The sequence below is a fragment of the Argiope bruennichi genome, chromosome X1 (assembly GCF_947563725.1).
Source record: "Argiope bruennichi chromosome X1, qqArgBrue1.1, whole genome shotgun sequence".
NCBI lineage: Eukaryota > Metazoa > Arthropoda > Arachnida > Araneae > Araneidae > Argiope > Argiope bruennichi.
The window spans coordinates 7447097-7591275 of record NC_079162.1 but is presented as its reverse complement, the minus strand read 5'-3'; the positions used below and the strand labels follow the sequence as shown (position 1 = coordinate 7591275).

At 32.1% G+C, this 144179-nt stretch overlaps 1 protein-coding gene across 1 annotated transcript; it reads left to right on the top strand.

Annotated features, from left to right (window-relative positions):
• Positions 1 to 62967: 62967 nt before the first annotated feature.
• On the top strand, positions 62968 to 138559 carry LOC129958605 (muscle-specific protein 20-like). Its single transcript, XM_056071203.1, has 4 exons — positions 62968 to 63128; positions 113810 to 113934; positions 123962 to 124166; positions 138276 to 138559. The coding sequence occupies exons 1-4, from the start codon at positions 63078 to 63080 to the stop codon at positions 138453 to 138455; spliced, it is 561 nt and encodes a 186-aa protein (XP_055927178.1). The 5' UTR covers positions 62968 to 63077; the 3' UTR covers positions 138456 to 138559.
• Positions 138560 to 144179: the final 5620 nt, after the last annotated feature.

Sequence of the window (144179 nt, the reverse complement as noted above, 5' to 3'; positions counted from 1 at the left end):
TAAGGGTTCCACGCGCATTTCGGCGTAACCCCTGGATGTATTCAAGATCGTTGTGCACTTATTTCGACATGTGGTCGGTAACAACCCAAGTTCGGTTTGCGCGGATATTTACGTAGGTGCTCGAAGAAGGCTCCGGATGTATTTCTACGTGTTTCTTTCCCTCTACACGTTGGACATTTTGGTCGATTGAAGGGTAGTCAATACAATGAACTTGAATTTGACTGGAATGAAATGGCATTTTGCTTCAAGTAATGTTTCTGTCAAATAGCTTGTTTAATCGAAATGTTGTTGTTAAATTCCACTGAGTTTTGACTCAAAATTTATTTATACATCCACTTGTGATTAAATCTCGCAACGAAGCACTAGAAACTCGACATGGTGATGAACTACTATTCATATTTAGTTAAACATGTTTCTTTAATCGACGCTTTTCTATTCTTAGTTAAACTATATTTATGAACTATTTTTATGATACTAAACCATACTTTTTATTTTAATCTCTGCCAATAGTTTTTTCTATGTACAAAATGAGCTGATGCAGTGTAAATTTGAATTAAAAAAATCAGTCTAAATTTCAAGAAATATATAAAAATATATAGTTATATTGCTTCTATCCGAAGATTTCGATTCATTCTTTCAGTTTATAGTAGTTATTTCGTTTAATATTGCATTGATAAAAAGAACAATTTTGAGCATAGGACAAATACATGGGTGTTTGTGTTCATTTTTTAAGTGTGATGATTTTTTAAACTTCCTTAATGAACTGTAGAAAAGAATTTCTTTTAAAATCATAAAAATACAAATTAGAAAATTTATTTTTAAAACTATTTGTATTTGGAAAGTTATCTACACTTATTACGCACATTAACGTACCTCAAGTATATGAAAGCAACGAGTAAAACAGACCAAATGAAATGTTGGTGTTACGAATAAGCTTAAGGTATTTCTTCAATAATTGAAATAAATAGCAATATACTTCTTGGATAAAAATATAGAGCTTAAGATAATAATATAAATAGGAACTTAAAAAATATAAATAGGAACTTAAAAAACTATCTATTTATTCCATATTTCTGTAGACCAATAGTACATTTTTATTGGCATGCTGTTGTACATTCTTCTATAAATGATAAAATTTGAATGAATAAATTAAATAGCTTTTTATGAATTTTATATGAAGTATAGAGCATATTCGAATTAAATGGGTTTTTTTTTGAATCTGGCGCAAAATAATCTAGATAATTACTTCCACGGTGTATGAGCAACAAATTACACTCATGTCCATAAATTAGGAACACTGCAAGTTTAGGAAAAGAAAGAGTCAGAAACAAAACAAATGTGACTTATTTGTAAAGACTATTTATTAAACAAAAGGTAAAGAGCAAAAAAGATGCTACATATTTGATATCGTCAATGAAAATTTGCTCCCTAGATCAAATTACAAAAAAAAAAAAAAACTATTTACAAAAACCAATATTACATGGTTGATAGAATGGTTAATACATTGTATGTTTCCCAGACGATGCAATACAATCCGTACAACGCCTAGACATGCTGAGTATCAAATTATCGATGTGATCTTGGGGAATATTACACCACTCATCAAGCAATGCTCTCCGAAGTTCCGGTAAACATGTAAGAGGTGGTTTACCAACTTGAACTCGTCGGCCAAACATGTCCCACACATGCTCTACAAGATTCAAGTCCGGTGAGAATGGTGGCCAGTCCATACGGATTATATCCTCCGATCGAAGGCATTCGTTTACAATGTTTGCACGGGGAGGACGGGCGTTGCCATCCATAAACACGAATTCTACTCCCATAGCGCCCCTAAACAAACGTACATGTTGTCCAAGAATGACGTCCCGATAGATTTGGCCGGTCATGGTTGCAATTTGAACATACAGGTCACTTCTGGAGCCTAGAATAATTCCTCCCAAACAAGCAATCCTGCACCACCGTAACTGTGTCGTTCAAGTGGTAACGGGTACCTGGCGCTCTCCATATGAAAGTCCGGTGAGAATCAGACTGCAAGATAAACCTGAACTCGACAAAAAACATCACACAAGCCCACTGTTGCGGTGCCCACAACTCATGCTCTCTACTCCAGGCTAACCGCAGGCGACAATGAGTTGCAGTAAGTGGAACACATCTCATCGGCCTACGAGTATATAGACAAATCTCCCTAAGCGTCTGTACATTTTCTGCCTTGAAACTGTCGTATCAGTGGCTGAAGACAGCTGACGAGATAGATCTGATGCTGTGATCCGTCTGTTTCTTTTGGCAGTAACTGCCAAATGCCGGTCCTCATTCGACGTTGTTACTCGGGGGCGACCTATTCTGTAACGTCTACTCACATTACCATCATCTTGGAATCGTTGTCAAAGCCTGGAGATGACACTCTGGGCGATTCCAAGTTCCTCGGATACTTCCGGCTGGGTACGCTCATATTCCAGACGGCCATAATTCTACAAAGTAAAAAATCATCCAAATGCGTCCTTTGTGTCATAACTATGCGGTTATTGCTATCGATATCCTCTGGTGGATTTTGCAATTTGCATATGATTTTTGAAGATGTGTGTTGTCATTTTACGGGTGATATATGCATTTTAGAGTTCGATTTCCGCGTGACTTTGAATTATCCTTAATTTATGGACATGAGTATATTTTTAAATATTGGGAAATGTTAGATTTATAGCTATTCCAGGAAATCGCAACATTTTATTATTTTCGTTGCTACTTCCATATTATGAGAAGATTTAAGAAGAAGCTTACATATATCTTACAACAAAACATCAATAATACTCGTTAATTAATATATATAAGAATGAGATACAGTCATGTTAGCATATTGTGTGTGGCATTAAAAATAAATGGATAAATATCACGACAGGTGCATTTAAAAAGCTGCAATTATTGTTTTATTTTGTATTAGGAATTTTTTGTGATAATTATTTAATGTGAATTGTGATTTTTACATACTGTAAATTTTTATATATTATTACGTATTGTGAATGTGAGCAGTTTTTTTTTCTTACGAATTTTTGAGATTGTTAAATATTGTGAATTATTGGGCTGCACCGGTTCATGATTAATACTTCAAATTGTGATATTTATAAATAATATGGGGAATGTTAGTGTTTATTTACTCGTTAAGCATAGAATAAATGTCAAATTCAATTCAGAATATAAGATTAAGTGCTTTTTGTTTACTACCTTATTTATGCACTGTTTTCCCTATATCATGCACATTAGGAGGACGTGAATTTATATGTATACAAAACATGTTTTATATATTTATTCCAAGAAATAGAATTCAATTCGTGTGAAAATTTGTTCCTATACAAATTTGTCATTTTGTAAATATAGAAATAAATTTTTTTTGTCAGAATCAAGAAAGAAAACAGAATATTAAATTTCTACTCTATATTTAACAAAATTCTGTATGTCTAAAAGAACAACAAATATCTAAAACATCAATAAAACGTGTACATTTAAAAATTAATAAAATACATTCAGTTTCAATTACTTTTTATGATGACATAAGTTCTAAGCAAGTTGAAATTTATGTCGAATGAAATATTCATTGATAAATGATCATTTGTAATTTCCTAAGAAAATCATTCATTTGTTTTAGCTGGCATTAGATATTCTTGAGGATAATAATTTCGCTGTATGTTTTAGTTCGACATTTTCAATGTGGTTTCGAAATTGTGAAAACAAATGATAGGTTAAAATCTAAAATAATAATAATAATAATATTAATAATTATAAAATAAAAATAAATAAAAGTTATATCTAAAGTAAAATCATCATAAATCAATGGGTCAGCTTATAATTTAACCTAATTGTAAAATATGTGCATTTTTATCAGTATTTAATTTGATAAAATGGTGAAATTAAGCCAGTAACTGTAATCGTTTAAACGTGATCATTACTTTTTGATAAAAAAAATATAGATAAAAACTAGACTGAATTTATATTAAAAATTCAATGGGAAGTTCTATGATCTGAACTATAGTATATAAGTATGAAATTTAATGAAAATGTGAATTATTGTTTCCTCTAACGGAACACTGAAAGAAATATTATTTATTTAATTATATTAGAAGATAACTTCGTTGTTGCTGAACCACGATGTTTGAATAAGCTTCGTTTTTTAATAATGAGTGCACCTGTTTGCAAATTTATGCTTTAGATTTATTTAAAAAAAGTATCGCATTATATAAATAAATTATGTATAATGTTTCAAGTATGTTAATTGAACTTTATTTTTAATACCGTTTATGTTAGCTCTATCAATAGAAAAAGTGCTTGTGTCCTGCATGAAGCATTAGCAAAATAGATTTTCATCAATTTCAACAAACGAAAAAACTCTTTATCTTTTATTATTTCAAAACTAATTCAAGGTGAATATCAGCAATTCTGGATATAGCAGAAGACTTATTTCTATCATAAGTAAAATTAATTGCCTACATCGATAAATACTTCTAAACATGGAACAATTCTTTACACCAAATTTCGAGAGTTTTCAAGTCGAGTGGCAAGCATTTGTAAAATTCGCGCACCCTAATTTCACTGAAATCTAAACAGTACTCTTTCCATTTGCTTATACAATTTGGTTCTCCTTCTATATCTAAGGAAATTATCTACGAAATTGAAGAAAACTACTCTTTTAAGATTTTCAAGCTTTTTTTTTATCAATTTCAGTTCTAAAATTTAAATTTTTTTTAAAATTCTACTTTTTATATTTTCTGCTCTCTAAAATATTTGTTTTCACTTAAAATGTAGCGTTATTTTATTGCCTTCTAAAACATTTATTTATGCTAAAATGATACGTAGACATAAAATGATTAATAAATGATCATTGGCAAATATTATGGTTCATTTTAAAGCAAAACAGCTTTCCTTCATTGAATCCATATTTGCAAATGATAATTAAAAAAAAAATATTTAAGTTCTTTGTTATTTCTATTCTAAGCAGTCACTAATAAGAGCAAGAAAGTGAAATGATGCGAAATTTTTTGATAGCATAAGTGTTTTACATATTTAATTCATCAAATGAAAGAAAGTAAACCTAATTGTAACTGAAACATTTTCAATTACTTTTTTGATAGTGCTAGCAAATGTAGCAATAAACAGTGTTGTTGTAGAAAGGAAGAAAACTAGAATTTACTTCATTATCTTCATTTGCATTGCATTTTTTATAAAAAGAGTGTATATGTTACTGTAAAAACCTGAAATCAGTCAAAACGCGAATTATCTAGAGAACTAACAGGGCTAGGGAGAACCCGAATAAACTAGAGAAAACGCGTTCTAATTGACAACGCTCGGAAGAACCCATTTTATTCGTGTTTTGACTGATTTTTTAGACAATATAATTGAAACCAAAATTATTGTATTCAAATATACTTACCATACAGTGTTTAAGAAAAGAACCTATTATTGAAGAAAAAATACTTTACTTGAATATTGTTTAATACAGTACCGTTATTACAAATGACTTATTTCGATACGGCAAACTCTGGTGACACTTCGAATTGCAAAGAGAACCATTTTTCATGCATAGTCATCTCTTTGAAAAACAATCTCTTTCACAAGAACAGCGGGCGTCCAATTCTTACAGTTCCTTTTCTTTCTGCTGTTCTCAGCAAAATGTCCTGATTCGGTACTCATTCTTGACTCAAGAAAATATGCTGCGATATGTCGAATAAGCTCTAAAAATCATTGAATATATTAAATTTTGGAATCAAACTTGTACCCTGATTAGCTGTAGTCTACTTTATAAATAAAGTTTATATAAGTATTAACCTAATATTTATTAAATAAATACTGAACTAATTAAGTTTAAATATCATTTCTTACTTCGAATATAGTTTCATCAGAACACTATTTTTGGTGCCAATTTTGTACAGGCCATCTTAATTTTTTTCAGGCACTACACCGATAAGTTTTCACAAATCGGCTTTTACTCTATCAACATTTGGAATGGGAACAACGACATTACTTCCAATATCAAACTCAGGATGTGTTGCATCGTAGATCTTTTTCATTCGTTTAGCTTGCTTTATTAAAGTTTCTTCTAGTTCCTCTCTAATTAGAAAAATGTTGTTCGGCTTACTAACAAATATATGCTCCCCTGATTGTACTTATTCAGTTTCTTGCTCTTCTGCATTCAAATCCTCGAAAAAGTACAGGGTAATTTTTGTAAAACTGACACTGTTCAGAGAGCTCTGTAGCTGAAACTATTGATTGGAAAGCCCCAAAATTTGGCTTATGGACTAATGACGACATGCAAAAAAGGAATCCGCAAAAAAATAGTTACAAAAAATAGTTCCAAAATTTAACGACAGGGGGATATTTGCCGCTTTTTACAAAAATTGGAGATTTAACTGCAAAATAAAATTTCTGACTATGTTTAAAACTGAGACGACTGAGGGGGCCCCACCGTGATTTAGAATTAAAATAGTGTTCTGAACAATAATAGCGTTTACTCGTACTGAAAGTATACAAGTTTGTTTCCACGTGGCTGGCTGATCTTCGACTGACGCCATTATTAGGCAATGATTTCAGTGATACCTATAAAAGGGAGGGGGAAGGAGTTGATTTATGAATAAAGAAATCCCCTTCAGACATGTTAAGACAGACAGGCGCGACTTCTGGGCGCTAGTGGCGGCCAGGTCGAGGCTGAGGCTGGGTTCAAATGGACTTGTAAATCATCAGCTATATACTTTTTTCTGCATCTAACGTAATATTTTTTATGCGTGCTATTATGTTTGTTTATATTAAGTTGCTCAAACAAAAAGTAAAACGAATATAAATTAAACGATCAATTCCTAGCAATGCACATTGCATTACTGCTTCACCGGCTTTGATCGGAATGAAAAGAATTAAGGAAGAAATTTAAATGGACCAGTTGGAGTATTTGGATATAAACGAAGTTCACAGTACATATTACAGTCTGGTGCAATTGTGAAAAATATTGTTAATATAAGATAAATAGATTTACAATTACTTACCTCACCTACTAGGTAATAGCTAATAGTACAGCATATAATAATTTGATAATTCATTCTATAGACTGCTTAATACTGTTACATATAACCATGTCCACGCCAAGGAAATATCCCTCTGGGCGTCAAAAAAGAAAATTTTCAGAAAAGAAAAAAGAAGAAAAGCTAAACTTCAAGAAGTCACAAGTAGATCTGTTTTCTTGGCTACGAAGTAATTCTGGCAAAAAATTGCTTCAACTTCAGAAATTGCAATTCAAATTTCAACTGGAGAAGAAAGTTCAGCGCAAGGTACACAGTCTAGCAATGAAAATGTTGAAACGGTGAAATTTTATGAACCATCATGTGTTTGTACAAATGTGACAGAATCAGAAAATAATGACGAAAATGACAGTAACAAATAGGATCAAGAGAGTATAAATGATCCTGGTTTAAGGAGGCCAAGTATTATAACTGATAAATTGAGAAAGTTTTGTGTTAAAATCGGACCTGTGCAACACAAAGGAGTTTTGGCTCAAGATGCTGAAGATAGATCATTTTCCACTTTCAAAAAATGCCAAATGGTGAAACTCAACTTCGCAGCTGGTTAATGAATTCAAAGATGCAAGACTCCGTATTTGGTTTCTCTTGTTTACTGTTTTCCAAAAGAAGAGGAAATGACCAAACTACACGATTTATACGTGGCTATAATAACTGGAGAAAGCTGTCAAATGTCATCCAAGATCATGAACGCTCTAGTTGTCATATTACTTCGTTTTTTGTTTGGAAAGAATTATTAAAACGACAAAATTTATGTTCTACTATTGATAAAACAAATCAAGTTGATATAAATAAGGAAACGGCACGACTCAAATGACTATTTTAAAGAATTGTAGATGTGATTCTATTTTTAGCGTGTCATAATCTTCCACTTCGAGGTACCCACGAAATAATAAGTACGCATAATAATGGAAATTTTTTAAGTTTAATAGAATTATTAAGTAAATGCGATCCTGTGCTAATGAATTATATAAAGAAAATAATAAATACTAAAAATAGAATTGTGCATCATTTAGAACATAGATCACAAGAAAAAATTATTTCTGAGTTAGGAAATGAAGTCCTTAACAAATTAAACAGGATATGAAAGCAGCCATTTACTATAGTACCCAAATGAATTGTTCTCCTGATATTTCCCATAAGGAGCAAATTTCAATCATTATTACATATGTAAATTTTGAAGAGAAAAGGTTAACTATAAATGAGTCATTCATAGGGTTAAATGAAGTAACTGATCTGACTAGTGAATGACTAGCAAAAACTCTATTGGAAAGATTAATCGAACTTGATTTAGATATTATGAATTGTAGAGGGCAAGCATACGAAAACAATAGCTACATGAAAGGGAAATATAAAGGTATACAGCTTAGAATACTTTCTCTAAACCCGTATGAAATTTATGTGCCTTGCCTATCACACTCCTTTAATTTATTAATTTTCGATGCCGCTTCCTGCAGTATATATTGTAAAATATTTTTTGGAATATTACAACGCTTATATTGCTTATTTTCTGCATCTACAAAAAGATGGGGAATTCTGAAAAAGCATTTAAACATTACTCTTAAACGTCATTATGTGATTGAACCTCATTACTCTTAAACTTCATTATGTGACACTCGTTGGGAAGCCAAAATAGATACACAGTTAGTATACACAAATTGAACAAACTTGTAATGCCCGAGAAGAATTGATTGATGTAAGTAATGATAATACAGCGGTATCCGAAGCTAAAAGTTTATTAGATGCAATACAAGAAATGGCATTTATTTTATGTTTAATAGTATGGTTTGCAATATTGTCCAGAATTAATACTATCAATAAACTATTCCAAACAAAAAAAAATTTCTTGACTCGGCTTTCAATGTAGTCATAAAATTAAAACTGAAATCCAAAATTTAAGAACAAAATTTAACACATTTCTAGACGAAGCAAAAGTGAATGTGAACATTTCAGAACATTTTTCTGCAAAACGGATTCGAAAAAGGAAAAGATTATATTCCGAATCAGCAGAAGACGAAGTTATAAAAAACCCGATAGAGGAATTTAGGTGTTATATTTTTGACACTGTAATTGATACTGTTATTGTACAAATAGAAAATAGATTTAAAAGTACACCAAATATTATTTTTTATTTTAAATTAGTCACTGATATAAAAATTTTAGAAAAACATAAATTAGAGAAAAATTTCAAAAACTTTGTAAAGTTTTATAACAAAGATGTAAATGAAAACCTAATTCAGGAAATTTGTTTGCTACAGGATTTGATTTTGAATGAAAGAGATGTAAATAATGCACAAGACATATTGCAATTCATACTAAATAATAATTATAATGAGTTATTTCTGTGTTGTTTCTTATGGCACTTAGTCAAGCTCGCTGTTTCGCAGACAGCGATTTAAGCCGATAGGAGGCGCGTCTCTTGTTTATTAGTTATTTCTAAATGTATTTTCAAACTTTTCTTTATGTTGCCAGTTACTATAGCAAGTGCTGAGCACTCTATCAGTAAATTAAAATTAATAAAGAATTATCTTTGGTCAAGCATGTGTTCAGAACGCTTAAATGCACTTGCTATATTAAGCATCGAAAAAGAAATTGCAAAAATTGTAATTTTTCTGAAGTAATTGATGTATTAGGAAAACAACATCACGCATTAAATTAACATGCATTAATAATATGTGTTCGTGTTCGTATTTTTTTTTTTTTTTACTTAAAAAAAAAATTAGGGCCCCAAATGGCTTCTTGCACCCGGGCCTCTTCATAGAGAAGGCCGGCTCTGAATACATTAAACAGACAAATGAATGAAATAGCAGTCATTTTACTAGAAACGTATTTTATTCAAGAAAATAATTCCTCCTAATAGTTGAAAATAACTTCTTAAAGATATGATAAAGAGCACCAACAAAAGAATATTAAGCAGCAGAGCAGGAATGCCGAAGAGGTCTCAGGTTACGGAAGGCATAGCATTGGATATATCAACGGAGTCGGAGAACTTCAGCGTCGTGGAACGGTGTGGCCGAAGGAGGAAGGTAGAGAAGGCCACGGGAAAAAGCGTGGCCAGCTGGCCGGAACGTAGCAAGTGACCGACCAAGCACAAAACCATTTTTGAAGCAACGGCGAGCTGCGGAGGCGAAATGCAATGCCGAAGCCTCTCCCGCCGATTTAATTTGAATTCATTTGACAGTTTTGGCACAGAAATTAATCCTGTTGGCTTTCAAGTGGAAACACAATTTTTGAAGCAGAATCGTTGCTAAAGTCAGAGAAGACACTTTTTGAATTTTTAACTTCATTTATTTCATATTGGGAGGCAAGATTTATGCAGAAGAGGCGCGGATAAGGCATGTTCGTTCACAGCGTGGCATAAAAGCAGAAGAGCGTAAAAGAGAGAGAAACTAATTTTCTGAATGCTTATGTATTATGAGATTTTGATAGGGATTTCTCTACACGCGCCGACCCAGGTAAGGGAATTATAGAGATCTTTTAAAAGAATATGCTAGGCTTGCAATTTTTTATCCCTTCACTCGGAGCGTGTGAAAGTGCAACTTTAAGCATTTTTCACAGCGCTTCTGTTAAACTAATTAAATAAAAGAAGTGGAATGGAATCAGGAAAGAATAGAATATTTTCGAATGAAGTTTATATGTGCTGAATTGAGCTAAAAATTAGAAAATTAATTTGGATTTACATTAGCCTTTAACATATATATATATATATATATATATATATGTATGTATGTATGTATGTATGTAATGATATTTTAAACTCTTAATTAAATCCAAATTAATTTCCAGAACTTTATCTTAATTTAGCCCATCGTAACTTCATTCTAAAATATTCTCTTATTTCTTGATCCAATTCCACTTTCGGTTTAATTAATCCCTTTGTAAAAATAATGCGCCATCAGTACTACGTATCAAATGAAAGTGATACTTTTGACCTTATCAGAGGTCAAAATATGTATTTTATCTGCACGTGGTCGGAAATCCTATGTTATATAAGTCTAGTGATCATTTGTTTCTCCCCTGCTTTCTTTGCTTCTGCTTTTGTGTCGCGTTGCGCCTTCTTGTAAAAAATCATGCCTGCCACTCCGAATAGAAATCGATTAAAACGAAATTAAAGATACAAAGTCTCTTCACTGCTTGTCCAACCTGCACTCTGCTTCAACCAAATAATGTTACATATTATTTAGCCGATCTTATATATATATACATACAACAACCATTTAATGGGAATTTTTGTGCATGCAGTTATTAGCAGAAATTTAGACAAAATCTTTCTATTTATATTTATGCTAGGCAACTACTTGTATATCTGATTTTTGTAACCCCGCACAATAAACGAAAGTAATAAAATCTGACTTGAATGAGCGGTAGTTTTAATCTAGCCCGAGGACTGATGATCGTCCAAGAAGTAGAGAGGGGTAGGAAAAATCCTGCCAGCACTTTTAGTGCATTTCTCTTGAAAAACCCATGCGCTTTTAAGCAGTTTTCTAGTCTCACTGCTGTCGATTTCCGAAAAGTTTTACATGCAGAATGAAACCACCCAGAGGGTTAATTTTTGAAATAAGAGCAGTTAATTATTCCACAACCATTAAATTCTGATCTTTGAATTCTATGTACATCCAGTCAACTGTCCCAAGAGAATTTGTTACTTATTCCCTCCATCCCCAACAGACCCACACTAGTCATTATATGAATAACTCACAGTCAACAATTTAGCCTATGCATTATTTTACAATGATGTAATTTTCAAGATTTCCAAATATATAAATATATTTTGTGATGGAATTATTATTGTGACAGGTTAAATACGAATCATAGAATTTGATTCAAATGAAACTAGTTATCTTAACATCTAACTCGTTTCTCATAAGTTGTCAAGCAGTTAGAAATCATTTTCTGCATCAAAAATATTGTTACGCCACAAATAATCGATATAGTCTAAGCCTCCTTTATCCTAGTTCTTTTAAACTTGTTTAATATATTAAAAATATTAACTGTAGCAGTAGCAGTAGTAATATTTCATTGTTCATTTTATGCTTGTTTATAAAATAAGTCACTCTTCAGTGAACAAAAAATACGCAGTCAAACCACGCAAGCAAACAAAAAGTAGATTACTTAACCAGTGATGCAATGAGATCAATTGAAGTGACATAAAAGTCACGTGTCATTGAATTGAGTTAAAAATCGGCCTGCCGGTCTGCATTCCTCAGGCGTTACGTTTACGGGTAGCGTTAACCGGAGGACACATTTTTATCCCCTTTAACCGATAGCGGAACTAGCCTGATTCCCTTTAGCGCCTGCAGACGGCGCCAACAGTCGGCAGCAATCTAACAAAAACTATCCCTATTCCGGTATGTATCTAAAATAGGGGTTATAAGATTTAGCATTTATGGTGATTTCTTATGATCTTTTCCATTTTCTATTAAGTGATTTTGTTCTTCATTTTATTCCACTCAAACTTTGAATGAAAGTGTTTTGTTTCCTTTACTCTTTGCTCGTTCCTTTTTTTATATGCTTCTTCTATACTCTTTCTGAAATTTATGAGATCAATTTTTTATTTGAAATTCAGTTCGATAAAAAATGATTTTTTATCAACATTTATTTATTTATTTAGTAAATTATTTATCATTAATTATGAATTATTTTTAAGTAATTAATTAAAATATAATTTATTGAAATTTATCTTTCAATAACTTTATTTCATTATTATATAATAATTTATTTTATTTGAAAAAAAGTCTTCAATCGTTGAAAGTAATAAAATTATTTTGATGTAAAATTTGAATTAATAAATATTTTTATGTTATTGGGGTTCGAATTAACAATTTGTTTCAATGACTCTATATTCTATAATATATGCATACATTTTTTACTATATACAATTTCTTTTCTAATAAAAGAGAAAGCGTATGTGTGTCTACAGAGAAGCATAAGTACGCTTTGGAGGGAGGGAATGTGTAAAATTTGGTATCGCAATTATTAAACTTTTATTACTTAAAAATCGTGAAAATGTTTGACGTTTTTCTGCAATAACTTCCGAAAATAGACCCACTAAAATAGAATTTACTTCATCTTGAAAATAAAAATATATTTACATATATCTTTTCACAGATAAATTCTTAGAAATATGAAATTCCTTTTTTATTTCAACAAATTTTTAAATATTGCTTTTCGACAATATCTCTATTGTAATGAAAGACAGACCATTTTCATGATTCAATCAAAGCCTATTTTCTTTTGTTAGAAAATGTGAAAAAAATTATTCGTAATTTTAATATAGTAATGTTTATTGGCTGGTATACTATTAGTATATAGATCTTGGCAGATTGGCATTGAGGCAGATTGTTCCAGAGCTGTTCAGAGGTGGATTTGTTAGAGCTTCCAAATTGGCTGGCATTTAATTACTTCTTGGATAGCAGGTATTAAGAAATGGTGCTTCAAAATTTAATTTACAGTTTTAATTTAAAAAAAAACGAAATTGTAACATTTTCTTCAATAACTTCTAATCATATCACTGCAAAAAGCATGTTTTGCATCATTTTAAAATTCAAAAATTATCTTTTCCGCGATATCGTTTTTAATTCCTTTTGATTTTTTTCCTTTTTAACCTTAATATTTTTATAAATATTTTTAAAAGTATTTCTAAAAAATATTTTTCACTGGTTTAGTAAAGTATACTTTTACACACGCGCGTTGCAGTGATATTAATTATATTTTTATGTGCATATTTTTGTTATTTTAATTTAATGTGTTTTTCTCAAGATAAAATGAAAGTAAACAATCGAATGTAAAACTTTGGCTTCCTGTGGATGGAGATTCGAATCTACTTAATTGTCTTCACTTCCATTATTTCTTTTTATTTATTTCATTTCATTTATCTTCATTATTTCATTTCATTTATCTTCATTACTTTTTTTCATTATCCATTTCTTTTATTTTTAAAGTTTTACATAGTAATTGGTATACATATTATTATCTTTTTAACTACACTAATTTTATTCCTAAGATATATTGCCTCCAATTTTCAAAATTTCCTAAAAAACAATTATTAAATATAACCGGAACGTCATCTTTTTTCTTCTTAACAAAATACAGTTAATTTTCATTATTTTATATGTTTCTTAGGGATTTTTTTTTCAGTAATGAATGAAAAGCATTTTAAAAATTTACTTTTCTATTAGTTTTAATATATTCACTTCTTAGTTCAATCTTTAAATCATCTTTTCATCAACTGCAAGATCATTCTTTTCGGAGATGATGTTAATTATTTGTACATTATAGTTTGCTTAAGTATACACTTTATAGAAAGCTAAAAATAATTCGTTCTCTTTTTAATTTACAATTATACAGGATGGAAATAAAAAAAGGCTTCCATTGAATCTTATGTATTTTAGAGAAACAAGTAATTGAACGGAAAGATTTGCCTTGTTCATTCCATTAGATGTAAAATATTCATATAAAAGAATAAAAATTTAGTATTGTATTTATGCATTTCTTGTGCAATATTTTCTTTTGTATTTCCTGGTTCACATCTTGTTCATTTGGTGCAGTTCATGAATTCATTTAATAAAAATTAAATTTATTACAAACACTTTATAATTAATTGATCCTCTGCGTGGTTTCATTCTGTGTGTAAAAAATCGAAACCAGAAAGCTGTTGCAAAAAAGCTCATGGGTTTTTCGATAGAATGCGAACGGTATTTTTTCCATCTACGGGTGCTCAACTGTCCCTAGGATAGATACAAATGACCGCTGATTCGAGACAGATTTGATTGCTTTCGTTTATTGTGAATGTTTACAAAAGTCAGATGTTTCTAGGAATACTGTTCCGCTGGATTTCAACTTCGATCGCCGAGTGATAATATCGTTATGTAAGTACAGAAATATAAACAGCGAGATTTTCTCTTCATTTCTGCTAAGAATTGTATGTACAAAAATTCTCCTTATATGGTTAGCTTAAAAATATATATAAATTTCAAAATACTTCATAAAGGATTAAAAGGGTTAATTTTTTTGGATTTATGAAGGATTAAAATTTACCTTATATAATTCACTTGTTATTCTTTTAAATATATCATTATTTGTAATATTTTTTGTACTGACTCATCGACATGCAATATATTAGTGTTTGCCCAGAGCAGGAATGAATCAAAACAAATATATAAATATCATGGGTACAAATAATTGCATGTATGAAATTTTAAATTCAGTAGAATCATCTTTTGCTATAATGAAACAGAATTTTTGAGTGCGATTAAGCAAAATGGTTGGAGAGCTGAAAAAGCAACTTTTCTAAAGCCATAGATAATTATTACTTAGGTACTATTGATCCATACCCAACGCATTTGTTTTTTCAAAAATTCGATATTACTTTTTGATTTTATTTGTTATTGAAAAGTGATGATGTCTTCACTCTTAAATGCGTCAATAGAAGTATAAATACCCGTTTAAAATTTTATGAACTATGTCATGTTAAGTGTCTATAACAGGTTTTTTTACTAAGAATTTATTTTTGAATTTTGAGACTGCTCTACTTATTTAATGCAATAATGAAATAAAAAACAAAACTATTGATTTTTTTTATTTGCGTCAATAATTTGTAATCGATTTTAATGCAGTCATTATCCTCAAAAACATTCAAAGGCAGGATGAACGATTCTTTTAAAATATTATATGTAAGAATATTTTTTCTTTCCAAACTCCGATCAGCTAAGTATTATCATTTAAATTTTAATTTAAATATGTTTCTAATGTATACACATTTAAAAAAAAGATGCAATGCAAATAAAGATAATGAAGTAAATTCTAATATTCTTTCTTTAAAAAAAAACGCTTTATTGCGACATTAGCTAGTTTAACAAAAAAGTCCTTAACAAAAGTTTCAGTTACAATGAGATCTACTTTTTTTCATTGGATGAATTAAAAATGTAAAACATGTGTGTTATAAAAAATTTCGCATCAATTCACTTTATTCCTTTTATGAATAACCGCTTGGAATAAAAACAATGAGCTAAAATCTTTTATTATTAATAATATTATTATGGTTTGTAATTATGGATTCAATGAAGGAAAACTGTTTTGCTTTAAAATGAACCATAATATTTGCCAATGATCATTTATTAATCATTTTATGTCTACGTATCATTTTAGCATAAATAAATGTTTTAGAAGGCAATAAAATAACGCTACATTTTAAGTGAAAACGAATGTTTTAGAGAGCAGAAAAAATATAAAAAGTAGAATTAAAAAAAATTTAAATTTTAGAACTGAATTTGAAAAAAAAAAAGCTTGAAAATCTTAAAAGAGTAGTTTTTTTCAATTTCGTAGATAATTTCCTTAGATATAGAAGGAGAACCAAATTGTATAAGCAAATGGAAAGAGTACTGTTTAGATTTCAGTGAAATTAGGGTGCGCGAATTTTACAAATGCTTGCCACTCGACTTGAAAACTCTCGAAATTTGGTGTAAAGAATTGTTCCATGTTTAGAAGTATTTATCGATGTAGGCAATTAATTTTACTTATGATAGAAATAAGTCTTCTGCTATATCCAGAATTGCTGATATTCACCTTGAATTAGTTTTGAAATAATAAAAGATAAAGAGTTTTTTCGTTTGTTGAAATTGATGAAAATCTATTTTGCTAATGCTTCATGCAGGACACAAGCACTTTTTCTATTGATAGAGCTAACATAAACGGTATTAAAAATAAAGTTCAATTAACATACTTGAAACATTATACATAATTTATTTATATAATGCGATACTTTTTTTAAATAAATCTAAAGCATAAATTTGCAAACAGGTGCACTCATTATTAAAAAACGAAGCTTATTCAAACATCGTGGTTCAGCAACAACGAAGTTATCTTCTAATATAATTAAATAAATAATATTTCTTTCAGTGTTCCGTTAGAGGAAACAATAATTCACATTTTCATTAAATTTCATACTTATATACTATAGTTCAGATCATAGAACTTCCCATTGAATTTTTAATATAAATTCAGTCTAGTTTTTATCTATATTTTTTTTATCAAAAAGTAATGATCACGTTTAAACGATTACAGTTACTGACTTAATTTCACCATTTTATCAAATTAAATACTGATAAAAATGCACATATTTTACAATTAGGCTAAATTATATGCTGACCCATTGATTTATGATGATTTTACTTTAGATATTACTTACTTATTTATTTATTTAGATTTTAACCTATCATTTGTTTTCACAATTTCGAAACCACATTGAAAATGTCTAACTAAAACATACAGCGAAATTATTATTCTCAAGAATATCTAATGCCAGCTAAAACAAATGAATGATTTTCTTAGGAAATTACAAATGATCATTTATCAATGAATATTTCATTCGACATAAATTTCAACTTGCTTAGAACTTATGTCATCATAAAAAATAATTGAAACTGAATATATTTTATTAATTTTGAAATGTACACATGTTTTATTGATGTTTTAGATATTTGTTGCTATTTTAGACATACAGAATTTTGTTAAATATAGTGTAGAGATTTAATATTCTTTTTTCTTCCTTAATTCTAACAAAAAAAAAATTATTTCTACATTTACAAAATTACAAATTTGTATACGACCGAAGTTTCACATGAATTGACTTCTTTTTCTTGAAATAAATATATAAAACATGTTTTGTATACATATAAATTCACGTCCTCCTAATGGGAATGATATAGGGAAAACAGTGCATAAATAAGGTAGTAAACAAAAAGCATTTTATCTTATATTCTGAATTGAATTTGAAATTTATTCTATGCTTAACGAGGACATAAATACTACCATTCCCCATATTATTTATAAATATCACAATTTGAAGTATTAATCATGATTCGGTGCAGCCCAATAATTCACGATATTTGAAAATCTCAAAAATTCGTAAGGAAAAAAAAAAAAAAATGGCTCACATTCACAATACGTAATAATACCGGTTGTCCCATAAATTTGTAAATACTTTAAAAATTCATAAAATTGAAGGAATGAGTATATTTAATGCGGTTTGCGAAACTGTTGTTCTCATGAAAAAGGATTTTTTTTCATACAAAAAAAAAAAAGTTCAAAAATTTGTTGATAGAGGGCGCAAAACACAAGCAAAACATACAATTCTACGGTAAAAATACTTTTATTTGCATGCAAGCAATTGTTTACATGTGTATCACACCAGTATTACAGTACTTGTTCTATGTGTCCGCCATCACCACAAATAATAGTTTGGAAGCGGGAGACCACACTGGTAACTGCATCATACAGCATATCCGGATGAATGCATGAGATTTCGGGGCGAATGGCTTTCTTTAGCTGCACTAACGAAGTTGGCGTATGGCGGTACACCCGAGACTTAAGGTAATGCCATAGCCAAAAATCAAGGGGTGTTAAATCTGGTGAGCGTGGGGGCCATTCATGTGTAAAGTGACAGCTGATGATCCGTTCTTCAGTAAAAGTTCTTCTCAAAAATGCATTCACTTCGGTGTCGATGTGAGGAGGTGCCCCTTCTTGCATGAATGTCACTGTGTCAAGGACATCGTGTTCCAATAAGGACGGTATCACTTCCTTCTGTAACATTTCCAAGTAACTTGTTCCATTAATTGAACATGTCTTCCATCCTGTTTTTTTACAGGGCTTTTCAAAGAAAAAAGGGCCTACAATAATGGATGCAGTGAAACCACACCGAACAGTAACCCGTGGTGAATGCAGGGGCTTTTCAATGTAAGCATGTGGATTCTCATGTGCCCATATTCTACAGTTATGGGTATTAACTGCTCCATGCAAAGCAAAATGAGCCTCATCTGTCCACAATATTTTCAGCAGCCATCGCGGATCATCTTCAATTTTCGCCAAAGCCCAATTTGAGAATTCCAATCTCTTAGCTGTATCATTTGGTAAGAGCTGATGTAGCGATTGCAATTTGTATGGGTACAATTGCAATACACCATGAAGGATACGGTACACCGAAGTCTTTGGTATACCAGTTATTCTTGCCACTTCTCGTGCGCTACTGACTGCACTTGTAGACTGTTCCCTTTGCGTGTCCATTTGCGAAGAGACATCGGGGGTACGGACTGTTATTAAATGAGGTGCACCACTGCGTGGCCGATGACACAAACTTCTAGTTTCTTCGAAACGGCGTACTAGGGAAACAAGTCCAGCAGGAGTGATCGGACCTGAACCTTTCTTCAATCTTTTCTGGGTTCTAAACTTTCGTAAGGCTTCAGCCGCCGATTCGTTGCTGACATAAAACAACTTTACCAATAGTTGCACCAGTGTCAACATCTTAATACAAACCTTATGCAAACCTTTAGAAATGGTGTGTCAATCGCTCACTTTGCCTTTCATAAGACTTTAATTTGCATATTTCCACTGATTTGCTTGTGTGCAGCGCCCTCTATTGACAAATTTTTGAATTACTTTTTTTTCTGTATCAACCCCCCCCCCCTTCATGAGAATAATAGTTTCGCAAACCGCATTCAAATACACCCAGTCCTTCAATTTTTATGAATTTTTAAAGTATTTACAAATTTATGGGACACCCGGTATATAAAAATTCACACTTTGTAAAAATCACTACAATTCACATTAAATAATTATCACAAAAAATTCATAATACAAAATAAAAGAATAATTGCACCTTTTTAATTGCACCTGTCGTGATACTTATCCATTTATTTTTAATGCCACACACAATATGCTAACATGACTGAATCTTATTCTTATATATATTAATTAACGAGTATTATTGATCTTTTGTTGTAAGATATATGTAAGCTTCTTCATAAATCTTCTCATAATATGGAAGTAGCAACGAAAATAATAAAATGTTGCGATTTCCTGGAATATCTATAGATCTAACATTTCCCAATATTTAAAAATATACTCATGTCCATATGTTAAGGATAATTCAAAGTCACGCGGAAATCGAACTCTAAAATGCATATATCACCCGTAAAATGACTACACACATCTTCAAAAATCATATGCAAATTGCAAAATCCACCAAATGATATCGATAGCAATAACCGCAATAGTTATGACACAAAGGAAGCATTCGGAGGATTTTTTACGTGGTAGCATTATGGCTCTGGAATGTGGGCGTACCCAGCTGGAAGTATTCGGGGAACTTGGAATCGCCCAGAGTGTCATCTCCAGGCTTTGGCAACGATTCCAAGATGATAGTATTGTGAGTAGACGTTACAGCCCACGTCACCCCCGAGTTATAACGTCGAATGAGGACCAGTATTTTACAGTTACTGCCAAAAGAAACAGACGGAGCACAGCATCAGATCTGTCTTGTCAGCTCTTTTCAGCCACAGGTACGACAGTTTCAAGGCAGACCGTGTACAGACGCTTAGGGCAGATTGGTCTATATGCTCGTAGGTCTGTCAGATGTGTTCCACTTATTGCAACTCACTGTTGCCTGTGGTTAGCCTGGAGTAGACAGCATGCATTGTGGACACAGCAACAGTGGACTTGTGTGATGTTTTCTGACGAGCCCAGGTTTAGCTTGCAGTCTGATTCTCGCCGAACATTCATATGGAGAGAACCAGGTACCCGTTACCACCAACAGAACATCTTTGAACGACACCGTTATGGTGGTGCAAGATTGCTCGTTTGGGGAGGAATTATTCCGGGTTCCAGAACTGACCTGTATGTTCAAATTGGTACTATGACAGGCCAAATCTATTGGGACGTCATTTTGGAACAACATATACGTAAGTTTCGGGGATTGTGTGGTATTTGCGCTCAATAAATTTCCCCCTTTCCGCTCAAGTGTTAAGAAACGCTACCACATTATAAACTTTATCTTTGCATGTAAGATGTGGCGATTTTACAATGTACGCCAAATAGTAATCAACTCACTATGAGTGAGAATGATAGTCCTTGTCTCTGATAACGAAACGAAACTTCCATGTGAAACATGCTGATGACCCTTACCACGTTTCAGACGAGTGTTGAAAATAATAAATATAAAGTGTGAGAAATTTGCTTTAAAAATGTATTTATGAAAAGGAATACGTTTATAATTTTCCCACCCGGAAGACATTTATAAAAATTATAATTCTGATGTGTATAATACAAATTTAATCTAATAAAAAGAATTATAATTTTTAGTTTTATGAGGATTTAATCTTTATATCTCGTACGGTTTAACTTTATTTAACAAAATGAAAAAAAAAAATACATAGAAAGGGCTTTAAATTCAAATTTAAATGGATATCAATAATGTTTAGTTCTTTCTATATGTATATATGCTTTTATGTATATATATTCCACATGCTGATACTTGAAATGAGCTAATGTATTTTTTACGTTAAAGCTGTTCAAATAAGTTTTTTTTTTTTTTTTTTTTTTTTTTTTTTGCAAAATAATAAGCTGTTTGGCTGGCTAAAATAAATGATGAAATCATTTTAATGATGGAATCATATTAATAATTTTAAAAACAGCTGCTGGTTAGTTCTCAGGAGAAAAAAAAAACATATTTTCAATAAGAAAATGTTGATAACTACAGAAATTCCTTCAAATCTGAAATATATTACTTCATTTTCTAGCTTATTTAAAATAATAAAAAGGCGTTAGAAATTTAAAAAAAATGAATATAATTTCTAAATAATTCTTTTTCAATGTTTCACAATATGCATTATATGGTCACTTACATTTAACAAAAAAAAAAAAAAAAAATAAACTAACTGCAAACATTTCTGTCTCTGACATTCAGCATAGTCAAAACTGTTCCGCATTTCTGTAAGCTTATCCTCAATTTTTGTTCATTTGTATGTAACTAAAATTTAAAAAAAGTTTTGAGAGATTCTATTAAATAACTTGGTAGGAACTTTTTTCAAAATAGAAATTATGATACTCCTATATAACCATGAATTGAAGAAAAATAATTGTAAAATATATTGTTACACAAATGCTAATACACATTAAAAAGCATTTTTTTTAAAGTTTTTATGAAAGTAGTAACCAAGTTAATTTTATAATTCAGTTTTATGGTTGCTAAATTTACTTAGCTTGTTCTTGATCGCTTACTCATAAGAGCATATTTAACTTCAAATTCTATTGGACATGTAACATTTACTACTGTTCTAAAAACCTTATACTATTTCGCTTTTTATGCAATGCATCTCTTTTAATTTTCAGTAATCTTAACAAAAATGGGAACTTGAAAAACGAAAGTGTTTAAATTTCAACTAATACAAAAACTTTCCCATTCAGCATTGTTTATTTTCGCATTACAGATAACATTCTTATCTAATATTAATTAATTTCACTAACATTGATCCTTATACAAACAGTAATTTATTACATTAAGGAGTAACAGGATTTAAAAATGGATACACTTTATAAAAATTACAAAGCTATAACTTCCGAAAAATTACAGCACAAAATTGATTTTTGCATTAAGATAAAACTCAAAAAGTTTTCTTTTTAATGATATCAATGCTTTCATCTACAAATTAAGTTTCGATGTTTAACAAGCTTTTAAAGAAATATTTTAACTATATTTTTCAATAATGTATTTCGCATAAAATAAAAATAAAATTTAATCTGCAAGAGCACGTCAATGGGAAAAAAATTAGCTTTTATCAACCTGTTGCCATCACATTGACAAAAGTTCAAATTAAAAAAATAAATCAACTATTATTGTAAATTAAATATATAAAAGTGTACATTTCAGCAAGTGTCTGTGTCAGCGATTCTCAACCTGTGGGACGCGCACCCCTAGGGGGGGGCACGAGCACACTAGAGGGCGCAAGAATATCCAAAAAAAATATTATTTTAAAAAATTGATTAACTGACTGAAAGGAAAGCACACATACACATAGAAAACAAAATACATTTCGAAATATTTAATAACTTATAAAAGTAAAACAACTTACTAAATCAAAACATACTAAATTAAAAACAAATTTAATAATTATTAGTGACTTCCTTGAGCCTGTCTTGCAGAGCAAAGTTTTTTGAAGGAAGGCTTAATATTAGAAATAGCCACTCTCAGTTCTGTTTCTATATTTTGTCTTCAAAGAAGCCACAGCAGAGAATCCAGTTTCACAAAGGTAAGGTGTTGAATGGTAATAGAATGAGAAATGTCCTTGTTTTTAGTGCAGAAAAATCAACTTTACTCCTGCCCAAAATTCAAATAGTGATTTATTACAAAATTGCCTTTTAGTTTCGCCACTTGTCGTGAAGTCTATGAATTTTTCTTCCTCATCAATTGAGAGTCCTTCGGGAGTCTTATGAAATGGATCCCTAATCCACTCGTAACTTGCTATCAGTCTGTCGTCAGCATGAAAATACTTTTTAAAATTCTTTGTCAGCATGGCTAAATGATTTTCAATGGTTACAAAAAAAAAAAAAAAAAAAAAAAAACTTTTACATGTTCTTCTTCAGCCTTGTAAGTTTTAGTAAAATCATCCACATTTACAAACATTGTTAGGTTTTTTGCTTTAAATTTCTGCTCCACAATTCCAATTTTCTACAAAAAGCATTAACTTTATCACTCGTATCCAACATATGTCTATTTGCTCCTTGGAGTTGAAGATTCAAGTTTAATTTCTCGAATATCTCGACCAAGTACCTCCATTTCATCACAAATAAACTATCGCGAAAATTCTCGACCTCCTGTCTGTTTTCTTCTTCTAGGAAAATAGCGATTTCTTCTCTTAATTCATAAACAAGTTGAAAAAATTTCCCACGTGATGACCATCTTGCCTCGCAATAAAATAGTAACGATGAATGTACTGAACTCATGTCTTTACAAAGTGCGGAAAAGATTCTCGATTTCAGGGATCTCATTTTTATATAATTTACTACGGTTACAACCGTAGTTAACACAATATTCAAACCAGGATTCCTTTCTTTCGAAGCCAAAGTTTCTCTGTGGATCATGCAATGTTGCACTGAGGCGATTTTTGTTTTACAAGTGCTTGTATACCTTGGAATCTTCCGGACATTGAACGAGCACCATCGGCGCATATTCCGATGCAATTTTTCCATTCTATGTTTGCCTCGTTCATAAAATCGTTTAAAATAGCAAATAATGCGAGCGCTGATGTTTTGAGTTCTATTGGTTTGCAGAAAAGTAGTTCTACTACTGACATATTATCACAAATTCGAACATAGGCAATTAAATGAGCATCTTTATTACTATCTGTTGCTTCGTCAAGCTGTATTGAAAGCAATTTGTCACGAATCTTCGAGAAAAGTTGACGCTGTACATCTTCAGCTATATCGCCAATTCGACGGGCGACAGTATCATTTGAAAGAGGTATGGACTGCAATTTTTTTGAAAAATTATCTCCAAACATAATTTCTACAATCTCAATTGCTGCTGGCAAAATAAGCTCTTCACCAGTGGTGAGAGGATTTCTACAATTATATGAACTTTGTACGTTGCAATTAAAGCTTTTTTTATTTACAGACAAAGTTTCTTTAAAAAATGTTTTTGCTTTTTATATGATTTTAATTTTAATTCGAAGAATTCTCTGGGTTTGTTGACGTACTCACTAAGAAGCGTTTTCGAATGTCGTTTAAGTTTATTAGGTTTCTTTCTGTCTGCGGCCAACATTTTTGAGCAAATGATACACAGGGGCCTTTCTTCTTCATTTACTTCAGTACTGGTAAACCCAAAATTTAAGTATTCTTGAGAATATTTCCTTGATTTTATTTTCGGAACCACGCTCGTCTCTGTACTTGTTGATGCTTGACTATCGATCGTGTAATGCTTGCTTACTTCCGTTAAAAAATTTATTCATGAGCCTGCATTAGATTCGATAGTGATAAAAGGATATACTCGAATGGGAATTGAAACTGGCTGGAATTGGAACTTGCGCTATCGAATATTTTCCTTTTTCCTACGAGAAAACATTTGCTCCGCGCATGCTCGAGACGGCATCGGTCGTGTGTATTCCCTTCCACAAACATTGCTATTTTTTTCACTTTTGTTTTGTCATGCATCTGTTTTATTTCTTTTATTATTCGAAAAAATGTATTCCCAGTTTCTAAATTTAGCTCACCCCGTCTAGGTTAACTTTCATTGATGAATTTTTCTACTTTCATATTCTTTTAACGTTATCTCCCTATTTGGCTTTCAGTTCAAATATAATATTTAAATTTTCTCCGCTTTCATTCGCTTCATCTGTTCACTGTGCGCTTGTCCAAAATGCAAGATGTGGTTTCTCGCCAACGCTGGCTCGCTTTTACTCTTGTTTTGGCAGTAAGTTAAAAATAGTTTAAAAACAGAATCCAAAATACTCAATATACATTATTGTTGTATACATTTTATTGTAAGCGGGGGGCGCGATGAAAATTATGATTGAAAACTGGGCCCCGAATACTGAAAGGTTGAGAAACGCTGGATTAATGTGTAAATCTCTATAGCTTTTCTATGCAACTACTGTTCTTTGAATAATCTACATTTGTTCTCTGAAAATGCGCTGTTAGGCATTTGATGAAATGTACATATTCCTTCAAATCCACAATGAGCCAAATGGCGAATGATTGTATCAAAAACTGGTAAATTCTTCAAATTCAATTCGCATCCAAAACTGTTGTTGTGACCATTTCATGAACCGTCATTGTAGATGCATAGGAAAACCCATCAGGAAACGTGACAGAAAGAAGCCGTAAGAGGAGAAGTTCTTTTTGTTTTCTCTACAACGCGAATTATCTGATATTGTCTTTTAGTTTTGTTTAATCAAATCCTTCAATTGATTAACCAATTCATCTTATCTGGTATCACTGATGACTGATCTTACTAGGAGAAAGCAGATAATGTCTTAGACTGGAGATCAATGAGACCCTGATATCTTCTATAGACTACTTGGATTATTTCGTCAAATTTATCACAGAAACTATGCAAAATAGAAATACTAAAGGGATTCGAACATCGTGGCATAATAAAAGTTTCGGTTTCATGTTCATATATCTTTATATCATTCTTTTCTCTTAATTATAACAACAATAAATAAGAAAAGCAATATCAAACACATACGTATGAGCTCAATAATTAAGCACGGCCGGTCTTCAGTCGATTGCTTTCAATAGGGACCCACTGGTAAGGCATGGCCATTTCCTGTATGTTTCTTCCACCTTGCCGCACAACTTAACAACCATAAAAGAATCTTAGTAGTCCTTTTACAGAAGAGATTGTTGCATCAAATTTATAGCTACTTTGTCTATTTAGAGGGAAAAAAGCACGGAGAGTAATAGCAATTCTCCACAAATGCAAGTTCTTCCCTTTCGTTCTCTGCTGGGAGGTCAATTCTATCTGATGTGTAGCCACTTACTGAGGGGTAAACACTAGTGAAAAAGGGTTTCGAAGTGTGCAAATCCTCATACATTTATGGTCGAGGAAAGCAGTTCAGAAATTATTACCCTAAATTCCCATTGACCTAATATCTTGAAATCTTGCCATGGTTAAATCAACGGATTGGAAAAAAAGCATTTCCGCTTCTATACAGAAAGCAACTAGAAGTTGAAAAAGAATTTTTGCGACACACATACATATTCAGAGTGCGTTTGATCAATTCTGACAAACGAAAGAGGGTTATAGAAGAGCCCATGGGGATCATAAAACACTATAACAACCTTGTTCCCTCTCCAAAAATTTGCAAGTTATTACGAATTAATTCATAAATCGTGGAAAAATCCAAATTTAAAAACTTTTGGGCGCATCCTCACTGAAAATAAGCTCATATTCTAAGACTAAGAGTTAAGTAAGCCGATATTCTAACAGTTAAAATCCTTTAAGATGACACCAGTTTTATGAAAGTACATGGATTTACAGCCGAGTAATAAGCTCTGAAACGTTGGCGAAATTCAAAATCGAATACAGGCTACAATTTGTCCAATTTATCAAAAACTTGTCCATAACATCAGCTTTCGAATGAGCCCACCATAAACCATGTAAGCATTTTACTTGAGGAAAAATTCTTTGTTGGCAACACATGCCCGAAGTCGACGTTCATCAAAAAAGAAAATTTAAGAGGAGCCATTGCCACTCCTGATTTTAATTTCCTCTTTCCCTTAAGTTATAATATCGCCTCATCTAGCTGACTTATTATTTCTTATAAAATGACAACTTCTGTAAGGTAAACTTTTTGCTTGAGGAAACTCCCAAACAGAGAAGCCGATTGGAATCAAATCTGGCGATCTAAGCGGCCAAAAATTTGGCCCCCCTACGAACAATCCATCGTGGATAATAAGCATTTAGAAAGTTGCCGTTGAATAATGTGTAAGGACCTCATCTTCTTAGAGAAGTATTTCCCATCGTTTGGATGCAGGAATGATATCAAGTAATCCTGGTAGATGGTGCTAAAAGAATTACAAATACGCATTGCTTCTCAAATGAACCTGGAAAACATGCGGACCATTTAAGCAACCGCTGATCATCTAAAGCCAAACATTTAAGCTGAATCGTGTCTGGAACGAAGAGTTTCGTGCTACTTGATGCCCTTGATGATGCCATTTTTGCTAATTGAAAATGACATCTCGAGTAAAAAGTGACTCATCTATCCACAGTAACTTTCTCAGGAAATGCCTTTCTTCGATATTTCTTTGTAAACATACTTGGATTTTCATCTAAAGTGTCGAGCACACTTTCCTCAACGATAAGGGATCGACGATTCATACTTTTTTCAAAAATTTTACTAAACGAACCAGTTTTTCTTAGCCTATGGTGAACTGCGGCAAATACAGTAGAGCTAGGTGTACGACAATTTGGGTAACGCAGACGATACTTTTCTTTGGCTCCCTGAGATTTACCATTGCCAAATCCATACAAATGAATACCTGCGTACTTTTAGTTTGTAAAACGAGACATTCCGTTAGGAGGCAAGTTGTAATTGGCAAAACAAAATCGGTTATGCTGAAGCGACGTCTTGAAATTTTTAAGCAATAACAGCAAAAAACATCTAAAAGGTTCACAAGTTAATGATGTAATCAGTGTTTTGTCTTGCCTTGCCAGGGTTTTTATATTGTTTTATAATTCCTATGGGCTCTTCTATCACCTTCTTTCGTTTGTCAGAATTGATCAAACTCACCCTGTATATACAGGGTGGGCAAAAAGTCCATTAAAAATTTAAAAATTCATAAAATCCGAGAAAATAACCAAATTAAAAAATGATTTGTAAGTTTAGCATTGATAGGTTACGGGATTTTTTTATGATAAGAAAAAAAATTTAAAGAAAAAAAAAGAAGACAGATGGCGCTGGTACGAAAGACTTAGTTTCAAATATTCAAATGAAACAGGCGATTATAAATACTTACGCTCTTGATCAAGAATTGCCATGAACTTTTACCGTCGGATACCGCAGGGAGGGAAGCATTTGCAAGGTGGGCTCTTTCTAAAATTGAACAAGATCCCTCCTGGTTCTTCAAAATCTTGTAGACAGATGAAGCTCATTTTTTTGCTCCATGGCGACGTTAGTACACATTATTGTTGCATATGGTGTTATTATTGAGAAATTTTTATACGGATTTCTTTGATACGTATCGGTTCAGAAAAGGGGAATCTTTGGTATCTTTGGAAGTAATGTTGTAGGTATTTTTATCTCTGCTCTTGCATCGTGAGAATTACATAGTCATTCATTTTCTAAAGCCGTGTTACACTTAATTAAATAAAAAAAAGTGGATTTGGATCAGGAAATAAGAGAAAATTTTAGAATAAAATAGTTTGGGCTAATTTAAGATAAAAATAGGAAATTTATTAGGATTTCGATTAGATTAAGAGATATCATATTATTAAGAGATATCATATTTATTCTTGCAACTCCATGTTTCAGGAGTTGTTAACTTTGGAAACATTCGAACTTAACAACTCCACTTTTGTTAAAGACTTTAACAAAAATAATTCACTATTTAGAATAAATACTATACTATTTACAAATATAGAATAATAAACAATTTGCACTTACCAAGTTTCTTGAAGTGATAGCACGTGTTGCCGGATGAAATCCAAAATCCAATACACGCCATGGGAAAATCTATTCACATCGAGCCACCTGGGAAGAGTGGACTTTCGCCAACATCACACCGATTACTTTCACTCGATCGTTGGCATAAAATGTCTGTCTATTTACTATACAAACGTCTTTCTCTTTTAAAATTCGATCTAGATTTCATTCAATTCATTTCTTCATAAAATAAGATCATTGAATACTTCACTGACGTTGTTTATTATAAAAGAGATTTATAATATCTTCCAAAAATCTTGCTTACATCACTTATTTTGATCTCTTATTTTTGGCTTATAAAATAACTTATTTTGAAGATGAAATGTTGAAAGAAGTTCTTTTTCTACAAAATGGATTAGTTCAACATTTTGAAATTTTATATAATATTTGAACTTATACATTTCATAGAATAGAATATTTGTTGATTGAATGTCTTTTACAATACTGATGCAATTGTTTCACATCCATTGATATTCCATTTATCTGCCTACATTTTGTTAAAGAGATTCATTTTTCCACTTGATTCCCGAAGTGATCTGATGCTCTAATGATTTCTATATGAACCCGAAATTTCTGAAACGTTTGAACCCCAATAAAGGCTTCTTGTTTGGTTATTCTTTCAGGACATGGCTGGCATATTCTGGATTCAGGGATTGCTATTCCCCATTGCGACGGTTTTAGAGGAGCACACTGCTTCAACACAGAAGAAAAAACGTGTCATTGTTTCAAAGGGTTGAAAGCTTTGGGTTGTTCAAGTTTCCCAAGTCAAAATAATGCCTTCACCTTCATATGACTGAGACGTCTAGAAGCATCAGAGAAATAGGCCCTGAAATGTTTGTACCAGTGCCAAGAGTCCGTACTTGTTTCATATTTTCGGTTCAGGCATATTCTGAATGGCAGATATTTTCTCAGGATCATTAAGTATGGAATGTCACATTTTTTTTTTTTTTTCGATTTGCATTGAATTTACATTTTTCAATCTTTTCAAAAATTTTCATAGAACTTCTAACTTTTCTTCTAATGACTGATATAGTGTCATTATATCATCCAGGTAAGACAATAAGGTTATGTTTGGAGACCACTTTTAAATGGATCCATCCATCTTTGGAAAGTGGCTGGTGCATGAAAGGAAAGTGAATGTCACCGAATCTCTGTCTACAACAGTCAGGCAATTTCTGTCTTATCACTATTTAGTTTTCAAATCAATGGTACTCATGTTCTGCATGTGTTTAGCAAAGATAAAATGATTCGTGCCCATTTCTTAAAAACAAAGCTTACAAAAGATTCATAAATAAACTGGCTATTTTGCCAGTTAATAATTTTAAAAAGTTGTCTTTAAAACTTCCTATTTGAGTATTTGTAAGCTTAGTTAACTTTTACATTATACTCTACTCAAATGGTTGTAATTGTCGTCATTGATTACTTAATTTGATACTTTTTTGTGCAACCTTGTAATTCATTCTGACGGCGTTTGCACGGTAAGGCAGTATGTTCCCAACAATTCCCTAGCTTTTTAAATTCGAGCAATACATCTCCTCTCTTAAAGTCAAATATGCGAAATCTTTCTAATAAAGATACCAAATGTGGACCTCTGGCGAGGCCGTGAAGGCTCAAATATTGATTTTCAGATACTAATTGAGTGCTTCGAAGAATCCTTTTGTGTTAACCGCATGCTGTTGGATAATTCGAAATCACTCATTAGTGTGCGATCTTTAGGCGATGGATAGTAGGGACATTCAAATATTAGAAGATCGATTATGTATTTTAGATGACTTTTTGGACCGAGTGAATCCAAAATTGTCATCATATTACATAACAATAATCGTGCAGCCCGAAAGATGGCCTGACGTTCAAAATTTGATATAAATCTACACTTCAGATCAGTTTTCATTTTCTAATTCTCCTGCTTGTCAACTCCTAGACGGATATGAAATAAATCTGTACACCAAATGCTTTTCCTCTAGCTTTCTCCATTTTATAGTGATTTTCTATTGTTTGATTGAAATCTATGAATATATCCACTATCATCGATCGACTAAGAAAACGCGAACATCTCTAATTATATTATCAAAGGGAAGAATTTTCCAGTTGCACTGTTCTACTCGGGGTTGTATCACAAGTGCTGTTGTTAAATAAAATAATGTTTAGAAATACGTTTTCAGTTTGTACTTGTTTTTTCTTTCAAATATGAAGAAAAAAATATGTATTTCATAATTATCATTTCTATTTTATTCGACTTATAAAGTGAAGCAATACTGGGCTTAACCCTTTATTTAGCGACGGTAAAGTACCGTTTAAATCTGACTGATATCTTCACAATATGACTATTTTTCTAACAGCATTTGAAAGAACACGAAGAACATATTTCCAATAGAAAGCAGTAGATATCAACTAAAAATAACGTTAAAAATCTTTTATAATTAATTAAATTATTTTAATTAGTTAAAAAAATTCTTCTTCCTAGGTTTATTCTGTACAAAAACTTAACTAATGGTTCAAAAACAGATTTGAAAAATTGATGATAAAATAATTTAGTAAAAAAAAGGGTTAAAAAATTACTATCTTGAATTGCATCTTTTTTATAAGCATTTGTACGTTAAAATTGCGTCTGAATAATATAGTAATAACCTTTAAGATAAAGCCAAATTAGATGCTAGCTGCTTTTTTTTCGCTTCTTAACCTGGATATTACTTTCGTTTCAATAACTACTCAAAATACCACTTTCTTGAAAAATTCTAAAAATAAATCTAGTGATTATTCAAAAAAATATCCAGAGGAAGAAGTATGTTAAAACGAAGCAATTGTATCGCATTGTTTAGACGAGATAAATTAAACAAAAAAAAAGTGAAATGACACAAAAAATTGTATGTGGGGAATTAATAAAAAAATTCATTTATTTTGGATAAAACTGAAACAAATAAGGCGGAGAAGTTATTATGACAAAAGAAAATTTTTAATGAATAATGAGAATCAGCTGAAACGTAAGTGGCTATTAAAATTGGTTTCCCAGCAAACTCTTTTACAGGTGGCCGTCTGAAATCGGTTTTCCAATTAACAACCCCAAAAAAATGAAGAAAGGTTAATCCATTGCATGAATTTAGAATTATCTGGGTCGCTGAGGTTAAATTTAGAAACACAGAAAAAAGAGAGGACCGAAAGCCTAGTAAAATAAAGAGAGTCCAAAGAAACATGGGGAAGAAAAAATTAACTGTGCATAACTCTAATTCACATAATTAATGCTTAATTATCCATAACTCTATAAGTTGTGGCATTTATAGAGTTAGGCATAATTAATCGGGGGCCGGGATAGCCTGGTTGGTAGGGCGTTGGATCGCGTCCCTTGGGTTGCGAGTTTGAACCCCGCCGGCCGAAGACTCTCCGTGTGTGGTGGCTGGCGCACTTATAAATCTGTCGTGGTTACAAAGTTATCCATGTCGATTGTAATACCACTGGGGGTACTGGATTAGAGGTGATCGTTCTCTAATTCAGGTCTAAATTCCGATCTGTAGATGAGTGAACAAAATGCATGAATGAAGTCCGCCCCGTAAAAAAGAGTTGTGACATGTGTGTAGCTAAGTCGTACTCTTGGCGCTAGATGGCGCTACTGTAAAAACAAGAGACGCACTGTTGGCTTAAAATCACTGCCTTTTAAAGTCTGTGGGTTTGTCTATGACAAGTGCAATTAGAAACAACAACAAAATAATTAATCAAAAATAAACATATTTTTATGCATGCAAGAACTATCTAGAAAGGAGCAAATATTTATTTAATTTTTCATAGCGTTAATTTCCGAAACAAAATGATTCGGCATTTTATATTTAACTCTAAAAAGATTTTGCTTACTAAAGTAACTATGTATCAGCATGAAAGAGATGATAGATAGAAAGTAGTATCATTGTGTTGAAATGGAGTAAACTTAAATTCTGTAATATTCTTAATGGCTTTATTTAAATTCCATTTGAATTTATTTGCATTATTTTTGAATGATCAAAATATAAAAAAAATGTTAATAACTATTATTTTATTCATTAAAATTGCTTACTGTTTATTATGTTTTAAGTATTAAAAAAATTAAATAAATATTAATTGCTATTTTTAGTTGTCGTTATCTCTAACTACACTTGTTTTTAGAACCAGTTTTTCTTAGTTGGAACAAGGACAATCAGATTTTCACTGCCAATTTAGAATCCGCATTTGATCAATACTTTGTAGAGCATATATACCAAATGTGCCTTTCTTACCTCAATCAACGATTCTAATAAACGTTAAAAAAATAAAATAATAAATAAGTGAAAAGATGAAGATAAGTGATAGGATCGAGGATCTTCGAGATAAGTGAAAAGATGAAGGAAACGAGATATTGCATTCATATTGATTTTTAGTCACAAATGACATTTCCTGTTTCAGCCTAATTCACGTTTAATAATAAAATAATTCTCAGCCTGACACAGAGAAAGTAATAGTTATTCCAAAGTCATCTTGAGAATCAAACATTTATATTACAAAACGAATATTTAATATCTTTTGAATAGAAATAATTAGATGCGCGATATAAAATTGAAATGATTGATATTTGAATGATCAACAAAGATCGATTTAAGTAATCGAAATGACGAAACATAACTATTAGAAAACACTTTTGTTATTATTAAGCTGAAGTAATATTTAAAAAAATTACAAAAAAAAAAATCAATATTCGCTTAATCGTCATACTTTACAAGTAATGAATAATACAAACAATTTCAAAGCTCCTGTTGTGACCTTCAACTCCTAATGAGAAAGAAATTTAGTTTGATATGCACACGCTCATTGTACTTTGATAATCCTTTGATTGAAAATCGGTCAGTGAGGTTTTTAGACTGTTTATTTGGATAATTGTTGAAATGCATGCATCATCTCTCCATCTCGATCTCACAGACATCCAACTTAATAATTCGAAATCGGTTGAACTCAATGGAGAATTCACTTGAGATTCGAATGAAATGGAATCAAGCATTAAAAAGCATCTTTATTTTTTGTATAACTCTCTTGATGCCTTGTCAAGGCCTGGGTATCTGTAAACAAAGTGCTTTCAACATCAAAAGCGTCGACGGAGTTTTATTTCTTTTTGTTCCAGAAGCACGAATAAATCTGCATAAAGATTGAAACATAGCATAAACGACTGGAAAAAAGGAGACCGTTCATTACTGGATGAATAGATAAATTAAAAGATACTCTTTAAAATATAATTGATACTTTTTATTAAATGACTTCTACTTATTTTCACATTTCAACCCTACTGCGTATCTAGAATTGTCATACTTCCATTCAGTACTTGAGAAATTCATTCAAAAAAGAAATAAATTTAATAAACAATTGACTTAAAAGTACTCTTTTATTAGTATGCTTGCTTTAATTATTTGTTACTTTTTTACCTTAATTTTGTACGTTTTATTATAATTATAGAATTCTGAAATTAATTTTTCTCCAATATGTTACCAGATAGTGCCGGTCGTATAAACCAAGAATTTAATTTAATTCTTGAATAACAAAAAATTTGATTATAAAAATATTAAAATAGTATATTGTTATCGAGAACACACATATATTAGAAAAACTGAAAACACCAGCACATAAAGAAGTGACTGGAAATTCGATAACAAAAGTCTTCTTTGGAATCAAGTCAAGTTACACAGAAGAGAATAAAAGCTAATATTTAATAGAAGGAATAAAACTATCGATTCTATTTAATTACGTTCAATTGCTTGCTTAGTTAAAAAAGATTTCATTGAGATCCTATTTCAGAGTATCTTATCTGAAGACTTTCTTTCCTTTGATTAATTATTGAATATATAAATGTTTACACTCTCACGTCTATTTGTGCAATGCGCTGCAACAATAGATGAGTCAATTAGCAGTTTCTAAAATTTTGGAAGAGTGCAATCAGCCATTTGCTGAAAATAAAATCTTTCAATTTAGAAAGATTTTAGAAAATGGCTGTTATGGCTAAAAGAGAGTAGAAAATATTTTGATATTTTCATTCTACTTGTTAAAGAGATAGTTTTCTTGCTGCATTCTATTCAAGAAAATTCCTGAAAAAGGAGTTTTTATACTGTCTATCCATTTGGGCGGAAGTGATTTGCTTTAAAGTATTAAGGGACTTTCTGCTCTTGAAATAATCATCTCTGGCATTTTGTCGCTTCTCGTGATCTACTCAAACCTCTCCTCGCTGACTGATGGGTGGGAAAGGTGTATTAATTAGGCTGGTATCAAACCATCGAAATTATTCGGCTGCCCCAGCGCTGTCTTTCGGCACAAAAGTCAGCGGCTTATGTCCAGAGCTAATGGCTGTCTTTCCTCTTTGGACAATATCACAATCTAATCAATATACTCTACCTTGGTCGAAAGATATTGATTTGATTTGCTTCTGTTACATTTTCTTGTCATTCTTCCAATATAAAAAGATAATAGTTTATCTGCCGTCATTCTTTGGCAAAAAGATCTACTTGCTATTGGTACAGATCTAAGTTTTGTAAAAAAAAATGCTTTCGGGTGATTTGTCAATTAAAACACATTCTGAGTTCAATCAAAATCATTCCATCTGTCGGTTGCATGAAATTTAGCTTCACCTTTCGTTTGGCGCCCTGTGGCCAAAACTGAATTTTGCGTCTTGAAATTTCAAAATAGTAAAGCAAGCAGAGATTTGAAATGACTTTCTTTAAAGAAGCCAAATACAAGAATTGAACAGAAGAAGGTTTGCATGTTTCCCATAAGATAACACGGCCTTGGCTGCTCTCTTCAGTGGTAATTATTAAAGCTAAGATTATGAAATTATGCCTTGAAGAAATATATGTCATTCCAGGTCTTACAAGCAGATGAAAACGGAAAAAGCTATCAATTTTGTACTATTCCACTGATTTCCAAGTGACGATTAAGCAAATAATTCAAAGATTTCGGAAACTTCTATGTCAAATTAACAAAAGTAATTCAAATCTTATGCTGAAATAGAGTACAAGAGTTCTATTCTTTGAAATTCCCATTTTTTAAAGTTGAAAGAATTTCGTGTTAATGATAGATTCAAGCGTCACTTAAAAGAATGCTGAACAAGAAATTCATCTTCAATTGAATTTTCCGAGCTTGGAGATTCTAATCCATCTTCTAATAGGTAGAGAATTATGATAATATAAAAACTAACTGAAGACACGCTAAATGAAATACTATAAATTTAAGCAACCAATAACACCTATTATTTGAAGTATTTAAGAACCAAAGGGCAATTGAAACATTAGAATTATTAGTTTAGATTCGGCCAAATAGGAAATTTTCTCGAAAGCAACTTTGTGTATTCTTCAGAGGCAAAACGGAAAATAAATATTGATCGTCATTTAGCCGAAGCATTAAAAATTGTTCCTTCTTCCACGAATTTTTAATAATGGTCATCTTCTTATTAGTTTGAACAGTTCCGATTTCAAACTTTCTGAGAAACATTGAAAAAGGAAATAACTAATATTAGTTTCTTCGACGTTACTTCAAATGAACTCGTATTAGCACAACCTTGCCTCGAAGTATTAATCAGCAATACAAAAAAGAGGCTTGAGGAGAGGAACTTGAAGATAACATTCGAAAATACAAGGCATTCCTTCCCTCAGAAAGAACAAACGGAATTAAAAATGCTTTCCGCAATTTTTCTAGAAATGTTGCTGATTCAAGAATTTACAGACATCGTCCAGCTTTTGAAATCGCAATCTGTGGACTGTCTTCTGGATATGAGAACACAAAATGATTTTGCAATACATGAAGAAGAATGGTAATCAGTCAATTTTTTTAACTTGCTTTTTTCATGTTTGGAACGTTGGAATTTTATAGCTGATTTTTCCTTCATTTTCTGATACGTTCAATTCTGAAGTTTTGAAACAATACTATTTTAACATTTTCAAAAATTAATTAATCGATACGTATAATTAAATACGAGTAGTACCACTTGACAGTGTTTTTTTTGAACCAACTGATTTCATGATTCCATAATAATTATAATAATGAATTATGCATTAAATATTAAAAAGAACAAAACTTTAAAATATTAGTATTTAGTATATTAATAAAAACGTTTCTCTTTTGATTAAATTTATTTATTTAGTTTATATTCGGCTCCTTTAAATTGATATATTCTTTAAAAAAAATTACAAAATTTGTTAAAGAAAAATTAAAGAGCCAACAACTGCCAAAAACAACAATGATGGTGTGCGGGGGTGTGTTATGCCTGACAAATTAACTAGACATCATATTCAAAAGGCTGGCTCTCTGTGCTTCTTATTCTGCCAAGGTTATTTTGGATTTGGCAGTAAAAACGAAATACATTTAGGACCTTGTTCTGGAACCTAAATGTATGTATCTAATAATAGAAAAACTGTGTTTGCATTCAGATGAAGGGAATTTTGAGTTTGAGTCACTTCTCCTTTTGACGCCAATTTATGCTCCTATGTTTGCTGTTGAATTATCGAATTCAATTTGAGAATGTCGGTGCTAAGCCGCTAGAATGTATGGTAGAATATTTTTGCTAAATTCATTTTCTCTTCAAGATATATTGGATTTTAATATCCGAAACAAAATGGCGGTTCATAAATTTTGCTACTGTTCAGAAGATAGATAAATTTGTTTATATTATTAAATTATAGATGGAAATGCCCAAAATATATGTAGAGTTTATAATATCTGTTATAATACCACAGGAAGAACCTATAGGTGAATATTCGGACAATAAGTAATTCTAATTGTGGATTCAAATTCCAACATGCATATTATAAGGTGTTAACCTTTCCGTTTATTGACTTTGTATAAATTTAAAAAAAGGTGGTTGAATTTTTATTTTAAATTTATATGTATGTTTGAGCAATAAAATCTTAAATGCGTTCATACTTCCTCCCCTCCGGAACAAGGCAACTAGAATATTAAGATGAGAAGCTCCCAGAAGAAATAAGTATGTTCTCGAATTCCCTGGAGGCACAATATTGGTGATTTGCTTGGTTAATGACCGCTTTTCCAACGATTTTATTTATCTCTTTCCCCTATTCAGTTGGTTAGACCACTCTGGTGGCTGGACAAGCGTACAGTGCATGGTAGTATTTACATATTTCTTTATAGGGATTCCATTGCATGAGATGCTCATACTTGGATTTATTTTGCAAGTTTCTTAGCATCCATGCACATTCCGGATTTTAGATAACTATAGAATCAGAAAACCTTCAGAGTTAGGTTGGGTGATCATGCAAAAAGTGAAAAGAAATTATGTCATTCCTTAATATTTTTGCTTAGTGACCAATAGAAAAAGAACACATTTTCAAACCCATTGAAGTCACATCTGCAAAGAAATATGGGACGATGACGATGCGCTTATGGGTTTAAGATGCTGCACGGCACAGTTATTTTGGTGTCGAATAAAAACATTGGTGGTACATCATGAAGTCTTTTGTCAGCCTAGTACACGCAGGTCTTGGAGATCCCGTTGCCTGTTCCGGAGAAATATGTCTTGTCCATTCATATTATCCGCAGAGCCTGTTCCTAAATTTTTCATATCTGATGAGGAAAGAATTCGTCTCTCTTGTCTTCCTGTTGCAATATCTGGACGCGTTGAAATATAGAGGGAAATATGCGCTCCACAGAGAGTTTCCGCGTGGATTATATACGATTCAGATGTGCGTGTTGTGAATATTGAACACCCCTTCACGTGTAAAGGAAGCTTTATCAATGAACAAACCAGAACATTGGAAGTATCGAATATAGTTTTTTGAAGAAACAACTATGTAAACTCAACACATCGTAGATTTGGACTCTTTGAAAATGAAAAGTATGTAAGCTTTCGCTGTACAGGATTTGCCACATAGTTGACATAGATGCAGTTGTTGCAAGCGCACGTACACTGGTGCAGGGATTTCGGCCCACTTCATTCAATAGATCCTCTTCAAAGTCGATTATTCCTGTTGGTCGCACTTTCCCGGTGTTCTGCGTTCACTCAGTTCCAATGCACGTGAGTGAACATTTCGTCATTTGTTATTAGCCTCGTTGGGAATTGTCCTGATACAGCAAAGCGTCCATTTCTGTTAGCTAGGCCATAAACGAAGTGAATATCGTCTAATTCGGCGTTAGTGAAACGATTCATGATCCCCTCATTCAGTCGTCTGCTACAATGAGAAACCCACCTCGAAAGCTCGCTGACCTCTGACTAATATTGATGTTTCCTACTTCTCCTCCAAGTTTATGAAGAGACACCCTGTATTCTGTAAAAAATCCAAAGAGCATTAGTGCTTCTCATGTCTCTTTCCTTATTGACTATTTACAATGCTGTTGAAGTATGTGTCCTAGCATTACTACGTATATTGTTCCATCGCTGTTTAAGATTTTTTTAAAATGCTCCAATCATTTTGAAATGGGATAAATGAACGTTACCTTTTGAAATGTTCTAAATTTTTTTTCACTCTAGCCGTAATTTTTCAGGTCTCAATGATGTTTTTCACCATGTTCTTGAGCGCATGGCTTCAAATAACTAGAGGTCACATTTCATTTCAATTGGTTGAACTGAAAGGCCTTGAGGGATTCCTATATCGACAAAGATTTTTTACGATAACCTTCTATTAATTCTTTCACACAAGCCGCCTTTGGCGATTTGTTTGTTCGTTCACTTTATTGACATTTTAAATTGTTAAACAATAAGTATGGAATGCATTTTTTTAAAAAAATTCACCTTGGACTGAAAAAAAATATTGCCGCTGCAAATTAAGAAATGCATATGTTACGAAATAAAAGTGGAAATCTAATTCTGAGTTAATTTCCAAAGAAAGCATCTTCTTTTTAACATTGGCGAAACCTTGATTGAATGAATTTTATTATAATATTAATAAACGAAGCTATCGATGTTCTTGCCCATCCTGCTTGGTGCTTTGTTCAAATAGAGCAATTATGGGCAAACTGAAAATTGAATTTCGTATTTTGTTTAAAGAATCACTGACAAAGCCTTATTTTGCGAGTAGTATAAACTTGTAAAATTTAATTTCAACTTATCAATTTATATTAGTTATGTATTATATATTTAAAATTATTAAAAAGTAAAGCAAAAAAATGTGCAGAAATAATACTTATATCCTTAAAAACGTAATTTCTTGAGTTTCAAAATAATCTAAAAGCCATTTTTGTAAAATAATAGTTTTCATCAGTATCCATAGTGATTAGCTATTTGGCAATGGTTAGACTTATTTTCACCCTAGTGTAAACTTTCTAATTGACGCCTATTTCTTTATTTCTTTTACATCTTCTTTCATCAAGTTTCTGGTGACACGATGAGTTCGCCCCAAAGCATTTCTAACAATATCTTGCAGTTTCAATAATTAGTGCAACGTTGAATAAGTACAGCTTTAAAACATCCAAGCACTTTTCAAGCGGCACTCTCTTTAACATCCAGACTTTCTCACCGTCTCTCTGGAAGACATGGACTCTTCCAAACTGTTGGGAAGTTACCCCCCCCCCGGCCCTCCGAAGTAATAAATCTGTCGACGCTCCATCTTGAATAATTAATATATATATATATTTGCCTTGTATTGCTTATATATTTGCCTTGCGGTTTTCGACAACGAGATTCATTTTCTATCGGCTTAAGAGTTTTGTTCTAATGTATTTATATTTTTTAGTGTGAAACATTTCGCTCATCGTATTTTTTTTTTAATTTGAAATTTATTCTAAAATTTAGAAAACAGATTTTTTTTTTTGGAAATTTTGTGATAGGCTTCCAAACTATTTAAATAAAAACTGGCTTTACTAGCAATTTCAAAACATCTTTATGTTTCATCTAATTTTCAATAGGCTTATATATATATATATATATATATATATATATATATATATATGTTACCAAAATTAAATAATATGTCATATATTACCATGTAAAAATGTTTTACATAGTAATGTAGAACATACATTGTGCATATATCAATGCAATTAGTACATTTTTTTTTACATAGTATAAATGTCAATGCAATTCAGTGGGTGGTCAATGCAATATCCCACAACAAGATAAATCTTCATTTAATACTGAAATAAAAACATTCGTTGAATAATAATAATAAAAAATATTATTGCACTTTTTGAAAGACGTTTCGAAAATAATACATTCTTTTAACACTCAGCTAAGATTCTTTTTTTTTTTAGTAGAAATGGCTATCTTCATTGAATTTTTAAATATAAAATATTATTTTGCATTTTCGATAGTGATACTAAGAGAACATTTTTAGAACTTTAATTAAATTTTTAAAGAAGTTTTCACATTTTGTTTCCAAAACATTACGCATTCTTGCTTTTACATTAAATAATCGAAAAAGAATGTGGGGTAAATATACATTCCAAAAATATCTTTATTTTGCAACTCATTTTTATTAATCTTTTAAAATATAACTGAAAAATCTTAACTTATCTCATCTAACGAAACAATTCGATAGATGAGATAATATATTTTTAAAACTTCATTTAATACTGCAATACAAAAATTTATGAAATAAAATTCGGGGAAAAAATTACTCAGCTAAATATATTTCGAAAATACATTCCTTCAGTTTTCAGCCTGAACATTTTACTAAAACATTCATCACTATTACATTCTTCATAAACTAAATATGAAGATTTAACACATTTACTATTACATTCATCATAAATATTACTTTTTTAGTATAAACTGTCATGCTGAATTTTTCAAGCTGAATTTCTGATTTTAAAATGTTATGTGAAATTTTCTATAGTATTGTTAAGACAAGATACATTTTTGAACGAAAGTTTCTTATTAAATTTTCACAAATTTACGCATGAGGGAATCATTTGAAAAATTTTGATAATAAGTAAATTATATAACATTTTTTGACACCTCATCTCTATCTCTCTCGTTCATCTGATCCTCGTTAGTTTCATTCCCTGTTTCTTTATTTAGAATAAACGAGAGATCAGCTAAAGTATCATTTTTTTGGCCAACCATCATCTTCGATGATAGATTACTGTCACTTTCATCAGAAGCAACTAAAATTGCTTTCATTTCATCTTCAGAGTGTTCACGGTTTCTTTTACTCATAATGAAGAAATAATAAGCGTTTCGATACAAAAATGACTCTGATTATCCAAACACCCGATTCACAGTACGTAAAATAAAGAGTAGAAATTCGCAACTGAAGATGAATATTCATAATGGCATTTGAAAAAGGAACTCAATATTTATATAACTTATCTTACTCTGTGAAGGGGGCGATAAAGAGTACTCCCAATCTCTTTCTGGTCATTTATTGCTATTTTGAAAGCGGTAGTTTGTACTTGGCCTCAGAAATTCCGACCGTTCCTTTGATTATAGAATAAGACGCTTAGAGTGTCAAACGACTTCCATTCACAGTAATAAGAGTCGCTACACATTTTGTATGAAAACTGCGATGTGAATAGGCAGTAGGGACAATGCAATAGTTTGTCTTTATATCATTACAATAGTCTTAATACTGAAAAGAACTTTTGATGCTTATCGGAAAAGTAAACAACTTGTCGGAATCCTAATATATCGTTCATCGTTACTTCAATGGAAAATTTTTTATAAATGACCATAAAATCTTTCTAATTTTGAGCTAACAACACATGAAAATAGAAACTAAAACCCTTTCAAAATACAAAATATACGCCTACAACCTATTTAGTGAATCCCTCCTCAACCCCTTCCGCCCTAAGGCACAGGGGAAACTACTGTGAAAAAGCCGCGATTGTCGAAGATAACGAGGACCTCCTGGAGTGTTTAGAAGAGTAGCCGCTTTCAATACCCATCTCCCCTAAAACGGCTAGCAGGCGCCCAAACCGACCCATTTGGAGTTATAGGGTAAATTCGCAAACCGCCCGGCTGGAATTGAGAGGGTTAAAAACATTCAATGAAGCAATTTGAAATCCTTCATTGAATGTTTGTTTACATTTGACTTTTGCTATTTGACAAATAAAAAGAGCAGTTCCAGTCAAAAATACGTAGTATAAAAATCCTGACCATTTTTTTGTTTTTGTTTAACTAGATGACCCGCCAAGATATTACCGACTACAGATATCGGAATATGCTCTAAAACCGTAAGGATTTGTTATTGCTTTGTCAATAAGCAATGATTTGCTCTAAAAAGCCCCGAGTTGCAGGGTCTCGTTTTATGTTTTGTAATATTGGGAAGGAATCGAGTCTGTATTTTTGCCCACTTCCAGCTGACTGATTAAATCTAAAATATAATATAGCTATAATGATGATTGGTTTGATTGATGCAGTTTTGGTATCAAAACTACATACAGAATTTCCTTTACGTTGTTTGTCGCTGTTGTCTGTTGTGTAATTATTGGAGAAATAGACATTTCTAGTCATATTGCTCCAAGCATGTGCTCTAATGTCCTACTAGATTATAAAACATCAGTGAACTAAGATATAAAAACATACGACTCATGTAAAGGATGTTAAATTCGAGGAAATAACGATGGATGATAAAATTCAAAAATTACAGAGTGTAAAGAGAGAAGAAATGACCCTAAAACGGAAGCAGAAAAAAAAATAGAAAGAAATGAAACAATGCTTTTCAAAAGATGTCACGCAAACAGGAAACAAAGTTAAAATGTATTAGATCCATGCATGCATGCAAAAAATAGCCTTTAAAAAGTAAAAAATATTTGGTTGATATATCTCACCCACCAAGTCTACTAAAGCTAAGGACGTTGAATGAAAAATGCGAATTCATTGAGAATTATACGATAAACATTCGATGAAAATGTGTTTAATATTCTAAACAACATGACATACGGGGCACATTAGCGTTGTCTTTCCAAAAATGAGAGTTTTTAAACATATAAATCTGAAATCAAACGCTCGCACAGGAAGTATAAGAACTTACACTTCCTATACGAGACCACTTTAAAAACACTTTTTAAAAAATCAACAGTCTTAAAAAAATGCTTTTGAACTCGACAGTTTCATAAAAAAAGGCAAAAGATTTTCTCCTCTAAGTTTTAAATTCGGTAATTTACATAATTCCTATTACTGTGGTTATTGTTATTTTTCTTTATTTACATGATAATATATTGTTTTTACATAACCTCCCTGTTTTTGCATTATATTTAAATACTTTGACTGCCTTAAATTTAACTGCTTTATACCATACCCTTTTCCTTAATGTTTATGAAAGTTAGTACAGTTATTTCTACAAAAACAAAAACAAAAACTAAAAACAAAGTTTTAAAATGCACAACTTTTGAAAAACAACAATTTGAAATTTAGTTATTCCGACTGTGCTTTAGATTTAATACTGCCAAACTTTCAATTCATCTTAATCAATCACTTATATTTTAAAAAATAAAAATACACAATGGATACTATAATTTGTACTTGAAAACGTGATTTATGCAACATTCTTTTTCATATTAATAAACGAAATTTCAGAAAGCATGAAAATAATTCTTTTAATCTTCGAGTAAATGTCCAAATGACTTTCAACTAAAGCTTTCAGGTTATTCTGCACGTAATATCCTTCCTTTTTTTTCTCCGATGATCTTTGAGAAAGATTTCAATTACAAAGTTCAAATTTTTCAAAAATAAATATTTTATTTCTTCGTTTAGTTTTCTCTTCCAGTTGATCAGTGTCGGTTGTCTTCTAAAATATTTTAACAATTCCTTCAAGAATTCATGAACTTTAATTTATTTCACAATTGATCCCAAGTAATGACAATTAATATGACAGTAGAGATTTCTTGAAATAATTGTTACAAAAGCTACATTGTTTTATTTTTCTGTAATATATTTTTACTTCCATTTACCTATTACTTCAACGTAATACGGCAGGTTATTTCATCTAAGAGAACGATGCACTATTCCTCTTACTAAAATAACTATACTGCCATTATTTTATGAATCCAGGAATAAAGGTGCATATTTTCTCACTTCACGCCATACATGTGTCTCATTAACTAAATGAATTAGCTGAACGTGAAACGGATCATCTTTACAGTGCACTCCTTGTGACGATCCTTTATTACTCGTCTTTATGAAAAAGTAAAAACTGCTGAAAACATCCTTTCAGCATCATTGAAAAAAGCAAGCACAAATAAAAATGGAATCATTTATTCCTGTTCATTTCTGAAAGAAAGAGGAGTGCAGCACTTCAGATTGTCTCATTTCTCCTTGAATCATCACGATATTTTTAGCTATAACATTTTTAGTACCAGTTGCGAATTGTTTCGTGGGGGAAATTCGATTTTATATCAGAGTGCATGACAATGTTTAAAAGTATGTTTAGTAATTATTGACTGTTTACCAGACACTTATTATTAATAAATCTAGTTGGTATTTAGACAATGGATGAAACACTACACTTTCCCAACATTTCCATATATAAAAGAAAGTCCTGTGAATGATTACACATTTTGGTTTTAATTGGCTTGTTTCAAGTTCGTACAGGTACAATTTGTGATTGCTTTTGCATTCATGAGCTAGAGTTTACATATTTTCCACACTTGGCTGCTTTCGAGGACAATATGCTATCTTATCATTTTTCGGTACTTCATTCTCTGCACAATGAATTCCACAGTTATTCCATTCGTATGGCACCCGCTTAATAAGGAGAGAAAAAAAAATTTCCAATATACCATACTATATTTATATTAATGGATTCGAGATCATCTGAACTTTTTCTTAATCGCGTCCTTTTTTCGATATTATTTCTCCGCTCTATACTCGTTCGTTTCGAAATTCTTTAAAAGAATGATATCAAATCTATTTCTATTCATCCGAATGATTCAATCTTTCTCTTTTTCAATCTGTCATTTTAAAAGGGGATGCTCTTCAAGAAGGATTTGAATTTATGAGATATTCTTCACGATTCATTTGATGTCACCGAATTGGAAATGCAGGTCTTTCTTTTTCAGATAAAGAATTATTCATCGGAAGCCTTTATCAGGAAGAAATAATTACTTATAAAAGGAGCTTCAGGAGTTCAGGAATAGTTTTTGATTTAGGCAAATTTGAGAAAATGAATTTTGGCAACATTTTTCAATCACTTTCAAATCATGTGTTTTACAAGAGGGAATATCAGGTAAAAGTTTTAGTTTGATATCTTAATTCTTTTTGAAAACTTATGACAGCTTTGAAGAAAAAGGTTGTTAAAATTTCTCGAAAGTTTTGAAGCTCTTCATTTCCAAATCTCAGATGCCTCCTCTCCTGTGGGATATATTTAAATTGTAAGTAAAGTATGTTCTCGTGTCAAATAGAAACTGAGATCTATGTTTAATAGGAAAATGAATAAAAAACGGAATTTTCTTCTACAGAAAAGTTTGCTATTCCGATGCCCTACTAATACAAGTTTGCTAAGTGCTAAGGGCACTACTCGTTATTCTGATGAAGAAGCATTACAATCAGGTACTTAAACATTTTCTCACTGAATTATTCTAAGTAATTTTCTTCGCATATTCATTTGCCACTGGATGTTTCATGCTGTAGATTATAATTTTTCTTCCATGTTTTAAATCAAGAGTATTTCGGCCTTTGAAACAATTCAATTCTTTTTGGATGAATGTTCTTTACGACTCATTTCTTTCTTTCATCATTTGTTCAAATGTCGTTCATTCAAATGCTATCATTCATCAATTGTTTCATTCAAATGTTATAAAAAGGTATTTCTTAAATATTTAAAGACAATTGGATGATTTAAAATATGTATTGATTTCACTTTTGACAGCATTTTTATTTGAATCTTTGTAAAAAAGTTTTTTTTCTCTGAAAAGTGATTCTAAAAAATTTTCGTTAATGAAATTTAAACCTGGCATTAACAAATAATAAGTTTTGCAATACATTCCCCACAGCTTCAACTGAAATGAAATTGTCATAATTTAATAGGTTGTGAATTTTTTATACAGGGTGATTGAAATGAAAGTTTCCCTGTTTAGGACGCCCTGGCGATAGAACCAGTCTTCATAATTGGAGGATATCCATTGAAGGCTATGGGAAACTGATTGGTGCAATCAAAAAATAGTTAAACAAAAATTTGAAAGGGGTGCCATGATCGGTTTAAGGTAATGAATAGGAAACATGACACCAACAATAAAGGACAGAATACGAGGTATTTGTAACAAATTCCATTATTGCATTATTAACGCAAAATATGAAAATTCGAATATTCAGTGTTGCGAGCTGCAGTGGAAAACAAAATTTGCATAAAAGGCGAACCAAAAGTCGTTCGTAACAGATAAAAAGCTGGGTTCACAGGTTTCGAACATTCTTAGGCCACGATGATGATTCTCTCTTTGCCGGAGCGTGGGTTGCTACTAAAGTTGTTTTAGCAAAACAGCAATAACGCTGCCAAAGCATTTCGCTTATACCGAGGGTAGAAATCTTTGCGTACGGGTCCAATGACACCTTCCAGCTGGTGTGATGTGGAAGCCTGGAGAGGGAAGTGCCAGCTCAGGTGTCGTCCTCATCATCTGACCGCGGTTCGAAATTACAAGATCCGTCCCAAAATAGCCCAAGTGTTGCTTTAATACGGGGCGTTAATATAACTAAGCTAAACTAATCTATACAACGCCAATAACATCTTGCGCTTTTAGAGTTCCCGCAAAACGCGTGCATACATTTTTAAACTAATTCTGCATGTTATTTTGGATTGTGAGTGTCCCATTGTTTTTGAAAAGACGAAATGGGATATCAGTTTTCGCCTGTCGGGGCAAGTAAAAAATCCTTCTTTCAACTTGACAGCTGACAGTTTTGGGAACTTAGAACAGTGATATCTGAAGTATCTTCCATCTTAAGGAATTATTTAACAAACTGTTTCATAATACCTAATTTTATGTGAAGAGGTGGTAAAAAGTCCTTTTCAGATGAAACCAAAGTTGAATTTGTAGCATTTTTTTTTCGCCCGATGTTAAGGCACTTCGAAATGACCAATCAATTTTAATATAATGGCGATCTCTGCCTCGACTGTCTGATAAACATAGGAATATTTTGTGTGCTATTCCTACGGACCCCAAACACGGTTAACATTTTGAAATCTCCAGAAACCATCGAATGATGTTCTTGACAACTCATTTTCTCAAGAATCCTCATAGTTTTCATCCAAATTTAGCGAATGTCCTAAATGAATTGTCATTATGTAGCAAGATTTCTTTGAGGTTTATTTTAGATGAATTCAATGAACATCATCACAAACAAACAAGAAATAGGATATTTTTCTCTGTGGAGAAAAACTGAGTGAATTCCTTCTCTCGGTGCCTGTACCAGGAGAATGAAGTTGTAGGTTTCATCAGATTCTCATTTTTCAATCTTGACCTTAGCATTTCAAAACCAGCTTTGGAAAGGCATACATTTCTAAGTAGATCCTTAAGTTCGCTCTGAGAAAATGTTTGTGGAACAACAGAAAAATCTGATCTGAATTCGTCCTAGTGAGTTAATGTGGCTTCATACGCAGATACCATCCAAATTTGATATTTCTGAGATATGATGCACTGAACGAATACCAGAATGATTATGATGATGATGTTTATTTTATTATTATTATTTTTCGTATTAAAGCTTCCTACATATGGCGAACAGAAATAGCAGCCAGTTCTGCATCATAAGAATGCCAAAATGAAATGAGATTTTTTTTTACCCTTAAACCAATCTTCCTACATGTGATATCTCGTGAGGAGCCCATATTTTGTCTTGATTTCCAAGTTTCAAGGTGAAGAAAGCAAAATAAGCTCTTATGTTCCTTTGTTGGCAATGCATTTACCACAAACAAAACAAAAGTCATCTGGAGAAATTGCACAACCTCTTGGAGCCCAAATACAAAATGAAAACGCAAACAAAAATGAATGTAGGGTGTTAACTGAATTTGCAACAATAACCGTGACAACTGGTCCATGCACGCACCTATTTCAGATTATACTTTCCTTTTTACGTACTTAGCATTTCAGTAGAACTTATGTGAGTCGTAGTAGAAGCTTCGTAATAGTTTTGTCTGTCAATAAGTATATATTACGCAATGACAGACAATATACATAATACGTATATGTCAATCGCATTGTCTGTCAAAAGCAGTTGTAAACAAACTGCTTTGGTTTGTCACATTCTTTGCATTTTCTATTTGTAGTGTCACTTTTAAAAATATGCGATTAATATATGAAATCATTACTCGGTATGTTTTTTTTTTTTTATTTAAGAACAAAGTACCAGATTTAAGATCAATGTAAGAAGATACATTTTGCGCTTAAACAAATTAATAACATGAGTTTTGAAAGAAAATCTAACTTGACGGAATTTTTAAATATTTTTCCCGGTTTCGATGAGTAACAATCTATAAGAAACAGTCAAAAAATCAATTGCAATTTTTTGGTTGCAGATCTGTGCAATCTGGAAAAATCATTACATCAGCTTTCAACCTCATTCGAAATTATTTACAATTAAGTCAGTATATAATAAAGTCTCATCACTCGATTTAAAAACAAAATATTGAAAATAATGAAATAGTGCTCAAGTAATTCAACAGTCTCAAATTGAAAGACAAAATATTTTAGAAAGAACACAGATAAATATAACTGATGGAACAAATATATACTTCAATATAAATACTAAGCAGACATTATTCAATCACAGTCAAACATAAATAAATTATAACATCAGAAAGAGTGATACAGGAAATGAAAGTGATTTATGGACAATGTAATTACTAATGAATAATAATCTCAACAATTCAACAGAACGAGATTGGCATTTCCCCATTCTCTTTCTTTTAAAAGACCGTTTCTAGGTAATTGGTTGCGGTTTTTTTTTTTTTTTTTTCAGGTAACTCAGCTAAGCATCTAATTTTATTTGACTCCATGAAAAGCATTTCGTCATTCATGACATTCGTCCAATTAGAATAAGGCAATCTTTTCTTGGAGAAATGTAAGTTAAATAGGTATCTGAAACGGGCGTTCATTCTAGAAATCTTGTAAATTCTCGGTATTAATCAACTATTCTTTTTTCAGTTTCTACAAGTTGGATATTAATTTTAGTCTCTCTAACTTCTCAGAAATCAAAAGAATCTTCTTGGTCTCCAGAATTCAGAATCACTGATCATTTGTCAGTAATTAGTTTGCTTTCTTAGAAACGAACGTTTCTTCAAAATTTAACTCATCTTACCATAGGATCCACGATTCTACATTTCATGCCTGAATATCTGAGGAAAATCATCTTTGATTTCGGATTCAGTTTTCTTTTTTCAGTATCTGCAATTTTGACATAGGCATCAAATCCAGATATTCATCTTTTACTTAAATCTTGTGTTCTAGAATATTTCAGTTCATAAGGAATGTGATCGATGGTAATTCTACTTGAAGTTCTGTTATGCAAAATTGCAGCAAATTGCGTCGCATGTCGCCAATGATTTCCCGGTAATCTGGAATAATACAAAAAACATCCTTCCTGAAAACCATTTAAAAAGGAATATATGGTAGTCACGGATCAATTTCAATGCTTTTTTTTTTTTTTTTCAATTCCTTTGACATTTGCTGCTTTGCATTATCACAAGAAATTCCTTTGATAGTATTATTTTATTTTCAAAATTTTTAAATTTTTACATCGATATCACTTTTTTTTTTAAAAAACGCGTTGCACAAAAATGTGAATAATCATCAACCGAAGTAAAAATAAAGCACTCCCCTGACAAGTTGCATTTCAAAAGACGCAAATAATTCTCAATGAACTATTCGCATTGAAGTCTTTTCCTGTCTGTGACTTTCTTTTCCAGAAGGTTTCGCTGACTGCTGCACAGAAGCACAAATTTCATTAAGTGAATTCTAGTAAATAAGTAAGTAATCCTTGTTTAATTAGCACTCGATTATCTAAGTATCCAAATCGGCGATACCTAAGTAAATTACTTCCGTTTGGATCATAAATGTGTTCGAAATTACTGGAATCAGGTCACTAGCGTATTTTCCTTTGTTTTTATTCAGTTCATACAAGACAGAAGTTTTATTCCTTCTTTGGATGGTAGCCTCATTTATCAAGCACAGAGTATTTAGCTTTCTGTTCTTTTTTTAAACAGAAATCATAATATAGAGAAAAATATGTTCGTCAGAACAATTTCTTGTGCATTATTTAGTCAACTCTATTCATATATTCTTGATTTGGCCACACAGGATGCTAATAATGCTGGAATTGACACTAGTTTATTAGCCTTCTAGGATCAGGAGTTATTATTATTGGGCTGACCTTAAAAGGTATACTGCCGCGAAAAGTCGAATTGCTTTTCATACTTGTATATTTTATAATAATAAGCATTAAACTCGGAGCTATCGATTAGAAAAACAGTATTTTATTATTAATGTTGAATCTACAGTCCGTCAAAAAACTGTCCGAATTCTGCTTGTCATTCGGGAGTAGGGATTGCAATACCGGTATACCGGGATACCGAATACCGGTATTTTGAGCCATTTGTACAATTTTGTAATACCGCCAACATAGCAAAATAGTATACGTTTTTGTTTTTATGTCTCCCTAACGGACGAAATTAATTAACTAATTAATGGCTGAATTAATTGCTTAAAACTAAATTAGCGAAACATGGATTATCCCTGAAAGAAGAAATTGTATCCATAATGACTTATGGAGCAACAGTTATGAAAAAGTTGGAAAATTGATTGGTGCAAATGAGCAATTGTGCTATGCTCATGGAATTCAGTTAGGAGTAATAGATGTATTATACCAAAAAAATAAAGAACAGAAGAATCCAAATACTGTGGATATAGAAATTTCGAATTCCAACTTTGAAAAGTGTAAGAGTGAGAGTGATATTGACAATGAAGATAATGACAATGTAATTCTTGAAGAAGATATTGCTAATGAGGATGAAATATTAACCTATCATGAATTGTTTCCTATAATTTATAAAGATCGAAAAATTGTTAAGATATTTAAACGTTCTCCTATAAAAGATGACATATTACTAAAATACACCCTAACTGAAAATAAAACAGAATATATGTTAATATTAGATTTTAAAACACGTTGGAATCGTTTACTCCTAACAGCACACATCACACTAGAACAGCTTGCATCACTATCTGAAGATTATATATTACATTGAAAAATCTCACAGAAGAAAGACATATCGAAATAGAAAATGTCTTATGGTATTTACATAATTATAATGATTTTAAAAATGAAAATGAAAAAGAAGAAAAGAAAATAACCAACTCAAATCTGATTAAATTTATAGTAAATTTTCTTAAAATTTTTTACCCACAAACCTGTACACATTCAAAAGAATTCGGTTCAGTTATCGAAAATTATGATGACACTAATGTCGATAGTGAAAAGGAATTGTCTCTTGAACAAAAATTAGAATTAGCGATAAATAAGAACATTTCAACGAATCAAAATACAATACAGAAATCAGCTATATCCAAAACCATCCGATAAGAAATCGATTTATTTGAAGATGAGGGATTTAGAAGTAAATACTTGGAAAAAGTATATCGTGCATTGCTAACAGTACCACTAACTATCGTAGATGCCGAAAAAGCGTTTTCGACATCTAGTAATTTTTGCACAAAATTACTTTTCAGGCTTAATGACAGAACAATTGATGCATTATGTTTTTTAAGATCACATTTCATAAATTTGTATTAGTACCACAGACTGAATAGTGATATTTTGTGATTTAAATAAATAAGTTGTTACTTTACTTTTTTGTGATTCTTTATATACTGTTATAATTTATAAGTTGCAAATTATTTTTGTGATATTTACCCTTTCTAATAAAACTGGCAAATAAAACAAAGAAACACCTGTGCTTTCTTTCTTTTTCTAAAATTTCTAATACTGGTATTAAAACCGGTATCCCGGTATTAAGATCTAAAAAATACCGGATACCGGTATAGAAATTTTGGCCCGGTATTGCAATCCCTATTCGGGAGTTATTGGTAGCATCTTAAAACGAAACGTTTCAATCATTTCAGTCTTTAAAAGTGAAGCTAATTTTTGTTTAAGGTTGGATGTGATCCTCGTCATCTGAACGCGGTTCAAAATCCTAAAATAGCCCTAGTGTTGCTTTCAAACGGTACAAGTGGAGAATTGTTTAAAGAAGGAGAATCATTCAAAAATTTGAGGATAATAGTGGGGATAAATGTGAAGGCAGTCCCTGATATCAATGCTGTCTATTTCTATAAAAAGGAAGTGTTTGGATATCTTTTTTTAGATGGACAAAAACATGAAAAAGCCCCCTTTTATTCCGCTGCCGAAACTAGAATGAAGAACAACTGTCATCTGAATTTCAACAGAAAGTTTTCTGTTATCTGAGAAAAAGCTCTGGAATAAAACAAAATCTGCTTTTCAATTCCAGTGTGCACATTCTTTGGAGCTCCTTACTATGAGTCAGGAAGTTGGCAACTAAAGAGATAGACACGTTAAAAAGAACTCTTAATAATGACGAAAAATCGTGATAATATCTCACAGAAAAGTCTTTTCACTATCTTCTATTTTTGATCTGTGCTCTCTGCCAAAATGAACAGTATCGTTTTTCTTTTTCCCCACTCACCTAATCCCTGGTTGTTTGTTTCTTTACTACATAAGATGATTTTTATCTGTTTATTAAAAACGGTCGACAATCGTTTAATACATGAATAAGCTTATTTTTCGACAGGAAGATGAATGGTAAGATATTTTGCCAATTTTTATTTAAATTTTTGAATATATCTAGTAACTTTTATTAATAATTTTTCATATTTTCTATTTTTCTTCATATCAAGGTTAAATTGCCGGAAGGCACGTGTTTAGATTAGGATTTTTATAATATTTATAGAAATGTAAGTGAATATGTTTCCTTTTATTTAATTAAATATTTAATTTATCATTTTCGTATTAAATAAAATTGATTTGAAAGCAAAATCATTTTTTCCACTTTAATACGCATAGCTAAACTATCCCAAGCCATTTAATTATAATTCAAAGAGATAAGACTCATCGCTTTGCAAGTACAGAAAGAGTATTATATAAAAATAAAGTATCATTTGGAAATATTATTATCAATAATTGTGATTCTAAATAAAATAAATGTTATTTATCTTGAACCAGCTATCCATTTTATTACATAACTTAGATTATTGATATAATTCTGAAGTATTCTAGAAGCTTCCATATATTATTATCTGATTTGAAATCAGTTCAATCGTCATCATTTTGTTATCAATCGCTTTTTTTGATTTATAATCATTTGATTTTTTAATAGATGTTATTAGTGATCGTAAGAGTGACTTCTTTCATTTTTTCGAAGCTTTCAGCCTACAATTATTTCAAAAACATTTCCTTCACAAAATCATTTAAAAAAATAACCCTAGCTTGATGACATGATTTTGAACCAAGAAATCGTATGGAATGAAACAATGTTTTCCTGGAGGGGGAGGTTGAAAATTGAGTTCGGGATGAGATTTAGTTCATGGTACAATGTTCACTCACGAAAATATTAAAGCGTCAGAGCCAGTAAATTTCGAGAAAATAGCTATCACGCTTTCAGCATAGCTTCGAGACTAATAATGTGTCGCCGTTACCCTGGCGCGAAAAGTAGAGGCATTCACGAGTTCGGTCCGGGGCTACTATTTTAGATTATTTAAGATTCATTTAGCAATTTATAATGAATTTGAATTCATATCTTTTTTTAATTTTTTTATGAAAAAACAAACATTTATTCTCCTAATTCTTGGATTATAATTTAATTTTTAGAAGAAAATCATTATAAATATAAATGCGGGTTTTTTTTTTAAATATTCAGAACAACTTAAAGAGGATTTCAATGAATAAGATATTCATTTTTGTACGGAAAAATAAAGGTGTTTTCTCTTAATACCTGAATTATAATTTTTTGAAAAAAAGTTAAATATATGAACGCATTTTTCTTTGAAAAATGATTAAACATAAAATGACAGACAGTTTTAATTAATAAGTAACTTTTTTATCAATCAAAAATGAATTTTATTGAAATAAATCTCTCTCAAAAATAAATTTTCATTCACCTAATACTTGAATCATAATTTTGTTTTTTAGCAGGAAAAATAATTACAAACATAACTTAAATGATGATAAATATTAATTAAATGACTGACACAAAAAAATTTGATTTATTTTTTATTACATACAAGAAAAAGAATGGTAATTATCGCAAAATCCTTTCAAACAAATTAGATATATTTTGACATGAGCAATTGATAAATAATGATTATCCAGAAGAGAAACCTTAAAGGAATCGATTTGAAAACAAATTTAATTTGCCTTCAAAAAATGTTTGTTTTTCTTGAGAAAATGGGACATATCGTATAATGTTACTAAAAATGTTGAACCATCTGTAGATGCATTCCATAACTTAACACCAGCTTTCAACTTTTTTTCTCGATTATTAATATTTAGAATGTTTTCCGATATAATTTTATTCATTTCAGCTGCTCTCCTTAATACCCCGTATAAATATTTCATTGGGTTATAAGAAGTAAGTTATCATAATTAAAATCAAAAAAAAAAAAAAATTAAACTTTTAATGATTTTAAGTCAAAAATAGTTATTTTGAAATATATTTTATAGTTAAAATTATATTTATAATTACTTTAACTCTTAAAAATTAAGTATGATTATAATTTAAGAAATATAAAAATGAACATAATAATTTTTCTTTTGAAAAATAAGTTATGTTTTAAGAGAAAATATATTCATTTTTTTCATACAAAATGAGTATCATTCATTGAAACCATATTTAAATTGCTAATTTAATTTAAGTAATTCTAAATATTTTTTTTAAAAGATGCATTCCTATTTATAATTATTTCTTTTTAAAAATTAAATTATAATCCAAGAATTAGGAGAATAAATATTTATTTTTGCATAAAAATGGAAACCATATTAATTAAAACTCTTTGTAAATGGTTCAGTTAATTTGAAATAAATTAGGAAAAAAAAAAAAAGCCCAAAACATTAACCCAAGATCCAACTCGGGTATCCAGCGCACTTCTCCACTGTCCAGCTCGCGCTTCGCCAACGGAGATACGTGATTAGTATCGAGGCTATGCTGAAAGGCCATTTTCTCGCCATTGCTCTTTAATATTTTCGTGAATGAACCTTCGAAATCGAACTCCATTTTCAACCTGAGTCTGAGATGATCCAGCTGCACGTCAAGTCGGGAAAAGTATGAAGCGTAGGTGAGGAATTCCTTTGAAGAGTAAACTTCTTTTACTACTGCAAAAATAGAATGGCCGAAGAAAAAAAAAAAAAAGAGACTTGCCAGTTTTCAGTTATTAAACATCAGTTTTCACAGGTTTTCCATCGAGTAAGTTCTACATGTCATATGGAACCGTAATGTTTGCTTAAGTAGTTAAAAAAAGTAGAAAATATATGCGTTGTTCGTTTATTCTGTAAAACTATATAGTGTTGGATGTCTTGTAAATAATTTGTGAAACTGAGGAGGATAAAACATACATCTCGTAGAAATGCTTACGCAAAACATGTGTGTCCTTTATTTTTGTTTTGGGTCGAACTGCTTTTAAACATCGTTATCATCATATCAAGAGATTTTAGTACAATAGTGAAATGATGCTTCATATCGTTTCTCAAGAAATTTCCGATATTTATACTTTAATTAGTATTGGTTTTCAGAAATTTAAGAACTGACACATATGAAATGGAAGATCTATTAAATGACAAACGGGAACTTATTTTTTCTTTCCTTCTCGTTGTTAAGGAATAGATAAATTTCGGTGATTATTTTAAGTTCAAAAATATGTATCCTTTTCTTAGTATATCGAAGTAAATTTTAACTCTAAGTATCTTCGTTTTCTAACTCAGCTCAGCTCTTGAACTTTTGTTTCATCCTTTCAGCTTCTTCTCAATATTGCTATTTATACACTGTTCAAAAGTACGTTTTTTGACTATTCATAATTTCGCATTAAGCTTGGTCATCCCCCCCAAAATAAATTTGTTTATCACTTTTCAAATGTTTTTCATCTGAGCTTATTATGTGTAAGGTATAAAATGTGCATGTAACAAATACAAAGTATCTTCCACTCTGCATGTTTTGACAAATTTCCACACAGACAAATTGTCCTTGAATGTGATGTCGTTTTTCGCATTATAAAGGGGAGCAAGCACTAATATTAATAAAAAAAATTATACAATATTTTTGAATCAAAATGATGAAGACGTTTTCAATCGATTCATCATCAAATGAATTAAATTAATTTCAATTTCGTAATGTTATTTATCTGCAATTTAATAATTGAGTGAATTTAATTTTTATATTCTGAAAGCATTAATTACTACAAATAAGTCAAGAAATAAACTGGAAAAAGCTAAAAATAGTGTAAAAAAGGGAATGACTATTTGAACTAAATTTTGATGCATAAGCAAAATAATAATGAGTTGTATGTTTTGAAGTTAATGATTTAGACGTTGCATTTTAAAAACAAGTTAGAGAATATTTATATGTAAGAATTTAAATCTAAACATTATACAGTATGACTTTCTGAAAAATATGGAAATCAATTATGTTTTTTCATTATTTTGTTTAAATATAAATTTTACACAGATTATAAAAATTTAACATTACTTAGGCAACTATAAAGTGTATAATTTAGTAAATTGTAGCAAATAATTGAAAAGCAAATTAATTTAATTGCTACAAATGTTTTTACCTTGAAGCTAAACAAAGTTAGCATCATATATATACAATAATATATAACATCATATATATATATAAATATATTCTAATACTGAAATATAATTTATTATATGCCCATCATTTTTATCCTGTGTATGTAATGTAGCATCCGTAAGCTGTAAAATATTTTAATTCTTAGTGAAAAATTATATCCTATATAATAAACGTTTTTCAAGATTAAAACATTACATGATTCGAATGGTTATTTCATTCATTAAAATTATAAGGTTATAATCCAATCCAATTTATAAGGCTAGAAGTTACTTATGAATCTAATTATATCGCATAAATGAATAAGAAATAGATTACGAAATAATTCTTTATATAGGGAGATTTTTTGTAAAATTTACAGTTAAATATATCCATACTTTTGCATGAAATTCGAAGACTAGTAAAATTTGGTACATTATTATTTTAACCCGTTAAAAACGAGTTTAAATAAGCAATTTGCATAGTCTTTTAGTTTACAATTTTGCTACCTAAGAAAAATGTAAAACATCTACGTTTTCCGTTGACTTCGTATTTAAAACAGAAACTAAAAAAATATACAAAACACATACTCCACTGAAAAAAACCTTGACATACAAATGATAATGAAAAATTGTGTACCTTATATTTTTTTACTTTTTCATATATGACATATAAAGAAAGCATTGTAAAAATTTCGAAAATTTGACAAGTATTCCTGAGCTATTTTTTAAAAATGATTTTGGTATGACGTGTGTGAACTCAAAAACGCTTTAAGCCAGACGGATGAAATTTGGTATATGGACCAAATTTGTAGATTTCTATCAAATTTTGAATGGAGGAGAGGAAGTATACCTGTTCGAATACATGGGAGCTCAATAATTATAAAATGTCAAATAAATAAAATTTGGTACAAAGGTTTAGCATCTAAAATGCAAAACTAAATCCGTCTGTATTTTCTATGCATTCATACATTCAATGATTTACATCAGTATAGGATCTGGCGACAACAATGCAAAATTTTTGTTTCAATCGGTCGGAAAAAAAGACTCCCAAAACACATATTTCCACAATGAAGATACTAGATTCGCCCCCATTTGTAGCCTTATCCAACATCTACAATTTGAAGCGGGGGATAAGACCTTTACTAGAGAAAGTCTCCCATTTGTTTTATTTATTGGATCTTTCCATTTTTTTATTTATTTCTTCTGCTCTTTGAAATCACCCCCCCCCCTGATACACGCCCTGCCTGCCCCACCCTAGTTACGGCAGTGGTGAAGATACGGTCACAAGTGTATGTAAGGATCCAGAAATTGAAAAAGAAAAAAACATTTGGATTCACTACATATCAGAGAAAGTTTGAAATGATTATAATGTTCTTCACTAGTTTTGTTTACTATACGCATATTTACATACATTCGTATTTTCGACTAAGAAGTGTGGGTATTTGAAAGGATAATACGGTTTTTTTAACCCCCAGTTTTTCCACATGTTTTTTGTTGTTGTTGCTGTTTGTTTATAAAATGTAAAGTATATAACACAGTTATCGAAACTTACAAACTACACTATCTACCGATAAGTATTTGGGCACCCATGCAAATGCGGATATCTGCGGTCACGCTTTCTGTATTTAATATAGTGTAGGAAACATCATTGGCATGAGTCGCATGCAGAAAATTCAAAGCTGACTTCGAGAAAGGCATATCATAGAAATGGCCGATCCTTAGGGACGTATCTAGTGAATTAAATACTCCAAAATCAATATTGGCCTTTTTAATTAAGAAGTGAGTGTGCTTCGACCGGCACCCATGAAACTAAGAGATAGGGACCGCCGAGTGCTGCCCAAAGAAATTCGGAAAAACTGCGTCAAACCGATAGCCTACATACTCCAGCAATTTTCAATAAGCATTCGGGATTATTGTTTCCTTAAATACCATCTGCAAGGAAGCACATTTGCTTGGTTTCCATGGTCGTGCTACCACCCATAAGCCTTTGATTACAAAATTCGACAGCGCTGCTCGGTTCCGTGGTGCACGTCGAAATGGGACCGTAGATGAGTAGAAACAAGTTCTCTGGAATGATGAATCAAGGTTCAATCCTTACCAGTCGGATGGCAGAGTCTGGGTTTGGCGAATGTATGGAGAATTCCTTTTGCCAGAATGCATTGTGCATACAGTAAAGTTTGGAAGAGGTGGAATTATGGTCTGGAGATGTTTCTCGTGGTATGGCCTGGGGCCACTGATCCCACTTCATTGCAAGCTCATTGCCGACCCCTACTCCACTATTCTAGACAACAATATGCTTCCTACGCTGTGGCCATTTTACGAATTGGATTATTGTTATTTCCAGGAAGACAACGCCACTTGTCATGTTGCGAGGTCCACCAGAGACTCGTATGATGACTCGTAATGGGGTGAATCGACTGGATTGGGCTGCCCAGAATTCACATTTGAATTCTCTAGAAAACCTCTGAAACCAGTTGGCTCGCCGAATTAAGAGGTGCAGCAAACGTCCAAAATCGGTGAAAGAGCTTAGATGTCTTCTATAAGCCGAGTGGAAAAAAATACTACTGTCCATCATCCAAACACTTATGGAAAGAATGCCCCGAAGCGTTAAGACTGTAAATACCTCAGGTGGCGGCTCTACCAACTATTAAATATGAATAAAATGTCTTTATCTCCTTTATCACAGATGCCCAATTACTTATTGGTAGTTAGTGTACATGACAATATGTAAAGAAAGCATTATATTAATAAATACAGGATTAGCAAGAAAAAAGTTATCCACTTGAGAGGGCTCTAAAATGCGTTCTATTGATCCAAATGAGATAAAATTTGAACTACAGATTATTGAGTTGATGCGCTTTACATTTATTAAATAAAAAAATAGTACAAAAATTCACCATTAGATGGCACTGTAATACACATAAAACCATTTAATATGGTTTATAATTGTTAAATAAAGTAAAATTAAAATTGCTCAATATGTCCTCCTACATTTTCAACAATATGCTCTAATCAGAGAACCATATTTTCTATATGATGGTTGGAATATTAAGAATATGGCGCCGAATGTTGTCCTTCAGATCTGGTAGAGATGATGGCCTTTGACGGTAGATATTGTCCTTCAAATAACCCCACAACCGAAAGTCGCAAGGGGTGATGTCAGGCGAATGAGGAGGCCATGCTGTTGGGAAATGACGGCTGATAACTATTCTATGAAATGCTGTTTTAATAATCGTTTAACACGACGATCAATATGAGGTAGTGCACCATCCTGCATGAAAATGATGTCTTGAAGGCATCCATGCTGTAGAAGAGTCGGAATTACAAAATCCTTCAGCATATCATGGCTTCTTTGTCCTGTGATGGAACAGGTTTGGATTCAATTTGAAGTTATCTCTTCAAAGAAATACGGTCCAGTGATAAAGGTAGCTGTAAAACTACACCATACTGTCACTTTTTCATGATGCAAGGGTTATTCCTGGATAACGTGAAAATTTTCCTCTGCCCGAATTCGACAGTTGTGGGTGCTAACTTGCCCATTGAGGCAAAAGTGGGCCTCATCATTCAACAGAATGTTCCATGGCCAAGTTGTGTCAACCACTATTCGAGCAAGGAACTGAAGTGCAAAAGTTTTACAGACCTTTAAGTCCCCGTCCTGCAACAGATGCACAGACTTGATTTTGTATGTATAAAAATGCAAAATTTGCTGTACGATTTTTCGTACAGTTGAATACGGCATATCCCGAACATGGGAAACGATTGACAAACTCACACTAATATGTGGCGGCTGACTGCTGGCTTCAGCGAGCGCGGTCGCAACATTTTCGACGCTGGAAGACGGGGTTTTTTTCCCGTCCTCTACCTTAAAGAATGCCAAATTGCCCAGTTTTTTCAAATTTCTGCATCATCTTGCGTAGGGCACCTGGGAACATTGGACCTCTTCGTATCTGCTTCATAAGACGAAATTCCTTTAGAGCTGCAACAAAGTTTTGTTGCTTCTAGTGGAACAATTTCACCAGTAACCCTTTTTCTTGCAACGTAGGCATGACGAACATAAATGAAACTAATGTTGGTGCAGAATCCGTCTTCTTTTTATCCAAAGAAAAATGGTAATAGACATGCGCTGTAACGCAAATTATGTTTCACATTTTCAATATATACAAATAAATGCCATTTGTGTTACAACGCCGTCTATTAGTGAATTTTTTAATTAATAAATGTAATGCGCATCATCTGAATAATCTGTAATTCAAATTTTATATTATTTGGACCAATAGAACGTATTTTAGAGCCCTCTGAAGTGGGTAATTTATTTCTTGCCAATACTGTATATAGGGCAATTTATATTAAAAATTCCGTCAGAATTCAGAGAAGATATCAGCATTGCAGGGATTTCATTTTCAATTTATGTCCAATAGAAACTAAATGAAGAGCGATTTTTCACAAACTGAAATTTCTGAATCTTCGTATAGAAATATTTAATTACAATAAGGTTAAAAATATGCTAGAATGAGTATTATTCGGCATAATTTTAGGGATCCAATTTCAAGTTAGCCGTTTGAAATTGGTTCGCTAGATTGTAAAGCCTTTTTCTAAATAACGTATCGGTCAATTTAACCATAATTGCAAAGTCTCTAAATTAAAACTTGCAAAAGGACTCTGAAATAAAGCTTTATATCGAAAATCATGCTAAAAATGTTTCGAAACAGTTGCAATAATTTTTTTGAGAAAATTTACAAAGTTATAAGAAAATGTGTCTTCTTAAATGAACTGGATTTCTTTGCTTTCAATAGCAGACATCTTTTCTAAATTTTACATATATTTTATGGTTAACTTTCCTCTAATCGATTTGTTAATTGTATAGACATTATTGCCGTTATTTTGAAACAAACTTTCTCTTTCATGTATTGACGAATGTCTTTTCTGAAGCTCCTAAAAAACATGTATCATGTTATCAGATCAATAGACTTTTTTGCACTTCGGATAGATTAATAAAGTACTAACGTGTTGGTTTGTTTACAGTTCTGAAAGATCTTCCTTCCTGTTCCTTTTTTTAAGTTCATCCAATTCCATCTGGCATATCAGATGATATAGGGAAAAAAAAAGCAAAACTAATCTAGCAGCGCGATTTTAACAAAGACGTCTTTCGTTGAGCTCTCAATCTCTTGGCAAAGTGCACCCAAAAGAGGAGTTTCAAAGGCATGCGTTCTACTTCAAGTGACGTCATGCGCTCATTTTTGCCCCGTGAAGTCTTCATATGATTCAAGCTTTAGTCGTGGGTGGTGGAGTGATATTTTGGGCGCCACTTTCATCCTGAACTGAGGTTGTTACAGATCAGAACAAGAAGAGTTGCGAATCATCTAGTCTGACAGTATGGCTTACAGAGGTCCCGCATACGGTCTCAGCGCTCAAATTGCTAACAAGGTATGCTCAAAACTGATTATTGCAGTCCTATTTTGTGGAAGACTTCTTTGATTAGTTTTGTATCATTTCTCATGTGACGATTACGGATACGATTTGGATATTTGAATCAATTCTTTGTCAGTCAATTAGTACTCATTGTGATTTGTTATAGCGTTTTAGCATACTCAATACAAATCAAGTAAGTTGGGTGATAAAAGCTGTTTTGTTTTGTACGAATCATAAAGAATATCTTTACAATCTGATGGATAGAATCAGTTGAAACGGAGGTTAAGATTCTCAAATCTGATCGAAACTGGGGAATAATCTCTTACAATTTGCTGGATTTTATCATATCATATGCAGATTTCTTTCGCTTTCTAAAAATTTCCATTTTCTACCTCAGATTTAGAGTAAAATCAAAAACAGGAAGCCTCGTTTTAATTGATATCTGGTTATTTCTTTAGAGATATACAATTTAATGAATATTAAAATTTAGATATTTGAAGCTTTGCAGGGGTTTTCTTATTTCTTTACTAAAAAGGTTTGAGACCCCGATTTATCGAAAATGTTCAATGCAACAAACGTAAAATAAAAAGGAAACCTAGCTTCATCATCTTTCTTTCGAATTACTATTGGATGAATTCAAAGAAGAATGTAGAAACTTCTGAACTATTTAAAACGAAGAATCCTTACGCAGTACTATAATAAAATAAAAATTATATTGTTTCAGTAAAATAAACTCATTCTTTTCTTCTTCATGAGGAATTAAATCTTAGACCGAAAGGAGAAGAAGTTTAAAGTTAAAGAACTTCATTTGAACTATTTTTTATTAACATGTGCAAATAAGATTTGTTTGAAGATTAAAGTTTGAAGTTTTTTTTTCTGTGAAAAATTTTGAAGAAAAGACAAATAATTATCTAATTTCTTTAATTATGGAAGCATCAGTTTTCTTTGCTTATAATGGATTTCCTTCTTTTTCCTTCTTTTATAAATTTTATTTCAAAGACCAATATTCCCATATTTTCGACGAACTGATTTCTCTTATAACAAAAATCTCTTTATGAATAAATGACCGGGAATTACTTACTTACTGAAAGACACAAATTGGTAATTATACAAATAAAAATCAATCCATTTTTTTAAAAAATGTATAAGCGTTGCTGAAAAATTTAATTAATTCGAATATTTATGATTAAAAACATGTATGAAATACTAATTTTAATCTTGTTAATTAAAATAGTTTTAAAATATTTCGGAGATTTCTAACAAAGACAGATTTTACCTTTTGAAATTTCCATTTAATTTTCTTGAAAACAAGAAATTATAAGGTCATGTTTAAATTTCTAGTGAATCATTTGAGTATTTTTCAAAACTTTTGCATTCTTCCTGAGAATGATTGGTTACCTTTTAGAAACGAAGTGAATAGAATCCGAAATTTGGGATTTTCATTTCAGTTTCATATTTCTTATAAATTTAGAGCTTTTTATTTATTGTGGAAGATGTCATATCGCCAGCTTGAAGCACAGATTTTCTATACCTTCACTGTAAATCCCAATCAAAAGTGAAATGAAGCTGAATCTGAAAAGGAATAAAAATAACATATTTTGAAATATTTTTTAGTCGTAATCCATTAAAGAAAAAGCTAGAAATTTCTATTTGTGTATGTTTCTGTTTGGATGGAGAATTAATGACAATAAAGAGATTTGGCCAAAAAACTTTATTGTTCATGAAAATGTACGTAATTTCGAAATCAGAAATAACTTTATTTGTAATTATGACTTGATGAGAAGACATTTATAATTCTTTATATAACAACAAAGGTATAGTTCATGAATTATTTTTGTTTTCTTATAATTCGTAAATTGTTGGCATTCTGTGCAAAGATTTTATATTTAAAATTTCTATTATTTGTATTAAACTGCTCATTTTAAAACAGAAAAATGATGATGTCTTTATGTATTTCACACTTTTCCATATATAGAATGCGTGCTAAGTGATTGATTCAAATAATTCTGATAGATTAGCATTTTTATCATCTGCCACTTCCTTTGATGCTATGTTATTAAAATAATTTGGCATTTTAAATAGCATCGTAATTGGAATGTGCGTGCGATTTTGATAAAAAAAACTCCTTTAATAATGATTACTTTATCCCAAATTCTGCTCTCTAAATTTGGTTTCGTAGTCTCCTCACCTAATTATTCTGTTTCTCTTTATTTTATCTCACTTTTTTTCATATATCAAAAGATATTTTTGGTCATTTTATTCAACATGACTTATTTGATGGAATTTAATAATTTAATTTGTGCTCATTTCCTGGTGTGCTAGAGATTTGAAATTTTGTGTACTTGATGGTATTTACCTTGAAATAAATATGAGAAAAATTAATTCAAGTGATCATAATAACTGTGATAAAAATTATAAACTAAAGAAGAAAAATACTTAAGATAAAAATTTCTACATTTTATTATACTAGTAAGTTTGAGTTTTAAAAAACTGTTTTAATTTAATTTATTATTAATGATGAGTTTTTCGTTAACACCATAACTGCTATATTTCTATCCATTCCTATGTAGTTAAATAATTTACTTATCCGAATTTTAACACAAAAACATCTTATTATCAAGAATCCGCAACATCCAATGATGAAAACAATGTGACACGATTCTCACTGGAGTGAACGTTTACATTTTATAGACGATGAATAAGATGATCGGACGTATAGCCTTACGGTGATTCGTGGATTTTCTTCTTAGAGGTTTTTACTAAAGGAGCTGGACACATTTTTTCGAATATCTCCAAAAAGCTGCATTACATGGTTTTGAAATTCAGCTATGTAGAAAATAGACTTCCTCTCAGTTTTTCGTGAAGATTCGGTAACGGGGGGCTTTTGCGTACCAACCAAAAATTGATAAAGCAAAAAAAAAAAAAAAAAAAAAAAAAGGTTCACTTTATTTAACAGAAAGCAGATAATGATTTGAAACGTTGAAAAAAGGTTTTATTTCTTGTGAACACTATTTACTTGCACTTTTGTAAAATTAAAACATATATTCGAGAGGAAATAAAGTTTGTTTTTTTATCCCAAATTTTCTCACCTTTTTTTTACTTATAAAATACAGAGTTTTCAACCAAATTATACAGAACTTACAGAATAAATGACAAAATATTATTAAAGTATTATGATAAATCTTAGGAGTATTTTATGTACATTGGGAAAAATGAGTCATTTTAATAATTTTTTTCTGTGCATGCGCGATACAAAAACATATTTTTTTCTTATTCAGTTCAATAAAGCATCATTTATCGAATTTCAATCGAATGCCATTAAATTTCACAAAGGTTTCGGCATCACAGTGAGCTGAATTTCAGTTAGTCTCTAAAAGCCTAATGGCAAAAGGTTTTCCACCAATTATTTTTCTTTAAACTTGGAGCTTCGAGTCATTCATATTAAATGCCTCTTCAGATTTATAAAATATCATCTATCTGAACCTGTCATAAAATTCAGTAGAACTATTCGAAAATGCAAAAAAGAGGAAAATTGGGAAGACGTTGTGGAAAATCCCTCGTTCTTAGGATTTCGGAGAATAATTTCATGAATCATTGAATTCACTGCAATTTTTCTGAATAATTCAACTGGAATTTTGATACAAGTGGTCCTATGTATCTAGCTTTACAAATGTGAATGCTATATGTTGCGCACGCACTGATAAAATTCATTTACTAAAAATACTCATATATAAAATAATACTTCCAATTGTAACACAATTCTTTAATATTATTTTGCCATATATTCTGTAAATTACGTATGATATGGTTGAAAATTCTGCCTTTTACAAGCAAAATACTTGTAGGAAAATTTGGGATTTTTTTAAACCCTTTGTATTTTCCACAATATAGTGCTATTTTAATAACAATGCCTGTTAGTCTTGCCCACTGGAAATAAAACAAAGCATTGACGGAGCGGACAATTTCTAGTTCTCGGTAAAGTGTAAGAACAAATATAGGTTTGATGTTCGTCCTGGAAATTATGGGAATAATAGCATTTTCACGAAAATTTCTTGGCTGCTTATTTGTCATGTATAAAAAAAATTCTAAATTCAAAAATATATAAATATTAAGTTAATTTTATAATTATATTTTTGACATTTTTTAGAATCATTCCTTTCAGTGGAACATAGCGTTTATATTTTAACTACAAAAATTGTGTTTAATAATATTTTGCAAAACTTCAACTGAAGAAATCAAAAAATGATCGGGTTGGAGAAAAGTAAAAAATTCTTGTTCTTTTAAGCCAACTTCAAATGAGATTATCGTATCTCCGCATTCATTTATTTGATAGCAACACAGATTGATTAAAAGTCATGTGTCGCTTTTTAAATTCACACAAACTTTTACTAAAGAAGTACAAGAACAAATACTAACAAGGCTTTTCAATTTCTTGAATACTTCATCGTAGAGTCGGAATTTGATATTGTATTTTAATACAGAATGTGCAATAGTGAAATAAACAAAAAATGCTCAAATTCATTACTTCTGAAATACTTTCTGAGTTATTGAGTTCACGTGAAACAATGATCAACCCTTTGAAAATTGATTGCAGATTTACCATTTTTGTGATAAAATAATTGCCAAATTTCATATATCAACCGTCTTCTCTTTTTGAACTATCATGTTTTGAAAAGACTAACGTCATTTTAAATATAGATTTCTCTATCTTAAGAATGTCTAAAATGTGAAGATGCATCAAAATCTAGAAACTTTTGATGATCAGTATGCTTATTTTTAGTATATTTCGTAGACGAAAAAGCGAAAGTAACATATATACTGATTTAGGACAATCAAGAACATGGCTGCAAGTGAGTGCACATCTTAAGCTCTAAGCCATATTTCATTTACTGATTCAGATCGACCATTGCATCCGCTCGGCAATATTTTGCCAAACAAATGCAAAAGAATCATTTTAATTCTTTTTTAAAGACACTGCTATTTCTCCAAACACTTAAGTTGCTTCGTGTATCATTTTTCCCTTCTGTTTTGATATGCATTTCTCCTTTCATTTCGAGTTTAAAAACTTTTGGAACTGCGAACTCTCTGTTTGTCAGGTTCAATATTGTATTTCTTTCTTAAGAAGGAATCTCTCTACCAATTCATCAACACTTCATCTTTTTCTGTTCGCTTCTTTCTTTTGTATCAGCGAAGGCGCATTTCTTTCATCCAGTTTACAAAAGCTACTTGTGATTTTTTCTCTTTCATTGCCGAACTCTCAAAAACTGCGCATTTCATTATTAACCTTCCCCCATTTTTTAAAAAGAATTCCAAGTTATTTTCAATAAAAAAAAAGACATTGAGGGTTTTCTTCACGACTAATGGTAGACGCAAAAATGCGATGGGCTTCTCCTTTTCGAAAGAAATCATTTTGACCTTGAAGTATAATGTGATATAAAAGTAACACCTTGGATAATTGGGTTTTGAAAAAGTGACATGCGATAACTTGAATAATTTTTTTAAATTTATTTGTGACACCTGTTTTTTTATTCGTAACATTTCCTTCTGTTTTTCTCAGAATGAACCGACAAAACAAATTTCCTACAGGATTATTGAAAGAGGAATTCTAGAATAAAATATTTGAAATGACTTGATGATGGTAGCCAAATCACATATTGGAAATATTTTGCATTTCTATCTGTAGGGTCAAGGAGAGCAAGTGGGAACAATTAGTAACAGTGACTAATGAAGTCTTAGTGATTGGAAACATATGCCTTCTTTAGGGCATTCTAGAGGGACACTTTCCATCCATTTTCAGTGTTATTTTGATTACTTTAGTTGCAATTATCTTCAAACAAAACTTAGTTTTTAGTTTTACTTTTGGGCTTTCTCCTAAGAAACAGGAGAGTGTTCTCAATGACTCTTGACAATTTTCAACCTGGGAAGTTAAAACCAGGCTTTTAATGTAATAAACACTTATATTCTTTATATATTTTGAATAATTTATTACTTGACGGGAAGTGATATAAAGTTTAGGAACTTGGTAGTGTCATGTCCTGCCAATAATGTTTATTATTTTATGCCAAATTAACAATGGATATTTTTAAAGAAACCACTTTGTAATCTACATATATGATACTTTTCACATATGAAAGTTGGTTACCAAAAATGATTTTATTCTGATTGATATCAAGTGTAAAAAAAAAAAAAAAAAAACAACAAGAAAACTGACTGCAAAGAAGAAAAGAAAAGTGCTGTTGAAGGAGATGATGATTTTGACAATGAGAAATGGAGGTTGTGGAAATGAAAAAAGGCATCATGCATGGTTTATCTTTTTCAAACCCATATGTATATTTTCATCCAAGATACCCGAGTGAAAAACTCCGCCCAAAAGAATGATGGAAGTGAGCTCAATGTAACAGGTTTGATTAAACTAACAAATTGTTGAGGCATTAATGATAGTTGACAGTTGCTGATCAATTGATTCCACCTGATCGTATTGAGGAGTAGATTTTTTTCAAGCAACGTAAACATCAGGAAAAAAAAATGAGTTGAATTAGAGATTGATGTTCTACTCGAAATGAGAGCTCTATTTTCTCCTATTAAATTGAATGACTTACTTTATTCATATGAAATGAGTTTCTAACTCTCATATATTAAAATGTTCAACCATTTCTGTTTTTATTAAGATTCATATTCCGACTTTTCTCAACAAGATTGGAGATTGAGCGATTATAAATGACTCCAAATTGAACGTACTAAATGGTTATGATAGTTTATATGCGATATTTCATGAAATAGAATGTTTTTATTCAAGAAAACTTTAAAAAAGAAGAATTTCAGGATAGTTGCAAAATAAATTTTGTGGCAAGAAACTGTCGTTTCTTATCATTTCAAATATATTCTTTTCAGATCAGTTCATTACTGAAATTAGGAGTCGAAACAGATATTCCCAATAACCCCATATTCTCTCCGATACAAACCGAAATAATTAGGAATGTCGCTGCAACTAAGACAGGTTAATTAGTAAGATAAAATAGATATTGTTCAATGAACCCTCAGAACATGACTATGTCTTCACATAAAATATATACATTTTCCTTCTCATGAGAACATTTTGAAGCGAAGGAAACATTAGGAAAAATTCGTTCCCAGTTACCCTCACTGACCCTACTTATCAAATAATGAATAAATTTTACAAATATAATTTCATTTAAATATATTATATAAATCCTTATCTTTGAGCAATAAAAAAAAACTAATAGCTCAAAGAATTTTATGTAGATTTTTTCACTTTACAACAAATTACTTTCTGCGGAAAGATGTAAATTTCTTGACATGAAAATTCCTTTTATTTGATTAAACTCGAAAGACAGCATAGAAAGGCTTTACATATTTTTTTAAGGTACCGTTCTGAACGATAACTATAGGAAATCTTTCTGATAGCACTAAGAACAACAATTGTTACATCTTACAATTTTTTTCTATTAATATTTTATCATAATAAAAATAAGATATATAGTAAGTCCTGCACAGATAATTTCCGATAGATTGAAATTCCATTTATTTTCTACTTTATCGGAAACATTTTAAAATAACATACATTATGGTTAATTTTTTAAAACAAATATATAAGTATAAAAAAGGTGATTTATGCCCTACTTCATATTTTATAGAAAGCTATATGTATAAAATAATAATAAAAGGATGTCTCAGATTTGAAATGCCAATGAAACAATACATAATAAAAAATTGTTGTTAAAAAATTTATTATTAAAATCTAATATTAAATAAGTTCTTATTTAAAACCAAATATTGCTGACTACAATATATAGAAATGTACACATATCCCACGTCTAAATTACTTTTACTAACAAAAAGTAGATATTGGAATTCAGAGTTATAAAATTTCATCAAATACCAACTTACGATCATGGAATTTGCTCAATTAGGTTTGTATTTTATCGCACACTTTTAGGTTTAGGGGTAGTTATATAAAATATTCCTCAGAAAAACGCTGAGGCGATTCTTTTTTTATAATACTGCCACACAAAATAAAGAAGACCATTCTCAATTTGAGAGGATTCATAATACAAGAACTCTTGTATCTGATATTAGAAAAAATCATGAAAATTATGTTTTAAATTGATAAAGAACTTAATACCATTTTCATCATAAGAAATGTCTTTTTCTATGAGCATATAAAAATTCCTTCCTTCAACGCATCGAATATTCTTTCTGTACCATAATGAAATAAAATAAATATAGAGCGCAGCATTATTTAAAATTTAAGCAGCATTTATTATAATAGAGCGCAGCATTTATTATAAAAAACTAGATAAAATTAAAAATATTATCTCACATTTTTATTTTGTTGTTTTTAGATAGTTTCTGGATTTTTCAATATTTTTTGGAATTATATTTTAAACTTGTAGGTAGAATCTCTTGGCTGCAAAGCTTTCCTTTCTTGCCCAAGAAAGGAAAGCTTTGCATTTGAAGGAAAATTGTTTTGTGGATTTTCCTTTTGTTTCAAAAGGCGAAATAATTTGATTTGGAAATTTCACTGAACATGAGCTTCTGATTTCTCTTCTGCTGAAAGAAATATGTTTCAGATTTTCATCCATAATCTTTGCAGTTACATCCACAGGTTTGTTTTTCAAAGAATTAGTATGAAATGAGATGGTTTGGCAGCTAACGTCAATGCACTTTTCTACAACTTTTCGTTTTCTTTTGATGCATTCAGAAATGGACAGTCGCAATTCGATTTTCGCTTGAAAACTCATTTGACATTTACAATGGGCTGCTATTCAACCGAAATAAAACAATTGATCTCTATGAGTGGCTGAAAAATAGCTATAATTCGTCATGAGTGTTTGAAAAATGTGTCAAAACCGAAGTCATGAAACATAGATTTTGATCTAAGTTTCGCTCTACAGCTTACTTTTTCCGATCATTCCCATTTAAATATTGACTTGATGTTATTGTTATTATTATTATTATGGGACAGAGGAAGCAATATTTACGAGCTTTGCAAGATTAAAAACCCTTCTTCCCTTGTTATATTCTAACATCTCTCATGCTTCCACAATATGACGTCACATAATGAAAGGAAACAAATACAGGACTCCACATAGGCAATTTTCAATTCATTTTTCAAGCTCGTTGCATATTATGTACACAAAGATATAATCCAGCAAACCAGCAACAAATAAACGGATTTGGTATGTTTGAGTTATTAAACTATATACAAATTTTCAACTTAGATATTGTATTTGTGTGCAGCAAACAGACTTCCTTCTGACAGAACTGATCTAAAATTTGATTTAAATCTACCATTGTGGAGTTCATTTTTCACCTTTCTAGCTCTTTATTGTTTTTGAGTTAACGGATAGGTTAAGTCAAAAAAGATGTTTTTCGTTTTTAGGGAGATGTCATAAAATCTCGTCGTTCGTTTTTTTTGACGATGCCAATATTTTCTCCTCTATGCGAAATTGAAAGAGATAGTTCATTTTTCACAATGAATCGCTCCATTTTTCATTGAACTATGTTGAAATAGATGGTCAAAAAATATTCTCATTAAAATCAGAAAGATTCTTTATTGTCAAATTACTTCCACTTCTACCTATGTACGAAAACTAAAATTTCCAACTTTTGAAATGGTTCGTCCCTGTCATATTTAGCCTTCGCCTTGACCTTTCTCTGACCTTTCACGCTTCTACACCACTGAAATAAGAATTCAATTCCTTTTCATTAGACTCAGGTTCAGGTGGATTTTGCTTTCTTTCACTCAGATTTGGAGTTCAGTGGAACATGAATTCGATTGACACTTTTAGTTTGACTTATGCTATATTTTGATTCCGCTGGAGACCCCAGCTATGGGGAGGAGCATCTTTCATTCCCGTCTTTCTAGTAGGCACAGAGCTGAGTCGCCTGTGAAGGAGGGTGCACTGGAGTTGGTATTGACCAGTTGTCCCGCTTCATTGCCGTCCAGATAATTCAACTAAATCCGTATACTTTAAGGCAGGGTGGATATAAGCAACAATTAAAATGGAACTCCGAAGTGATATTTCGTGTTTGACTTGAGTATATGTACTCTTTGAAATGCTTAGATAAAAATATTGTATCTAACAAACATTTTACATTTATTGCCTTTTTTAACTGGTAAGAAATTTCTTTAATAAGTTCCTCTGTGAAAGCATTTCACAATATATAAATTCTCTTATGTCAGCCACTATTATATACAATGGCAACAAACACTAGAATTGAAATTGGGATTTCGCCTAATGCTAAGGGAAAGCATAAATAACTAGAATTCGAATGAACAAAATGGAGTACTTAACCAAACGATTTTCTTAATTTTTGGTCGTAGTTCGAGAAACGCACAGCAATCATTTTTTTCCCTTCTTTCTTTTTCAGATTATTATATAATTGTCACCAGAGGCATTGTATGAAACCAATGCCGTATAATTGGATCAAACATATGCAGATAACTGAATTGTTTTCTACTAAGCGAAATCAGAACTGGTAATGGAATTTATAAGCGCAAGAATTATTTTCTTAAGTGGAATTCTTATCGGGAATGATAGAAACAAGATGTAGAAGTGCCTGATTATCTTTTGAGTACTGATGTAATTGGTATAATTCTATCTGAAAATGCCATAAAACTGAAGATAACTCAACTAGGCTGGGTTTTTATTAAATGGATAAATCAACGAAATAATAAACTATCCTGATGAGATTTGGAAAACGTGTGTGTATTTTTCAAATTGAATGTAAAAAATAATAATAAATAAATTTTAAAAAACTGAAAAATATTGAGACTATTAAGGGCAGAAATCAAGTAGAAGTTGTAAACAATTACAACATTCAACAACAGTCAGTTCATATGTTATTAATCATAGAATTTGGGGAAATTTATGAATATACTTTCCTAGTTTTAAAGGATTTGATGAATAATTACCTTTCATAATTGAAGATCAGTCCGTAAATAATAAAACTGATGAAAGGCAAAGGCGAATCAATAAAAATATTACCAAGGAAATGTGCTTAAAAGAATAGTGAGTCGAGTTTTGAGAATGGGGAGCATTAAAAGTAATTTAACAATTCTCTACTAAACTTAAAAGTGAAAATTAAGCTTGGAATCTTCCCCATTGACTTAGATAACAAAGTTTCTATAATAGCTAGAGTAAGGTCTTTTAATGATGCATCAGCAAGGGAAGGCAATAATCCTTCACTCAATGGTTGCCTGTGGTGCATGTCTTGAATTAATGAGTTCATACCAAATATTTTATTTATATATCAAATATTTATCAGTCGCGGGTGCTTTGAGGTAAGTTGTCGCCTCCGGATCCAGGCTCCAAATCTGACTCCACCTATGAACCGCCATGTAAGCGTGCCTGCTACTTATGAAATCCATTAGCCTTTCTTTTATAAGCAGCGGAAATTTGGATAGGAGAATGCCGGCTTAGGCATCATCCGAATCATCGGACCAAATTTAAAAGCTTTAGTCCAAAATAACTCTCCTTTTTCTTCGAAACGAGACGTAACTATAACTAATTTAAACCTACTGGCTGCCTTTTCCAAATATGTGTTGCTTCAGTACATCAAGATCTCTTAGGATTTTTCTATTAGCATGAAAATGATGAAATCGTATATAGACATTATCAATTGATTTTTGGAGTCTATTCAGGCCCATTTCTGTTTCAATGCTACCATGTCATTTGTTAAATAACATTAGATCAGAATATGTAAATTATATATCAAAGCTTCAACATTCCTGTAAGCAGATAATTGCGTTACCAGGATTTGGGACACACGGAAAGTTAAATCATTTGTCTGTAAGATTCAAGGAAGTGTAGCAAAGGGCTACTTCACTTAAAAGTATGTAAAGTAATATAAAAAACGAATTATTTCTGAATATGAGGTAGACACGAGTATACTAAGTCTAGTATGGAATTATGCAAATATTTCCTTAGATGCTCACTTAATAAAATTTTAGAAAGAGAAAAGAAAATTACTGCAAGACTGATTTTACTGAACATTCCAGGAATATTTGATCTTTAAGGAGAATTAAAGACTACTGTCCTACTACCCAGTACTGAATTAAAGAAATATGGATAATTAAATTGTTGTAGGGATAGCCCACATTCTAGGATTGAATGGTAAATTTGCTAAACATTTCAAAAAAACTTTGTTTCTAAAGGGAGCGGAAATTTTTAGATATTGCGAAGCTGGTTAAAAATCTTAAGGTTACTTAAAATTTTATGGTTTTGTAAATATGCTCAAAACTTCTAATTAAATTTCTTCCCCTATTCTTTCCATTCCACTATTCCCATTCAGAATATTATTTTAGTTCTTAATCACGTTCGGGAACTGGTGCTTAGCATCCGCCGTACCTCCCCCCCCCATATGGCCAACCCTGAGATTAAATAGTCAATAAATTGGTAAAATGTGGTGCCGCATAAACATTTTACCTTAAAGCGTTGAATGTCTCTCATGACATGCTCAATGACTCTGGATTCATCAATAATACAGAAACTAAGTTCTTGGAAGAACTGATCAAAATGTTTCTGCCTTATGTTGTGTAAATATTGAACGTGACAGCCGATTTATTCCAGTTTTTTATGACGCTTGAAACATCTGTGATCCAAAATTTATCAAAAGCATCATTTGCAAACGTCAATCTTATGATAAAATGTTGATTTAGTAAAAAATTGATCATAACATTGAAGTTTGAATTTTATGACCAATCCACTTCAATTTTTTAAATGTCAGATATAGTCACTCTCCAGCACCGACCTTAGGAAGTGAGAGGATTGGATTGGATTGTCGGGTTTATTGGCCAAAGAGCCATACCTGACCATACTGCGATAGACATATGGTTAAAATATAAAAAGCGTGGCTTTATGCAAAAATATTTAAAGTAGAAACTGATTGATAAAATTCAATGGCAGTGTCTCTTAATATTACGAACAAGATATAAAAAACTGGTAACAAAATGAAATATTAAATACGATGATAAAAACCAATTGCTTTTAAAAGTTTAAAAAGATTTTTGTGGGGACGTTCCCCTACAAGCATTTGCATGTGCACTGTTGAAGCATTAAAAAATCTTAAACGATCATGATTAAAATCAGGACATTCTACTAAAATGTGCAGAACCGTTAAAATCATTTGGCATCTTGAACAGGAAGGAGATCGATCGCCGAATAAAAGGTGTTTATGAGCGCTGTGCTATACACCATATATCCATAATCTGTCGGGGATAAAACTATTGCGTGATAAATTCGGAGCAAGGAAGTGCGATCTGCTCTCTTCTAGAAAGTACCTTGAGAATGTTTAATGACCTGTCACACTTCTTCCGCAGATGTAGAACATACGGAAGGAAAATGAACTTACACTCAAATATTATTCCCAAAAATTTAAATTCATCCCCTACAGGAATTGCGACATTCCGAATATGGATTTCAGGATACAAATGAATGCCCCGTTTCCCGCAATAGTGAACGCACTGACTTTTCTCTGGAGAAATCGTATGCCCGTTTTCATCCACAAGTTTGTTAACAGCAACTTGCTCTATCAAATTCATATTGCTCCTTTGGCAGGAGATCATAATGTGCCTTGAATGGATGGAAATAAAACATTAAGTATAAGGCTAAAATGGATAATAAAACGTGTAACACTTTCCTGCGGAACACCCTTAGTTTGAATAAAATTATTCGAATTAAAATTTTCCACACGAATTCTAAACATTCGATAAGATAAAATTTTTTTAAAAAGATAGACAAGTTTCCTCTAAAATCAAGATTAAAAAGCGTTCAAAGTATACCATGACGCCATATATGGTCATATGCTTTTTTTTAATATCGATTAAGAAAGATAAAAGGTGATTTCTTCTAACAAATGCATTGCCTATTTGAGTTTCGAGAAGGATGAGGTTGTCAACAGTAGACCGTGCTCTACGGAAATCATTCTGCAATAGGGAGATGCATCCTTGTTTCTCTAATTCAAAACTTCAAACGAGAATTGACCATATGTTCTAAAGTTTTGAAGAGGCAGCTCGTCAGAGCTAATGGTCAGTAGTTCAGAGGGTCCGATTTGTCTTTGGCAGGTTTTAGGATATGAATCACAATAGCTTCCTGCCACTGTGCAGGGTACTTTTGTTCTGTCCAAATTTTGTTAAATAACAATAACAGATTGGAAAGAGTTGAATTCAAATGGTATGTGATTCCATCAGGCTCTGGACTGGTGTCATGTGCTCGAGACAAGGCAGAATCCAGTTCTGACATCCTAAATTCGCAATTGTATGGAAAAGTTCTTCAGACATTAAACAACAAAGACAACTGCTCTGCGCGATTCTTTATTGCCAGAAAATTAGGACTATACGAATCAGTTGCAGAAACTTGTGCGAATGCTTGACCGAGAATATTGGCTATATCTAATGGGTGTTAATGCATCACATTTCCCGTATTTAAAACAGGAACGGAATATTCATGATAAATCCCATTAGCTGCTTTCACCTTATTCCATAAAGTTTTAATGGAAGTAGTGGATGTAATGGAAGAGACACAGGATATCCAAGATTCCCTCTGACTACGATGGCGAATTCGACGAGCAAGGGCTTTGGCTCGTTTAAAGGGATGAGATTTTCTGTTGTCGGATACCTTCGAAAGATGTTTCATAATTTTTTCTGCTGCTTGTGACTGTCTCGGCAAGCTTCATTCCACCACGGTCTACGGAACTTTCTTAGACGTGGGGAACTTTTTGGAATGGTATTTGTAGTGCGAACAATAATAGTATCTAAGACACTTTGTATTGCTTCCGAAATGTCTGCAGTACTGACCAAAGTGATGTCTGCTAGTTCAGAGAATGTAGTCCAGTGTGCTCACTGAAATAGAAAATGTGGAGAACAAGTAGTCACCCCACCGCTATCAGCATGGGCGATTATTAATAGAAAGTCATCACTATTATGCAGATAATCTCCACACTGTCAAATTTATTAACGGTAGCAGTTTGAGAGAACACATGGTCAGATCTAGACTATGGAAACTACGCGTGAGTTCATGGAAGTACGTTTTCTCGTTATTATTGAGAAGATAGATATAGTTGTTTGATATAAACTGTTCGATCTGTCTCCCACTAGATTTTGTACTATCTGAACCCCACAAAGTATTATGGCCGTTGAAGTCGCCGAATATAATAAAAGGGGAAGGAAGTTGGTCCACTAAATTGTCAAGTTCCTGCTAGCAAATGGTATCATGAGGCGGCAAATAGACACTACAGACTGTGACCAAGGTACGAGTGTGAACTTGTATAGCCACAGCCTGTAGAAAAGAAGGTAGTTGTAAAGGTGTACTTGGGTATAAATTGGATATTAAAATACAGACACCTTCTGCATGATGTGTTCCAGAGACAATATCTCTAAGAACGCAATTATAGCCGCGCAATTTTATGTAATTATCGGGCTTCAAGAATGTTTCTTGAAGGCCAAAACGAACTGAATGAAATGTATTAATGGTGTTCTTGATTTCTTGCAATTTGGACCGAAGGCCACGGCAGTTCAATGTAAGGAAAGTACTCATTAAGAGAGGAGTTTTTGCAGTAGAATTATTATGAGGAAGTAATTGAGTATGCGAAGTTTCGCAATTCATTCGTAAACATTCCTCCTCATCGAATGGATGTAGCGAAAGATGGTCAGAACTTTTAGGCATGTCACCAAATATGCACGGTAAGTCCTTGTGAACTACACCGTTTTTCGCAAGTCCCAAAGCGACAGAATTTTAAAATGTTTTTTTTAAACTTTAATCTAATATTTTTTGATTTAATTCCTCCTTTAGAAAGCTTTAGCTTAAGGGATCTTTGAGAATTTGAATTTGATTTTTATTTAGCCGATTTGCTATTTTCAGGAGCAATGTTTATTTCATCTTCAATCTGAGTATCTGATGACTTTTCAATGCTGTTAGGTTGGGTGACATATTTTGCACAATTTATGTAAAAACAATTTATACAAAATGCTGTTCTAACTGCGGAAGCATGGCTTAATCCAGGTTTTGGCGTCTGAGCTAGAACTTTTGGTCTAGTTTCAAACAGGTGCCTTTTTTTAATTTAATGGAGGTGATTTGTTTTTCAATTTTCTAGCGTTCATAATTTCGAGAAAATGATTCATGATTTCCGCTGCGGTTTACGCCTTTTTATTCAGCGTTGCACTGTTGACTGTCATGGCCGTTTTCAGCACAGCAGGCGCAAGTGAGTGTCGCGCAGCAATTAGCCTTCGAAAGGCCAAAACGCTGGCATAGGAAGCATCTTAAAGGATTAGGAATATACTGTAGTACCGGCAATTTTATATATCCAGCATAAATAAATTCAGGTCTATGGAAAGTAAATATGCAATTTCTTGTGGGTAGGAGTTGTCCATCCCGTCGAATGGCAATTTGACGTATATGAGTTACTCCTTGGGCTTTCAGTTCTTCAGATATCTCCTCAAGAGGAACATTAAACAATTCGCCACAAGTTATTACTCCTTTAGAAAAGTTTAACGAAGTATGGAAATTGACAGTTGTGGTAATGTTGCTTAAAGGCTTCAATTTGATTGCTGGGCTTGCTTTCTAGAAGAGACTTCTACCAGCAAGTACCAGGCATTAAAAGTCTCGTTCTTTTTTGAAACACGTTTGACAATAAAATAGCGATCAAAAGGTATAAAATTGTTGTTTATTTTAAGATTCTTGTGACGCCCACTGAAGGGCGATTTGGTTTTAGGCCCCATACGATATCAAAAAAGATTCAGGCCCGACGGCACCACCCACCACGAAGTCCATCAAGGGAAGGCAGCCACCGGCTCTGGATATTCCCAACCTCGGCGCTTACCTTGATGCTAGCCAGAACCTATACGCTGGGAGTCACTCCCGGCGACAGTGACCACCCTTAACGCCAGCCCAAGAAGTGACCCCTTTGCTTGATCCTAAGCAGACTAGTCACTGAGGCGGCTGCTACGAGCTGATTGATACACCGGGGACCACAGTGCACGGCCCGTCTAATGGGTCGCCACGCACGTCCAACACATGGGGTTTTTGGCTGACAATGAGAAGCAAGAAGCAAACAGAGTGGCGACAGCTTCTCTTGAAACTGTTGAGGGATAGAAGGATCAAGCAGAAGGCGTAGAGGAAATTAAACATAAAGGGAGCATAAATGCCTGGGAACCTCGGGATTGGGACACCCGTACTCACCAATAGTAGGTGAGCCCCTGAGGGGTTAGGAAGTGAGAGAACCAATTGGAAAAAATTTAGATAGTATCTGGTTCACAGCCAACTTTCACCAGAATGCAAAATAAATTTAATTTAAAAAAAAACAACTTTTTTTAAAAAATCACGTTTATTAGCACACAAAGAAATAGATCTTTTTGTTTTAATTGTTTTTTGGTTTTACTTTTTAGTCATTGATTACTATTGTACGTATTAAGGTATCTTAAAAAATTCTCAAATTATAAAGCCGTCAAGAAAAATGATGGGACACCTCTGTAGCTACGTTATTTATTATCGTATCTTCAAAAAATTTATGTCGATGGAAATTACTCAAGAAGATAGATTTATTTAAATGGAAAAACTAACCAAATTAATTAACACGGTTAATTAATTAATATCTTAAAATTTTCTAATTAAAGAAATCGAGATTTTTCAGTAATTCGATCCTATGTACCATTATATATATATATGTATCAAGTTTCGTTAGAAAATTCGCAATAGTTCGGTTATAATTAATTATAACTCCTAAAAAGTGTCAAAGCAATGAGGACTATGCATTACATAAATCTCAACGTGCCAAAGCAAAAAGTGCATTTATTTCATTAATATTCCAAAATAGTAATCAAACGTGATTCAGATTGATCTTTAGCATCAACATTTCTTTTCAAATTCCAACTATTATAGGATTTTTTTTAATTTGAAATTTAGACTTTTTCTTACCTTTCAGCATATTTTCGAATCCGCCTCTGTGGTTGATCCGGTGCTAAATATTTCAGTACTACTCCGGAATTTTTATTGTGAATGAAATGCATGTCCCAATATTTTTAAGTAAAATATTATTTCATTAGTAAAATCTAATTCTCCATTTTTAATTATTTCCTCTTTTATATAAAGATTGAAAAATAAATATCAGCCTTTATATGATGGAGGAAATCTTATTTTCGTATCGAAACGATTGTTAATCATATAGAAAATTAATTCAGTTGAGAAGTATTTTTTATAATGAAAGTATTATACTTTGATTTCAAATAGATTTCAAGAATATTATCAGATTATTAAAGTAAAAATAAGTTTTGGCTTTTAAATTCCAAAAATAAAGGACGATTCACAGAAGACGTCATCTGGTTAAAATAACTACATACGGGTAATATAAAAGGTGATGAAATAATTCTTTATCCAATTAAATTTTTTTTCTTTTTATTTCATCATAATTAATTTTTTAAAAAAAATTTTCCTGTATACGAAGTATCAAGACAAGTAAACGCCCAGTGAATTTACTGAAACTTCATTTTTAGACCTTCTTGAAGTAAAATGAAATGAAAAAACATTTCTTTGAAATTTTTTTTGCCTGTTTGGGAAACTTAAAAATGGAGCGAGTTAGAGCAATGAAATTTCGTATTTTCACCAAAAATGTAGTATTGCATCTGATTTCGGCCAAATCAAAATAAAAGCAGCTATTGTCCGATCACGTGTTACGATTTTACATTCTATACTTACTATCTAGTTCTTGTACTAACATTTACAATGAATCATAAGCCTTTAGCAGGGCTGAAAAACAATGTAAATATAACCAGATAAGTGCTTCATTAATAAATAGTCCTAGTTCTTAGTTTTTAAATAAAAAATTATTGCATGGAGTCAGAAGAACCGCCTCCAAGTTATTTTGATTCATTGGAACTATTAAGTACTTTCCATATAAGCTGGATGAAAATAATGTTATGGAAAAATCCGTCTGGCTCAGGTCCAGTGAAAATGTTCAACAGGCACAAATTCTTAACAATAATTTTACTTCCTCATGAGTTCGAGGTGACGGTAGAAAAGATGACAACGATGCAGTTAGGTATTAAGCTTACTAAAGTTCCAACAACTGTCAAATCTAGGTCTGACAGCTATTGCAATATTTTTGGATTCTCCCCTGCTTAGGAGAATAATCGAAGAGTGGTTTTTCGTTGAAGCATTCTTCGACCGTTTACAAGATAAGCTGAAACTTTTTGACTTGTATCTGACGAAGCTAAAATCTAAAGAAGCAAAATGCTTTTTAGATACTTTGCAGCATAGTTTATAACGTGATCAAACTGCAAGTGGAATGTATTTTAATAGGAGCTGTTGTTAACTAATCAATAATTAACATTGCATAAAACATTTACATCTGTCAAGCAAGTGAATGAGCTTCAAATCAGTCGTAAGAAAGACATATAAGTGATAATGCTGAAAAAGTAGATTTTTCTTTCAATTATTGAGCTTCAAAATCATTTAAAATGTCACTGATTTAAACGAAAACATGAAAATGTTAAAGAAACCTGATCATGTTGGCTTTGGCATTTCCATCCTGATTTTCTTAATAGCCCTGCGTTTCATTTTTTGCGTTAGAACTGTGACAAGAAGAGATATCATGTGCGTAGGTATTTTAAGTTATATACGGCATAACCATAATGAGACAGAATTTAAACTGAAAAATTAATCTTCATATAAAGAAAAAGTGAAGAAATAAAGGAATGATTTCGAACATTCAGCCTAATATTTTAATATAAAACCAGAAATGAATTCAGGGAATGTTTATAATTATAAAATTTGATAGAGTAATTAATTTTAATTAAATTTAAACTTAATACTGATGATTAGAAATATTATTCCAAAATCAGATATGCGAAAAGTATGTGTACTACTTTCGAAAATATCCCATACCATATTTAAGATTCTTTAATAACAGTTAAATACCAATGCGTTATGGGATCAATGGGATCATAGAAATAAGCTAATGGCAGTTGATAGAGAATTTAATTATATTTTAGGATGGCATGCATGTGAAAATGAAAATCTTATATCAACACACTTACAGGAAATTAAAATAATTATATTTTATTTTACTGAATGAATGAAACTTTTTGAACGTCATGCTGCAAAATTTGGTATTTATCTTCTTCCGCGAAATAATTGAAGCTGTCTATGACAATTTTAAAGCGCGCCCATTGGTTATTGTTCAAACAGATATAAATAAAGCCAAGGCTGTTATTCCTTCTTCGAATCACTACAGCCGAGTTCTTCTAATGTAATGAATTCAAACGATTGAGCTCGACCTATTCAGCCTACAACTTGTTCTCACGCACCTGAAATACAAAAGTATTATTAACTTATCATTATTCTTTCTTTCATTCTTATGCTTTTTTTATTAAATACTTAGTGAAAAAATTCATATTATTTATTTATTAGCAATATTTACAATCTTATCTCGCAATGTATTAGGGTGGCCAGCCGTCAGGGAAACCGAGAATCACCAGGGAAATTTATAATAAAACTGGACATTTTTATATAGATTGGTCATTTTTATCAAACATGATAATTCGCCGGTATTTTTTCATAAATTGAATGAAATATCGTTGGTAACTAATGAAAATCAAACATTTACAGATAGTCAGAAACAGACTATGTTAGAGAAAATTTAACCACCATATCTAATTTATTACATATACGTATAAATATCTAATATTTCTCTCGAAGATTTCTGTTTGCCTTTTTCAGAACGTTAGGTTATCGACATATTTAGCGAAAATAGTTTTGCGTACTTTGGAAAAAGATAACTGAACTAAAGGCCAGCTCTTGTTACTCTTATGATTTGAAGCTTTAATGGGTCTCTTTCATTTCAAAAGATATATAGAAAGCTATTCCCCACCCACTTTTCTTCCTTCAAACGGCAAATCGATCTTATTACATGTTACAATAGGAATTTTGGATTCAAAACTGGATGTAAAATATCGACCCATTATTACAATTACAAAATAATTTGTTTAATTAAATAAGTATTTGACAATAACAATTTTCCCCCTCTTTTCGGAAATCTTTTTGTTGAATTATGAAGTATCGGACGTTATTGCTATTATTTCTGTAAAACTTTTTGTTTTGTTTATTTTTAAACATTATGAACTCGGATTACTAAATTCTTCATATGAATGGATGCTGTGGACGACGTTATTGATAGCATTTTCTTTTAACCTTTTTGTTAAATTTTGTGTTCGCTTAAAATTCCACATACATTCAACAAACTGCTCTATAATTTAAAAATAATGTTAAGCACGAGAAATTCATTTGTTTATTACATTATAGGTACACATGCTTCTTGTAACTTTTTCAAAAAAAGAAATTTTTAGAAAGGGGAGGGAAGCATTTTTCTTATATGGTTTGATGGATATGAAACTGTTTGCCACAAAAATTTACAAAATTCATTTATTCTATCGTTTTTGAAATCTATACCTCTAAAAGAGTTTTCTTTTTATTCAATAAAGAAAAAAAAATATATAAGGACTGATTTCCCACTTTTTTCTCTATTTCATGGGTTAAGCATTGAGCCATGCTATTTTTTTATTATTATAGTTAGTATGCTAAAAATCAATGCAATTTTGATATCACTGAAGAATTTTTCTTATTTTTATGCAGAGATTTCACTTTGTATTTGTAAACGAATTTTTTTCTGTTAGTAAAATTATTGTTCATTTCTGATTGGCAAGTCGATAAACAGGGGAAGACCCTCTGGAAGGAAAGAAATCATTTCATTCTTATGCACTCCGTCAATAGGCACATATTTTTGGACTGCATTTTTCGTGAGTAAATTTGACAAACAGTTCTGAGATATGACTAAAAGTGAGACATGTATCTTCTAGTGTTGGTTAATATATTTTCAAAAAACAAAAAAAGGGGGGGAAGAGATTTACATAATTGAAGCTTATCTAAAATTCAATAAGTAAAAATGATGGGTTTTTTTCTAAGAATTAAATTTTATTTTACATTGAATTCAATTAAAAGAGTAGAACGATTTTTCTAATACAGTGAAGAACATATTGTGCAATAATTAAGGAGAATAAAATAAAGTGACATCGTTCTGAAAATATTGGAAACATCCGAAAAATGCCAGGGACCCAAATCTAGAAATGTGAGGAAATGCTGTTATTAATATATCCTTTAAAGGCACTACTTCCTGCTCCTATCTGATATCTCCTCATGCTTATCTTCTGTTTCATAATCGTTAAAAAGTTTTTACAGATGAAAACTATTGCTAAATGAATGACTTTGATCCTTCTTGGGGGTTTCAATGATCACTGTGTGATAGTAAGAACGTTAGTTTTCGTGAATTACAAATTGGAGAGTTCTACTTTTAAGCTCCCAATGCATTAAAAAGTGAGATGTTTTTTACTTCCATCAATGAAGTAGAACTCTCTAACCTTAGCTGTACGCAGGACTAGGGATTGCAATACCGGACCAAAATTTCAATACCGGTATTCGGTATTTTTTAGATCTTAATACCGGGATACCGGTTTTAATACCGGTATTAGAAATTTTAGAAAAAGAAAGAAAGCACAGGTGTTTCTTTGTTTTATTTGCCAGTTTTATTAGAAAGGGTAAATATCACAAAAAATAATTTGTAACTTATAAATTATAATAGTATACAAAGAATCACAAAAAAGTAAAGGAACAACGTCTTTATTTAAATCACAAAAATTGTAAATATCACTATTCAGTCTGTGGTACTAATACAAATTTTGGAAATGTGATCTTAAAAAATAATGCATCAATTGTACTGTTATTAAGCCTGAAAAGTAATTTTGTGCAAAAATTACTAGCTGTTGAAAAGGCTCTTTCCGCATCTATAACAGTTAGTGGTACTGTTAGCAATGCACGATATACTTTTTCCAAGTATTTACCTCTAAATCCCTCATCTTCAAATAAATCGATTTCTTATCGGATGCTTTTGGATATAGCTGATTTCTGTATTGTAATTTGGTTCGTTGAAATTTTCTTATTTATCGCTAATTCTAATTTTTGTTCAAGAGACAATTCCTTTTCACTATCGACATTAGCGTCATCATAATCTTCGATAACTGAACCGAATTCTTTTGAATGTGGATAGGTTTGTGGGTAAAAAATTTTAAGAACATTTACTATAAACTTAATCAGATTTGAATTGGCTATTTTCTTTTCTTCTTTTTCATTTTCAATTTTAAAATCATTATAATTATGTAAATACCATAAGACATTTTCTATTTCAATATGCCTTTCTTCTGTGCTATTTTTCAATGTAATATACAATCTTCAGATAGTGATGTGTGCTGTTAGGAGTAGAGATTGCAATACCGGTATACCGGGATACCGAATACCGGTATTTTGAGCCATTTGTACAATTTTGTAATACCGGTATTCACAAGTTTAAATACCGGTTTTTCGGTATTTACTAGAAATTGTTTAAATTGTCCCCACTATATGTTCAGGGATCGCCAACATAGCAAAATAGTATACGTTTTTGTTTTTATGTCTCCCTAAGGCCGAAATTAATTAACTAATGAATGGCTTAATTAATTGCTTAAATCTAAACTAGCGAAACATGGATTATCCCTGAAAGAAGAAATTGTATCCATAATGACTGATGAAGCAACAGTTATGAAAAAAGTTGGAAAGTTGATTGTTGCAAATCATCAATTGTACTATGAACATGGAATTCAATTAGGAGTAATACATGCATTATACCAAAAAAAAAATAAAGAACAGAAAAATCCAAATACTGTGGATATAGAAACTTCGGATTCCAACTTTGAAGAGAGTAAGAGTGAGAGTGATATTGACGATGAAGATAATGACAATGTAATTGTTGAAGAAGATATTGCTAATGAGGATGGAATATTAACCCATCAAGAATGGCTTCCTATAATTTATAAAGTTCGAAAAATTGTTAAGATATTTAAACGTTCCCCTATAAAAGATGGCATATTACTAAAATACATATTAACTGAAAATAAAACAGAATATATGTTAATATTAGATTTTTAAGTACGTTGGAACCGTTTACTCCTAACTGGGGATTGCAATACCGGTATACCGAATACCGGTATTTTCAGCCATTTGTACAATTTAGTAATACCGGAATTCACAAGTTTAAATACCGTTTTTTCAGTATTTACTAGAAAGTTTTAAAATTGTCTCCACTATATGTTCAGGGATCGCCAACATAGCAAAACAGTATACGTTTTTGTTTTTATGTCTCCCTAACGGGTGAAATGAATTAGCTAATGAATGGCTTAATGAATTGCTTAAATCTGAATGAGCGAAACATGGATTATCCCCGAAAGAAGATATTGTATCCATAACGACTGATGGAGCAACAATTATGAAAAAAGTTGGAAAGTTGATGGGTGCAAATCAGCAATTGTGCTATGCACATAGAATTCAATTAGGAGTAATAGATATATTATACCAAAAAAATAAAGAAGAGAAGAATCCAAATACTGTGGATATAGAAACTTCGGATTCCAACTTTGAAGAGAGTGAGAGTGATATTGACAATGAAGATAATGACAATGTAATTGTTAAAGAAGATATTGCTAATGAAGATGAAATATTATCCCATCAAAAATTGCTTCCTATATTTTATAAAGTTCGAAAAATTGTTAAGATATTTAAACGTTTCCCTATAAAAAATGATATATTACTAAAATATACACTAACTGAAAATAAAACAGAATATATGTTAATATTAGATTATAAAACACGTTGGAACAGTTTACTCCTAATGATAGAACGATTTTTGAAACTGAGAAATCCAATCCAAAAAGCAATAATCTACTTAAACCTGTAAATTCATTTTTCAGATAGTGAATTCGACTTAATATCCAGAAATATATCAGCTCTACTTCCAATAAAACTGAATGTCGGAGAGATTCTAATTTATTAACAGCTAATGCAACAATAAATTTCATGTTGCAGTCACTGAAAGAATAACACACATCACTATCTGAAGAATTATATATTTCATTGAAAAATCGCACAGAAGAAAGGCATACCGAAATAGAAAATGTCTTATGGTATTTACATAATTATAATGATTTTAAAAATGAAAATGAAAAAGAAAAGAAGAAAATAACCAATTCAAATCTGATTAAGTTTATAGTAAATGTTCTTAAAATTTTTTACCCATAAACCTATTCACATTTAGAAGAATTCGGTTCAGTTATCGAAGATTATGATGATACTAATGTCGATAGTGAAAAGGAATTGTCTCTTGAACAAAAATTAGAATTAGCGATAAATAAAAAAAAATTCAACGAACCAAAATACAATACAGAAATCAGGTATATCCAAAACCATCCGGCGAGAAATCGATTTATTTGAAAATGAGGGATTTAAAAGTAAATACTTGCAAAAAATATATCACTCATTGCTAACAGTATCACCAACAAGCGTAGATGCCGAAAGAGCGCTTTCGACAGCTGGTAATTTTAACACAAAATTACTTTTCAGGCTTAATGACAGTACAATTGATGCATTATAATTTTTAAGATCCCATTCCAAAAATTTGTAATAGTACCACAGACTGAATAGTGATATTCACACTTTTTTGTGATTTAAATAAATAAGATGTTCCTTTACTTTTTTGTGATTTTTTATATACTATTATAATGTGTAACGACGTATGGAAAAAGTATAATTTTCAGGAGAATGCATTTGTAATTCCACTCGGAAAAGATCCGTTCATTTATCAAGCGGATGAACTAACCAGCTACATGTTCAAGCTTTTCAAAAAAATAGTGGATGCCCATTTGGTGTGTATCCTGCTGAAAAATGAATAGATTTCTCTTTCTGAGCTGATTTCGAATTCTAAGAAACGGATATTCGAATAGCGCTTTTAGAATCTAACTAATCGGGTGCCAATTTTCTTCGACTTTCATAAAGCATATGAACGTATATTTCATCATGAACAATCATCATAGTTTAGGGATTGGAGAAAATTTATTAAATATTCATATATTTTTAAAGCAAAGATTTCTTTGAGGAATACAGATGTCGTCCTCGTCATCTGACCGCGGTTCAAAATGACGAGGTCCGTCCCAAAATAGCCCTAGTGTTGCTTAAAATGGGACGCTAATATAACTAACTAACTTCTTAGAGGAATACTAATTCCAACTCTTTCTGCAAGATGAAAGGGGTTCCTCAGAACTGCGTTTTTGCCATCTATCTCATTTCATCAGTTATTCCATTGAAAGAAAATATTAAAAACTTTATATTGATGTTTTAAACATTTCTTGCTTTGCGCAACATATCATTCACAAAAAAAACCACAACTGCAAATAATAATTAATAATATTATTAACTGAGAAAATAGAAAAAAAAAAATTATTATTTTTACATAAAAAAGTTAGTGGTTTACATCTTTTCATTCCGATCCAAAATTATTTTCATATTCAAGATCATCTTAACTTGTTTCGTGTAATATTTGATGACTTCTCATGCTTCATAAAGAAGTGTTTTCTGTGATTTCGAACGCTTTTTGGAATGCATACCGTTCATGTTTGCTTCATGCGCATAGAAGTATCATCATTCTACGATAGATAAGGAAGGAGAGTGTATAGTTCTGCTCTACTTTCCAATTTCAACAATGTCGACTCCGTTCACCTTTAAATTCGAAAACTGTTAGGAGTATTCTGGATATCTACTATGCTTAGTCTATATATTGAAAATTTCGAGTTCTCTTTTTTATCTATAATTAATTATTCTATTATTTCTTCCATATTCTAGCAAATAATTGATCATGTAGTTTGCATATGATGTGGATTTAACAATATTACATTTACCTCATATACAATCGTATATTACGAAAAATAAAAATGATTATAAAATCTGCACCTTTAAAAAGAAAATAATAATGTGATAGAAAACAATATAAAATCATTTTTTATATCATTTCAAATGCGTATGCCAATTTCATTTGATTAGAACTCTTCTTTCTACTAAAGATACTCTTTATCCACTACCCAGGTTGGCACAGCTGTTTGAAGGCAAAACCAGATGCTATAGAGCATCATGAAATTTCCGATCTACTACTAATATGTTGTATACAAAATTCTCTTTTATCATCTAGCTTTTTAAATGCTTTATCACATTTGTTGATTCTGTACAGTACATTCAATCGTTTCTACTTATATTTCGTACAATTTCATTCTGCAGAAGTTTTTTGCACACACACTTTATTCGTCAGAATAAATGGCGAGTTACAACATAACCCACGGCAGTATTCGCACGTTGGAGAAGAGGACCAATTCGCTTTTCTACGCCCTCAGAAAGGCTGGTTTTATGGCCCTTAGGGGCACCAAAAAGATTAGCCATTTATTCAACTGTCGATTGGACGTCCTCTTTTCATGATAAATGCTGAAGTCCATACATAACTCGAACTATAAGTATTTAAAATTTAAGTTAAGGAATACGAGTGAATTTTTTTCCTTTTCGCACAGTTTAAATGTGTGATTAATTAAAAAAAGAATGCCTTTTTACATCAAATTCATTCCTATTTGACTTTTATTAGTTCAGTGATGCATGTAATGGGAGCATAAATCGTTTCTCGTCAGTTTTCACCTAATATCATTGCACCTGCACTGATCCACAATAATGCTGCATCCTATTATCAATATCAAAACATTTCAATCTATATATGAAGCCATAATTAAAATGTTAGAGCGACTATTTATTTGGTTTAAAGCTATCAGTATAATGCTTAAATTGTTACTTTCTTCCATTTTTATCAGTCATTGATTTCAGTCTATGATTTTTAAATTTTGATTTCAGAACTAGTTTCAATTTTTTTATTTCTGGTTGGGCAAGAAATCTTCTTCTGCTTCACGGAAAGAGAAAGATGGTGCTATTTTTACAGCATATACAAATTAAAAACATTGACTGAAAATTGCAAAAGCTGTTTATAACTTCTACTATTTACTCCTGTGGTCACTGGCTATGATTATACCTCTTGTTCTTAAGGAATAAGAAAAATTTAAACAAAGAAAATGCCTAATTCGTCAGAGATTTATAGTTAAGCTGAAAACTTTCTGGATGCACTTACAATGAAAGAAAAATTAAATCTGAGATTTAATTTAAACTGGTTAGAAAGCAAACGTCACGACATAGAATATGGATAGCAAAATGAAACTATAAAAAACAATGGACCTTAAGAAAAAAAACCACTGAAAGTAATTACAACATTCAACCATTTGCTACCGATCACCTATCATCTCATGCTTGTAAAGAAGGCTGTGGAAGTACTATAAATGCAAGAAAGCCAAATTGGTCCGTTCTCTTATGTGTCAGCATTGCAATAGGTTATCGCGCATAAACGCACGAATTTATTCGCAGGAAAAGAGTGAATACCCATCTTCTGCAGAAAAAAGCTGTACATAATTTAAATAGCAACGATTGGATATATTTTAGGAGCAACAAATGCATATCAAATTAAAACAAAAAGGAGCTGGATGATAAAAGAGAATATAATATACAGTATGTTATTGATGGGGTGGGTGGCTCCTGACGATGTAAAGCACTTATCGCTATGTGAGATGAGGCCTTTAAATAGCTGCCTATTTTGCTTCAGATCTATAGATGGTGAATGATCAATAAGGAAAAGAAAGAAAAAAAATTCTATGAAGATAATTTGATGGTTACTTCCGCGGTCAACTCAATTTCAAGATGTAGATTTACTAAATACAATCATCTACTTTATCTATTGTAATAATCTGGCCTCTACTTCCTACATAATCAAGTCTTAGTTCTGGCCTTCCTCGCGATCACCCTTCTTCATTCTTCAGTAAGAAAATTGTAGATCCCAAGAAAGTGTCATTTTAATAGAAACATGAAAATAAGACAAATTTCATTCGACATTAAAAATAGGGCACAAAAATTTCAAATTCCTTTTCATACATTACCTTCATTCTTTTTCAGACAAAACAAAAACAATTTCGAACTCTGTAGCATTATTAGAATCGGAGATAATAGCTGCTCTTTAAATATTAGTATTTCGAACCTCCAAAGGATCTTAAGGAGGGGGCGAGGGCTCCAGGGGAATCGGGGGAAAATGCTTCTCAAATAGTGGTCTATCATTGGGGTAAAATTTGTGTTGACGTTAATTATTTTCTTTGCAAATTCTTTATCGATTGCGTTATTTTATTCCTATTGCTTTCCTTTAGATTTTAATTATCAGTTTATCCGGCATTATTTGTTTTTGGCGTAGCTTATTTACTTCAAGAAATAATTCACAAAATAAGCCTGAGTTTCTTCCTACCTATTGAGTGTTACTGCTTTACTAAATCAAAAGCCATGGGTAAAATTGAATTAAGCAAATAGAAAAATTTTTTCTTTAAGAAACTATTGATGGTGAATAAATAAAATAAGTGCATTTGCTCTTGGCTGCTTTCCGTGACAATCATTAGATTTGAAACGACTGGTATGATTTCTTTTAGAACTTGAGTGGAGGTGAAAGATTTGACAGCTGAAAAATTCAACTATGTAATAGTGAGGCCTTCTCTTTGGTTCCCTTTGATAACTTTAGATAACTGCTCATTATAAAAATGCAGCGAAACTTTCAGTGCTCTACAATGAAAAAATTCAGATTCTGATGAGGTCAATGTAAAAAAAAAGTGTTATTTCGAGACATAAACTGCGACCAAGTTGTAAAAATACAGGGTGCTTCATAAATTCGAGAAAAATTCAAAAGTTCATAGTGAAAGAAGTATTGATTGGAAAAAATGTCACTTTGTACGAATATGGTCAGAGTTAGATTGGATGTATAAAGAAAATGATTCTGAAAGTAATCGAAAAAAAAAAAAAGTGCTCATATTAAGATGTTTTATGCAAATGTTTTATGTTCCACCAAAGTGGCTGGAGAACCTCAGTACACACGAGAGTTTTAGAATTTATCCCCACAACCAAAAAACTGAAGGGAGTCAAGTCTGGTGATCGCGAGAGCCAAATGAACTTATAACCTCATCCCTCGGGTTTCAGTAAAAATCCTAGACAGAGACGTCTTGATTTCACCCACAAAATGGGGTGAGGTACCATCCTGCTTAAAAGTGGCGACAGGTAACGCATATCTTTCCTCCAATGCAGGCACAACGTGGTCGAGTAAAAGCATAATATGCTGTTCTGCAGTGACTTTTTCAGCAAGACACAAAACAAAGCTCTTCAAAAAAGCAAGAGCCAGAATGAAAGACGCAATGGAATCACATCAAATAGTCACATGAGAAGAATACAGTGACTTGGCCAGATACTCAGGTGGGTTTGACGTCCCCCAGACCCGACTGTTTTGAGTATTAAAGTCAACCTGCAAAAAAAAGTGGGTTCTATTCATCCACATGATTTTAACAAGCATTATGAGCCGTGTTCCATATGTGCCAGCGCCTATGTAGCAAAGTTCAGTCTTTCACCTTTTTTGCCGGTGATAACTGGTAAAGTGCCTGAATCTTATGCTGACGCAGACACGAGATTCCGGGCAGAATACGTCGAATCGACTTTTCCGGAATTCTCGTTATTCTCCCAGCTTCACAAGCACTGCTACTCTCTGTTGATATCTTGGCTGCCAATTCTTTCCTGACACTTTTTACTTGGATGTGTTCCGTGCTCAAGGATGGTTCGTGGATGATCCTCCAAACTCCTCTTTACCTTAAATCCTCGGACTCAATTCAGTTTCGCATTCAATGAAATGGGACTTTTTGCGCCTTCAATCCTTTCTCAATGTGAAACTTTCGCAATGCTATAATTGTAGATGCATCAATTTTATAGAAAAGTTTAACTACCAATACTTGATCCGGTAACGATAGTATGCTGTCGGAATTGAATGATGAATCCTTTTCCAGTCAAGTGTTGAACTGTTAGCGTGATTTGCATAAAACGCCTTAGTATGACGCATGAGTGTCGTCTTTTAGTGACTTTTGAAATCAGTTTTTAGATATGGGATCCTTTTGGTCATATTTGCGCAAAACGAAATTTGTTTCAAGCATTACTTCTTTTATTATGAGTTTTTGATATTTGCATGAATTTATGGCGCACTCTGTATTTAAAGATGGTGAGTAATTGATTTCTGTTGAACCAAAATTACTGAGCTTAAAGATGATCCCATTCTTTTTCACATATTCTGTTTCTGAATTGTTTTCTGACTCAGATATTGCTTGAATTCTTTAATTAGAAAAACGTCATGTAAGTAGGGGAATATATTTTTCAATTTTTAAAGTGAGTTTTGTATTTTGAATATAAGAAAAATTGTTCGAAATGTAATAAGGAATTAGGCAGTTAAAAGTGGACATGTGTCCTTGTCAGTTTATCGAATAAGGGAGGCTGGAATGCCATGAAATAATAAGTATTGATCTTGCTGAACTATTTTTCTCAAAAATAGTGTGAAAATGTAACTTTTATCTGCACTTGTTCCCTGTATCGTGCAACTAATTTGAATATCGTCATTTGTTAGTCACTTCATTGTCAAATAATACAGGTCTTCGATCGTAAACGCTAATAATAGTGTTAATTTTAAAGGCATGGGTTGATCAAAAATTGAGACAGAAATTCAATATCCTTTCACTAATGAATGAGAAGTGAATGCGAACGACTCCTAAGAGTGGTCAAGAATCTGGAAATACAATTGGACTTATGAAGAGCTTACAGTACTGTGCAAATTATTTGGGACAAACTCCATTTTTTATAAATTTCTTCATTTCTCAGGAATTTTCTGCCTCAAACCGGTTTCAACTGCCTTTTCTTACAAAAAAAAAGGATTGTTATTGGATAGTCTAAACTGGTTTGACCATGTGATCATCACTTGTAGAGCATTTTACACTAGACTCTAGGGACAGCACCAAAATTTTGCTCTTAGGGAAAAACATAGGGATTTTCTGATGTTTAGGGAAAACGGAGTTTTTCAGCCCACGTGATTTCTCCATCAGATTCTTGAACTGTATAATCCTGTATGTTCAAAAATGTTTCGAAATTTGTCTTCGGAATTCTGAAATGTAGATGCCTTTGATTTTAAATTATTGTGTTATTGAACTAAATATAACGACGCTTTTTTTATATAGAAGTTATGACATTATATGAAAAGTAAGATGCTGCAAAAAATTATTCTTCAAATAAAGAATACATTATAGATTTCTCATCCATGTCACCCAAATCATTGATTTATTTTTTATTCCTTTACTTTTTAAATACTTTAATTCATTTGAAAGTAGCTCAGTTTACTTATAAACGTATTTCGGAATACCAAACGCAATGCCATATTATTTGCTTAGGTGAAGTTATTGTGACAACAGAAAGTATTTTTTTTGTTTTATATTATCAATTAGTAACTATTGAAAGCTTTTGTATTTATTTGAGAAAATTATGATTTGATCAATTTACTGTTATATATATATTTCAGCCCCAATATGCATTTTTAAGGAATATTTTCAAACACATATAGTTATATGTATTAAATACATAGATCTGAAAATGTAATTATGAAGAAATATGGATATATACGAGTCTAATATTTTGATCCCATAAATGAAAAATAAATTTATATATTAAAGTGCATACATTTCAGTTTCATAATTCAAGTGAATTTTATTAAACTATATTGAAATGACATTTAAATTTTTAAGTTATTTATATTATTATTTTGCAGTAAATTAATATTACAGTTTTGAGTACATGCATACTTAGCCTTATCTGTGTCATTGAAATATTTGATGTTTCATTTGATACCAAATTATTGAATTAATGTTAAATCATTTATTATTAAACTGATGTTATGAAGGAGTTAATTGCTTATTAAGGACCAGCAAATTATTACATAATTTGCTAATTATTACATAATTTGCTGGTCCTTTTTACCTTTCCGTTTTTGAATTTTGTTTTTTAATAAATTAAATTGAGAGCCTTACTCATGTCTCAATGAGAACAAAAGTTAATAATTACATTGTAATCTAAATTTGCACGATTTAACTATTGGAAATGTTATACATTGTAATCTAAATTTGCACGATTTAACCATTGGAAATGTTATATATGTAATAGCTTATTGAAAATGTTAAATGTACCTATATTTAAAAAAAATTGTGAAAAACTAACAATTTGAAATAACATTTATTATTCATGATCAAAAAATTATCCTTTTTTCTTCAATAATATTTTACTAGACTTTTATTATTGTCAGCTCCATGCCTTTTGAGGTTTGCTTCTTTTTTTTACTTATTAATATTTAATAATATATATATATATATATATATATATATATATATATATATATATATATATATATATATATATATAACTGAGATTTTATGATTCAAAATGTTAGTTTTTAATTTTTAATATTTTTATTTGCTGACAACATTTGTAAATCACAGAATCTTATGATGATGTTTTAAAACTCTTAAAATATTAAGATATTAGAATTTTATCATTGTAAAATCAAGCACATCTGAATAACCAGTGTTAGTAGAAGATAAAATATAAAGGCCCAAAGCTGTGATTTTGATCATCAAAGTTTAGTATAGAAATATAGCCAATAAAAAAAAATACATAATAACATAATGCTTAATGTCCATGACAAAATACTTTTTAGTATCTGATTATTATAGATGTTAAAGTTATGGTACTTTTAATAATCTTACATCTCTATCGTATATTTTATCCCTCAAAATAAGAGCATGAATTGCAATAAATATGACAATGGCCTAGTAACCTTAATATATATTGAAATTTTTGTACTATAATTTATATATATACATACATACATATAGTACATATATATATATAATTTTTATATATATATATATATATATATATATATATATATACTATACTATACTATATATATATATATTGTAAATAAAGTATAAATATATAATGTAAAGAAAGTAAATAGTTTAATAAATTCAACCCTCTGATTCTTGAAGGTAGTACTATTATTTATGGCAGAGTTGATTCTGAAAGGGTTAAGCGTTAAGTTACAGAATTGTATTTAAACATTTTATGTGCATACACATTACATTAGGAATATTTAACGGGTCTTTTTAATAATTTCACTGTACAAGAATAGCTGGTATTTGAATTAAAAATCAAATCAATCAAACATTAAAAAAAAATGAAATGGAATTTTATTATTGGAAAATGACCAACTATGCATATATACAAATAAGTCTTCACGACATGAAATGATGATAGTATAATAAAAGACATTAAATATGAAATTTTAAGTTAAAAAGAAGTAAGACTTATCTTTTAAAAAAATTCTTAGATATAATGCAAATTAAAAGGATATTTTATCATATATATATATTTTGTTTTTTGCTGAGATGTTATAATATAAAAATGTTTTCAGTGCTCTTCTTTTCAGAATACAAAGAAATGTAATTTTAAATATGTATTCTCATTCACCATAACATATTTTTATAAAGATTTTTACTTTTGATTGAAAATGAACATTTTTATATACAAAAAATCTTGTTTCAGAAAAAAAACATTGTATTAGTCTTCAGTAATAATAAAAATATTGAATTATTTTCATATCTCATTACAAAATACAATTTAATAATTAAAAAAAAACAAGATTTTGTATTTTAATAAATGTTTTTACATAACTAAATGCAAGACATGCATTTAATTCCCAGTTTGATGTAGGATTTAAATTTACATTTGAAGATAATCTTTTGCTCATAATTGAATGTCATGCTTACCAACTGCTTAAAAAACTACAAATAATTTATTATTGTATCAATTGTCAATGAAATACTCATCTATATTATAAAAATTACTATACATTAGATGTATTATCAACATATATAAAGTTCTGAAGATATGTGGATAAAATATTTCAAGTAAATAAAGTGAACTTTTTGAAAGCGATTTGCATGCTTAATAATCTGAAAAAATTAGTGATATGGGGGAATTCATTGAAAGTTTTGTAAATAAAGATAAATATTAGTTATAATTAGCATCTAATCTTATACCTGTTTACTAGACATGAGCAATTTCAAAAATAGAATTGTGTAACAAGTTGGACATAATTGGAAGTTTAATTGTAACATATATATATATTTATTTAATTCTGGATTGCAACTAAAATTAAGATTTGAAAAGATTATTAAAACAATTAAGGTTAAAAACATTTTATATTAATCATATATATATATATATATATATATATATATTCACACTACTATCATATTTAGAAATATTCCAAAGTAAATTTGAAATACATATTACAATCACATCTAAAATTAATTAAAAAATAAGTTCAGATTATTTTGAGTATGTACTACAATAATGGTTATAAATAATTGAAAACAGGTTCATAATTTTTCCAATTCATACAGTAATTACATTTGTAAATGACTGAAAACAGATAATAGTTTTTCAATAACACACTAATTTTATTTATAAATAACTGATAAAATATTTAAAATTATTATGGCTTTTGATGCTGGGTTTAATGCATTAACAAAATATTAATATAAAATTATGCTGGATAATTACACTACTTTTGTTACTGGCTTGCTGAATTAATATTCTGACTTAAAAGATTTAAAACTATTGCTTTAGATTCACTGGCAGAAAGGACAGAAATATTTTTTCATGAAATTTTTTCTTCTTGTAATATGCTTGCACATATTCCATCTGATTGAAGAATCAATGCAGCTGCAGATATAATTATGGATGCAACAATCACAGTCTTTACATCGAACAGAACAGTTACAATTATCATTTACTTTTTGAATTTTAAATAATTCTTCACAATTTGATGATGGTTAAATGAAGCATCATTGTAAGTGCATACCACTCTATCTAAACCCAAACTAACTTGTAATTTGTAAATTCATATATAAAATAATTTATTCAGTAGATAGATTACAAGAAAGGGTTATAGCAACTCCATTTCTAAATACTAAAATTAAATCATTTTAAGAATCTAAAATAATTTTGAATAATTTAGAATATTTATGCGATACAAAGATGTTTATTTAAAACAATTACTGCATTTTTGGCTAATTTACTCATATTAGAAGTTTGATTATTTCATTCAAATTGATATTACCCAAAAGGTTTACATTTTTTCATTATCTTACTTGTATATACATATTTTTCTAAACTAAAATGCATGATAGTAAACCTCTAAAAAAATTCTTGAATTGAGATGGTAAAAAAACAAAAAATCTAAAATACAGTCAGTCTACTACAATTAAAAAAATCTAAAGCTGTTCTCATATTCAATATAACACTAAATAAGTTGACAAACAGAAGAATTTGTCATTATTCATTTCACTTAGATTCTATATTAGGGATATTTAACTGACCTTTTTTTTATTTTCATTGCACAAGAGTAGCTAGTATTTGAATTAAATCAAACGCAAAAAACATATGGTCAAATTTTAATAGTAGAACATGACTCATTACAGGTACATACAAATAAGTTTTCATAACATGATATGATGAAAATCTTTTAACCATCATTAAATATAATTTTTTTAAAAAATAAAGTAAGATTTATCTTAAAAAATTTTCAGATATAATGAAATATAGAAGATATTTTATCATACAAATATTTTCTTTCTGAATAAATAAAAACATTGGCAGTGCTTTTCTTTTCAGCATATTACGAAATCATAGCTGTTACAGAATAAATAGATCCGTAATTTCAAACATACAATCCCATTGAATATAAAGGATTTTTTTATAAACATTTTTGCTTTTAAAGAAAGAGAAGCATTTTCTTGAAAAATTTTACATGGAAAAATCTTGTAATAAAACGCCTTCGTATTAGGCTTCAACAATAACAAAATCTCTTGAATAACTTTCATAATATTATATAAGTAAATATAATTTTAAAATCTTAAGAAATCAAATGCAAGAATTTTACCTAGCTAAATGCAAGATATTCATTTAATTCCCAGTTTGATGTGCAATTTATTTACACAACTGAGGATAATCTTTTTACATCAATTGCCAATGAAATGCTTTTTTTTTAATTATAAAAATAGTTGTTTATCAAATTTATTATCAACATATGTAAAAATATATGGACAAAATGTTTCAGGTAAATAAAGTATGACTTTCTAAATGTAATTTACATGCTTAATAATCTGAAAAATAATGACTTAGAGGATTTCATAAAAAGTTATTTTCTTAAAAAAGATAAATATCTAGAACTAACATCTAATCCTATAACTTCTTAATTGACATGAACAGGTACAGAAACAGAAATGTGTGATGAGTTGTACATGATTCAAAATATTTGTATCGTGTACAGCTTGCAATTCTTACATCCATATTAAACATTATTTCACAAAATAATTACATTCGTAAATAACTGAAAGATAATACTTTTTCATATGCACACTATAATTGCATTTAATGATTCAAAATATTTGTATCATGTACAGCTTGCAACGGACACAACCATAGGCATAGCTAATATTTTTAAGATTTTCCCCGCGCAAATTTTCCCACAAAATAATTACATTCGTAAATGATTGAAAGATAATACTTTTTCATATGCACACTATAATTTCATTTATTAATAAATAAAAGTATTTTAAATACGTTCAAAACAATCTTTCAACTGCCGATAAACAACGGACACACCCATATCGATCCTTGAGGATAGGCATAATAAGCTAATAGTCTGAAAATTTTCCCCGCGCAAATTTTCCCCTTCTTTTTCCCTCGGAGCAGAATTTTTGGAGCAGCCCCTAGACGCTTCTGCATTTTACCATCAGTCATGTTTCAGTTGCTGCAGGAGGTTGATTGTGTGAATTGTCTAGTTCTAATGCATTTTAAAACATGTATATATCACTCCCGGGTAAGATCTAGAATTGGTATCCTCGGTCAGCACACTTCAATAACAGTGAGGGATATTGCTGCAGAAGCTGGAGTTGGAAAATTGAGTGTTTCAAGGATTATTAATCAGCAAATTAAGTTTGGGTCAGTTTTCCCAAAATGAAAGAGTAAATGTGGATGCAAACGCAATACAACACCTGAGACAAACAAATTTCTTGTAAAAAATAGTAAAATGCACCCTCTCAAAACAAGTACAGATCTTCAGAGAGAATTATTAGCAACTGGTGTGAGCACTGATTCATCAACTTTATAACGAAGGCTTATTGAAGCAGGGGGATGGGTAGAAAACCAGTAAAAAAAACAGTTGTTAACACCTGCAGTGAAGAGAAAACGTTTGTATTGGGCCAGGAAATATCAATCCTGGACTGCAAAAGACTGGAATAAGGTTGTATTCAGCGACAAAACATGTTTTTGTGCAAGGGATTCAATCAACATTTATCAGACGAAGTGCTGGAAAACCCATCAGAGAAAAACATCTTACTCAAAAATTTAAGCACCCTCAAAAGCAGATATTTTGGGGTCATTTTGCAGCTGTAGGACCTGGCAGCTTAGTACCAGTTGAAGGGACGATGAACTCTAAAAAATACATTTCAATACTAGAAGAAAAAATTGTGCCTCCAATGCAAATGTTTGCTGGTGTTGTTGATGTCTTTCAACAAGATCTTGCCCCACACCATCATTCCAAGGTGGTAAAGAATTTTTTTCAAGAAAAGGTATTAACAGTTTGGGATTGACCTGGTAATTCCCCAGATGTAAATCTCATCGAAAATTTCTGGAGAATTGTGAAGAAACGTGCGAGTAAAACGGACTGTTAAACTAAGAGAAACATGATTGAGAATATCATAAAAGTTTGGTTTCATTTTAATGACATCAAAAACGTATGTTATAAATTAGTGGAATCCATGTTAAAACATGTACAGGATCTCATTAAAGCTACTGGAGGACATATTTGCTACTAGATTGCTATACCATGCATGTAAGTGAACCTATACTAATTAAACAACAAAGATGAAACTTTTTGTGTTTGTCCCAATTAAATTGCACAGTACTGCATCTGTACTTCATTATCAATAGCACCTTCTTCTTGCGTACAGCCACTGAACGTAGCAGGATTTGTTATGGCCGACTGTGCATCTTTAGACCTGCGTGTAAGAGGACTCGGACAACTAAAGATCCCAAACAAGCTGTACCGTTTTAAATTACCCTTGCAAATTTTAGCACAAGTAAAGAATAATGCGAAATTTACTACAGAGTGTCTACATTTTTTTCATTTGATCTAATAATTGGTATCATCTTTAATAAAAATGAACTTGATGCCTACAGAGTTCTTTTATAGAAGGAGTAAAAGATAATAAAAGAAGAAGAGTATCAAAAAAGGAAATACAATTTCTGGTTCAGCAGTAAAACTTCTTTTGGCATAAAAATTTTGAATCCTTGGTTGATGATTTGTGTTCGTCCTATACAAGGGATTGCATGTTGCAGGACTATTGTCAGTTTCTCCCGCTCAAGGATTTCTCATGATCTGAATGATTACAAAAAAAAAAAAAAAAGTTAAGATCTCAAATTATTTTTAGGATGCCTTTCAAAATTATAACTGCAAGAATTTTCAGCATGTGGTTAATTGAAGCTGACAGCAAATTCCCTATCATATCGTCCTAATTTAGACAAATAAAAGATTTGATTCGAAAAAATGTAGTGAAATCTCATTTATTAAATTTATCGATCCAAAATTTGTTTGAGATTTTCTTTTCAAATAAAATATCACGAGTTAATAAAAAATAGAAATATGCTTGTTGGAAAATTGAATGAAACTGTAAAAAATAGCCTTTATTTTCACTGACACAACTATCCTAACAGTTGTAAAAGATATTCCTAAAGGTCATTTACAAAATTCTAACTAAATGGCGTTTTGAGCACCTTATACATAAAATCTTTCGGAAACTTTAGAGGTTGGACAGGCATACAAAAAAAATGTTTCTGAAGTAAAACATTGTTTGTTTGTTTCTTATGGCACTTGCCACTGACAAGCCCACTGTTACACAGACAGCGATTTAAGCCTGAGGGGAACGTCTCTTATTTTTTATAGCAGCGCCAACTAGGGCCAAGAGTACGACTTTGCCACTCACGCATCACTCATTCGCTTGCACAACCCCTTTTTACAGGAGGGCACATTCACACATCTCACAGATAGAACAACAGAAGAACAACCATGCCCAAACCGGGACTCGAACCCGGGACGCCCAGATCACGGGGAAGACGCGCTACCCCTATGCCAGGGCGCCGGCGAAGTAAAACATAATGTTACAAACGCAAAGGGCATCAACTGCAGGGAATAAATTAAGGAAAAGAAAAGAAGCACCATATAAAGTGGTACAACTTAGATTTAACGGAATACAAATTCACAATAGCTCAACATAGTTGCATAAGTAGGGATTGCAATATCGGACCAAAAGTTCAATACCGGTATTCGGTATTTTTTAGATCTTAATACCGGGATACCAGTTTTAATTCCGTAGTAGAAATTTTAGAAAAAAGAAAGAAAACACTGATGTTTCTTTGTTTCATTTTCCAGTTTTATTAGAGAGTGTAAATATCGCATAAAATAATTTGTAACTTATAAATTATAACAGTATGTAAAGAATCACAAAACAGTAGAGGAACATCTTGTTTATTTAAATTACAAAAAAATATAAATATCACTATTCAGTGTAGTACTATTACAAATTTTTAAAATGTGATCATAAAAATCATAATACATCAATTATACTGTCATTAAGCCTGAAACGTAATTTTGTGTAAAAATTACCAGCTGTCGATAGCGCTCTTTCGAGATCTACGCTAGTTCGAGGTACTGTTAGCAATGGGTGATATATTTTTTGCAAGTATTTACTTTTAAATCCCTCATTTTCAATTAAATCGATTTCCCACCGGATGGTTTTGGATATAGCTGATTTCTGTATTGTATTTTGATTTGCTGAATTTTTTTTATTCATCGCTAATTCTAATTTTTGTTCAAGAGACAATTCCTTTTCACTATCGACATTAGTGTCATCATCATCTTCGATAACTGTACAGAATTCTTCTGAATGTGGATAGGTTTGTGGGTAAAAAATTTTAAGAGCATTTACTATAAACTTGATTAGATTTGAATTGGTTAGTCTCTTTTCTTCTTTTTCATTTTCCTTTTTAAAATCATTATAATTATGTAAATACCGTAAGACATTTTCTATTTCGGTATGCCTTTCTTCTGTAAGATTTTTCAATGTAATATATAATTCTTTAGATAGTGATGTGTGCTGTTCTTTCAGTGACTGCAACATGAAATTTATTATTGCATTAGCTGTTAATAAATTAGAATCTCTCCGACATAATGCCTCAATTGTCAGTTTTATTGGAAGTAGAGCTGATATATTTCTGGATATTAAGTCGAATTCACTATCTGAAAAATTAATTTTTAGGTTTAAGTCGATTATTGCTTTTTCGATTGGATTTCTAAATTTCAAAAATTGTTCCATCATTAGGAGTAAACTGTTCCAACGTGTCTTAGAATCTATTATTAACATATATTCTGTATTATTTTCAGTTAGTATATATTTTTGTAAGATGGCATTTTTTGTAGGGGAACGTTTAATTATCTTAACAATTTCTCGAACTTTGTAAATTATAGGAAACAATTCTTGATGGGTTAATATTTCATCCTCATTAGCAATATCTTCTTCAACAATTACATTGTTATTATCTTCATTGCCAATATCACTCCCACTCTCTTCAAAGCCGGAATCCGAAGTTTCTTTCCCCTCAGGGGCTCACCTACTATAGGTGAGTACGGGTGTCCCAATCCCGAGGTTCCCAGGGACCTTTACTCCATTTATGTTTACTCTCCTCTACACCTTCTGCTGTCTGCTGTATCTCTTCTATCCCTCGACGGCAAGCGAGGGAGCTCTCCATGAGAAGCTGTCGCCACTCTGTTTGCTTCCTGCTTCTCATGGACAGCCAAAAACCCCACGTGTTTGCCGTGCGTGGCGACCCATTTGAAAGACGGATGGTGCACTGTGGTCCCCTGTGCATCAATCGGCTGGTAGCTAGTCACCTGAGTGGCTAGTCTGCTAGGGATCAAGCGAAGGGGTTACTCCTTGGGCTTGGCGTTAAGGGTGGTCACTGTCCCCGGGGGTAACTCCGAGCGTATAGGTTCCGGCTAGCATCAAGGTAAGCGCCGAGGCTGGGAATGGCCAGAGCCGGTGGCTGCCTTCCCTTGTTGGGCTCCGTGGTGGGCGGTGCCGTCGGGCCCGAATCATTCGCAATATCGTATGGGGCCTCAAAATCAAATTCCATCACCATCGTTTTTCATAATTAGTCGTGTATCATCTGAAAATGAAACATTTCACGGTGTGTCACCATTTCTAGTTGAAAAGGCTATATCTGGGCATATCGGTGAAGCTAAAGCAACAAGGAAAATTCGCTCTGGCGATTTACTTGTTGAAGTAGCCAATAAGAAACAAGCTCAAAAAATTTTGAAAATTAAATCTCTGTCAACGATACCTGTCACTGTTAGTGCACACAGATCTCTGAACTCTTCTAAAGGAGTTATTACTTGTGGAGAGCTGTATAATGAGGAGACTGACGAAATTTTAAAAGAATTACGAAACCAAGGCGTTACGGAAGTCCGGCGAATAACAATTAAAAGGAATGGTAATGTTATGAAGACCAAACACCTTATTCTGACATTCCACTTTCCAAAGGCACCCGAATTTATTAAGGCGGGTTACATGCGATTAGCTGTCAGACCATACATACCAAACCCACTTCGTTGCTTTCAGTGCCAGCGCATAGGTCACTCCAAAGCTACTTGCCGAGGTACTCTTACCTGTGCCCGTTGTGCTGAGGCCGGGCATGAGAGCGTCGATTGCACTGCAAATGAAAAATGCGTTAACTGTAAAGGAGAGCATAGCTCCTTTTCCCGCACTTGCCCTATCTGGCAATTAGAAAAGGAAGTACTCTCTGTCAAGGTTAAGAATCAAATTTCTTATCCGGAAGCAAAAAGGATTGTGAAAGCCCGTCTACCACCGGCTGGCATTAGTTATGCAAAAGCGGCAAAGGTAATAACTCCTTTCACTCCTGGAAATGCACAGGATAAATCGTGTGTAGGTATTTCCCTTTCTAATAATCAGCTAACAACTGAATTAGATGCTTCAGATGCTAGCTCACCACACAAGTTAAAACCAAAGAGGAAAAAAATTTCAAAATCACAGAAATCACTGGCACTGAAACTTTCAAAAACAGGTCGTTCTTCTAAAGACATTACATTAGCTCTTTCTACCAAAAAATCTCTTGCCTTAGATATGGCAAAATCTGGCCTTGTTCGTAAAGACCTAACTTCCTTATTCGGTGGTCAGCCGAAGAGTCCGGAATTATTGCGACTCCATCCCTCCGAGGAGGAAGATGATTTTCAGATGAGTTGTGATGCTTCTGCAACTCCGCCTACGAATGATAATAAAAGTTCCCCAAATAATTCTTAATGTGTTCTTTCCTTTCCTGGAATTGTCGCGGCATTCGTTACAAGATTTCTGACATTAAGGTTTTATTAAATACATTTCAACCTGTTTGCTTTGCACTTCAGGAAACCCACCTGAGGTCAGATATTCCTTTTAAGATTCGTGGTTATAATTCTGTGCGGAAAGATGTTGATACTGGGAGAATTAGTTCCGGTGGAGTTTGCATTCTGACCTCCAACCAGTTCCCCAGTACCCCACTAACTCTTCATACTTCTCTACAGGCTGTAGCTATCCAGGTTCACGTTAGAACTCTCGTTACAGTCTGTTCTATTTATCTACCGCCAAATGAAACTATTTGTCAAAACGACCTCAATGCTTTAGTTGATCAGCTTCCTAGACCTTTTCTCTTGATTGGTGACTTTAACGGCCATAGTCCTTTATGGGGTTCAGATAGCTCTAATTCTCGGGGGAGACAGATTGAAGAATTTATCTAAGGAAATTGTCTCTGTCTCCTTAATAATGATGAGCAAACGCATTTCCATGAGCCGACGCATACTTTCCACAGTATTGACCTTTCTATTTGTTCTCCCTCACTTTTTCCATTGCTGAATTTAAGAGTTGGAGATAGTCTGTTTAATAGTGATCACTTCCCTCTCATCGTCTCCCATGCTGATAGTACTTGTGGAACACAGCGTCCACAACGATATCTATTCCAGCGGGCAGATTGGGGAACATTCACTGAACTTGCAGTTATTACAGAAGCAATGGTTGCTGTTGAAAATATAACTGATGCTACTCAAAATATTATTAACACAATTAGAAATGCTGCTGACATTGCAATCCCTAAGAGCTCACCCCACCCACGAGCATTTCGTCGGCCGTGGTGGAACAATGCATGCCGCAACGCTTACAAGACACAAAAGAAATCATGGGGAATTTTCCGTAGGTATCCAACTACGGAGAATCTCATTGCCTTTAAAAAAGCCCGAGCAAATGCACGGCGCATTCGACGTCGTAGCCAAAGGGAATCATGGCTCCAATTTGTCTCCTCTATCACTTCAAATACAACCAGTGCGCAACTTTGGAGAAAAGTTAAGGCAGTAAATGGGATTTACCAGGAGTTCTCGTTTCCAGTTTTAAACACAGGAAACGTTTCATATTCTTCTCCTATAGAAGTCGTTAACATTATCGGTCAAACATTTGAGAAAGTTTCAAGCACAGCCTCATATAATTCAACATTCCTCGCCACTAAGAGGCGTGCTGAGAAGATACATCTCCATTTCGAAACCGACCATCTTCATCCGTATAATTGCGCATTTCAAATCAATGAATTAAAGAGAGCACTGTTTCAAGTTCATGATTCTAGCCCTGGTCCGGATGGAATTACATACAACATGCTCCGCCATCTGGATGAAGATTCCTTGGCTAATATTCTTTGCCTATTTAACAGAATCTGGAATGATCAAATATTCCCTTCCCAGTGGCATGAAGCAGTTGTAATACCACTCCTAAAACCTGGAAAGGAACCATGTAACCCATTGAACTACAGACCAATCACCTTAACAAGCTGCCTGTGTAAAATTTTTGAACGTATGATTAACGCGAGACTTGTATATGAATTGGAAAAAAATGACTGTATTCCGCTCTTTCAGAGTGGTTTCCGAAAGGGAAGGTGCACCATCGATAACATTATTCATTTGGAAACTCACATTCGTAATGCCTTTGTCCGTCGAAACCATCTTGTTGGGGTGTTTTTCGACATTAATAAAGCATACGATCGCACATGGCGTTATGGAATTCTTCGCACATTATTTGATTTTGGTCTTAGAGGAAATTTACCTGTTTTTATAAAAAACTTCCTATCTTGTCGTTTTTTCCGTGTTCGAGTTGGCAGTTATCTTTCAAATACTTTTGTTCAACAGGAAGGCGTTCCTCAGGGAAGCGTCTTAAGTGTTACTTTGTTTATTCTGCATTTTAGCCAAATTCTTAAAGTTTTACCAGCAACTGTTACTGGAACCTTGTACGTGGATGATCTTCAAATATCCTGTCAAGGATCGCATATGCCTTTCATTGAGAAACAACTGCAAATCGCTATCAACAAACTTTTATCTTGGTGCAATGAAAATGGACACACACTTTCTCCTGAGAAAAGTTGTTGTGTTCATTTCTGTAGAAAGCGAAGTCTTCACCCAGATCCTGTGGTCTATATCCGTAATACTGAAATTCCGGTTGTTGCAGAGATGCGCTTTTTAGGAATTATTTTTGACAGAAAACTCACCTTCCTTCCACATATACTTCATTTAAGGAAGGCATGTGAGAAAAAAACTCAATATTCTAAAAGTCCTATCGAATACAGCTTGGGGAGCGGATCGACTTTCGTTACTTCGCATTTATCAAGCATTGATACTCTCACGCATTGATTATGGCTGCAAAGTATACGGTTCTGCTCGATCCAACATTTTGCGAAGACTCGATCCATTGCACCACTCTGCATTACGGATCTGCACTGGAGCCTTCAGGACTTCACCAGTTCAAAGTTTGTACGTGATTTCCCATCAGTTACCTTTGCATTTAAGGCGAAGAAAGCTAGTAGTTCGATACTTCTTCCGCATGCATTCTCTTCCCAAACACCCAGTCCAGAATTTGACGGTGCCTATTAGTCTTCATAGACTTTACAATGCCCGTCCTTATAATATTCTGCCTTTTCATGAAAGAATAAGGGTTGATATTCAGGATTTGGGCCTTGGAAATGTCGAGGTTCATCCAGTTAACTTTTTATCTTTCCCCCCTTGGGATTATCCAATTTTTTCATATTTTAACCCTTTTTTAAATTTTAATAAAGCTACTACATCTTCTGTAGTTTTCCAGCAGTTATTTAATTTTCATCTTCATCAACTTTCAACTTACATACCGATATACACTGATGGATCAAAATCCTCTCAATCTGTCGGGTGTGGTTATTGTCTTTCCAGAGGTTACATATAGTTACCGTCTGCATGATTCGTGTTCTGTTTTGACTGCTGAACTATCTGCAATTTTGTTAGCTCTCGAAAGAATTTCTCTAGCTAAAGAGACTTATTACTGCATTTATGCAGATAGTATGAGTGCTTTAGAGACACTTTGTAACTTTTCAAATTGCAGGCATCCTATTGCAATTGATATTCTTTGCTGTTTGAGAGATCTTCAAACTAAGGGGTATGACATCCAGTTCAGATGGATTCCTAGTCATGTTGGTATAACCGGCAATGAAGCGGCTGACATTGCAGCCAAGGAGGCTAAGCATATTCTTCAGCGCTCTTGCCCACATATTGACCTTATTAATATGTATAGTGGTTATATTCTTTCAATTTGGCAAGACTCTTGGAATCATGAAACTGAAAACAAACTGCACTTTATCAAGCCGACAATTGGAGTGTGGCCTGCTGCTTCGGTTCGATGGACTGATGTAAAATTAACTAGATTACGAATTGGTCACACCCGCCTAACTCACAAACATCTTTTGTTTGGCGAGAGGATACCAATGTGTTCGGATTGTAACGTTAATCTTACAGTTTTACATATTTTAATTGAATGTCCCAAATTTAATTTTTATCGTACGCATTTCTTTAATTCATCATCATTGGATTTGCGTGAACTGGTTGGAGAACAGCCTCACCGTAATATTTTTGACTTTTTAAGAGCTACTGACTTTATTCATTTTATATAAATATCATTGTTTATTTAAAAAAACATTTGTTTTTGCCTTAGACTTTTCTTATTTAAAGTTTCGTACCTTTTTATAAATGCTTTTAACAATGTTTTTATCAATTTTTAGCCTGGATTAAACAAAATTTTTCATCTTATGGTAATATATTCATACCATGTGTCGGCTCAGCATGGCCAATTCTGGCTCTTGTGCCATAAAAATATAAACCTCAACCTCAACCGAAGTTTCTTTATCCACAGTATTTGGATTCCTCTGCTCTTTATTTTTTTTGGTATAGTACAATTATTACTCCTAATTGAATTCCATGAACATAGCACAATTTCTGATTTACACCAATCAACTTTCCAACTTTTTTCATAACTGTTGCTCCATCAATCGTTATGGATACAATATCTTCTTATAATCTATGTTTCGCTAATTTAGATTTAAGCACTTCCACACATTTTTTAGCTGGCATACTTCCCGAGACATCTGAAAGTCCTATATTCCAAATTTTTTTTTCTGAATGAATATTTATATTTAAATAGCGTCTATTTCTTACACTTGTCCATTTATCAAATGTAAGACCAAATTTTTCACCATTTACTTTTAATTGTATTAGCTCGTGTTTCAAAGAATTGCGAGCATCGTTACTGTAGTTTCCTCCGCCTTTCATCTTTCCTCTCACCCCTATTTTGTCGAATTAAACCCATCCTAAAGCACGCGCAAAAGCGCGGAGGTTTTACAATCCGTTATCAAACAGTATTTTATCACTTCTCTTGATTGTACGATGCAACTTCGTATTCACAGTCTAATTCATTTCGCCCGTTAGGGAGACACAAAAACAAAAACGTATACTATTTTGCTATGCTGGCGATCCCTGAACATATAGTGGAGACAATTTAAAAATTTTCTTGTAAATACCGAGAAAACGGTATTTAAACTTGTGAATACCGATATTACAAAACTGTAGATAGGGCTCAAAATACCTGTATTCGGTATCCCGGTATTGCAATCCCTATGCATAAGTAACGATAATCTCAATTTTATCAGTCAAATTCGTAACATTTTCGTGTTCGCAAACCGACAGATCGACATAATTTCAAAAAAATCGATTTTTTCGGACACATGGATGTCTGAAACGTGGAGATTCGTCAAAATGTCAACTAAGAATTTTTTATTTCCCCTTTTCATACATTTTCATATACAAGAAAGCTATAAAGTTCAGCATTTACTAAGTACTGAACTAAAAAATTTTAACAGGCATCATCATTCTGTGCAACAAACCTTTATATCGATAGAAATCGAACTTTCTCATTAATGTCGATTCGTATAATTAGCGAGCGGCTAATTATCCTGAGTCAAACTGTATCTCTATTCGTCAAAAGATTACTCCAAAAAATATCAGCTTCACACGAGAGAATGTTCGAAAAAGAAACGTGCATTTTTCGCTCCCCTTTCTTCCCAGCCGCGGGGGTCCAATGACCCCAATGGGGAGACATATAGTTATAATCTTTCTGGCTATCTTATCTTACTGATTGGCCACTTTCCTCTCCCACTCTTTACTCCCCAACTTTTTTTTCGTATTAGCAATATGCAGTTCCAAACTAAACTGCGATACGAATTCGTTTTTCGAAAAACTGCCACATCTTGGAAAGATAAAAAATATTTTCCATTAGAGGTCATAAATTTTTTAACTAAAATTTTTGTATAGTTAAATTTATTAATACATATCTTTCTTTATTCCGACATTTTTACAAAATATGCAATAATTGTTTACAGAAGAAATTTGCATTACAAGTATTTGCGTTTTGAAGGAGAAAGTTAGCGATATCTGTTGTTTTGAAAAGTAGAGGTCATTGTTGAAATAAAATGAAAAATATGATTTAAGGAATTCAATTATTTTATTAAGAAGTAGGACAAAATTTATTCGTTCAAAGTAATTATTATTATTTATTTATTTTTGAAAAAACTATGCGTTAAAAGCAAGAAGATTGATTACTTTTCATGAAATGAACGAACATAACCATTTATTTTAAATAAATTTATTTAAGAAACATGCTAACTGTAAATATATATATATATATATATATATATATATATATATATATATATATATATATATATATATATATATATACCATGAAATTTTTGCTTCAAATGAGTTTAGTCGTTAAGTTTAATCTTACAAATTTATTTCCTCATTTTTTCCTCTAAATATTAGAAATGAACATATTAGTTTTGATTGAAATGTAAAAGTAAAGGTCAATAAAAAAGTCTTTTGTAAGTATACAATACGGAATTGAAATTTTGTAGATCCTTTGGAAAAGTCATTCATTATGTAATGCATTTGCTTCAACTCTATTTTTTTCTGTGATATAAATGCTCGATCCAAAATTATTGAATTCTCCCTCTTCACACATGCAATGATCATCCCAACACTTTTTTCAAGCCTTCTCTCGTCCCAACTGATAAATGCGATATGACATCTTAGTTCGTACGATGTTTTCGTTGATATTTTCTTAGGATGAACAATATTTTTCTTGGGTGATAGCAGTTCGAAGTTCGAAAAGGGTTATGCGTCCCCAACCCCCTTGTGAATCCTGAAGAATGTCACCATCCATTTGATGCAGGATCAAGTACACGAATGTGTGACACAACGCAGTCCATCTACTGCTTTTTTGGTCTCAAAGTCGAAACGAAACAACCAAGTTTCATCATACATGATGACTCCCTGAATGTATTCTGGATATTCGAAGACTAAAAGTGATAAATGTTCTACCAAAAGCAAATATCTTGAGAAATCATAAAAAGCTCTTCAAACATTCCATAGGGACATAACAAACAAGGATGTCTTTAAACGTTGTTTTGAACTAACTAGAGGACTAAACAAGATTATTTTTATACTTACTATATCACTAAGCCTAATTCATTTTACTCTATAACAATAAATACGGTTGATTTTTAGTTTTTTTACACTTACATCATTTACTATTTTAATTTTCAATCTGTAAAAAATTTTGCAGAAGATCATCACATATGTTTTTCCTCATTTCCCTTATCAAGAAATATGTAACTCATCAAACACTTTTTTTTCTTTGTATCCCAAAAGCTGGAATAGCGTTAACAAAGATTTTGCCATTTACAATCTGTCTTGATGTCATATTGGATGAATTTCTCAATGACCGGTGAATTTTCATCCGTTCATTCAGTTATCGGGTTTTTTGTTTGTTTGTTTGTTTGAGAATTCGGTTCATTACTTTGAATCTATGTTATTTAGTTAGGCAAGGATTTTTAAAAGAATTGGATAACTCTCGTGGTGTGTCACTTTGAGTAGGATTTGATTCACGCATGAAACGGGAATTAAAAATTATATGATAAAAGACCAATACTTAAACCAATACTTACCTTCTCAAATGCTAACCATTATGATGTAATGGTTAGTATTACCCTGTCATTTAACAATAATAATGGATCAAAACCTCGAAAATAAGTAAATTAAAAAAATAATATTAAATATACTAATAAAGTGTGTTTGAAAAGCTCATTTGTTCCAGAGATAATATTAAAAAATCGATGCCTTTCCTTGCAAAAGAGAGTAAAAGAATTTTAATTGCAATGCATTCTTCTTCCTTCCAGATCGCTGCTAAACGAGATAAACAACTCGAAGCAGAAGTGCTGGAATGGATCCAAGAAATATTAGGAGAACCTCTCCCCAATGGTTCTTATGAAGAAATTTTAAGGGATGGCATCATTCTTTGCAAGTAAGTCATTTCGAAATTCGTAAGCAATTGTAGAAAAAGAAATAATGAAAAACTGCTGAAATCTAATAAAATATTTCAATACTGATGTTGATAATTTGGCAACTCAAAATCATATATACAATTTCGTTTATTTTTAACGCGCAGATTATAACGCAAATCAAAATATACAGAAAAATGAAAATATTATCTGTCTCAAATTTATGAGATCATCAAGATTTTTTTAGTATTGTATTTTCCAGGCTTGTAAAGATCGATTCAAGTGAAATACGGTTAGGTATTTTTGAAAGGAGTTTGAACTATGAATTCGAACACAGAATGGAAATATTAAGAATAGCAGCACCCTTAACAATCTCATAATATTCTAATAAAATGACATCAGACAGTGTCGTTTGGGTCTTTATTCTGAGTAAGAGAAATATCTTTAATAAGTATTCTTTTTGTAAATGGTGTCTCCTAGAAATGACATTTATTATCTTTCATTTCATTTGACCCATTCATAAAATGGTTCAAATGGTAGACATATTTTTAGTCTGAATACGTCAGAAATGGAATTCCTTTTGCTTCAAACCATTGTTATAAGGCAAGGATATGAGTTTTGAAAATGATCACGTAAAGATTCTCTACTAAAATGTCTTTGTTACCTACAGCCGTATGTAAGCAACCAGCATACATATCAGTTGAATCAGAATGACAATAATATCTTACACCCATCAGATCCTGGATGTGGGGAAAGAAAAAAAAACGCGCATCTATTTCATTTCTTAGAGGAAATGCATATCATTTGTATCATCTATTGGTATTTCTTCCTTTCCCTATTTAACGTTTGACCGATTTCCTTTCAAAAGCTCAGATTTGATCACTTATGTATTTCTGAGTCCCTCTCCTTTTTGATATCTCAACGTTTCATTCATTCCCATTCGTTTGTCTCCATTCAAGACAAGAAGTGGGACAAGCATTACAATTAATATAATTTAAGTTCAATTCATTTTGTGTTTACAAGATGAAATGGTAAATACAGCTTATATTTCAATTCTGTTTTTTAATATTGTATTCAGGCTTCAATTTTCTGCCAATAATGTCCATTTAATGAAATATTTATTTTTTATGAGCAGACAAGGAAATACAATATTGGCCATTATTCGTCAGTAAATTAAAAAGGTATTTAGATGAAGAAACATGTCAAAAAGAAATTGGGTGTGGAGAATTCATTTCTTTTGCTTCAGCAAGGATTTTTAAAAAAACGAAGGGTTTCTGAAACAGTTTTTCGGATTGCTTTCACTTTGCAACTGACTTGTGGGGATGGAGTCACATTCAATTGAAATTCTATTCTAAAATACTAGTCATTTATATTTTATAATATTAGTAGAACCTGAAAAAAATACTTTTATAGAACTTGGTAAGTTTCATATGTCACTCACTTTGTCATGTAAAAAAGATTTGAAATTTATGAGTCTCACTATAATACTCTATTTCAATAGTTTCAAAAATGAACTCTCAATGAACCGATTCAATCCATTCGATTGAAACTTGATACGAATACTTAGGCGTCACCTAGAACTGAATTAAGAGAAAAATTTCTATGATATTTATATCCTCATTTACTATAAATGGTTACAAGTGTCCCAATCCTGAGGTAGGGCCGCGGTGGCCTGGTGGTAAGTTCTCGGCTTCGGAACCGGAGGGTGACCCGATTCCACCAAAGAACCGTCGTGTAAGGGGGTCTGTTGCACGTTAAATCCGTCATGACCAAAGGTCCTCCCGCTGGTGTGGTGTGGAGTGGAGAGAGGTGCCAGCTCAGGTGTCGTCCTCGTCTTCTGACCGCGGTTCAAAATTACGAGGTCCGTCCCAAAATAGCCCTAGTGTTGCTTCAAACGGGACGTTAATATGTAACCAAAACCAAACCAAACCCAATCCTGAGGTAGTTTGTTCTCCCTTCCGTTTTCTCCTCCTCTCCAGACTCCTATTTCCTTTGTCTCTTTTTCCCCCCAGTAACAAGTGAAGGAGTTTTCCTTGTTAAGTTGTTTATTTATTTGTTACTCACGCGGCAACTCATTAGAGGGATGATGAGTTTTTGGTTTTGATATATCCATTTAGGTGGCAACTTCGTCACTTCAATGGCTAGTCTTCAAGTGCAAATGGTCATTTTGAAGAGTTGTCTCAACCAAATCAAAACCGAATTTGTAGTTAGCAAACACAGTGGATGAAATGTCTCTTCTCAATGACCTAATAAGGATTAAAAAGGGTTTAGATGAGTTAAGTAAAAAATCGGTGGTAAATCTGCTGTTTTGCTACTTGAAACAGTTTCTGGTGCTCAATGTAAATTTTCTTTAAACAAAACTATTTTTTGTTAACCAAAACCTTTCTCGTCCTACCTCTAACCATTACTCTATATAAGCCTCTTCATTTCTATGATGGAATGGTTTTTGAAGAGGAATTTTATCACCCTCAGACGAAAATCCCTTCGGAGGGATTTTTTCTCTAGCAGTTGTCAATTTTAGAAAAATCGTCATTAAAGAAGTACTTCACTATTTGTACTAACCATATTATTCTGATACTTCCTTCTAATCTTCTTCCATTCAGTATCAATACTAGATATATAAACAATCGAGTACTTCTTTATTTCTAGTCTAACGATATTTAGGAATTTTATAATTTGATTTCAATAATGACGTTTTATTCCATTTCTTTATGAATGAAAAACCATGAAAAGATAATTTTTCAGACAAGATGAAAGTAAAGACCAATAAATTTAATGAATTATTGTATGTCTGTATTTAAACAATGTTTTTACACTTTTTCATATAAATGTTTCTTTTCATAAAATTCCACTTATTTTATTATAAAAATCTTCACTGTGAAAAGCTAAAAAATGTCATTGCTAATTAAAATTCGTAGGATATTTGATAAAATTCTAATTCTGAGTAAAATTAGCACACTTTCCCTTAAAAGAAGGAATTCAAATCCCGATATCGAAGTCAAATTTCATCCAATTAGTGTTCTTAATGTTAACAGTTTCTTTAACATTATTTTTTAAAACTTAATATGATATAAATGTGCTTCAACGAATAAATGCAGTTCAATAAGTAAATTAAATGGCCTAACAGTAATTAAAACACTTTTATAAATGTAATAAAAGCATAAATTATTTTTAGTCTAATTGGTTTTTATTTTGGTTTTTAATTAATAATTCATTGTTATAAAAACTATGGAATCTTGAAATCAATGTTTTGTTTAATTCACTACCAAATGGTCCCACTAGCTTGAAATGAAAATTTAAAAATTTCAATCGATTTACGGATAATTAAAATCTCAAAATTTCATAACAGTGTATCGCCATCAAAAATAGATAAGAGAACAAAATTTTGAAGATATGGCGCTTTAAAAGAGGAGTAAAAAATTGATACAAACTTCAATTTTTAGAAACCTTAAGTTAATAAAAATAAGTAAAAATATACTAACAGACTAAAAAAATTATAACTGATTATTATACCAAAATAAATTCAATCAATTCTCGTTTAACTTTTAATGTTCATATATATCTAACATGTTTAGAAATCATATGTTCCCTTTTCATCCGCCTTATTTATGTTATTTTAATTTAAAAATTATGTCTTTCTCTATGAAATTATTCTTCCACTACACATCAAACTGTTGATTGGAACGACTTTCTTAAGAAAAATTAGTATTAATATATCAAATCATTTCCAAAATTCAGTATTCCAATCATTTCAAGATAAATACTTCCACTGAGAAATCCCACCATCAGATCTCCTTCTCGGATCTCTCTCAATTTAATTCAACCTTAAAACGAGATCAGCATTTTTACACGTGGGCTCAAACTTGTGAAACAAACTGGCTTTGATTATTGCAACTGCCAAAGTGACGACACCAGTAGTTTCCCAAATTGAGCGAAAAAGACTCCGTTATTTCAGGCAGAGTTTTTAGTCATTAAAGAAATGTGCAAATATGATAGCAAATACAATAATATTAAGATAGGAATGACAGCGAGTTGAGCTTAAAGGCGGTCGATTCATTTTCAGCCACAAACCATGTAGCACAACTAGGGATTGCAATACTGGTATACCGGGATAACGAATACCGGTATTTTGAACCATTTGTACAATTTTGTAATACCGGTATTCACAAGTTTAAATACCGGTTTTTCGGTATTTACTAGAAATTTTTAAAATTGTCTCCACTCTATGTTCAGGTATCGCGAACATAGCAAAATAGTATACGTTTTTGTTTTTATGTCTCCATAACGGGCTAAATTAATTATCTAATTAATGGCTGAATTAATTGCTTAAATCTAAATTAGCGAAACATGGATTATCCCTGAAAGAAAATATTGTATCCATAACGACTGGTGGAGCAACAATTATGAAAAAAGTTGGAAAGTTGATTGATGCAAATCAGCAGTTGTGCTATGCACATGGAATTCAATTAGGAGTAATAGATGTATTATACCAAAAAAATAAAGTACAGAAGAATCCAAATATTGTGGATATAGAAATTTCGGATTCCAACTCTGAAAAGAGTAAGATTGAGAGTGATATTGACAATGAAGATAATGACAATGTAATTGTTGAAGAAGATATTGCTAATGAGGATGAAATATAAACCTATCAAGAATTGCTTCCTATAATTTATAAAGTTCAAAAAATTGTTAAGATATTTAAACGTTCCCCTATAAAAATAGGATATATTACTAAAATATATACTAACTGAAAATAAAACAGAATATATGTTAATATTAGATTCTAAAACACGTTGGAACTGTTTACTCCTAATGATGGAACGATTTTTGAAACTGGGAAATCCAATCAAAAAAGCAATAATCGACTTAAACCTGTAAATTAATTTTTCAGAAAGTGAATTCGGCTTAATATCCAGAACTGTATCAGCTCTACTTCCAATAAAACTGACTATTGAGGCATTATGTTTGAGAGATTTTAATTTATTAACAGCTAATGCAACAATAAACTTAATATTACAGTCACTAAAAGAGCAGCACACATCACTATCTGAAGAATTATATATTACATTGAAAAATCTCACAGAAGAAAGGCATACCAAAATAGAAAATGTCTTATGGTATTTACATAATTATAATGATTTTAAAAATGAAAATGAAAAAGAAGAAAAGAAAATAACCCATTCAAATCTGATTAAGTTTAGAGTAAATTTTCTTAATATTTTTTACCCACAAACCTATCCACATTCGGAAGAATTCGGTTCAATGATCGAAGATTATGATGTCACTACTGTCCATAGTGAAAAGGAATTGTCTCTTTGACAAAAATTAGAATTAGTGATAAGTAAAATTTCAACGAACCAAAATACAATACAGAAATCAGCTATATCCAAAACCATCCGACGGGAAATCGATTTATTTGAAGATGAGGGATTTAGAGGTAAATACTTGGAAAAAGTATATCGCGCATTGCTAACAGTACCACCAACTACCGTAGATGCCGAAAGAGCGTTTTCAATAGCTGGTAATTTTTACACAAAATTACTTTTCAGGCTTAATGACAGTACCATTGATGCATTATGTTTTTGAAGATCACATTTCAAAAATTTGTAATAGTACCACAGACTGAATAGTGATATTTACACTTTTTTTTGTGATTTAAATAAATAAGATGTTTCTTTACTTTTTTGTGATTAAATACTGTTATAATTTATAAGTCACAAATTATTTTTTGTGATATTTACACTCTAAAACAAAACTGGCAAATAAAACAAAGAAACACCTGTGTTTTCTTTCTTTTTCTAAAATCTCTAATACCGGTATTAAAACCGGTATCCCGGTATTAAAATTTAAAAAATACCGAATACCGGTATTGAAATTTTGGTCCGGTATTGCAATCCCTAAGCACAACAAATTCAAACTGCCCTATTCACCTAAACATTCATTCAATCAGAGTGAATTAAACCACATGTGGGCCGTAAATGTGCAGCGACGCATCAAATTTCTTGGCCACATCTGTAGGCAATATACTATAGTCCTTTGCATTATATAATCTGAGTTTCAAATTTCATCACTTCGTTGAAGATTAACACCCATTTTTAAACAATATGAGAGCTGTTCCATATGGCCCTTCTAATTTGAAATCGTGGTCAGACGGAGAGATTCCATACACTTCACCAATACGTGATGCCACTTCCGTGAAGGACCGTAATGCTATCAAATCACTAACTCAGTTAACTTAATAGGATGTCGTCTTAAATTATTTGAACAATGACAACAGCTAGCGAACTTTTAGCTCCGTTTTTTTTTTTTTTTTTTTTTTTTTTGAGAGAGAGAGAGAGAGAGAGACACAAATTTTGATAATTTTTGAAATAACTTCTTCTCTTTAGGATTCATGGAGCATCAGTCCTGCAATGGGGCTAATTTAATTGAAAAGAAACAGTTGAATCAAAATTATGAGGGATTTTTTTTTGTATCATAGCATTAAGACAACTTATTGATAATTCGTCTAATTAACGAAACTGGCTGACTATAATTATTTGTTTGCAGAGTGCCAGTATCATTGTATTTACCTATGTTGTTGTGCATCTTTAGGATGTATTTGACTGTCTTTTTTATTTTCTGTTGTTGTTTCCGGCTTTTAATGCTTTCTTCCTGGAGGATATATCTTTAAAAACTGAAATAATGGTTTTGCATTTTTATATTACGTCGAAACAGTTATTGTTTCATCCCTGGAGATTTCTGAAAGTCAAATGTTCGACTCAAGTTTATACTTCAGATGATATTTTACAAAGAATATTTATAATTTTGGAGAATCATTTGCAATTTGTAAGTGAAAAGTGATCCAACAGGCAGTTGAAGAAAACACAAAGATTCTTCCCGAAACAACATATGAATTTGGGTCAAGCAGAATAATAGCATATGAAGCAGCATCACTCTCTGATAAATAGGACATGCAACTAACTATACAGGGTGTTCAGAGAATAAAGAATCACCATACAACAGGGGGTTCCAAACAACGGTTAGTAGGTGAAATATAGAGGGAGAACTGTTCGAAACTGTAAAAAATTAATTAAAAATAACAAATGCTTTTTCAATGATGAATTTTTTTTAAAATGAAAGCACATTCTTACAAGTTTTTTTCATGCGGATTTGATGATCTAGAGGGGTCGTAAATGACTGAAAATGAAAAACTAGTTTAGAACTTATATTTTCAAAAATATTAAAAATTGAAGAAAAATAAAAGCTTGAAAAAAATGTAAGGAATTTTATATTCTATAATTTGATATAAACGTGTAGTCAGAATTGGAGAGTTTTAAAGATATTTAAGAAAAGCTAAAATGGGAACCAGAAAACATCGCTGCAAAATCAATATCGATGAGAGCATTTTGCAAATTCGGAGCAAGGATAATAGGCATTAAGTAGACGAAAAATGACCAGAAAACATAGGGTCATAGGTACTGTTTATTCAGTGAAAATCGCAAAAACAGACGCCGAAAAGACAATGAGTCTGGCGAAGAAAATCGCCCTATGAATGCAAGGATTAGGAACAAAGTAATCGAGAAGAAGCCTTCTCGTATGTAAATGTTTCATGCGTTCGAGAAGAATAAAAGCAGCGAGCAAGTATTCATTAATGAGCATTGCAGAATGGATGGTCATTTGCAAACAACAGGTTAGACTTCACGAATGCAACTAAAATGTGCTGGTGCACCATTATGCATGAAACAAATGTTCTGGCGTTGGTGCTCCCTGCAGTAAATCCGGAGGAACGTGCTGCAAGGAAACAAGGTACTTTGTGTCTCTGAGGCGTTCCGACGGAAGACACGGTTCAAATGGAGGACTCTGACCGGATGTTAATATCAAACGTGTTGTACGTTCGACGAGATAGTGACGTGCGGATTTTCGCATGACCAGATATTCGCATTGTGCTTGTTGAAGACACCTTCTCTCGTAAAGCAGGCTTCATCTGAGAATAAAACTCTAGCAAGAAACTGTGTATCTTCCTGTGTAGCATCCGGCGTGCGAACTCCACCCGATTTGTGATTTTCGTTGAAAAACGTATGTTTTCTGGTAACTTTTCATCCATTTAATGCCTATTATCCTTGCACAGAATTTATCTTTCGAATTTGATGACTCTCTCTGCGAACACCGATACTGATGTTGCAGCGATGTTTTCTGGTTCCCATTTTAGCTTTTCTTCAATATCTTTAAAACTCTCCAATTCTCACACTACACGCTTATATCAAACTATAAGATATACAATTCCTTACATTTTCAAGCTTTTATTTTTCTTCAAGTTTTAATATTTTTGCAAATATGAGTTCTAAGCTATTTCTTCGTTTTCAGTCATTTACGACCCCCTCTATCAGGGATGACGAACCATTGATGGCACGCAACACAATATTTTGGGCACGCCGCCAATCAAAACGGTTTGCATTTTAGTTCAAAATAACGAAGTTCACTAGTGATCGGTCGTGGTGGGCGGGGCCCATATTCCCAATCCCTACCTATTTCTTGTATGGAAGAAAATCGGGCAATACCATTGGTTCGTGCATTCTGCAAAGAAAGTGGGACATCATTATGTGCAAACTTCGAAGTAGTTTCAGTTCGTATTGCTGGGATTGTACTTCGAAATTTCCGAAGAACAAATTTGCCTTAATGCTTTGTTGTGCAATTTTCTTCTCCCCCTCTTACTTTTTAACCTTTTATTTACCTTAGCATATTCGTATTTATTTTTAGTGTCTTAGCATATTCGTATGAATAACAGTCGAGAATTCCCGTCCTTATTATGAAACTGAAAGTGTTGAAAACAATGAAATAGTTTCCATTAGGTGAAATTTAAAATCCATGGATGGCATCAACGAATGAGTGAAATAATATGAAAATTCAACAAATACTAAGTGGAAAAATAGAAAATCATGCCCTTCAGAAAAATTTATTTACTGGTAAGTTAAGGCTTTCAAAAGTGATGTTTTTTTAAAGATGTATGCCAACATTTCAATGAATTGAATTTAAAGCTTCGAGGCACAAATAAAACAATTATCCTCATGATGGATCTCATTCGCGCTTTTGACGCTAAACTGCATGTTTTCAGAAACGATATTATTACAAGAAACTACAAGTACTTCTCAAACTTGAAAAAAAATATATCAAAGATTCAGATTACATGAGAAATCAGATGAAGAAAAAGTTATTAAAGAATTTATTTCCGTGATTGATTCTTCAATCAAGAAATTTTCAGTGAGATTTTCTTAATTCAAAGAATTATCGGAAACGCTCAAGTTTATTATGTATCCCGATGTGACTTCATTTGATAAACTGAACTTGTCCCAATTCGATTGGTCGGAAATTGAAGAATTTGAAATGCAACTGATTGATTTCTAGTCTAGTTCAACATGAATTCAAAAATTCACTGAAACAAGGAAAAAGTTGGAATTGATTGAAATAGAAACATTTACAAGCAATATAAGTAAAAATGACAATAAAGAAAATTTGGAAACATGGAATTCGATTCCAAACACATTTAACTGTTTGAAGAAGCTGGCTCATGCTATTTTAACCATATTTTAACTATCTATGCCTGCGAATCATTATTTTCAGAGATGAATAACATTAAAGACTCGCTTAGAAACCGTTTGGCAGATGATTCCAATTCAGCATGCATTCTGCTAAAAGTAACATCTTAACATATTATAATCTTACCTAATATAAGTCATTTGTCATTTGTTTGTTTGTAATTTTAACCCCTTAACAGTTTTACACGTATGATATACTTGCATGGAATTTTAAATCTTTATTATTAATTTATTCATACATGTTTGGTGAAAAATTACAAGGAATTTATAAACCTGTTAAATTTTTTATGTAATTTTTCAAATATAGGGTATCATCTAATTAAATAAGAAAGAAAACAAAACAGATAAATGATTAAAGAAATTATCTTTAGTATTGATTATAGCCGTTTATAAAATACTTTGTGATTAAAATCGAAAATTCTGGTTGTTGGATATCAGAAAATGGATCATGTATTTTTCTTCCATGCTTTTTTTTTAGATTGATGAATCAATTATCCCCCGGCATCATTAAGAAAATCAATACATCTGGAGGACAATTCAAAATGATGGAGAACATTAACAAGTTCCAGGAAGCTGCCAAGAAATATGGTGTAGCAGAAATCGATGTTTTTCAGACGGTCGATCTGTGGGAACGCCGCAACATTCCTCAAGTGACGCAATGTATCATGGCCCTCGGCAGAGCAGTAAGATTCTCATATAGAAAATTTATTCAGTCAATAAAGATATTGAAAGGGACAAAAGCAGCTCACTGCTAGAGAAGCATTTTTACACCAAAAGCTAATGTTTGGATAAAATTGACTTTTTTTTTCATCTTCATTTTTATGTAATGCCAAATAGTTTTTTTTTTAATTTTAAGTATATGTAAAAAAGTATATCTTTTGTTTCAAACCCTTGATTTTTTCCCCTATATATTTTTATATGCCATATTATGCAAAAATCATTCCTGTAAAAGTTATATTTTTTAATTTACTCATTTACATTTATTTACATGCGATGCTATTGTAAAGAGGGGGGATCAAGAAATGAGACATTGATTCCTAGACATCGTGCCCAGTGAGACTAGCTATACTAATATATGAATGACTGATTAGTTAATTTGTGAATGAAATCGATGTAACGATATGAGATCCACTCAAGTGGTAAATGAAAAAATAGAACTATGATTAATATATATACATATTTAAATTGTGTGTACCAAGGAAATAATAATGATATAAAATAATATACATAGTCTTTCCAATGTTCATACCAGATTTGATTCCCTAACAATTTTCATCGTTCCATTATCCACCATCTGTGTCATACTGGAAAAACTAGGAACTGTTTCAAAGCGGTAACTGCCATTTCTTTTTTATAAACAAAAGACAATTGATACAATCAATCATCTGGAATGAAGGATTCTGAAGTCGTGACTGGTTTCAGTATTCTTTTGAAATTTCTATTGTATATTATGGTTTCAGCATTCCATACTCATTCAGTGACGGAAAGTTTGTTGCCTGATCATCGCCGAATTTGTATAGAAGAACCCGTTTAATCTAAATGCTGACTGCATGCTTCTGAAATTGGAAGTAGTTTTGTTAGATCCAAACGAGATTTTACCGATCTTTTATTTATCAAAGTCAGAAATATGTTGGTAAAAGTCACAATTCTGCAATATTGAATCCTTTTCAATGTTTAATATCTTTTTAATCCATACAATTGCAACAAAAATTCTTCACAAGTAGCCAACAATTCTTCTTTCAAGGCAGTAACCAGAAAGATCTTGTCTCAACTGCGAATTTAATATTTCAGCATTTCCATTGATTTTCTATCCTGTATCACAAAAAGAAAAGGTTGTTTCACAACAAAACAATACATCGAAAAAAGTAAAAGTTGCTTGATAGTTGCATTTTTCAATCAATATTTCTAATTTGTATATGACTGTATAAAAAATAACATCACATTTTCCTTCACGAAAACGTATGTTTTCGTTCAGTGTCATAGGCCATCAACAGTACAATGAAATTATATTTGAATTACAACAGTAACTTTAGATCTTGTGTTAAAGGATGGCTGTTATTAATTCGTCTACGTATGTATCTTCATCTACTGTTGTCACCCTCAGTCTAAGATTTCGAAGTTCTGATCACAAAGATGGCATCAGTTCTTTTTAATTATTATTACTGGTTTTGATGGTTAGAAATCCCCTTTTGCCATCTTTTCAGGATATCTTTCAAAAACAACTATCATATTTTCTCCATACTTATTGAGACCATATCCATGATAGTTTTCTGGGATATTACCTTATATACACTTCTTTGGCCATGGCAAAGTATAACACAAATCCTCTGTTGAAAACATATCATTTATGTTAAAATTCTAGACAACACTCCTTAAATAACTTCTTCGGTAAAGATTTAATATCAATTCGAAGTGACACACAGTCAAATATGGATGGTTGTCGTGGTGACAATTCATGTTTCAGATATAATCTTAATTTGCTGGGGCTATCGTAAATGCATAAAATGCGAGAGAAGAGCTTCTTCTGTGTACAGCCGACCACCTCACCACCACTGAACGTAGCAGTATCGACAGGATTCAAGAGAAGAGCTGTTGGTAATTAACGGTAACTTCTGATTGTTGCTGTGCTTGGGTTTTTACCATATATTTCAAATGAAGTTTGAAAATTTCCCCTTTTATTTTATTGTCAATAACTTTAATGTCCTAATACTGGCCACAATTTATTGAATTGCCACACAAATCGAATTCTAAAGGCGCCAGCTCTCTCGAAATTGTAGGAAATTGATTGTGTTTTCGCAACTACTTGGTAAATTTTAATAAGTCACAGAGATGCATTTGCTTTCTTGACTCACGTAATTCAACCAGCTTCTCATTGTATTCGACTGATATTTCAAGAAAATGAATGATTTCATGCAGTTTGGGGAAGAAAAGAGTTCAAGAATCCGTTTCGAAAGAGCGCTATTCTTCCATATGTTAAACCTCCTACTGATTTCATAGGACGCATGGGGTCCCACGTTCTGACCATTGTATTCTTCATCAACTGACAATAAAAAATATTTGTAATTAAAGTCTTTCTCAGATAGTCTTGATTCTACTTTAATCAATTATTGAATGCACAACTGACCAGATTTCTTATAGGATAAGTATTCGTCTTCTAGGAAATAGGGAAATATTTCAATGGCTATGTTTAAATGCGCTACCAAACTCCGAATATTTTAACAAAAATAAGAATTCTGACAAATAATTATTGAATATTCGATTCTTCATATAAATTATAATCAAGGATCTTTATGAATCAGTCGTACATTTGATGCTCAACTGCGAGAAATCCAAAGTATAATAATCTCTAAATAGATTATTCTCATAATGGGAACTGCACATGTCCCTGTATATATTATAAATAAATATTTATCAATTATATTTCTGAGTGTGCTTCCCACATTATCTCTGGAGGTTATAAACGACAGCTGCCGAAGTTTCTTAGTTTCGACTTCCTCTCCAGCATTAACAGCGAATATAAATGAAAATGTTTTTCAATGGGTTGAAAACAGTATATGCTTTAACTTTTATAGGTATGGTTTTTACATAACACGGTATATAAAAATGTATAGCAGAGAAATCAAATGTTTAAAAAGGAAACGACCTACTTTTCCTACATATACTCACAAAATTTTTTTAAACTTTTTGGTTTTATGTAAAAATGAAAAGAGCCGTTATTGGAGGCCTTTTAATAACTAACAAAATGAAAAAAAAAGACGATCTTGTTCCGAACATCAGCTACAGAAATAATGGCTGTACCGTCAATAGCGACATTATGAATCATTGAAGGGGGCTCGGTAAGGGGGGGGGGAGCTCCAGACGGATTTCTGGAGACTTTTCCAGAAAAAAAGCTCTTCTAGTAGTTGTCTATCAGAGTTCTAAAATTCAACTTTATATTAATTTTTTATGAAATTGGATGTTTTGAGATCCTTATTGAGTGGGCTATAAGAATGAAATGGCTTTGGCAATACAATTTGATACCTTAATTTTGTGAATAAGTGGCGAATCGTGGTGTAAACTACCCTTTAAGGACTCTTTATACTTTAACTAAAGTTTTAAAATCATCTAAACAGTTATTAATTTTCTCTTCATAAAAAATAATCAAGAAAATGAAAATGTGTTGTTTCTCGGAAGGATTTTCTTTCATTGTTCAAATTGTAGAGTATTTGAGATTGCATTATTATCAGACATGTTCGCTAATACACCCGCTCACTCTCGCATAAAAATTGCGGACCTTGAGAAAAGTCGTGAACACACCGAGTGCTCAGATTTTTATTTTCAGAGTCTATCACAAAATCGTTTTGTGCTTATTACTGTGGTGAAGAAAACTAAATATGCATTTTGGATGCCTTTTTGATGACCGATTGAAACTAAAATTCGATATAGAATTACCATTTTGACTGCAAGACCACACACCAATATTCATTTATCTTAGTTGTTGCGGTTATAGTGAATGCGTTTACATATATACAGATAGATCAAAGGTCAACCCGTGTAAGGATTTCATTCAAAATTTGATATGGATGTACACTTTAAATCTAAAAACCGTATCTCTCACGCTCTTTAAGTTATCGAGTTCACTTTCATCGAACTGACGTTTCTGCAGATGGAAAAATTTGATGGAAAGACGAAATTTCATTAAATAAAAAGATATCATTCTAAAAATGTATTAAAGCTTAGAGGTTCTATAACGCTTTTTTTTTTTTTTTTTTTTTTTTTTTTACGATTACAATACCTTTTTCTTACATATTCGCATATGAGAGAGTTAAAGGGAAGAAAGACGTGCTTGTAACTGTTATCACCATCAACAGTACTGAAACCTGCATGTCTACGTGCTTTCGAGTCGTTTCTTTAAAAATATTGTAATATATTGATCTAGACTGATCAAATAACGGAGCAGAATTTCCAGACAATTCTTTATTTTACAGCCCTATATATACAAAAGAACAACTTGTTCTAATCTTGGTAAAATAAATAGTTATTTACACCTGTAGTAGGATATACAACAGTCGCAGTCGAAGGTTTATCTTGAAACTCAGATCCCCATCAATACTGAGAAACAACACCACAGGGAACTAACAAGTTGTTAGTCAACACGACCACTCCAGGGGTAGTTCTCGGACTCCGAACTCGTGGGCGTAGTCCAACAGTCTGCCTCCAATTCGTTTCTTCTCCTCTCCCTAAAAAAATCTCCGCACTTTATTTCGGCGACAATCTCTGCCTCTTAATTTACATTGGTCATTTGATCTCTCTTTCGGCCATTCGGGGTTCAGCCATATGCTCCCTCAGCGGCGCCAATCGGTCGTGGGAAGGTCCTTTTAGTAATGCACCTTTCATAACTGACTATTCTGGAACACGGAGTTATCATAGTCCTTTCACAATGAGAAACATTTAGCATCCAGATGCTTGGACACCCCTTTCTCTTTGAAGGTACTATCAATATCTCTTGTACGAGGAATTCCCACATGTGGTCTTTCACTGTAGTCGCTAATGAACAGATGCGAAACCACCCAGGTGAAAAGATCCACCATCTGGCTATCTCGAGCAGTTTAGTAATTAACAGCGACGGCACAGCTGACTGTAAATGTCTTATCAGTACTAGGAAACGGGGAATGTTACAATATATAACCAGAAATTGACAATAATGGTAGTAAAATATTTATTGTAAAACAATCAGCTCCATGGTATGTTTACTGAATTTAGGAAAGGGGTTGAAATATCAGACAAAAGGCACTTTCCAAGACAGATTGTGGTAAACAACTATCAAGGCGCGTGCCAAATAGTCCATTTTTGATGCGGTTAAGAAAAAAGTGTATTCTAGAGAGATGATCATTATTAAGTCCACTGTGAAATTGATTTACATGCTGAGATCTCAAAGGAAGAGTAAGTATTGACATGATTTAAAGCAATAGTTAATCAACAATTCCTAACACCTCAAATAGAGTAAGTAGCATTTGAAAAGATTCCGCATGAAGACTGTCAGCAAGATATGGAATAAGATCAATTTTTTGGTATAAAACGTATGAACAAATGCTTAAGGTTGAATGATGGGAAAAGTAAATTTTTTTAATCAAATATATATGCACACCGTACACAACACAGCAATAAGCAGTTCGAGAAAGAACTTCAGATTCGTTAATTCTGAAAAGTATGTTCCGCGTTCTCAAACGATATTCTATAAAACTTTCTGGACGTTTAATGATTTCGCATGCTATACAACTTTGGTAGGGGGTAGCGTAAAGCCATTCGGCTCACTCGTGCATAAGAATATTGTCAATGAAAATCTGTAGTTTTCTTTCAGTCAAATGATTGCTTACTTAAATTACATTACCATGTGCAATTTTAGTTAAAAGGGATATTTTACGAAATTGTCTCAACGACTCATCGAAATCGTATGCACCAATTTCCAGTTTGCATTTTTACTGGTTTATCATTAATAAAAACTTTTAACATTATTTTATTTTTGCTTTCTTCCATGTCAGCTGCATAAATTTCAGTTTCATCAGCTACTTGACTCAGGTTTCTCTTCATTTTAGTTTTATAATTAAATTGAGTATGTGTCTTAAATTTACATTTTTTACGAGTTTTGTTTTTATTGGGATAGGATAAAATGTGGATGGCCTTTATTTATATTTTTTGAAAGCCTGATTTATAAGGTTTTAAAGAAATATCTGAGCATTCTTTGTTTTCTTCCGGGTCAATTAAAGAGTCATAGATCTTAAAATACATGTCTTTTAAGGACTTGAGATTTTCCTAATCGTTAGTTTTATTTGTTTCTTTCCTGTAGGAAATTTTTTTTTTAAGTATAGGAAGCTTTTTGTGTGTTTTTTTTTCTAAGAGGTACAGGACGAAGTTTATTCCCATGACTGTAGAGCAAACCAATAACTCATTTTGACGGTTATATTTTTTCTAGGAGAATCACATAAAGTTGGTTCGCATCTGTAATTGACAGTAGTAAACTGTTTGATTTGGAGTTTCAATGGCCTAAAAATACAGTGACAAATTCTTTGCAAAAAGATGTACCACCTTCTATAACTTTTTTTCCTCTTGGCAGGATAACTCTTAATGTACTCGGTCAGATTGAATTTGCTTTCTTCTTGCTCATCTTGGACAACTTCCCGAATTTGCAAAGCAGTTTCCTTTACAGTTGCACCACGATTTGGGATTTTGCATGTTTCATCCTCATTACCAGATTCTGAGCAATATGAACAATTGATAGTAGTGGATCGGTTTCTAGTTTTTGAGGGCCCACACTTGAAACAACACAGAAGATTTGGTCAAATTTTACAGTTCTAATTTTAATAGTAGTTGGGGATTTATCGTCGAAATGTCAGAATTAAATGTTTAATATCAAGTTTTTCATTGCCTTTTTTAAATTATTATGTCCGACTTCCAAACTTTTCTAATTACTTAGAAAAACTTTCGATCGAGATTCGGCATCGAAGAACTTCGTCACTTTTTGATGCTATTTCTCAACAAGTATTTAAAGTTTTATTCAGTGCTATATTAGCTGAGAGATCACGGAAAGACTCAGTCAGAATTCTTTCGAAAAATTCTTTTCGAAAATAAGTTTTAAAAATGTCATTTGATTGTAAATTTTTACAGATATCGGCTCACCACTGATATTTTTATGTTTTCTTTTCAACCATAAATAGAGTATTGTTTTGAAGTTTATTGTGTATTGTTGTTGTTGTTGTTGTTGTTTTGGATTTTTTGGTGCAAGGCAATGTTTGGCCATGTTGCGCTAAGCATATGGTCTAAAATCATACTAGATAAAAATAAGGCATTAATTAAAATCATTCAAGCTTCGGTAAGAGAAGGCGAAAGTTGATAAAATTACAATGAATACATAAAGTTCAGAAATTTAAAATAAGCAATGATGATTTAAAACAGGAAGTAAAAAATGAAAGTAATAATGTTTTTTAAAGCTGTTACAAAAACTGAAAACACAAAGAAATGCATTAGATGTATGTAAAAAGGCGAATAGCCTTAAAGAATTTGAAAATAATTTGGTGGAACATCTCCCCGACCAAGTCTGTTAAAGAAGATTTAAGAAAATGAATTCTGTGAGAGTTAAATGAGGAACATTCGATTAAAATGTGTTTAATGCTAAAAACGACCCGACATGTGGGGCATATCGATGCGCTGTCTCCAAAAATGAGATGTTTATGAGTAAAACGTGTGTGTCCTATACAGAGACGAGTCAGTTTAACATGGAACTCTCATACAGGAATTGTAGGCCAAAAATTAATGGAAGGTTCGATGGATTGTAACTTATTTTCAATCTGCAGATCCCATTTTCTTTATCATATTGATAACAGATGGGAAACAATAGCTTATTTGAAGTCACAATATGGAATGCTTTAACATACCCCAGAGGAAGCATGTTTTGCAGCGAAATCTGCCGCTTCATTTCCAGCAATGCCCACGTAACTTGGTACCCAAATAAATATAATATTAATAAATATAATATCCCGAAGAGTTCGTAAAAGGAACAATATTTCAATAGCAATTGGCTCTATTCGATTACGGTAGTTGTATAAGGTCTCCAAGGAATACACTCTGTCAGTATAGATTATGAAATTACCCTGAGAAGGAGGTGAGATTTTCTGAAGAGCACAGAAAATTGCAACCAACTCAGCAGTAAACACTGAGCAAAAAATGTGCAAACGATAGCTCAGTGTCTCAGATGGAAGTATGACGCCACTACCGATATGTCCATCCTATTTCGAACCATCTGTAAAAATTGGTGCGAAAGAAGAACATTGACAGCAATGATAGTGGAAAAGTTGCTGAAAAACAATAGGTGCAGTTATGTCTTTATTAAATCCAGAAAAGGGATTCAAAAAGGAAAATTTTGGAGCATTCCAAGAAGGGAATTGAAAGGAACTAACTGATTTAAGGGTAACATCATTAAGTTCCAAGTCATTCAAAAGTATTTTCATTCTCTCACAAACAGGACGTACTTGGAAGGGGCGGGCGTCATAGAGTCTCCTAAGACCAGCCGGTAGTGTCGTTTCACGTAATGAAGGCTTCAAGTTAGATTGTGCTTGTATAAAATATAAAGGAAATATTATTTTACGCCTTAAGTTAAGTGATAACTGGTGGCAGATATTATAGAGGCTTTCTATGGGTGATGTTCGAAAGGCGACCGAGAAATTCGCAAAGCAGAATGGTGGATGGTTTCTAGACGCCGTAAAAAGGTAGAGCGATCCATGCATCAAACATCCATAATATATGCGAGAAAGAATAACAACCTGGTAAACACTGATGATGGAGGTTCTTTCTACACCTCAAGTGGTTTTGGAGAGAACTTTCAGAATGTTTAAGGTTTTCTCGCAACTCTTTATCAAAAATTGAATATACGGAAGGAAAGAGAGTTTCAGATCAAAGAAGATTCCTAAAAACTTTATTTCATCCACGACAGGTAGGGCAATAACACAAGGTCCAAATGCATGTACAAAAGTGAATGCACCGACATTTCTTAGGTGAGATTTTGTGTCCGTTGGTATCGTACCAAGTCACCAGCTTGTTAATAGCGTTCTGTAGATGACGCTCACTCAAACGCATATTACTTCTTCGGCAAGAGATCTGCAGATCATCAACGTAAAGACTTCCATAAATAGATGATGGCAAATGATTATCTTACTAAAATGAAGGATAAATAGTGTAACACTAAAGACACTTCCACCCTCAGTTTGAATAAAGTAATTAGAATAAAACTTCCCGAAGCAAACTCGAAACGTTCGGTAAGCTAAAAAATTCATTAAAAAGATCGGCAAGTTTCCCCTAAAACCAAGATTAAAAATCGTAGAAAGTATGCTGCATCGCCATGTACGGTCATATGCCTTTTCAATATCAAAGAAAGCAGAAACAAGGTGGATCCTCCGGATTAAAGCGTTGCGAATTTGAGTTTCCAGAAGGATCATGTTATCAAAAGTTGATCGTTCTTTACGGAAACCAGTCTGAAACGAGGAGATGCATCCTTGTCTCTCTAATTCAAACATAGCATTGATCACACGCTCAAAGGTCTTGCTGTGATAACTCATCAGAGCAATTGGTTTATATTTCAGAGGGTTCGAGGGTTCTTTGCCAGGTTTTAACACTGGAATCACAATAGCTTCGCACCATTCAGAAGAGTATTTCTGCTCATTCCAAATTCTATTGAATAAAAATAATAAATTGGAAAGGGAAGTTCTATTCAAATGGCGAAGCATGTTGTATGTGATTTCATCTGGCCCAGGACTGGTATCATGGGAGTGAGACAACGCTGCTTCCAGTTCAGACATTCTAAATTCATAGTTGTATGGAAAAAGTTCTTTTGGGATTGAAACGCAATGGCGACTGTTTCATGAGATTCTTAATTGCCATAAATTCAGGACTGTAAGAATAAATAGCGGAAACTTGCGCGAATGCTTGGCCAAGAATATTATCTAGGTCTAATGGAGCGAAATGCATCACGTTTTCTGTATTCAAAACAAGAATGGAAAAATCAGGACAAATCCCATTGATGGTCATAACTTTGTTCCACAATGTTTTACTGGAAGTGGGGCATGATATGGAGGAAACAAAGGATGCCTATGATTCCCTTTGTCTTTGACAGCGAATGCGGCGAGCAAAGGCTTTGGCTCGTTTAAATGCAACAATATTTTCGGTCGTCGGGTACCTTCTAAATATGTTCCAAAAATTTTTTTAGTCTTATAACTCTCGCGATAAGCTATATTTCACCACGTCTTTTGAAGTGCACATTATGATATCAACGACATTTTGCACTGCTTTCGAGATGTCCGCAGTTCTGACCATTGTCTGTGTAATATTTGCCCGTTGCGAGAAAGCATTCCAGTTTGCACACTGGAATAGGAACCTAGGGGGGCATGAAGTCGCATCACCAATGTCGTCTTGTGAAACTATTACAGGAAAGTATCACCATTATAGAGATCACTTCGAACTGTGAGATTCAGCAAAGGGAGGAGCTCAGGAGAACAAAGATCCAGATCAAGATTATAGAAGGTTCTTGTGGGTTCATGAAAGTAAGTTTTCTCTTCATTATTTATCAGACAGGGCAGTTATTTGATATGAATTGCTCTATCTGTCACCCACGAGAGTTTGTGCTATCCAAAGCCCGCAAAGTACTATGTCCGTTTAAATCGCTGAGTTGCAGGAAAGGCGTAGGAACCTGGTCTACTAAGTTGTCGAGATCTTGTTGGCAAATTACATCATTGGACAGTAGATAAATGCAGCAAACTGTGACCAATGTTCTTGCATGAACTTGTACAGCCACAGTCTGCAGGGAAGTATGTAAACTGAGTGGTGTGCTTGGATACAAGTTTGATGTAAAGATACAAACACCCTCCACAGCTGTGAGATCCTGTTTCTGCATCTTTTCTAACATAATTAAAACCGCGCAGTATTAAAGGGATGTTTGGTGTCAAGAAAGTTTCTTGAACACAAAAACAGATAGGATGAAATTTATTAAGAATAGCCTTGATGTCATTGGATGCCTCGACAATTCCAAGAAAGAAAGGTACCCATTAAGAAATTCTTGTTGGAACAGAGGAATTAAGAACAGTGGTTGGAGTTACTGAAACTTCACAACTCATCTCAAATTCATCTTCATGGAGTTTTAAATTGGGACTATTTGATATACTTTTATAAATGGACGTCAAATCCTTATGGGCTGTACCTTGACTAGCAAGCCCCAATGCTACCGAATTTTTAGTGGTTGATTTCTTCAACTGCGAATATATGTCTTTTTTCGACAGTCCACGTTTTCCAAGCTTTAGTTTCAGAGATTTAACCTGCTTTGATTTTCGCTTACTTTTGTCTAGTTTTTCAGTATCAGGAGCATTATCAATAGATTTTTCTGTATGAGAATCAGATGTCTGATTGGGAGAGATCATACCGGTGGTATTTTGAGCACAGTTGAGACAGTTACAATTTTCACAGAAGTTTTTAGTATAGTTAGAAGTATAGATGCGTAACTTACGCCAAGTGAAGGTGTTAGTGCGAGAACTTTTTTACGAGCCCCACGGTATGGAATATCTTCTTTAATTTTTGTTGCTGTGATTTGTTTTTCGATTTTCCAACGTAGGCACAAGTGGGAGAAAGACGCATGTTCACCTTTACAGTCCACGCACTTCTCTGGTGCGAAACACTCCTGGCTCTCATGCCCTTTCTCAACCGAGCGGGTGCAAGTGACAGTCCCGCGGCAATTTGCTTTCGAATGTCCAAACCGCTGGCATTTAAAACACCTGAGAGGGTTTGGTATGTATGGTCTTATAGGTAGTTTAATGTAACCTGCGTATAGGTAGTTTAGGAGACATAAAAGTAACTATATGATGTTTAGTCTCAAGAGTTTGTCCGTCGCCAGTTGGTAATACGGCGGACATGTGTAACTCCTTGAGATTTTGATTCCTCGGTAATTAAATCTACAGGTGGGTTAAAAATCTCTCCACATGTAATGACACCTTTTGAGGTATTTAATGACGTGTGTGTGTATACCTTGATTCTATAGTTGCCAAAGCCTTTAATTTTTATGTGTTGGGCTTGCTTTCGAGAATTAATCTCTATCAGCAAGTCTCCAGAACGCATCTTGCGGATAGTCATCACATCACCAATTGTGGCGTTGATAACTTTCAGCACCAAAAAAGGGGAAACTGTTTCAAATGTCTCATTTTCAGAATTACGTTTTATAATATAGTATCGATCAAAATGGTGGTCTATAGAAAAAGAGTTAGGAATAATATGATGCCCACTGAAGGGACCCTTATTGAGAGAAGCCATGCGATATGAAAAGTTATTCGAGCATTGGCCACCACGGAGTCCAACAAGGGAAGACAGCCACCGGCACTGGCCATTCCCAACCTCATCGAGAGCTTGCTGTCAAGGGAAGGAAGAAAACAGCAGAAAGCAGTAGATTGAGGGGATGGAAATCTGGAAGGCAGACCAGATCACTAAGGAACCTCGGTATCGTGAAGCCCGTCGCACCAGAAGAAGGTGTGCCCCTGAGGGGAAATTTATTGTGTAAATAGAAAGGATTTAAAAAATATAAGAGCCAGATAAACTGACAACCATTCAGGACCATAGTGTGCCTCCCAAATAATGAACAGTCATGAACTGTCAAGATGAATTTTATTTTTTAAATAAAAAATGACAAATAACAAACAAAGAAAAAAACAAAACGAAAAACACATACACAAAGCATATTGAAAATGACATAGAATCAAAACAAAAATAATAAAAAATACTAATGAACAAATGTATCAAATAAAATTATAAAAAAAACACGAGTTAAAAGAAATGGTGCTCAATGTAATTCGTCTAAGAAAAGATTGCTTTCATCACACATGAAATTCCTTAGAAGTTGGAATCTTGATAAATTTTTTTGATAATATTTTTAAGCTAATGTAGTACATTATCTATTGATGGAGTTTTGAAATGCCAGAAGACTGTTAGTGGACATTTTGTTGCATAGGGCATTGGGTCACTTTTTTCGATACAGGAACAGTTATAATTTGGACAGAAATCGAAATGAAGAAGGTACGAAGGGATGGGACCGTGTCCTGAAATGAACATGATTGACTTTGAAACTTTGGACAATATTTCAAGCATGCTCCTGCCTACTTCTCTGTTGTCCCACTTCTCTAGTCCGATGTCTAAAGCAGCTGTCCGAATTTGAAATTTCAAGTAGGACAGTGGCTTATGGTGAGAGAAAGGAATGCCTATCATTATAATTTGTTTCGCTAGATTGTCTACATATTCCTTGCCCAAGTTCAAGATGTGGGTCTTGAGCCATCGTGGATGTAAATGCTTATTGAAGTCCAGCAGAGATTGAAGCTGTGGTGTGATTTAGGGTTGAGGATAGCCATCAGACAAAACAGACTCTCAGATCAGATATTAATTGGTGCTATGTTGAATCTGTTTCTATAGCCATTTTAATGGTTAAGATCTCTGCTTAGAATTGTGCAGATTCAGTTTGCCTTGCCACGGATATATGATTTTATTATTTACGAAAATGCAAAAAGCACTTCCTGTGACTTGGTCTGTTTTTAAACCAATAATCTCAGTTTTTGTAGATCTGTGCTCTTCAGTGAGTGAAATTTCATTTCTTGAAAGAAAATATTGATACCATTATTTTTCGAATTCGTATTCTATTGGGTTGAAAATTATATTGAGAATATTGGTTGAAGAGCAAATTAAGATTTAAATGACAGATGATATTTGTTTTGAATTTCATTCTTCATTCATTTTATATTCATGTCAGAGAAGTAATTATGCTTCTGAAGATATTAATTACAAAAATTATGTGAAAAAAATATGAAAATTAACTTGATAACCCACTATACTACAGCAATTCACTACAAATGAATGAATGAATTTTATATGAAAATTTTTAAATGATTATATATTTGTATGATTTTAAATGATATTATATTTGTATGATTATCTGAGGAATCTTGATAAGTAGACAAAAAAATTTAATTGTTGTCTTTGAAAAAAATTAAAATACAAAAAATAAAGTTAAAATGACATTGGGAAGATTTGATTCTTTTAGTTTAAGTGATTCTCAAGAATTTCAATTCTAAACGCAAGATTTTAAATCCAAAATTGTACTGGAAACTTTAAAAAATCAATAAATGAAAGTGATTCTTATATAGAAAAAACTGATTTCGAGATTGCACTTTATATCACCATTCCAAATTTACCACGATTTTTTTACTACCATACAATAATTTCTGGATTTCTGTTTTCAGTGCTATCTTCATCCAGAATTTCCCGGACCCTTCCTCGGGCCGAAACCGGCAGAAAAGAACGAAAGAGAATTCACCGAAGAGCAACTCCGAGCTGGCGAAACGATCATTAATCTCCAGTATGGAACAAATAAAGGTGCCAACCAAAGTGGCATCAATTTTGGGAACACAAGGCACATGTAATAGTGTTGAAATGTCAGATTCTTGTAAAAATCATCGTAGTCTTTAACTTGCCCTCTGTTTTTTTCCTTGTATATGTGATTAGTCAATAAATGTGTGAAATTGTTCATGGAATTTTTATTTACATTTTCATGCTAATAAAAATGCAAGAAACTCAAAATAAATTTTAAAAAATAAGAATTTTTCTGCAGAACAAAAAAAAAAATCATTGTTAAATCACCAATGATAAATGTTAAAAGTTTCCGTTGACACTTCTGAAGAAAATGATTTCTAATAACGATAAAAACATATTACCGTCAGTTATTTTTAATTTGATTTTAATTTAAATTTTTCCAGTCGAAATACTAATGCATTAAATTCACTCATTTTCTGATACCCTAATTAAGTTTTTTGATAGTCCAAGAATTTTGCATGCAAAAATCACTACCTCTACTGAACCAAAATACTTTTTTCTTTCATTTACTGGTATTGCAATTAAAATCTAGTTTTTCACGTTAGGGGGATAAAGCTCCTAATATTTAAATAGACAGCATTTTATATTTTCTGATATATCAGAAATATTTGATTGCATCCATTTCTTTTCATTGCAAATAGGTTGTTTGATTTGATCAGCACTCCGTTATATTAGGACTATCTGAAAAAATACCTCGTCATTTTGAACTTTCCGCCAAATTTCCCAATGCAAGACCCAAATGGATTGAAAGTACACCAGGCTTGCTTAACCAGCACATGTTTAATGGAATCAGATCTCAGACTCACGAACTGACATTATGACAGGAAGTTCGGCATCCTTATATCCCAGTGCATTTTAAATTTTGAAACTTTCTATCATGCTCGAACTGCTGTTATGGAAATAATGTTTCACCCCAAAGATGGAAGTACTCATTTTATAATGAAATCTAATAGTATTTGAAGGTGGTATTTATTAATAATTTGATGAATTTCTTTATAATTGAGTCACAGAACATTTTTTGCCAGCCTTTTCTATTTTAACCCTTTGCACTCAACAAGTGACTCATTGAAATTCCACCAAAGGAGTTGACAAGAACTAATGTGTGTGTGCGTAATGATATTTTAAAATCTAATTTAAACTTCATTCATTTCCTAATTTTTAACATTCATTAAAAATTCATTCCTAATTTTTTTGCATTCATTTAGCCCATATTTTCTAAAATGTTCCTTTATTTCCTGGTTCAATTCCATCCTTTTTATTTAATGAATGCAAAAGCAGCTCTGTAAAATTGCTGAAATTCCCCACAAAGGGATAAAAATGTGTTAAAAGATTCCTTTCCCTAAATCGACGAGAGTAAAGAAATCCTTATCAAAATCTCACAGTATATAAACATGGAGATAAATATTTCATTAGCTTTTCGCTCTTGTGTTGATGTGCTTCTGCTTGTACATGGAATCAAAGCGAAGCGAACGGGCCTGCTTGGGTTTGCATTTGTAGAGCCGACAGGATTCGGGATCTGTGCCAAAAGAATTCAGGTTCAATCCCTGGGACATTGCGTTGCCTTTTCAAGTCGATGCAATACCAAATGTTCCGTTTCTGATGAGACGCTATTCCTTTCGTAATCTGAGACATTGCTGCTCGATATCTTTATGTTTGGGATCCTTATCATATATTCAAGAAGTTGCCTGCGCCAAATAATCCAGATTTCGATGTCATTTTTTGTGTTAAAGTATCACCACAATATAATAATCACCTCCACTCATCAAGAAGTGATAAGTATAAAAAAAAAATAATAAAGTCTCCATCAGAAGTTCCTGACTCAATGGGTGAAAGTTAATAAACTAATAAATTAAATTAATAAAAAATTATGTTTACACACACACATATATACATACAGTGTTGTAAGGAAAAGGTATGATGAGGTTATAAAAAATGAACTTCCACTTTGTATACCTCTCAAAAATGAAATGAGCTTTTTAATTCTGTGAATAATCATGCATCTAATTACTTTTCGGAATGCAAGGGATTATAAAATGATTGGCCTGCCCTTTTATAATTTCTATTCACTCTAATTTTTAAAAGAAAATATCTTTCATAATTTGAATAAACATGGTTCCACTCAACTGAGCTGACCCAAAAAGGCTGGTTCTTATATGAGGCAAATCAAAGTCTGTGAAGAGTGGATAACAGCCGATGAATGGATAGAGCAATAAAAAGTAATAATTGAATTATATCATTCATTGACTTAAAATAAATACAACATGAGGAATATTGAAAACAAATGGAGATTAAAAAGTTAATATGCCTGTCCTTACGAAGGAATGGGGTTTAATACGAAACGATCCCGACAGAAAGGATTTCTGTCATTCAAATAAATAAATATGAATGAAAAAATTCTCTTATTTCTAAATTGCAATTTAAAAAAGAGAGCATGTCACGATACATAAGGTTGGAGATTCACAAACCACTTTTTTTTTCTCAAAATATCAAAATAATTATAGTAATAATATTACAGCAAAATATATTTCAATTCAATATTTGATTCTATTAACTGAATGCGATACAAACTTTGCGAAAATACTGATAAACATTCGGAATAAAATTTGTCTTCTTTTCCTTTAGAGAACAAATGTAAATCATATTTAACCAATGAAATAATGCTCAGACAAATATTTTATTACAAATTACAAATATAAATATTTTGACCTATTCATAGTTTATGGTGTCTAGAACGAACTTCCTCTATCAGTTTTATTCCACTGACGCAACTATAGAGTTAGAATGAAGTTCAGGCTTAATCCTCTTAATCTGACCACGGTTCCAAAATTATGTACTTTAACATGGCCTGAAATCAAGATAATAATCTCATCAATCAACCAATTCAATGGACAGGATTAAAATTTTGCATTTCTCACTGAGTAAATTGTACCACAGTTGATATCTGACCAGTGGGTGAGGATTGATACTTTAATGGTATGCTCGAAATGACACTTCAATTTAGGTCTGGACTAAGTTTTCCCCTTCTTGATTTAACTCCTGCCCATAGATTTGTAATCAAAAAACATTTTTACTATCTCACAAACAAGGAAATCATTGCTATGAAAATGTAGCACAACAGGGAAATCTCAAGAAAATGAACTTTTGAGATTCATTGAACTCAATCTTTCTTTCAAAGAATCGCCAATCAAGTGACCATCGCCAGTTTATATGTATACATATAGAGGGTGTCCCAAAAAACTGGAACAAGCCCCCCCCCGAAATACTGCACCTAAGCATGTACTTGTACTTCCAATTACAAAGCATATACTACCAATTATTTCATTAAATAAAGTGGGCAATTGTATGAAACCACGTTCTGTGGAGGTTGATAGCTATAAAATTATATAACTGTCATTTAGTGAAACGTTTTTCTTCATCTACGCATTCATAAAGTTGCATGTTTAGACGAAAGCATTTATTTCAGAAACGTTGCTGCTATTAATGCATTTGTCATAGACAAGCCCGCTGACGAGGTCGGCGATTTAAGCCGAGTTTGTGCAGCAACTTGTGAGGCTCCTGAACACTCGAGGGCAGAAGTCTGACTTCTAGCTCTTATGAAGATGACACTCACACAATCTCTTGCACAATCCCTTTCTACGGGAGGGGGGGGAGGGCTCTTTCACATACCTCACCATGCCCGAACCGGGGGCGCCCAGATCACGGAGAAGACGCTCTACCCCTAGGCCAGGACGCCTGAATTCCAGAAAAGTAAATTTATTTTGTATTTGCGCATAAGACCGTTGAGCCATTTGTAGGAAAAAAAGAGTTTGTTGATAAACAGTGTTGAGCACCAAGCAGCCAGAAAGAGATGTGTGTACCATCGGCTCTCTTCAATTTAATTATTGTGAATTAAAAGTGAATTACAGTCTGCTATATTACTTTTTATTTAATGAGTGAGAGTTCTTTTTATGAGCGTCGACGTCATGAGGTTCATTCTTACGGAGTGAAACAGTTTTATTATTATTATGGTACAGTTTTATTATTACGGTAACAGCTTCGATTCACTATCAAGTGTTAATGAGATTCTCGAGTTATGTGATATCTTGTGGATAAAAATCTTCATAAGAGGTAGTAGGATTGTCTTGTTTTCTTTATTGACTATGCATCATGTCAAAATATTTAAACACTTGTAGAAAGGATGATTTAAGGCTTATTGGCAGAGAACTTGGTTTGAACATAAGTGATAAAATGACAATTTTAGAACTAATTCATATGATTTTTTGAAAAAAAGACAAATTTAAAACAGAGCCTGAATCTGTAAGTGACCTTGCAAATGTAATTGTTGAACAGCACAAGCCAGAAGATGAAGAACAATTAGAATTTGTGAAGTTTAAGTTAGAAAGAGCAAAAACTGAGCTTGAATTAGCGCGATTTCGTGAAATTCGAATTTGGTGAAAGAAAATAACGAAGAATCATTTGAGTCTAATGATTCCTTAGACTCATTAGTAAAGATAATTAGAACTCTAAAAATTAAAGTATCAAGCATACCCGAAAATTGTTTTTATCTTTAGATCGAGCATTTATGGTACAGAATGTACCAGAGAAATAAATATAAAACTGAGATCGTCTTAACATACTAGGTGAAAGATCACATACATAGTATGTGCTATGTATGTAATATAATCCCATACATAGATGATGATGATCTAAATAAATGAGAAAGTTAAAGAAAATGTGCTGAGAAAATTTCCCCCAACAGCTCAGTCCTGTCTAGAGAATTTCAGAATGTGTGTCAGTGAAATGAGACCTAGGATCAGTTCGCTTCCCGTTTAACCACTAGCTGGGAATATTACTTAAAATTAAGGAATGTGTCAGATTTAAAAACATTAAACTAGCTCATAATTTCTGAAAACTATTTCAAACATGAAATAGGGAAACCTCTTCACGTATAAGTATAAAACAAGCAGATACCTGGTTTGATCCAATTACGTTGAGAAAGGAAATTGATTTATATTTGTCATCTCAGGGAAAATACCTATCAATGAGCGTTGTTACTTATAATGAAAATTATAATGTGAAAATATATCAAAAACCTTTTTATCCGATGAAAAAAGTTCGAAATGCATTCTGTGTAATGAGGCTCATCCTCTCTATATGTATTCTTATAAGAAATTATCTGTTAATGAGAAAGTTCAACTTATGAAAGATAACGATTTTTGCTTTAATTGACTGAGAAAACATAAAGGGAGTTCTTGCAAATCAAAGAACTCTTGTGCAAAATGCAATACAAAGCATCATATTACTTTACATTTCACTCGAGATCAGAATTCTTCAGTGCAATCAAAAGAAAAAAGCGAAACTTATTCTTCGAGTTGTATCAAATAAAAAACAAAGTTAAAATATGAATCTTCCCTCCCTCCCCCTCTCTCCACTAGCTTCTACATTCATTCCTGCAGCGAGCAATGAAAAGTAAACTGGCGCCAACATCATTTCAGCTATGAGTAGTTGTGTCTGGACTAAAAACAGTTCTCTTGAGTACAGCGAATGCTTATTTATGCGATTCCAATGAAAATAAGTGTGAAGTACGAATTTTAATGGACCTTGGCTCAAAGTCTCACTTTATTAACTAAAGATCGATTTCAGTTGAGAAGGAATACGATAAACATCGTGGTGTCTGGGTTAACGATTTCTGTTCGATCTCGCTACTTTAGTTAACAAGGCCCGAACTTTTGAGACTATATTAAATGTGTTAGTTGTTCCGAGAATTACTAATCCGACTCCATCAAAAAATGCGT

Coding starts and splice junctions, on each gene's coding strand:
- LOC129958605 (XM_056071203.1), top strand. CDS start 63,078: ATGGCTTACAGAGGTCCCGCATACGGTCTCAGCGCTCAAATTGCTAAC. Junction 113,935..123,961: donor GATGGCATCATTCTTTGCAA/GTAAGTCATTTC, acceptor CTTTTTTTTTAG/ATTGATGAATCAATTATCCC. Junction 124,167..138,275: donor TCATGGCCCTCGGCAGAGCA/GTAAGATTCTCA, acceptor TTCTGTTTTCAG/TGCTATCTTCATCCAGAATT.